The sequence below is a fragment of the Gymnoscopelus microlampas genome (genome assembly GCF_963454915.1).
Source record: "Gymnoscopelus microlampas genome assembly, chromosome: 8".
NCBI classification, from domain to species: Eukaryota; Metazoa; Chordata; class Actinopteri; order Myctophiformes; family Myctophidae; genus Gymnoscopelus; species Gymnoscopelus microlampas.
Genome location: NC_139945.1, coordinates 29,069,899 through 29,214,077, shown reverse-complemented (window position 1 = coordinate 29,214,077; position 144,179 = coordinate 29,069,899).

The following is a 144,179-nucleotide window of genomic DNA, read 5'->3' as shown; positions in this document are numbered from 1 at the left end:
AATAAATGGATTCTTTTTGGATGAAATTGGCAAGCCACCTAAACAAATATTTTCTGTTTTACTAAAGAGCTGGAGAGACCCAGTGCAATGGCATTTTAGGTCATTTTATTTTGAAGTTTCAGTTTGAAACGGAAGCCTGTATGTTTCTGAACCAATCAGAAGGTCCCATCCCCTTGGGCTATGGGAAGACTTTAGCCAGAGAATGCTATGTTTGTAGCCTGCAACAAATGGCCCTGCAATGCCCTGCAGCCATTAAAATCAGGTGCGAGTGAAGCAGACGCGTCGCTAGGTCTCTACTAGGTCGCGCGCGCGTGCATGTGCCCCTCCTCCCGCACGCGCGCGTTTTCTCCCCCGCGGATTTCGCGGATTTGGGTGCTTTCCCCCCCGTTTTTTGTTACTTTATTTCGGTTTTAGGGTTAGGGGTAGGGTTAGGTTAGGGTGATAGATATATAATTTAAAAAAATAAAATAATAATATGTATATATATATTTTTTTATTTTTTATTGGTGGCTTTGGATAAAACATTGGTGGCTATAGCCACCGAAGCCCACCCCTAACGACGCCACTGGAGTGGAGGAAACGTGAGGTATGGGAATTTAACAGGTGAATGAAATCAAGATTCATTTATATTCATACAGGGTCTATCTATGTAATCACGCAGTACGTTTGCGTTTACAGGAAGTAATTACACATTTTAAGGACATTTGATATACAATTGCACAAAACATTCTTTCCCCCTTTTTTGGCATCTTCTGATAGATATGTCCTCATTATGACCTCGGTTAGCTGTAGTTTACAACCCTCGTAGACGTATTTACGATTCTGACGTCTTCAATCTACGAGAGTTGTAGGGTGCACCCCCCCATGGATTCGAGCACTTTCGGCACTTTACCCCGCGACACTCCAAAACATGTACAAATTGAAAATAAAAGGTGCTTACCGCAAAGCCCCAAATGTTAACTACCTTCGCGGGGGTAGTAGTGATCCCCGTCGATGTATATCTTTCAATAAAGAAGTCTTTTAATCCAGCTTGTGTCGGAATCTTCACTGTTCTTCTTTTGTTTTAAATGAGTTTGAACTGTGCATTAGCGATTTGGCGGTCGGGAGGTGTATTGCGCACTGCTTCTTCTTTTGTTTAAAATGAGTTTGAACTGCGCAACAGCGATTTGGCGGTCGGGAGGTGTATTGATACATTGTGTTTTCAATGCGCAATACACCTCCCGACCGCCAAATCGCTAATGCGCAGTTCAAACTCATTTAAAACAAAAGAAGAACAGTGAAGATTCCGACACAAGCTGGATTAAAAGACTTCTTTATTGAAAGATAAACCTCGACGGGGATCACTACTACCCCGCGAAGGTAGTTAACATTTGGGGCTTTGCGGTAAGCACCTTTTATTTTCAATTTGTACATGTTTGGAGTGTCGCGGGGTAAAGTGCCGAAAGTGCTCGAATCCATGGGGGGGTGCACCCTACCAACTCTCGTAGATTGAAGACGTCAGAATCGTAAATACGTCTACGAGGGTTGTAACTACAGCTAGACCTCGGTATGCTGTAAAAGTGTGAAAAACATATATTTTGTTTCACTACTTGCTTCAACCTAAAAAAATATTAATTACAGCTCCTTTAACCACGTACAGCCTATTTCTCTTCACTCTTTTTTTTTTTATGGTCCTAGGCAGGCATGTTTTGGCAAAACATGCCTAGGCAGGCATGTTTTGCAATGCCCATGAGGGTTGCTTGCACTGTTAATTTGACACTTCATAACTGTCTGTTACTGAACTGGAAGTTCCAATCAATGGCAGGTGCATTGATTGGAAGAGGCAAAAAGAGTTGTGATTGTGCTTAAGCTGCAGAAAGTACTGGCAAATAGAAAGTAATTTGAATGCTTGGTTAGTGTGAGAAAATTACAGATCCACATAATAGGCTCCAGCAGAATCAACAGCAGTAGGTTAGGCTGAGGCTACTCAAACCAGAGGGGAACATCTAAAATAGTAGAATCTGTGAACAACGTAGGCCTTCTGCACACTGAGGACTTCAACAACGTCCCTCGCTGTAGCAGAGCAACGGCTTCCCACAAACCAGCTTCGGTGGGATAGGATAGGACAAGTCCTCTCAGTTAGGCTATTTGAACAAATTCTCAATTTGCTAGTTCAACGGACAGATTTCCCAGTTGACTATATTTGAAGGGCCAGAAGAATGACCAGAAAGGCTTGTTTGGGAAGATTTGGTACAATCAAAGGGAATGTGTGTCATCATAGTTGCCCAATGATATTTGGAAACATGCAATTAATAAAGACAGAGGGTGGGTTGACAAACACATGCAGCATGTGAACACGGAAATATAACACCAACAATGTGATATATTAACTAACTTACAGTAAAAATGTAGTATAATGCGCACCCAGCCATTTAAATTTGATTTCTTTAGCAAATATGTCATTGAAGCAAATGGGCTTTTTTTTTAATTAGGATTAGATGGCAGCAGTAGACCTATAATAACTGTACACAGAAAAAAAATCACTATCCATTTAGTACCCTACCTATTTCACAGAAAAACATGCTAGAAAAAGTACTCCTCGGAGCACAGGTCAGGTAGGTTATTGTGGGCCAGAAATGTGGAATATGAAAAATCGGATCCATCTTGATCACATGACTATAGAGATAAATGTGTAATAAATAAATACATATTTTTTATCCCACAGGCTAGCCAGTCTGGACCAACTGTCAGACCTCAGACATCAGTTGCATGACCCCGCCATCAACCACTTCATCCAAAAGGACAAGAGGATAGACTTCATGTGATCATTAAAGGGGTACGTTATTTAGAAATGTGTTGGCCGCTGTGCCAACTGACAGTTTTTGTGTATGTTGAGATTTATTTCTGAAAACTGTGATTTTGCAGAATGACCAGTCAGTCTGCAGTGGTGGAAAGTAACTAAGTACATTTACTCAAGTACCGTACTTAAGTAAAATGTTTTGGTATTTGTACTTGAGTATTTTCAATTTCCAATACTTTTACTTCTACTCCACTACATCTCAGAGGCAAATGTTGTACTTTTACTCCACTACAATTATTTGATTATTATTACAAAACACACATTAACCATTTCAGCCCTATATTCAACTGTTTTCCTAGGCTGTGTGTTTTCCACTTCCTGTCGATTTGATCCAATGAAATCCAATGAAACTGTTCAGATGACCAATGATATCCAATGAAATCGAAAGGAAGTGGAAAACCACACAGCCTAGGAAACAGAATACATTTCGGCCATTTGAAAATAGCCGATCTACAAGCTCACAATGCGTCGCGACGCATTGTGAGCTTGTAGATCTGCTATTTTCAAAAAAATTTGTATACATTTGAAAAACTTGAAATGGGACATTCTGCATAATGAGTACTTTTACTTTTGGTTCTTTAAGTACATTTTGATGCCAATACTTTTTACTCAACGTACATTTTGAATTCCGGACTTGTAACGGAGTATTTCTACATTGCAGTTTTTCATACTTTTACTTAAGTAAAACATCGGAGTCATTTTTTCCCACCACTGTCAGTCTGTTTAGTAAATGTACCAAGTCAGCGGTCATTAAAGCACATTTATGGTAAATGTGGATACAATTTCATACTGTGTGCGACAAGCTGTCGCTGCCATGTCGCTGCAGCTGCTCTCCATGGTGCTGAAAGTGTCCGTCCCTGATGGTTGCTTGGCTGGGTGTGTGCCGTCATGATGTGTAGGCTTGGCTTACATAACAGTGTGTTGGTTTTGGGTGGTATAGGAGGGGGGTTTCTGTCTGCTGTCATGCATTTTTGCTCCCTGTTTGTGTGATTATGTGATGGATTTGCATTAATCCATTAAGAACGTATATCTGTGTCATTTTTTGGGGCAGTGTAACCGCCCCCCCTATAAGTGAGGTTTGGACACTGACCAATCCTGCACCGTGATTGGCCAATAGTCTACAACGCAGTCTACAACGCTAACCCTTCCACAGTCAATGCAAATCTATACTTTTGCAAAGTCAGCCAATCACATTACAGCTAGTGTCATCACCACTAGCTGTAATGTGATTGGCTGACTTTGCAAATTCAGGACTGTGATTGGCTAGCGAAACACATGACACATGTGCAGCCCTATGAATAGCAGTATGGACTTAAAAAAAAAACACATTTATGTTTTTTTTAAGTGAGTCATGTTGTGATGACCACACCCCCACTTCACACTGGGTGTGATTTTTTAGATTTCTTTGGCTATTCAAAAATAGCAGATACACAAGCTCATAGCACAGAGTGCCCGCGCTATGAGCTTGTAGATCTGATATTTTTGAAAAAATCATGACAATGTGTTATGTCAAATATTTGAATATATATAATTTTAAAGGGAACATTTTTCACTCAAATCTTTGCTTCATGGGGTCCCTATTACAAAATGTTTTGAGATAGGGGTCCGCGGCCAAATACATATAATTTTGGGGGTCCTTGACATTAAAAAGTTTGAGAACCACTGATATAGAAACATAAAAGACATTTGTAAAATCCCCACAAGCAAATATTTGAGTTAAAAATGTTTGCTTTAAAAAAATTATATATATTCAAAAGATTTGCACAAACTTTAATGATTTTTCAAAAATAGCAGATCTACAAGCTTGTAGCGAGGCACTCGGTGCCGTGCTACAAACTTGTAGATCTGCTATAGCTGAATAGCCCAAAGAAAAAAAAAATGACACTGATTCTTGCCCCTGTCTAAATGGGAAATGCTTGAGATATAAGCAGTTTTGTTTTTTGTTTTAGCGTCTTCATTTTTGTTTCAGAGTTTTAATTGTCATAGTTGTCTTTTGATGGTTTGTTGATCAGCTTATTCCCATATGGGAGAAGGGGGACAGAGGGAAAAGGTTTAGTGGTTCATCACTTTGAAGAAGCAGCAGAAGAAATCCATGAAAAAAACCCGGCTCTCCTAACTTCTCACTCTCACACAAATGTCCATCCAGTTTCCCCCCCTCCCTCACAAAAGCAGGTTTTAGTAATTAAGTAAATTTACTCAAGTACTGTACTTTAGTACAATTTTTAGGTATATGTACTTTACTTGAGTATTTTTATTACTTTTACTTCTACTACTTTTACTTCTACTCCACTACATCTCAGAGGCATTTTTTTTTTTACATTTACTCCACTACAATTATTTGAAATCTTTAGTTACTTTGTAGATTTGGATTATTATTACAAAACATACATTAACCACTTCATTAACAATACATTTCGGCCATTTCAAAATAGCCGATCTACAAGCTCACAATGCGTCGCAATGCGACACATTGTGAGCTTGTAGATCTGCTATTTTGGGAAATGGGACATTCTGCATAATGAGTACTTTTACTTTGGTACTTCAAGTACATGTTGATGCCAATACTTCCCTACTTTTACTCATGTACATTTTGAATCCGGACTTTTACTTGTAACGGATCATTTCTATATTGCAATATTGATACTTTTTACTTAAGTAAAGAATTTGAGTACTTTTTTCCACCACTGCCTACTGCAGGAATTTCTCCACATACAGCGTATGCCTTTGAAAACAACATTTCCCCACAAAGTAATACATTTTGACCATATTGTGACCTTTAAACGTTTTTTAAAAGCCCTACTATTGAGTTAAGTTCATGCTTATCTTGCACTTTGGATAAGAATCTGATAAATGCCAACATGGCAAATTGTAAAATTGAAAGGGAATGCACTTCTGTTGCGTATACAGCTGTTTTTACATGCTCTGTCGATGACAGATCCTGTGATCCCACGGGGAGGAATTAAGTTTTCCTGTGTCCTGACAGCCGCGACACCCCCATGACTGTAACAGCCCTGGGTAGGCTACCCGGCCTGGCGGAGATCTGTGCTCCAAGGAGTGCACTTTTGTGTTTTGTATTACACATTAAATCAGCACTGTTCACTGAGAAGCCTACTGAAGCTAGCCAGCCTACTGAAGCAGATTGGAGTACTGTGTGGAGTCATGTGAATGTAGGCATACAATGTGATTTCAAAGCAACTGTCTGTCTGGCATAGGCTTCAATTGTGAAACCCATTCCTTTAATTGAGGCTATTTGAAAGTGTGCACTATGCCACTGTATTACTCTTGGAAATTAGAAATATTGGATCAGGACTATACTGATATTCAATATTAAATGAAAGGGATGATGTGGTGTGTGTGTGTGTGTGTGTGTGTGTGTGTGTGTGTGTGTGTGTGTGTGTGTGTGTGTGTGTGTGTGTGTGTGTGTGTGTGTGTGTGTGTGTGTGTGTGTGTGTGTGTGTGTGTGTGTGTGTGTGTGGGGGGGGGGGGGGGGGGGGGGGACTTTATGAAGACATTCCTAATACGGCCTATATCCATTTGCTGTACATCCTTTATGGATATAATGGGGTGTACATAATATTAAAACAAATGTAGGTATTTTGTATGTAGGTGTCTCTTAAATGAATGTCACAGTAATCGCAGCTTGGTTATTGTACCGAAAAGTTCAAATCAGCTATGTCAACAAGAAGTGTGAAGTATGACATTCTCTCTCACTCTCTCACACACACACACACACACACACACACACACACACACACACACACACACACACACACACACACACACACACACACACACACACACACACACACACACACACACACACACACGGAGTGGCATGGTTCGTGGGTGGTTGGTACTGTCAGAGCCTCGCTGTGATCGTAAGTCATTTTCAGGCACAGCTGAGCAGTTGGGAGTCATCCGTACAAAATCCAGCAAAGCCAGCAGACTTTGTTTTTTTCTGCAGTGACCTAGGCTGGCCTTTGGGACAGACACTCCCATTGGCTGGTCGAGACAGGGGATTTTATGGGGGTCTTCCCTGCAGTAACAAATCAAACTGTCTCAGAGCGAGAGTGTGGAGAGATTGGTTTTGCGGCTGAGGGGTTGCCTCCAGCAACGAGGGCTGTGCAAATTGGATGCTGCAGATGTGCTGCACATTGACAGCGATTTCACTCACACTCAGAGGTGGCTAGTAATTTATTGTTTTTCCCTTTTCTTTTCCAGCTTTACTTTTTTTGAAGTTGTAATTTTTACTTATAGTACTAGCCTGATATGCACAATACAACAACATTTGAACATTGTAAGGAAATATAATCACAATATAGCTATTTAAATTGTTATTTTTATTTTTTTTAGCCTTTTTTAGTTTTGAGTATAATAACAAAGTATTCTATATTTTTGACATTCTCCTATTAAATACTACACATGGTGTTTTTTGAAAGGATTCATCCTCATGCAGTCAATTAGCTAAGTAAGATATGATCTTATAGACAATACATTTTCATTCAAATATTTGAATCATTCAAATATAAAACAACAATAATAACAAAAGTTATCTTATGAGCAGTACAGTAAAAACAAAAACAAAAACACTGTTTGTCTGGGGAGGGTATAGACAACAATCATTTCCGATACAAATGGAGTCGCCAGCAGCTTCTGTTCACCTGACAGTGAGGAGTTTCAATGAGGGTGCAACTAGGCCTGTCACAATTATTACAATCGCCGAATCGCAATTATGTTTGCATAATCGTCATAATCGTTTCCATGTTGAAAAAGGTTCATGCATTTTGAAACATCTTCAGAATTAGTGGAAATAGACGACCTAACAAGCTCACAACGCATCGCATCGTGAGCTTGTAGATCATCTATTTCCACTATTTTGTTACAAATCTTTAGTGTAAAATATTAAATATGGCGTATTTTGGCCATAATACATCATTTAATTAGATTTTTGGTATTGGCCATTGTCAGTCATTTCGTTGTGTTTTTTGTCATATCTGCCCCTGTGCAACTTTAGCTTACAAGGCCTAAAAGCCACACAATTAAACAGTTAATTGCATTTATTTGTATGACAATTAATCGGCAAGTCAAGTTTCATAATGGTGACAGCCCTAGGTGTAACACATGCAGAACATGCTAACTCTCCCAGTTCCGCTCTCTGGCGAACAGGTTCCCCGACCGACCTGTAGGAGTCGTTATAGTGCAGCGGCACAAATCGCTTTCTCCTACATGGCGTCCCACCCGCGAACACGGCCAATCGTAGCGTCCAGCCGAACCGTGGAGGCTCCGTGGAGGAATCAAATGCTTACTTTCTTTTTCTCTTAATCCGCCTCTCTCTGCTAGGCTTTCACTCTGTGTTTTCCCTAATGGTAAGGAACAGCTCCTAATGCACTTAATTTTGACTACATGAAAAAGCGAGCTCAATAGGCTTGTAATCCACATTTTACACTGAGCCTCGAGTTCGTAAAGGAAGCCGCCGCTTAAAGCCAAGGAAATGTCTGAGGGAAACGGAGGGGGGAAAGAAAGAGTGCAACACTGCCGACTGTGTAATGCGGGATCAGCCGAGTGGCAGGATGGCTGGGCAATTACGTATTTGTTGAAAGGCCGTTTCATAGGTCCTGTGCCCAATCCAAATGAAATGTGTCACTGATGTGCGAGGGGGAGTGTGTAAGGGTGCGTTTTTTCCCGTGTCTCTTAGTGTGTTTGTGTGTGTTTTGCAAAGAAAGAGCAGAGTAGTTGAATTCATTGTGGAAGACAATTTTCACACCCAGATCTGTACGCATCTGTCTGTCTTTGTGCGTGTCTTGTGTATCTACTCTAATGTGCTTTTGTGCATGCGTGCGTGCGTGCGTGTGTGTGCGTGCGTGCGTGCGTGCAGTGGTGGGAAAAGTATCAATACTGCAGTGTAGAAATACTCTGTTACAAGTAAGTCTGTTACATGTTCAAAATGTATAAAACCATCTTTTGAAAATAGCAGATCTACAAGCTCACAATGCGTCGCGACGCATTGTGAGCTTGTAGATCGTCTATTTTCAAATGGCCAAAATATATATAGGGCTGAAGTGGTTAATGTATGTTTTGTGATCTGCATAGTAGATAGTAACTAAAGCTGTCAAATAATTGTAGTGGAGTAAAAGTACAATATCTGCCTCTTAGATGTAGTGGAGTAGAAGTAAAAGTACAGAATTTAGAAATACTGCAGTAAAGTAAAAAAAATCCTCAAAAGTGTTTGAAGTACAGTACTTGAGGAAATTGACGAGTAGTTACTTTACACCATTGCGTGTGTGTGTGTGTGTGTGTGCGTGCATTTGTGTGTGTGTGTGTGGGTTTCAGTGGTGTCCGTTTACATCCAGTCAATTCTGATCAGTTTATGTTTACTTTTGTCCAAGAAGCGCGCAAAGAAAAACTTCCCTTCCACAAATCTGTTTCCTCCCCGTCAAAACGTCTTTGAATGAGACTATTCTTCCTCTTTTGACAGAAATCCTAACTTGCTGCTCTAGGACACTTTCCTGTGATGACAGGAACTATACTTTCCTCTTCACGAGGGGGGTGGGCGCTCACACCTACTCTCCACCAAGGGAAAGGAAGGGGGAGTGTGTGTGTACAGGACTTAATGTCAGTTCAACAATGTTGTGCTAGGCAGGTAAACGGGCTCGATGAGGTGAGCGACGATGAGTCCTTTCTTGAAATATTTCCACTGGGGAAAAAAGAAAGGGATAAAAAAAGAGAAAACAGAATAGATATTGGTGAGTGGCAAGCTTTGAGGAGCTTGTATTTTCTCAGCGCGAGCGCATTTAGCCTCTTCTCTGTCGACTGCTCTGACAGGAGAACGCGTGTGTGTATGTGTGCGTGCGTGCGTGTGTGTACGTGAGTTTGTGTGTGTGTGTGTGTGTGTGCCTCCCTGGTCTTTACAGCTTGAGTTGATGTCAGGGAGCACCCAGGGGTCAGCTGTCAGCAACATAAGAGAGCAAACCGTGTGACTGACAGCTCTGTGGTTTACAATGCTTTAGCTAGTTGTTACTGAATCCATGCATGCTGCATGCCTATAGGGTAAGCCAACCCGTCCCTTGAAATGCAGAATTGTCCCTTATTTATTATGGTACATATACCATAATACAGGTTGTTGAACCCTCTTGACCAGGGGTCTTCGACAGGGGGTCCGGGACCCCTATGCGGTCCTCAGAGATACTACAGGGGGGCCGCCAGTGATAGGGACTATTTTTTACATTAACCACTTGAACCCTAGTATCCCTATTCTGAAGGGAACATTAGCTGAAAATAGCAGATCTACAAGCTCACAACGCCTCGTGCTGCGAGGCGTTGTGAGCTTGTAGATCGGCTATTTTCGGCAAAGAGGTGGTGTAGAGGGAAAAAGAGCAGACCAAGTACAGAGCCAACCAACGGTCCAGTTGGCTCAAAATTTTGAGGGTTTAAGTGGTTAAATGTCTGAAAATATACATTTAACATGGATACAATATGTAGTGGGGGGGTCCCTGCTTCATCTCTCTCTCTCAGCTAGGGGGTCCTTGACCTGAAAAACGTTGAAGACCCCTGCTCTAAACTAATCCTGAGTCTGGTAACTTCTGAATTCATAGCGTCACTGCCGAGACGTACTGCAAATGTGGGCTAACCGCATAATAAGCCCTAAGCACTATACACAAGCGGCTGCAGGTAAGGGACAAATGACTCATTTCCGTATCATCTGCATTATCCTATGAAAACGTAACTACTGCTCTGCAACTACCATAAAGTGCCATGTGTGGATTTTGAATCACATTGCGTTGGTTGACTAGATGGGTCCCTGCGCAGTAAAAAATAAGTCTATTTAATATTATAGCATGTTTGACTCTAGTCCTGATCACTACAATTACCCGCCTCATATATTTTTAAGGGACCCATGGCTCGGCACTGTGGATGCCGAGGCACCATCAGCAAAATTACAAGCTCTGTGTTGTTTTTAATGAGTCCGGTGGTGGGAGTAATTCAAATTGCCATGTTCCACTAGATGACAAGAGGCAGCAAGTAGGTGAGAAGGAAAAGGGAAAAGAAAGAAAACATTAAAATACAATTTTGTTTTACAAGTTTTCGTTTCAACTAGAAAGTTATTGCGAAGCTTTATTAAAGCCACAGCTGTTTCGAGTTAGGACGTTAGGAAAATGCAAAGCATGTCCACACCAAGCTTCCAAGGGGGAAACGTTATATGAAGGTTCACGCTTCAACGTCGTCGTGGGCAATGAAGAGGAACGATTCAAATTCTACTGTGACACAAAATGGATACGGAGGCAGCTGACGATGATGACTTGTTTTCGCTAAATATATTTCGACGTGATTAAACGTGCATGCCTGAGTGTGTGTGTGTGTGTATGTGTGTGTGTGTGTGTGTGTGTGTGTGTGTGTGTATGTGCGCTCGCTCCCTGCTGCGCTTTTTGCAGACAAAACCTTCATTATTTTCTGAGCGAGGCACGGTGTGAACACAGTACACTCCGGTGAGTCAGTTCCTCTTGAGTAGCTGTCATAACCATCAGAAACCACAGCCCCGTGAAGAGCCAGAAGAGCCTGCCGGCACGCCTGTGAGGTTCATCCCCCTTTCTCTTTCTCCACCTGTTGTGGCCCTGGTTGCTATAAACATTTGAGTAATTTGCATCGAGTATGCAATGCTGCAATGTTTCCTTCAAGATCTTATCTGCCCCTACATCTGGCACGCTGCCCTGTACTCGGGCTATACATGCAGGCCGAAACGCATACACGCTTAGTCAAACACATGCACACGGGCGCGTGCGTGAGTGGGTGTGTGAGTGACACACACACACACACACACACACACACACACACACACACACACACACACACACACACACACACACACACACACACACACACACACACACACACACACACACACAGTAGTATTATTATCCTTGTGGGGTCATCAAAAGCTATTTTTCATTCAAAATCTAATTTAATGCCTACAAGCCCAAACTAACTTCACCACAACCACCACACCTCAACCTAATCCTACTGTACACAAAACCTTAAGCTCAAAATCCCTATTCCTAGTCTTAAAACTAACCTGTAACCCTTCACCCTAATCCTAAACCTAATCTCTAAATGCCGTAACACTAACCCCAACCTGAATGTTTTAAAAACATTTAGAATAGTTTTTTTTATACAAGTCTGGCACAAAATGTTTTCAAATACAGCCAAATACACATCAATTTGGGGGTACTTGACGTGGAAATGTTTTCAGAACCACTTGCCTGGAGGGCTGGTTGCCTAGAGGCCAGGCTGTGTACTACAGGCAGCATTGCATTGCTGGCTGGTGAAGCAGAGGGGAAAGGCTCCGAGCCATCAATGAATGTCGATGATTTCATAAGCACTTAAGAGGTGATGAAATACATGGGCATGGCAGATGGAAGAGAGATAGATAGCTGTGTTTTTCTGCTCGAATCACTAGGCTATGTGTGTGCATGCATGTGGGTGGGTGTGCATGTTGTCAACTGGCCAAAGAAAGAAGAGAAAGAATGAAAGACTTTGACACAAAATCTGTGGGTTGCCAAAAGGGAAGGAATATTGATAGAAATGTGCTATTGGGACCATTTTTGACATGCTTGTTGAGTTGGGACAAGGACAATTCTGCTGTTTGAAACATTTCTGCTATAAGCTATCTCTGATATTGTCCCTGTGTCTTTGGAATAAGCTGAAGCCTGTGTCAGTATAGTTTAATATCAAGCAGTGATTAGCTCGCAGCACCTGTTTGCACCCAAAGCACAACCTTGATATAAGGTAACATTCTGGACAAGACTGTTTTGGACAGACAAAATGTCATGTTACAAAATAAGTGTCCAAGTCCAGTGGTAGAAAGTAACTAAGTACATGTGCTCAAGTACTGTACTTAAGTGCAATTTTGAGGTATTTGTACTTTAGTTATTATTACTTTAGTATTTACAATTTCCAATACATTTACATTTACTCCACAAATCATACATTAACCACTTTGCTCCACAAAACATACATTAACCACTTCAGCCCTATATACATTTCGGCCATTTCAAAATAGCCGATCTACAAGTTCACAATGCATCGCGATGCGACACATTGTGAGCTTGTAGATCGGCTATTTTCAAAAGATTTGTATACATTTGAAAACTTGTAATGGGACATTCTGCATAAGGAGTACTTTTAGTACTTTAAGTACATTTTGATGCCAATACTTTTATACTTTTACTCAAGTACATTTTGAATTCCGGACTTTTACTTGTAACAGAATATTTCTACATTGCAGAATTGATACTTTGATACTTTCACTTAAGTAAAACATTTGAGTACTTTTTCCACCACTGTCCAAGTCAAGAAAATGTAATTGTCAAATTTGGTATAGTGTCCAAAGACTCTGTAGTTCAAAGACTCTGTAGTTCATGTCAGTATGAATATACTGACATACATACTCGATAGTTCTTGTCAGTATGAATATTCAGTCGTATTGTGTTGACTTGAACATCTTGTATCGGGACAGGGAGTGGTTACGAGCAATTAAAGTGGGCTTAAGGATCACTTTAGACTCATGGATGGCGTAGGCAGCAGTGGCATAACTGATTCCATTTAATGTCTGCATTTAGAAACCAAGCAAATATACTGTTACACTAGTGCCAATTAAATTGTCACAATGAAAGATATAAATGCCTCCGGAAAGTTTTACATGCACTTTAGAGACATTCATTTGTGTTCTGTTTTCTTTTCTTTTTTCTTTAATGTGTGTTGTATCTTTATTTAGTGATGCACTTTGCAATGTGCACTTTGCAACGAGCAAAGTGGATACAGTTGTTTATTAATACATTCACTTTAATTGCATATTGTGCTATAAGTTATGGATTTTTAAATTATTTGTATTTATGTTTCGGGCATGTCAATTGAACTCGTAATGGGTAGATGAACCCCAGTCACCACCACTATAAATAAAGAAAGATATATATATATATTTTGTTAACTTATTTATTTTGACATTTGGATCAATATATACAGATATCGAAGACATGTTTTGCAAAACGTTCCTTGAAGTCCATTGTAAAAAGAGCTATCTATGATTAAACTTAACTGTACTTAATGCCACTTACAGTCAACTGGGGATCAAAGCAGAGAAAAGGCAGCCAGTCACAAATGCATTTGGCCCTGATGAGTTTTGTCTTTCCTGTGCTGTGGGTGGTAATGATTGGATTTCCCTGAGACACAGAGACCATCTTCTTCCTGATTAGTGAGCAAAGAGGAGGCGGTTGGTGGTGGTCAGTGATGCAAAGTAACTAAGTACATGTACTTAAGTACAATTTTGTGGTACTTTTAACTTTACTAGTTTTTCCAATACTTTCCGAGTATCTCAGTGGCAAATATTGTACTTTTACTCCACTGCAATTATTTGAAAACTTTAGTTACTTACTGCAGATATAAATTATCAAATTAGAAAACGTTCATTAACCCCTTTAGCCCTATTTTATACCTAGGCTGTTTGAAAATAGCCGATATACAAGCTTGTAGATCTGCTATTTTTAAACATTTTAGTACTTTTACTTTTGGTACTTTGATGCCAATACTTTTGTACTTTTACTCAAGTAACATTTTGAACACAGACCTTTTATATTGTGGTATTGCTACTTTTACTTAAGTGAAATATCTGAGTACTTCTTCCACCACTGGTGGTGGTAGGGCGAAGGCTGGTTAGCCGAAACGTTTGTCCATTTTAGAGACACGTAAGATTCATTACTGTTATAAATGCTGTTGATCTAAGAGGATATCGCACCAGAGGAGTCCGTTGGTGGTAGGCTGCATGAACAAGAACCAGTGGTGGACAGTAACAATTTACTTAAGCGCTGTACTTAAGTAGACTTGTGTAGTATCTGTACTTTACTTGAGTATTTAGCCTACTTTCACTCCTGCATTCCGAAGACAAACAGCCTATTGTACTTTTGACTCCACTACATTTCCAGGAAGGCAAATAGTACTGAATGAATTAACCTCTTAAACCCTATTTCAAATATAGTGCAAATACATTAGCAGATCTACAAGCTCACAGTCTACAAGTTGTGAGCTTGTAGATCGGCTATTTTTCCTATTGATATTTTTTGAAACTTTCTGGAAAATCTTTGAGTCTTTTTAGAAAATGTCTACATTTCTATACAGCAATGCATTTATAAAAATAAATACTTAGCACGTACTTTTGACTACTATTTTTCAAAAGCAAGTACTCAGCAGAGCAACTTGCACTTACATTTGACCACGAGTATGGATACTTTGACTCAAGATACTGGGGGCTGAGTACTTCTTACACCACTGACAAGAACACAACAAATAAGCGTTGTTAAAAATGAGTAAAACCTCGTCCTTATCACGGTCTGGGAATGACAGAGAGCGAGGGGAGCCACTGTTCTCGCTGGTCAACCAATGAATGGCAGAGGGGAGGCGAAAAGAAAAGAAGAAACATAACAAAAAAAGAATGTCACTGTGCTATTTTCCCCCCCACCAAAGGGAACAGGGGTAACAGGGCCTCCGGGGGGGATTTTCTTTAGGGTTTTGGGGGGCTTATTTGAATTGGATCTGCTGTTGATTGAAACGAATCGGCCCAATATCACAGCTCCTTATAACTCGATCCCAGGGACAGATGGAGGAGTCATCCGAGAGGACACTGGCCCTAATCCTCGTCCTTCTCATGTGCTGTGGGGCGCTCCGGGGATGTGAGGAGAGGGAAGAAAGAGAGAGAGGATGCACCCCACCCCACCACACACACACACACACACACACACACACACACACACACACACACACACACACACACACACACACACACACACACACACACACACACACACACACACACTTGCAAATGAGTGTACGTTCGCCCACACATGAACTCAAATGCATGCATGCATGCAAGCGGACACGCATGCACGCGCCTGCGCGCACGCATGCACACAGTGGTGGAAGAAGTACTCAGATATTTTACTTTAGTAAAAGTAGCAATACCACAATGTCGAAATACTACTGTTACAAGTAAAAGTCTGGAATTTGAAATTTACTTGAGTAAAAGTACAAACGTATTGATATCAAAATACTAATACTAAAGTACCAAAAGTAAAAGTACTAAAAATGTTTCCAAATAGCAGATCTACAAGCTCACAACATCGTGAGCTTGTAGATCGGCTATTTTCAAATAGCCTATGTATGAAATAGGGCTAAAGTGGTTAATGTATGTATTATAATATAATGATTTATATCTGCAAAGTAACTAGTAACTAAAGTTGTCAAATAATTGTAGTGGAGTAAAAGTACAATATTTGCCTCTGAGATGTATACTGGAGTAGAAGTAAAAGTACTGAAAATTGGAAATACTCAAGTAAAGTAAAAAATACCTCAGAATTGTAGTTAAGTACAATACTTGAGTAAATGTACTTAGTTACTTTACATCATTGCACGCACGCATACACACACACACACACACACACACACACACACACACACACACACACACACACACACACACACACACACACACACACACACACACACACACACACACACACACACACACACACACACACACACACAGTGTCTGCCATCACAGACGTTTGCATGCCTGTTATCTGGGGGACACGCTAATGTCACGGTGGCCATGAGGAATGAGCAGAAAAACATCAGAAAGGTGTAGAGCTGTGTTTGCTTAGTTTTACCAAGTGCTGGAGCGACTGTGCACGAGGATTGAGAGGTCACATGGTCAGAGGATTGAGAGGTCACATGGTCAGACCTGGTGCCTCTAAACCTGGCTTTGACCTCTTGACCCCTGAACCAGGATTAAGTTTCAGTGAGCCTTGAATAAAGCCAAACGTTTTTTGTGCGGCACTATGGAAGTCTCACATGTTGACTTTACGCCCATGCATTTAACTGAAAATGTAGGTTTTGTTGTGATTAAAAGCTGAATTTGACTCGATGGTTTGGATAATTTATTTGTACAAAGACCATAGTTCTGTGTTTCTAAGCCAGTTTAACAACTAGCATCCCTAATCTGGGTAGGTCATAATTGGTGAACATTTGGTGAAAATAGCCAAACGTGTGGTGAAACTAGCCGATCTACAAGATCTACGCTCTACAAGCTTGTTGTAAGATATTTTCACCAAATGTTAGCTGTTTCACCTACAGTAGGCATTTTGTACAAAACAGGCCACTCCTGCAAACTCTGCAAGCAAATCTTAGCCAATCGGGGTGGAACATGAAAGATCTGACAAATCTGTCTTGATCACATGACTATAGAGATACCGTGTACTGATTTATGTGATGTTTGGACAAAATTTGTAGGAGTACTATAAAAAAAAATGTTTTGCAAAAACACCAATTACCCGAATGCCCCCCCCCCAGTTACAAATTGCTATAATGATAGAGAGCAATAAAATATTTTTTTTAACACTCATCTTTTAATTATTATCATTACAAACTAATACAATAACCCTTGTTTTAAAAAACAAAGACAAAGTTGTCCTTTAAGTGGTTAAAGGCACCAAGACTGTAAACTAGCAGATTGAAGATCGAGTTCAAAAGTAAACTAGTGCCAGTTATTGTCTTTTCACTTCTTCTCTCAAAGCACTTACAGACCCAAAAAGGAACACTAGTTACCTTTGACCCTTTTTTTCTTTCTCAACAGCCACCCTCCTCAGCGGTATTTAAATGCCTTATCTTTCCATTTCCTGCTGTTAAATCACCGCGGCGCTGTCAGTGTGGGCCTTGTCGGGGCTTACATCCACTCCTCCCCTGTCGACGGAGTGGCTCACTCCGAGGCCAAAGTGATGAGAGGAAGTGCTGTCATAAATCTGATGTCCGCTGTGACAGAGTGCATGGGGCTGAGCTTGGAGATGAGTGGCACTCTAATAACAGCCATCTGGGGGCCTCCTCTTTCTCCACTTTAAAAAGTAGTAGCAGTTGGCTCTAAAACAATGCATCAACTTCATACCATATAGACCAAACCAAAATTAAGCATTTATCTGTATGTACTTGGGAGGGAAATTAGGACATCATTTTTTATCAAATGATATTATCATATAATAAAATGTCACTTTAAACAATCTTGGTTCATGAGGATATGTGCTTCTAAATGATAAATCACCCAATTGAGCACCCCTTTCACATTGTAATTGTAATGTTGGCGTTTCATAAGGTTGAGTGTAAGGAAAAAAACGTGCTGCAGGAGTATGTGGTGATAGTTGATCAGCCATACGTTAAAATAGTATTATTATCTCTAATTTGGGCACTGCGCCTCAGCATGGCAAAAATAACACATATTTTTCCGTTCTGCAGCAAAAAGGCACTCTGCATGTTGCGAGGCTGGGCAGCTGTTTTAATCACTTTGGCAAAATGTCAATTGAAAACAATGGGACCTTATATAGTGACAAGGTTTTTTGCTGCTAAAATGTGGAAGGGGATAGAAAGTAATTGCTTTCCCATTTAGAGTAAAGATAACCTTTCAGGGATTCAAGGTAACATACTCCTAACTGAGTTGAGAGGGTCTTGCACTTCAGCCACTGTGGAGAGAGACCAGCGCTCACAGAACAGGACAATTCATTAGAAACGGGTCTCTCACAGTCAAACCACTCTGAAGAAGATGAAGTGCTGCAATAAACCTTAATGTGGCAATAAAACCCGATTTGGGCATGTCATTAGAGATACAAAAAAAAAAGAAAAAAAATGAAACTGAAAATTGAGTTTGTACATTGGCTATTTTTGTGGCTAATAGTTTTGAATGTTTTTGTGGTTAAGATGTTAAAAGTGAATGGTTGCTCCAGTCTCTGTGTTCAGTCTCAGTGACCCAGACACCTGTTCCTAATACTTTTACACCATGGCACCCTCTGTATTGTAGAGATATTGAATGATATGACTCAGTAATTTTTTTTTTGGCTGGACCTGTACGTGCTGTACGTGCAAATATCTCTGACTGACTGAGTCAGTGGCTGATGATTGAAGTTACAGTAACATACAACAACAAACTAGTCAATCGCAGAACAATCGTCCATCCAATTGTATCCTCGGTTGGCCTAACAATGAACTAGCCAATCGCAGCGCGATCCCCTCCAGGCTATGGGATAAAAAAAAAGCTTGTACTGAAAGAACAATGGTTGCTTGTATGGAAACAATTAATCTCTTGTCCACCGATACATAAAAAAACTGCTTTCTGCTAACATTTTAGGTAAAAAATTGGTCATGCGGTTGCTCACGATTATTTCAGATCTACAGTGGCTGTATGTTTACATTTTGTTGACAATATTGGGGAGAAAAGCATGTTACGTGGTTACCCTATCACGTTCAACAACCTTGATTGGCAGACTGAGTGGCTGAGTGACACCTGCTTCCTGTATCTATTGTTTAATTAAAAAGCATTTCATACAGTCTTTTGATTTTTATTTGACAGAGGGTTGGCTTGAGTGGCCAACAGTATATGACTGTGGCTATACTGGGCGTACAACCACGTGTGTGTGCGTGTGTGCGTGTGTGTGTGTGTGTGTGTGTGTGTGTGTGCGTGAAGCAGGGCGTGAAGCAGGGCGTCGCTGAAAAAGAGCACGCTCAGCCAACCTTCCCTGGGTAAATAAATATAAAAAACAAACAAAAAAACTAAGACAAACAAACATTTATATACAGTGGTGGGAAGTAACTAAGTACTACTCAAGTGCAGTGCTTAAGTTTTTTTTTTAGGTATTTGCACTTTACTTTAATTTTTAATACTTTTGAGGCAATTTTTGTACTTTTACTCCACTACAATTATTTGAAATCTTTATAGTTACTTTGTAATAATAATACATTTAGGTTATTATTACAAAACATACATTAACCACTTCATCAACAATACAAGCTCACAATGTGTTGCGATGCGACGCATTGTGAACTTGTAGATCTACTATTTTAAAAAGATGTTTATACATTTGAAAACTTGAAATAGGACATTCTGCATAATGAGTACATTTACTTTTGGTACTTCAAGTACATTTTGATGCCACCACTTTTACTCAAGTACGTTTTGAATTCCGGACTTTTACTTGTAACGGAGTATTTCTATATTGCAGTATTGATACTTTTACTTAAGTAAAAAAAAATGGAGTACTTTTTCCACCACTGTTTATAAAACACTGCAACATATACATGTAATTACTTCATTGAAAGTATCAAATTAGCACAACAAAGTTGTGAAAGATAATTCGATTTCCATTGTGGTCCAGCCATGTGCTAGGTTTTGACCTGTACACAGTAGTCTTGTTTCCTGTGCCACTGGGGAGTGAAAGACTTGTAAATAAGGTCTGTTGTCAAGAGATAGGTATGGCTCACTGTATACTACGTACCTCCAGTGCCGGAGGTAGCGCAGTGAGCAGGTAGCACGCTGCTCTCCTCCTATGTAATTTGTTGGAAGTTTGCGGTTGAACAAAAGTGGCTGTTACAGGTCTTAAACCTATAACTATGCTGGCAGCTGACACCGCTTGTGTTCCTTCCTATTGTAGTCAAGGAGCTCAGTGATACACGGTTCCGCTTTATGTAGCCCTGCCGGTCGCCTCTCTCTCAGTTTTTTTTATTTTTGAACACAAACTGTCATTGCATTGCGTAGCAATTTATTATGATCAAACCTGAGAGACTATGAACAATGCATTACAACAGCCAATATTTATGGTACGGGCACAATGGGTGATTGTTGCACTGATGGCCTTGGATACAAAACCTAATGGTTGCTGTCTTTATCAACACTGGCTCGGGAAAAAAAAAAAAAAAACGAGTCTGGCAAATCTGGGTTTGCTTGAATGGCCGTGGACAAAGAGAGCTAGTGTTCTCATTTTGACTGACAACATCTGTGACACATAAATGATTTACTCTGAACTAATACAACTTGCAGGATTGGTAGACACTCAACATCGGGGTGGAAGAGACACCTGAGAGGGGGATGTGCAGTGACCTATTGCCTCTCAGAAGCACACTTGCACATAATGCATATCCCATACACACAGTAACTAAGTACATGTACTTGAGTACTAGTACTTAAGTACGATTTTGAGGTACTTTTACTTTACTGGAGTATTTACAATTTTCAAGACTTTTACTTCTACTCCACTACATCTCAGAGGCAGATATTGTACTTTAATTATTTGATAACTTTAGTTACTAGTTACTTTGTAGATTTTGATTATTGGCACAAAACATACATTAACCCACTTCAGCCCTACATATTGGCCATTTGAAAATAGCAGATCTGCAAGCTCACAACGCGTCGCTTTACAAGCTTGTAGATCTGCTATTTTCAAAAGATTTGCATACATTTTGAACACTTGTGAAATAGGACATTCTGCATAATGAGTACTTTCTACTTTTGGTACTTTAAGTCCATTTTGATACCAATACTTTTGCACTTTTACTCAAGTAAATTTTGAATTCAGGACTTTTACTTGTAACAGAGTATTTCTACATTTGCAGTATTGATACTTTTACTTGAGTAAAACATTTGAGTACTTTTTCCACCACTGCACACACACACACACACACACACACACACACACACACACACACACACACACACACACACACACACACACACACACACACACACACACACACACACACACACACACACACACACACGCACACTCACACAGGCGCTCTGTGCTTGTGTGTTCTTCAGCATGTACTTCATAGTACGTTATAGTGCCTGCTCAGGGTTACCCAAACAGAGAGTGGCTGCCAAGAGACACAGTGGATAATACCTGATACCTTTGTGTTTTCCACTCACTGTCATCTACGACACCCTGCTCTTTCCACATTGTGAAAACTTCATCTCACAAAACTTCATCACACTTCTGTTTTTTTCCCCTCCAAACCTCAGTCTATCTTGATCACTCCAAGACCCCCCCCACGCCCCCACACCCCCCACACCCCCCACCACCACCTACCTACAGTCAAGCAAGCAGGTACACAGGAGTGTAAAACTGCTAAATCTTGCAAAAAAAAAGAGTATTAATTCATTTAAAGACCGGGAACGCATCTCTGTCATTTTTAGATTTCTTTGGCTATTCAAAAATAGCAGATCTACAAGGTTGCAGATCTGCTATTTAAAAAAAAAAAAAAATGCAAATCGCTGAATATATATTTTTTAAAGTGAACATTTGTAACTCAAATCTTTGCTTCTGGGGGGTCCCTGGAACAACATATTTTACAAATGTTTGCTTTAAAAATATATATATTCAAATATTTGCAAGTGCCGCGCTATGAGCTTGTATATCTGCTATTTTTGAATAGCCAAAGAAATCTAAAATGACACAGATGCGTTCCTGGATAAGTTGTCCCTCAGTACAATCGATTGCATTTGATAGGCTCTCTGTAAAACAATAAAAGAAAAAGAAAATACTAATGAACTATATTTCCACGATTCCACTTGTTGAAAACTGCTTCGGTTGAATTTGTCTGCTAAACATCTAAGTGTAAGAAAAATGCCTACAACGTGAAAAGTCAGGCTGGGGTCGCGTAAGTATTTTTCCGCCGCTTCAAACAGCCACAGACCTTAACACAATTACGCTAACTATTCATAAAAAGGAACATCAGGCCCGTGTTATTGAGAACAAAGGTCTAGCAGAGACTTCTGGCACAGCGCTCACATAAATTATTGTTCTCTTAATTGGATTAAAACCTCAAAGTGAGTTTGGAGACCTCCCACATTCAGGCCGTGGAAAAGACAAAAAAAAAAGAGACACAACATGAACCAGATTAATTGTTAGATTCCCATCTCATAAGATCTTCAGTTTCTCAATAGTTATTAGGCAGGGATCCTTGTTATAAATTCTTGATTTTATTGCGGCTGTAAATCTATCATCCCCACCGCACAGCGGGAAATAAAACTCTTCGTCCCCGCCACCTCTCTCTCCTCCCCCAACTTGGAAAAGATGTTCCATATAAATAAACAACCAGTATCTCCCTCATCGTGAGCCGCAATTACTTCTTTTCTTTTTCCTCTCTCTCTCTTTTTGTCTCTCTCTCTCTCCTCTCTCCTCCCCTTCTCTTCTTTGTCCCCAGGTGAAAGGAAATTGTTGGCACATGTATGTGGATTGCTCAGTCAGTCATGATGTATTCACCACACTGACAGTAATCCTGGATGATCTGCCAGTGTGTGTGGTTGTTGGTGTGTGTGTGTGTGTGTGTGTGTGCACGCCACACACCCCCCGTCTGTGCGTACACATGTGTATGCTATTTGTTGACGTGCAAGTGCCTACATGTCAGTGTTGATTTTGACAGCAAATTTTGATTTAGTTTTAGTCGTATTTTAGTCATCTGAAATGTCTAGTTTTAGTCGACTAAATATCATAAGATTATTGACGACTAAATCTACAGTTGATTTAGTCGCCTAAAACTTTGATGGCGTCATAATGGCTGATTTTACACTTGGTTGCCTGCTGAAAATAGCAGATCTACAAGCTCACAACACTTTTGAGCTTGTAGATCGGCTATTTAGTCTTAGTTTTAGTCGACGAAATAAACACTGCTACATATGTGCATGAATGTGTGTCAGCGTGCCTGTTTGTGTGTGTGTGTGTGTGTTTGTGTGTGTGTATGTGTGTCTGTGGTGCATGACTTTGTGTACGTGCTCGCACTCAAATGTGTGCGTGTGTGAGCATGTGTATGTATGTGTGTTGCCTAAGCTCACACAGCAACCTGCTCGGTGAGCTTAGGCTCTCAGTGATGACATAGTGACACATGTCAGCAGAAAGCATCCTGCTCAAACTGTAACCGTTTCCTGACAATAAAATGTTAAATGCACTCCTTATTTTGACATGCAAAAATAAATAAAAAAGCAAAACAGCGCCTGAGCCTATGTATACTGCATAATATGCCACGGTGAAGGCTGCTGGTAGATGTGTTCTTGAAACGTTATTGTAATACCTCCGAGTAGTGCAAGATCAAATCTGGTCCATTACTTTAATTGTTACTTCTATTTTTTTTTTTTTTCATTCATGTATTTATTCACTCTTCTTTTGAGACATGAAGATGCTATGAAAATATTAAATAGAATAAATAAACACAATGCTGTACGGAAAAAGTACGAAACATACAGTATATGAAAGAAAATATTAGAGGTAATTCTGTGGCCTACTGGAAGTATGCACAAGACATTTGCCGCTGATCGGAGCTGACCTCACTGTTCCGATCACACAGACACACACACACAGAATCTCTTCTAGACCATGTGGTTCTCAAAAGTTGTTGGCTTTAGTACCACCTTTTCCAGATCTTTGAATCTAAGTACCCGCTCCCCCCCCCCCCCCCCCCACACCCCTCCTCCCCTGATATGTTTTATCATTAAACATATTAACACAGTAAAAACATTTTCTCGTATACCTCCTATAGTTCCTCCATGTTCCCTAGGGTAGTGAAATTCAACTGGCGGCCCGGAGGCAAATATATGGCCCGCGGGGAGTTGTCTTGTGGCCCAGGAACACATTACATATTCCAAAAAATATATATAATAATCTTGGATGGTTGGTTGTACAGGATTTTGAACTTCCTTCATAACTGTTAACCAAAACGCATTAATGGGTAAACGGCCATTGTGTGCTATAGTACAACATGATGTCCATTGTTATGTGCTATAGGTCTTATAGGACAATAATGGACATATTATGTCCATTATGGTGACGTACTGCTTCATACTGCATTTACGCATTTTGATGTTTGAGAAGATAATATCTGTGCCAGACCTTTATACTGCACAGGCTTTGATTTTGGATTTGAGAAAATAGGAAGTAGGCATTTCAATGTGTCCTGTGCAACGGACCCTGCATGGCATATGATGGAAGAAGAGTAGTGGAGCCAAGCTGGCATGGTGAAAGTTCCCGTGTTTGGATGGAAAGGTTTTTGCTTTTAGTTTACCAACCAAGGACCACTTCGCCAATTTTTAGCCTATCTTAATTGGTCCACACCATGCTCATTTTAAGATTGTTCAATAGGGTTACTGCATCATGACATTCAGCCCGGGCCGCTATTGGGTGATTGTAGTCCACTCTAAACTCAAAAATAGGTACCTACAAATTGAGGGAGATGGCATGTAATGGGTGAACTGCACTCAAAACTCAAGTTGTGCTCTTCCCTGTTGATGTCAAGGGCCCAGCTTCCTGCTTTGAAATTGACTCGAATATGGAAGAGAGTTCAAGTGACAGTTCATGAACGGCCTGTAGTTTTGCTGTTTTGACCCCCCCCACCCCCCCCCACCATGATAAGCACTTGGAATCGTAGGACTTGAGGCATTACACTTTGTTTGATTCGCTTCAACAGATAAATATTGTGTACATAGCCTTATCTTAAAAGTGCTTAAATTGTAATTTCATGTCATAAAAATGTACTTAAAGTATCAAAAGTAAAAGTACTCATTATGCAGAATGTCCCATTTCAAGTTTTAAAATGTATACAAATATTTTGAAAATAGCCGATCTACAAGCTCACAATGCGTCGCGATGCGACACATTGTGAGCTTGTAGATCTTGTAGATCAAATGGCCGAAATGCATATAGGGCTGAAGTGGGTAATGCATGTTTTGTAATAATAATCAAAATCTACAAAGTAACTACAGTAGTAACTAAAGTGTTCAAATAAATGTAGTAAAAGTACAATATCTGCCTCTAAAATGTAGTGGAGTAGAAGTAAAAGTATTGGAAATACTCAAGTAAAGTACAAATACCTCAATATTGTACTTAAATACAGTACTTAAGTAAATGTACTTAGTTACTTTCCACCACTGGACAGTTCCAGTAATGGAAGGCAACTGTTCATTTTGTTGATTAATCCCCCCCCCCCCCCCCCCCGGCCCCCCAACTATTCAGCTCCACTAACATACAGTTCCACTCCATCAACAAACAAGTTCCTAAGCCTATATATACACCATAAACAATTACCTCTGACTAGGAGTTTAAATAACAGGCTAATGTTAGTTGCTGAGTGATACGTTACAGTGAAAATGTACACTGTTATTATACTGTTTATCAGCACTCATGGAATGCCACACTCGTCCAACAAAATGTATTGACTAGGACTAACTGTTGTTTAACAAGAAATTTATGTATTGGTTGATGGTCAGTTTTTGAATTTTAGCTCTCAAAATGTAAAAAGGTATTGTCAAAAAAGGGAAAGTAACGTATAGCCTAATAACTTGACAGAATGAAGGCATGTGGCACTTCCGTACAGAAACTGTACAGAAGTTGAAGTTGAGGTTTCTGTCATTTTTATTTTAAATTCAACTTCAGCTTGACAGGAAAGAAAACTTCAATATTCAAGAATGTACAGTATGTAAGACAATTTTGAGCACTATAATACTTGATTAAAACAACTTTAAACACTTGAACCCTTGCTATATTCTGGGGGGAACATTAGCCAAAAAAATAGCATATCTACAAGATCACAACGTGTTACGTTGCGTTGCCGTTGTGAGCTTGTAGATCAGCTATTTTTGGCGAAGAGTTTTGTTGTAAACGGGGAAAAAAGCGGTCCAAGTACAGAGCCAACTCAAGTTGAGTTTATTAAGTCTTGAGGGCATGGTTAAACCAGTGCATTGTTTATTGAGCTATAACGTTTTGCCTGTCATTGAGCGACGAAGAACGACAGCCAAACTAGTCACTTGGTCAAACAGTAGCAGCACTACAACAACAGCCGTTGTATTTGCAACAAAGCTCTCAATCGGGTTTTGGGCCAATAAAAAAAGAGACAGATAAAATGAACATCCTGAACAATAAAAGAAGAAAAAAGAAAAGAAAATAAGTCGGCGTCTACTTTTCATGTGGTGCCAAATTAGCTGTATTCAAACTCATGTACTCGCAAAGGTTTTCCACTGCTCTCTTCTGAAGAACCCAATCTTTCCTGAATTACAGGGAGATTATGGCTGGATCATGCTGCCTCTGAGAATCCCAGCAAGAGGCCGGCTATTATATCCAGCGGAGGAGACAGTGGGCCGCACCTGTTGCCACACAGTCGCCTCTAGAGAAGGGCCACTTTAGCCGCGATTTAGGGGCATATTTTATGTGCAAACTCGAAAGAGAGATGAATAAAAATCAAAGGGATGTTGTGTAATATTAATATAAAAGCGAGGCGAGTTTTAAAATGTTTTTCTTTCCCTCTCCAAAATGAACAGTTTAGCTTTAATGTTCGCACCGAATGTGAAATGTGCTTTGGATTTCATGACATGACTTCATACCCTGGCAAAGGTTCGTCTCCGAGAGTTCACAAGTGTGTATATAGCCCAAGAGGTTCTTTATTGTTCCCTGCAAGCATTTTACGGTGCGCAATATGTGCAGTAATTCACTTAAATGCAATTATCTTGCAAAAGAGGGCTATAAAATTGGCAATTTTGAGAAAACCATGTCATGAAAAAGTTAATAAAAGTGGGAGTTATTTACATGGCTAACTGTGCAAATGACTCCTAATGCCATCGTTTCGGAAGGGGGGGAGGTGAACTCTCATAATTAACTGCCCTGTTAAAGGGCCATCCAGCTTGCAGGTGCAAGACTGCAAAAGCTCTTTTAATATAGAGTAAAATAAGGGATGTTGCTTTACAGTATGTATACATAGATTTCACATTTGATCTCGCAACAAGTTATAACACAATTTTGTGTAATCTTCTAATACGCCAGGCTGTATTGTGTAAAATTTGAACATATCCCTGTGGACTCAATGAATCACAATCCAGTTGAGTGAGAACTTATTTAAGCATAAGAAAACTGACAGGTAGATTAAGAGTCAAGAATAGAAATAGATTAGGAGCTAGATTAGATTATAATCAAACAATTAAACCTAAATTAGATTAATAAATCAGCCATCAATGTTGTTCGGGGTCAACTGTACAGGTTATACCCAAGCTTAAGATGACCACACCTCATTCTATTCTCCAAAGATTCATTCACATGTACAATGACAGGCCTTTAGTCATGCCAAGATGGATTGAGCAAGCATGTAATGGTTTAGCGTTAGCACGTTGCGGTTGAATCCGTGAGCTCCAACAGCTTGTCAGTCAAGGCCTGTCGTGTTTTTCCCTCTGTTTTCACAAGCGGAATTAAAACGATACGACACAAATTACTTCAGTGCTTAAGCTCTTATAAAAATACCTGATTACAAGGGACGATCAGAAAAAAACAGGTAAATTCCACCGTTCGCCAAGAGGGTGCCACTTGCAAACACGTGCGTTTAGGAACGGTACCCTGTCTACAGGTGACGGTCTCATTCAAGACGGGTAAAAAGGTTGCCCTTTTGTTCTCTCGCGAGTTGATTGGGGTGTCAGCCTAAAAAGGCAACAATGCTTCGTGCCAACAAATGAAATGAGACGATTTACTACACTTGTCAGGAGACAAACAAGACAGGTAACACTAAGAAAAACAACCTGTGGTTGCCAGGCAACTGGCCAAACAAACAGAGCAGGGGGGAAAGAAAAAATGAGATGCGGCTTGTGTGTAAATCACCCTGAAGGGACAAGGGCCCAGTCACTGGAGCACACAGAGAGCCAGTTTCACAAGGGAGGCCTGGCCAAGTATCATCCACCGTGAAATACCAGCAACTAATCGTTTACCTTTTCCCTCCTCTCTCTCTCTCTCTCTCTCTCTCTCTCTCTCTCTCTCTCTCTCTCTGTTTCTCTGTCTCTCGCTCTCTCTGTCCTCCTCTCTGTCCTCCTCCTCTAAGGTTACTGTGAGCCAGGGTACACATTAAATATACATTAACACTGAGGATTATACAGTATAGCAAAGGAGGCAACTAGATACGGTTGTTGTTAGATTCTATGATATACTTTTTTAATATTAAGTTGATAACTTGTTTTTGTTTTGTTCCTAAAAGGTCGGTTAGTTCACAGTCTATATCTGGAATTCACATTGATTAATGTGTGGGATTAATGCATGTACTGATTGTATTGCTCACTCCGACAAGCACTCTGTTAGTGCTGCAGTGGTGTAAAGTAACTAAGTACATTTACTCAAGTACTGTACTTAAGTACAATTTTGAGGTACTTTTACTTTACTGGAGTATTTCCAATTACCAGTACTTTACTTTTACTCCACTACATCTCAGCGGCAAATATTGTACACTTACTCCACTACAATTATTTGAAAACTTTAGTTACTAAAGATATACATTATATGTTGTTATTATATGTTTTATAATATTATATTATAAAACATACATTTACCACTTTATCCCTATTTTATACCTAAGCTATTTGAAAATAGCTGATGTACAAGCTCAATGCGACGGGTTGTGAGCTTGTAGATCTGCTATTTTCAAACATTTTAGTACTTTTACTTTTGGTACTTTAAGTACATTTTGATACCAATACTTTTGTACTTTTACTCAAGTCAATTTTGAATTCGGGACTTTTACTTGTAACAGACTACCTATACATTGCATTATTGATACTTTTACTTAAGTAAAACATTTGAATACTTTTTCCACCACTGGTTAGTGGTCTGCATCTTTTTCCATGAATGTCTAACAGAAGATGAGAAGGCCTCCGATTTCATTGTCATATTTAACCGTAAAGTGTTTACTGCTACACTATTAACCTATGCGACGATGCCAGTTATATTTTTGCTCGTGGAAAGGTTAACTGCTTCATTTGACCTTCTAGATGCAGAAGATGTAGCATTTCCTATTTCAGGACGAATTGCAACAGCTTCATGGGCGCTGCATTGACGTCTGAGAATTTATATGAAATCGCTTGCTCTCCTAGCGTGTAATTTCCTTTACACTTACTGTAAGTTGCTTCTTAACCCTTTAAGACCGGGAACGCATCTGTGTCATTTTAAGATTTCTTTGGACTATTAAAAAATAGCAGATCTACAAGGTCAGTGCCAATGACCTTGTAGATCTGCTATTTTTGAAAAAACAATCGTGAAAATTTGTGCAAATCCTTTGAGTATATATATTTTTAAGCAAGCATTTTTAACTCATGTTACAACTTCTGGGGGTCCCTGGAACAAAATATTTTGAGATGGGGGTCCACGGCCAAATACATATGATTTTGGGTGGTCCTTGACATGAAAAAGTTTGAGAACCACTTACAGCTACATATGTTTTTTCAAAAAACTGTTTTTAGAAGACGTTGTATGTCAAAGATTTGAGTACAAATGTTCGCTTAAAAGAAATATATATCAAAGATTTGCAAAAAATGTCAGATCTAGAAGCTCATATGAGCTTGTATATCTGCTATTTTTGAATAGCCAAAGACATCTAAAATGACAGAGATGCATACCCGGATTGAATGGTTTAAGCATAACATTCTGATAAACAACATAACATTCTGCTAAAAGGGGAAGGCGGTCGAACGTGAGACGTAGGTATCTGTACTGTTTCCTCTTGCCTCTTCAGCTGATACTGTCGCTCCGGTTTCGATGCAGTTCCGCTCAACTAGGTAGACGGGGGACATTCCTGAACGGGACACACTTCAAATACAATTGCGCGCACACGCACAGGCACAGGCACACACACCCCTGTCACAAGCTTAGCTTAATTTGCAGTCAGGGGACATGCGGCAGACTCTTCATAATGCGTTTCTTGTGCTTGACGTGTCGCGGGCTGAGGAATGCATAAAGACAGAGGAGCCATCAGCGGGGCTCAGCTGCCTGCTTTTCAGCACCTCTGTTTTATGTCTCAGTATGACAGGTGTGCGTTAACCACTTAAACCCCAAAGTTGGTTGACCGGAGTCCCCCAGGACTCTTATACTAGTGTCTTTTCTGTTTTCACTCGAACATTAAACAACTGCACTGAAAATAGCCAACCGCGTTGTGAGCGAGTCGATGTGTCTGTGATCTTTGCCCAATTTCTCTATTTTTGCTAAACGTTTTTTTTTTTTTGCCAGACGTTCATCTAATAGGTGCTAGTAGGGATATGGTAATTGTCAACGTGCATGCCTCTCGTAACTTCGAGCCTCTTGAAGTGACAATGGATGTGATTTTACCTATTATTTGGGAGAGCAAATAATGAATCATTTTTTCTTAGAGTGTGCATGTAGCTTTAAAGATGGAATGTATAAAGCAAATACAAAATAAGAATTTCCGGTGACCCTGGTCGCACGTTGTTTACAGGAAACGGTACATTCGGTCAGGTTGCGGTGATCATGTATCAGATAAAACCTTCAAGGAAGTAAAAGACTCCAATTACAAAGCAAAGCACAAGTCACTATGAAAATATCCTTGGACCTATTTATAGGACAGTGTGTAAACAGTGCTATCATCACATCCTGATTTGGCATGAGCAGAGGTTAAAACCACTGACATTATGTGCCATCTTATAAACTACTTGATAACAAACCACTGTCGTAATTTCTTCATCTTCTTTTAATTCATAGACATTGGAGGTCCAACCTTTTTACTCAAAATACAGTTAGATAAAGTAGGGTGGGAGGGGGGGGGGGGGGGTTATAAGGTGGTTGTTATTTCTTCATCAACCCCCCCCCCCCCCCCCCCCCCAGGGGATCGTAACCTCATGCTGTTCGGCTGGACGTCGTCGTCGAGGGCCAGCTGCTTGGCGATGTCACTCGTCACCGGCGGCACTGTGTCGTGCCGCAGAGCGCACTAATGGCCCCCACGTTACTTCATCACACTTTTAAGTGTCGGCCCATTTAAGAGAGGCCGCGGTGACCACAGAGGCACTAATAAAGCCATTCAGCGAAGAGAGGGGGGGGGGGGGGGGGGGGATCTCATGGCTCTGGTCGTGAATAGTATGACGAGCCTCTACTCTTCCCTAAAAAGAACCGTAAGGCCCAGGTGTATCCTTCGTAGACTTTCAGCTCTCACTCCTCCATCTGTCATTTTAGATGCTCTGGGAGAGAGGGATTCCAAAAGGGATTTTTTTTGTAGGTGTTACTGGTTGGTGTTAGTCTGCTGTTGAAAAATGTCGGATCATGTGGTAGATCCACGGCGTGGCTTGACTGGCTTCATCATGTGGATCCTGGGTAAGGTGAACGATGTTTCGTCATAGTTTATTATTCTGAAAGTGCATACCAAAATGCAGTAGAGTAGCCTATACATTTCCACTCAAAGCAAAATGGCTTCACCAGCAATACTTGTTTTAATGTCTCCGCCAGGCCGAAAGGGATGGCGAGAGAGTGTGTTTTGCACCCTGTCCGTCCGTCCTTCCACGCGTGAGCGCGTGTGTGTGTGTGTGTGTGTGTGTGTGTGTGCGTGCGTGCGTACGTGCGTGCGTGCGTGCGTGCGTGTGCGTGCGTGTGTCATTCTGTCTGTGGACAGCTAATCTCCGGCACCGTTGGCTTGATCGCAGCGAAACTGTGCACACACACTCTCTGGATGCCAATTCAGAACCTCTGCCCCAAATTTTTCACATAGGCCTGTTATAGCACCACCAGGAGTCCGCTTTTTGCAAAACACATTTTTTGACCAACATCACGCAACTCGGTACACAGTACTGTATCTCTATAGTCATGAACACTGCATGCAATTTCCGTGAAATTTTGCATGCATAGTTTCACTAGGCCGAGGAAGAAATGCCACTTGAAAATTTTCAAATCAGCCTCATGGTGCCGCTATAACAGGCCAATTCGTGTTTTTACCTATAAATGCACCGATCTGTGTAAAAATGTGTATGTGCACTCCCTAGAGGCCAAGGAAAAACCTTTGCCCTGCATTTTTCCCATCTGCCTTTTATAGCGCCACCAGGTGACCGACTTATGTGAAACACTTTTTTGTATATTACTCCTTCAGATTTTATCCAAATTTCACGCAAATCGGTACACATGATCTCTATAGTCATGTGATCAAGACAAATCTCTTTGATTTTTCATATTCCATCCTGATTGGCTAAGATTGACATCTAAAGTTTGCAGGAGTGGCCGGTTTTGAACAAAATGCCGCGAATCATGAACGCAGCGTCCGATTGCGGTGAACAAAAAAAATAGTATATTACTCCCACAAATGTCAATCACGCAAATCGGTACATATTATCTCTTTAGTCAATCATCAAGACAGATCCGTCCGATTCTTCCCATTCCAGTCTGATTGGCGAATTCCATACATTGCTGGCCCACACTAGCCTACCTGACCTGGCAGAGACCTGTGCTCCGAGGAGAACTTTTTCTAGTTCAGAATGAAGCCTGTATTATACTGAATCCTATAACTGATACGGAAGCAGCCTTTCCCTCGAGAGGGACCCCCAGGTATTGCTCCGATGATGGTCCTCCAGTGGCTGAAAGGTCAGAAATAATTTGGACAGTGTCCAAAGCAATGTAGTCTTAGGGTTTTGCAGCATGGCCCATTCAATTCTGAGGACGAGGGACAAATTCACTAAGAACCATAAAGCATACAGAGACGGCAAAACATAATGGACAAATTCACGGGGATACAGACACCTGTCTGTGTGTAACATGATATGTACTTTTCCTAAGAGCAGAGGAGCATGAATCATTGCCGTAATGGGAAGAAACAGGCTGTATATGTAATGTCATGTGGATCATACATAAAATCCCTTGGTTGCCACTCCACACAGGGAAACTCCTCGCGGCCTGCTGCTTTTGCAACTTGTACGTTTCCCCCTCCAAGGTATCCTGAGTCTATAAATTAAATAATAATTACAGCGCTGGTTGAGAAAGAACAAACTTTGTGCATCTGCACTAAGCTTGGCACTTTGGCATGGCTGTCAACACTGACTGGGTGTGAGCGGTGGTTTGTAAATCATCCTTTACTGTGAGGCACGCACATACTGTATAAGCACGTGTGTGCCGTGCACTCGCTCACAAACACGCACAGTGTGGGAGAGAGAGACATGCCGTGCTTGTACTTTATGCACCCTGATGCGACCAACAACAGTATACACAAGTCTTGAATCTTTGCTTCTTAACAACAGGCAACTTTGACATTTCATATTGCATCATGACATTCAACAGTAGCTGATCACTGCTATTAATCCAGAAGGTGCACATGAGGCTCATTGTTGAGCTGTCGGTGAATTACGCTGTCAGTGTTTTTGATACGTAAAGACACTTAAGGCAATCTGTCATGAAGCCTAAATTGTTTTCCAAGTTCTTGATAAAACAAGTGAGATCACTGTGCTGCAGTTGGCATTGATCCTCAGGACGAGGCATGTTCAGCCTCTTCTCCCTGTGGGTGAACCAAAGGTTATCCTTATTTTACAAGGGGAAGAAGGGGGGGGGGGCTCAATGTTTTTCCACTGCTGAATATACCCCCCCCCCCCTTGTCAATGTGATGCCATCTTTTGCCCCAATGAATTCACAGGAATCAGATGCTCAGCTATCTGGACGTGTCACTTATGTTTCCACACCAAAGTGTGAGAAATGGCCCAAACAATAGGGGATTAACATGATGTTGCTAAGGAGCTAATACTGAGAATCATAATAAAGAAACATACCCTTTGACATACATGATTCAGGCACATTATCACCTGTATAGTCACTAACTATACGTCACGACCTGAGAGTATGGCTTGGTTTCTGGTATCATAGATATGATGAAGCTGGTCATATTTAACTCAGAAAGTGCCATTAACCACTTTAACTGTGGCATCACAGTTTTGAGCTTGACATTATAGCTAGAAAAAAGAAAGAAAAAAATATTTGTTTGCGTCTTTATCTGTCCTCATTTACTAGAATTAGCCATGTGTCATTACTTTTATACAGTGGTGGAAAGTAACTAAGTACATATACTATAAGTACTGTACTTGACAATTTTTGGGGGTATTTGGACCTACCTCTACTTGAGTATTTCCAATTCCCAATACTTTTACTTCTACTCCACTACATCTCAGAGGCAAATTTTGTACTTTTACTCCACTACAATTATTTGAAATCTTTAGTTACTAGTTACTTTGTAGATTTTGATTATTATTACAAAACATACATTAACCACTTAATTAACGATACATTTCGGCCATTTGAAAATAGCCGATGTACAAGTTCACAAGGCGTCGCATCGCGACGCATTGTGAACTTGTAGATCTGCTATTTTCGAAAGATGTTTATACATTTGAAAACTTGAACCGGGGCATTTTGCATTATGAGTACTTGAAGTACATTTTGATGCCAATACATTTTGAATTCCGGACTTTTACTTGTAATTATTTTGTATTATATTTCTATATTGCGGTATTGATGCTTTTACTTAAGTAAAAACATTGAGTACGTTTTCCACCACTGGTTGTTTTATTGTTCATTAGCAACTGTTACAATTAGCCATGATGGAAAAAACATGTTTGCCTTGTTTGGGTGTAGAAAAAAAGATTGTCCCTATAATATTCTAACATCAGTTGTATGCACAGTTCCAGAGGATAACGCTTGGTAAGATTGATAAAGCAGTTGTGGAAAGATTGATGTCGAGGCACCCTACTGTACAAACACTGGGCAGGGAAAAGAGTTAGCTTCATTCAACAGGAACATTAATCATCATGTAATTTAATGACGCCGATGATGGTGGTAGTGGCAAATATGTTTAGAGAGACAGTGGTAGCGCTGCGTTCTCCAGCATGTCCAGTCATATGAAGATGATGCAAAGAATGGTGTGGGAAGGATTTTGAATGAGTGTGGTCTTGTAAAAATCCTTGGTGTTAAGATAGGTCAAAAATAGCCAAAAAATAGGTGCTAAGAGTTAAATGGACCCTTATGCATCCATTTAAGTCATATTTTACTCACGGTTAAATTAACACAGACAATTTCACTGTGTAATATATGCCTATAACTCAACGAGAGATTGTTGTGGTTTTACATTAGTAGTACTTGTGTTATTATGTGTACTGTAGTTACTATGTCATTTCTACTGCTGTAGAGGATCACAATGTTAAGCTCAAAGGATTGAGACCATGTCAGTTGTGATTTATTAGTTTGACTGTTTTCACGTTTAACCACTTAAACACTGTATACATTTACTTCGTTGACTGGAGTCCCACAGGGGTCTATGCTTGGTTCCCTCCTTTTCTCCCACACCAAATGACTTCACTGAAAAATGTTTTTTAGTTGTTTTTTTTTACCTTTATTTAGCAAGATTAACCACTTAAACCCCAGCAATCGTATTTTGGGGAAATCTTTTGTAGAAAATAGCACAAACATGACACATCGTGGCCATTTTCAAGGCCACAATTCAATATTGTGTTGTTTTTAACAATCAAGTTAAAAACAATACAAGCAACACAATATAAAAACAACACAATATTAAGTTGTGAGCTTGCAGATCTAATATTTTCGCCAAATGTTCAACCATTATGACATGCCCAGAATAGGGAAACTAGGGTTCATGTGGAAAGTGGTTGTTACGGATGCTATGACATCAACACTAACCTGGCAATGACCCACCCAGTAGCAGTCCAGCAACTACGATGTTAAATGGTGCATTTACTGTATATCGAGCCTTTATCCTTTAAGTGATGTACAAGTGCATTACTGTACATTCACACACACACACACACACACACACACACACACACACACACACACACACACACACACACACACACACACACACACACACACACACACACACACACACACACACACACACACACATTCACCGATGGCAGAGGGAACCATGCAAGGCACCAACCTGCTTATCGGGAGCAGTTACAGGTTCAGTGACTTGCTCGAGGACCCTTAGGGGTTCGACCCGGGAACCTTCCATGTCCAAAACTCTGATCTATCCCCAGGATCAGGGGTCCGACCCCTTGGGGGTCTTAAGAGTTACTACTGGGGGTCCGCCAAATCTTTGTGTGATAAGATCTTTTTTTTTTACATTAACCACTTGAACCGTAGCATCTCTATTCTGAGGAACATTTGCAGATATTTTTTTCGGCAAAGAGGTTTGGTGTAGAGGGGAAAAAGAACAGACCAAGTACAAGTATTGAGGGTTTACCTGGTTAACTGTCTGGAAAAAAAAACACATTAACATGAATGTTATCTATTAAATCTGTGAAAAAGTTGAATCTGCAACACAATTTTATAAAACATGTAGTGGGGGGTCCCTGCTTCATCTCTCAGTCAACTAGGGCAGTGGTTTTCAACCTTTTTCATGACAAGGACATCTGAAAATGTTTTGTGCCAGGGACCCCCAGGAGCAAAGATTTGAGTTAAAATGTTCGCTTTAAAATATATATATATATATTCAAATCTATGCACACATTTTCAAGATTTTTCAAAAATAGCAGACCTACAGTATAGCGCGGCACTCGGTGCCGCGCTATACTGTAGGTCTGCTATTTTTGAAGAGCTTGTAGATCTGCTATTTTTGAATAGCCAAAGCTAAGTGGTTAAAATGATTGTGACGCTATGTTAACTAATTTCGCTGGGGACCCCCTTGTACCCCCCGAAGGACCACTGGCCGACTCAAATGGCCGCAATGTATATAGGGCTGAAGTGGTTAATGTTTTGTAATAATAATCAAAATCTACAAAGTAACTAGTAACTAAAGTTTTCAAATAATTGTTGTGGAGTAAAAGTACAATATTTACCTGTAGTGGAGTAGAAGTAAAAACATTGAAAATGTTAAATTCTCCAGTAAAGTAAAAGTGCCTTAAAATTGTACTTAAGTACAGAACTTGAGTAAATGCACTTAGTTACTTTACACCACTGGTCATCATGCAGTAATGTAACACTCCAGCAGGAAAAGCTAGATGGTAGTTATCATGTTATACTGCTGTATGACTGATTGATATTAGTGGGGTGAATAATACATTTTCCTCAGGTTTCATAGTCCATGTGTGTGTTTACAGTAAACACAGCAGATCTCAGGGGGCCCCCAAGTAGTTTATCTTAAGGTTCCATCAGTCACTATACCATTTATCTCAATGTCCTGCCAAGCTAGTGTAGTCAATGCGTCATTGGGCATGAATGATGAGCTTTCCTAACACCGTGGATCCACTGGAGCTATCTGAGGACACCATTATTGGTTGTATTCCTGTTATACTCTCACTGGATGGATAACACTATACTATCTGTACATTGTTTAAAACAGAATAGATCTATACGTCTAATTTTGACAATGATAACTCTGTAAGGCTGTGGCTATAGCAACCGTATGATTAGCAAACATTGGATACTTTGGACATCCTAAAAATAAGCAGAGGTGTAAAGTAACTAAGTACATTTACTCAAGTACTGTACTTAAGTACAATTGTGAGGTACGTGTGAAAATAGCAGATCTACAAGCTCACAGCGCGTCGCATCGAGATGCGTTGAGAGCTTGTAGATCTGCTAATTTCAAACATTTTAGTACTTTTAGTTTAAGTATATTTTGATGCCAATACTTTTGTACTTTTACTCAAGTAACATTTTGGCCTTTTACTTTAACAGAGTATTTTTATATTGTAGTGGTGTTGCTAACTTTACTTGAGTAAAATATCTGACTACTTACTTCCACCACTGGAAATAAGGCACATCTGTGTAACAAAAAATGATTTAATTATTGAAAAATACTTTCCCATTTGGTTCTACTGAAGTGACAACTGAAGTAACCTGTAAGAATCTGCAAAGTATCATGTTTAATTAAACAAGTCCCAAAAAATGACTTAGAAGCAGCAAAGGGAACACCCAAAGCCCCTGAAATCGCTCAAGAAAACACAAGTTTTATTCCCCCTCTGTGTCACTCTGTTAAGAGCTCTGTTAAGTTCAAGCTGAGACCATTGACAGCATCTACCCCAGGGCCACAGAGGTTTTGCTGAAAAAGGAAGTTAGAAAAAGCACCCTATTCATAACCGTTAAAAAACAGAGGCCTTTCCTGCAGGGCCCTGACTGCTGATAGACTTACGCCCATTTTGACTGATAAGGGGGAGGAGGGCACCTTTCAGCGTGCGTTCACCTGCAGGGCTTACTTAGAGAGATGTGTACAACCATTCACCATTCAGTGGAAGAATCTGGTGTTACACGCTTCCATCTGTCGCTCAAGTGGCACGCACGGCGCTGAACTGTGGCATGTATCGAAAAGATCACCTGTCAGTGTTGTCAGTGGGGAGGAGTGACAAACTGTAAGCGACTGAAGGCAAACCAAGGGGCAACAAGGTGAGCGGAAAATGCACAACAGGTCATAGGGTTTGAAAACAAAAAGAAGACAAAAAAAAATCGCTGCACGGAAGGTATGTGACAGTGAACGGTGCAATAACCATTGCCCACGCGGGGCAAGAGGAAAGTGAGTGGTGAGAGAAAACAAGTGTGATTGAAAGATGCACTGAAATAAGAACAATAGTGACAAAGTAAAGAAATAAAGTGGGGATCAGAAGAAAGGAACAAAGAGAGAAACAAAAAGGAAATTTAAGCGAAAACTTTGCAAAGGAAGAAAGAACAATAACTTTGAAAGCAAAAAAGGAAGGGAAAAAAAGAGAAAGGTGGAGGAGGCAGAGTGTTGGTTTACAGCCAAGTCTCCACCTGGCAGCCGTCCAGCACAGAATGATGTAATAGTGGTTTAAGTAGTTCTGCTAGCTGCAGCCGTTGGAGAGAAGCCTGGTGGTGTTTTTTTGGGGGTTTGCTTGTGCAGCAGGTGAAACATAACAATCGCTGGATTCATTCCCCCCCTCGTTACCCCCTTCAGTGAGGGTGAGACCCCGAGTCTCGTTTGAAAAAGGTGCGGACCATTATGGCCTCTCCCTTTCTCTTTCTCCCCATACAGTGGTGTAAAGTAACTAAGAACATGTACTCATTATTTCCCATTTTCAATACTTTTACTTCTACTAGATTTCAGAGGCAAATATTGTACTTTTACTCCACTACAATGATTTGACAACTTTGAGTAACTGAGTAACTTTGCATATATAATTGATTACGTTATAAAACATACATTAACCACTTTAGCCCCATTTTATACTGAGGCTATTTGAAAATAGCCGATCTACAAAGCCGACCTACAAGCTCACAACCCATCGCAACGCATTGTGAGCTTGTAGATCTGCTATTTTCAAACATTTTAGTACTTTTACTTTTGGTACTTGAAGTACATTTTGATACCAATACTTTTGTACTTTTACTCAAGTCAATTTTTAATTCCGGACTTTTACATGTAACAGAGTACTTCTACATTGCAGTATTAATACGTTTACTTAAGTAAAACACTTGAGTACTTTTCCCACCACTGGATATAGGCAATAGACTAACAACTCTGCGGTCTGCGTGTTCGAAACTATAGCCCTGACCGCTAGGTTAATAGCAGAGTGTGATGGAGGAGATTATTAAAAACCTCTAAAGCCCTGAATTTGCATGCCCACAACCACTAAACACGAGCAAGGGGAAGATTATAAAAAATGCCATTGATCAATCTAAATGTTTATTCCCTGAAAGCATGACATTTTTAGTCTTCAGTCACAGCTGTATCAATCGTAATAAAGATATTATCATTGATAATACTTTGCGACAATGAACCATTGTTATGCATGAGAACAAACCGAAACAATAACACCGTCGTCACCACCATCGCTATCGCTGCCAAAAACATCAGAAAATGACACCCAATCATAATGGTTCATTTCCAACATGTGGTAACTTCAAATGCAATGCCAACATTTGCTAATCATTGCAATCTGAGAGAAAGATATGACCCAATGAGATGCCATAATGAGAAAATGAAAAGGTGTATGTATTTGAGGTGACAGATTTAATGCGCGAATAACACGAATAATAATAAAACAAAACTCCACCATCTCCCTCGCTCTCCCTGTAATTTTGTTGAATTACAGTTCGGGTGATGGCCTGGAAATGCTAAATTAAACATATTGCCTCTCGTGTCATAAAAGCTGGGCAGTGTTGGCTTACACAGGGCTATATTTACACAAAACCTGCATTACAGTGCACATCGGATGAGTCATGCTGCTAAGATGGAGAAGTTTATACAGCAGCCAAGAATGCATTGTCCAATCGCAGCATGCAATCACACCCATTCAGAGTTTCAGAGTAAGCCCATTCAGTCAACGCTACGCGCCAGCGTGTTATGATTGCGAGGCTGGTGAAACCAAGGCTTTTGAGGATAAATTGTTTTCTATGCTATAACCGAAGGGCCGAATACGCGTTGACACCCTCACACAATGGAACAAATCTCTGTTGAAAACTCACCAAACAAATTTCACCACACAATGGTCGGACATTATATAGAGGCACAGGTTCAAATTGGAAGGGTATGGAGAAATGAGACTTAACCATTTACTCTGACAACTCTCATGCAGTCTATTGTAGGTTGATGAATACAATGCATAGTTGATTTTCTTGCCGTTAGCTGACTTAATGATGAGCAATGTTTGTTCTTAGACTTGTTGCTCTCCCCATAACACATGTGTAAAACATTTTAACAGATATGTACTGTAGCTGACTTAAGCAGAGAGTTATTCACACGCTGATAGCGGGTGCTGGGTTAAGTGCAAGGCATGGTTTGAGACAAGAACCTGCACACCAAGCCAAGCTTCTTCTTGGCTTGTCCTCTTTTATGGACAGTTTAAAGTTAACCTACATCCACTTTATATTAATAAAATAAGTCATTCTGACTTGGTGGGCTGTTGGCCTGCAGAAAGGGTGTAGATAACCACATGCCTCCTCTGATACACAATGACGTCTTTAGCTGCTTGACAACAAAGCGTTTCGCTGGGAGAACGTAACATGCACAGAAGCTCATTCTATCCTCCCCAGTTTTTTCCATCCCCACAGAATAGGCACCTTGACCAACCAGTAGGAGTCGCTAGTTAGCAATAAAAACACAATCCCCGACCGGCCTCCCACCTATGAACTGTGTCGATTGCAATATGGTCCATCTGCACCGTGCAGGTATGTAGGATACACCACTCTTCCCTATATGGGAACACCTTTTCTCATATAATAACCAAATCAAAATTGAAACGTTAATAGTGCAGTGCTGCCATCATACCTGCTGCCACAGTACTGATGTGAATGTACTGATGGAACAGCTGAGTTATATCATACACTGTCCTAGAACTATCACGCAATGACCGTGGCAATGCTGGGTAGAGAGACATGCGCAGTGCTAACATCACAGTACTAATGTCATAGTACTGACTTCATAGACTGGCCTCCAATACTTTACACCTATTTCACCAGTGCTATATTGGGCAATGGGTAACCTATAGACAGCCACACACAGCTATCATGTAATAATGTAAAACAAGGCAGGTGCGCCGATAGCAAGCTAGCAGGCATGTGCCAAGCAGCTGATGGTGGACGGACAGTATAGGTTATCTACTGTTTTGTGGTTGTTCACCCGTTCCCTGCGCACGCGGGACGTTGAATGGAACAAAACGAACGCTCCCCCGTCCCCGTCATTTCCCCGTCCGGCTTGTGTGCGTCCCCGTAGAAAGGGCATTCCCCCTTCTCGCCAATTTTGGTCTTGGAGTGCCTGGCCAAGCTGGAGGGACTGCTGATGGGAAATTTACCGACCCTCTGCAGTGGTTGCCGAGTGTTTTACCTCCACGTGTCGTTGTTGTCGCCCCCCCCCCCCCCCCCCAATTGCATTTGTCTTCACGAGTTACCAAGGCCAATGTATATGACTAATAAGTCACATCTTAAAAGACATACCTCAACCCTACTAAACATAGCCCATCACAATACCGTAATAAGTATCAAAATTTAACGTGACTATTTTCATAATCCCACGCTTCCAAAAACAGCCTACGGGTGACTGCTCTCCCCAAATGCCAATTCAGTAAAAGTTGCTCTGTCTGTTGGCTCAGTGAATGCGAGTGTGTTACTAAACAGTCAAGGTTACCAGGGAAACACTTTTAAATGACAGCATGTTAGATTGAATAAGAAACGGGATTTAATGTCAAAAGAAGAGAGGTGCCAGGTAGTCCAGGAGTACTTGCTGGTCAGAGAACTCTGCAGTATTTCAGGGCCACTGGTATTAATGGCGGTTGAGGGAAACACTACCCTGAAAGGCTAGATTGTGGTTGAACTAAGCAGAGACAAGACTAGAGGGGCTTGCCAACGCATATGAAGCTAACCCGGCCTAATATCCAAATTACATTATGGCACACTCAATCAGACCAAAGTGCCATTATTGGTCACAGGAGAGGACATAGGCACATTTGCGGAGAATGGTTTCATTTATGAAGCAGGTCGTAAAAAGCCGAGGTTTGGCGTGTGTGTATGTGTGTGTGGGGGTACTTAAAATGTGAAAGGGGGGCATGTCAGGGCAGTAATTGCATTAGCTTAGCCTTTTAATCTGCTCTGAAGAATGTTTACTTTTCAATTACGTTGAGGTAATAGACTTCAATAGATCACAGTTGGAGATTAAAAATGTACTATTTCTTGGATTATTTCAGGGAAATCCATTAAACTGACTATATGACTGCATGCTTGTGGAGTGAACTGAAAGAAGAAAGAAAGAAAGAAAGAAAGAAAAAAAGAAAGAAAAACTATGCGTAAAGGAAAGAAAGGAATTTTAGGTTATAATTGGCCTAATGACTGCCTGCTCTGTATGTACAGTATAGCATTTAAATTGTCTGCTTGGCTAGGAGTTAAAGTATGTTTTCCTTTTTTTCATAGTGATGGCAGGGCTTTACAGTTTTTTACAAGGGGCCCCATTGGTCTGCAAATGCAAACTTCAGACAAACCCATGTCTTGTCCAAGGACAACAGAACCATTCAAAACGTATTTAATTTGGCATGTATGCCATTGATCAACCTTTAACTATGAAAGAGACTTTCCAAGTCCAAATATTTATGGTCTTAGACAAGTCAGTCTTACCTGCAGCACTCACTAAAATCCAAGTTAAGAATAATAATAAAAATGAAGGCTGCACAAAATGTACTTGAGGAACATACTTGAGGCAAATCTGAGTTGCTTCAAATACTTAAAAAAAAATGTCTCTACCAACTGCACAGTTGTTTGTTATTGTTTTGCAGCTTGCATGTTAGTGGACTGCTGTTCATAATGGTTTCATGTAACATTCTCACTTTTTAGTCACATTCAGGTTTTTGTATGGAATGCTTTACAAAATGTTTGAAATTACTGTTGCAAATGTAATTGTGGAATGTTCCTTCTTATTGAATCACAGGTGACAATTGAGTTCATCAAAACATTTAATCACCAGCATTAATGTTTCTATACATGCATATGTGTATAGTTGCAGAGTGGGAGAGCCTCTGCCTGACATGACATGCTACTGACATAGAATCAGAATCAGGTTTATTGTCACATCACAGGTTTACAAAGTAAAAAAGTGGGTGAAATTAGTTTTCGTACATTGTTCCCATCGTAGCGTTATTTCCATAGAAAGAAGATCAGCATCAGAAAGAAGATCAGTATCATGTCAGTATCATGGTCAACTGGATAGACTGGGAGACCCTCAGACCACTGTTACTGAACAAACACTTTATAGCAATGATTACTATCAGAATATAGATACAGAATGTGCTATTCAACATTCATTTGAACAAAAAACAAACAAGCACACTACCTAAGATGCAGGCCTGCCTACCCATCATAGCAGTACAGTGGCCTGCCTATTTCAAACATATAAGCTATGTGAAACACACATTTTATTGAAAATTTGTAATTAAACGTCATTTATATACCTACATTTGGATGCATATACAGATTTTATTTCCGTTGTCTTTATTGTACTGATTTGTATACGCATGAACTTAGCCTGTGATGAACAGGCAAGACGAAAACCCCTATGGCTATTCAATTCAATTCAATTCAATTTTATTTAAGTGTCAAATCACAACAAGTTGTCTCAAGACACTTTACATGTAGAGGAGAGACCCGACAGTCCCACCCTGAGCAAGCAATTTTGCGACAGTGGCAACGAAAAACTCCCCCTTAACTGGAAGAAACGTCAGGCAGACCCTAGGCTCTAGAGTGGGGGCCTTCTGCCTCGACCGTGTCGGGGGGAAAGAAGAGAGAGAGAGAGGGAGAGACAGAGGAGAGACAGAAAGAGATACAAGTAGTAACAATAACAATAGTAGCAAATATAATAGTGTAAGATAGTATGATAATATAATATAGTACAACAATAATGTGTATACAGTATATAATGGTATAATATAAGAATGTTAAAATAATATACAGTATACTGTAGTGGTATAGTGTAGTGTAGTAGACATCCACGGTCGTTCTCAATGGAGAGGCTCGGCCCGCACACTCTTGAGCCGCAGCTGGGGTCCGTAGTGACAGTCCATGGAACTGCGACGTGGGAGATAAAAGAAACTCCGGGGAGTGGGTCCCCGGGTGTAGAATTAGTGTCAATTACGATTGTACCAGTGGGACACAAACCCACACAACCAAAAGCTGTAGCTAGGCTACAAATCAAATGTATGATTCGAGTTATAAAACATGGTCAAGCAGTGAACTACAATGTAACACGGGCTACGGAATCTGCTGTTGAAACTTGAAGGAATATTTAGCGTTCTTTAACCTCTAATATTCACCACCCATGTATGAAATGATCTATCATTTTTTCCACATTCAATAACTCATATTAAGGCTCCGCAAAATTACCTAAAAATCCTTCTGAGGGCTCCAAATGTCCATGTTCAGAAGCCCCCGTGCCTTGCAAATAATATATAACCAGTACATTACGAGACTACAATAGTATTTGACTCATTTGCGCTTTATTCCCCGTGTGTGTCGCTGTCAAGTGCAGGGTGGATTTGCAACTTATTAAGCCATTTTGACTCAGTCATAGCAGTAATTATGTGTGTCTACTTGGGGGAAATGGGATGGAAATCCTTGCGCCCCAGATGAAAGGAGAGCGGCTCTGCAACTGGGGACTGAGCTGAAACCCAGGACTCCTGCTGCAGTGTGAACTACCCGCGGTGGTCTCTCAGCTACCCTTTCTCTCTCTATCTCTCCTCCTCAGTGGTGGAAAGTAACTTAAGTACATGTACTCAAGTACTGTACTTAAGTACAGTTTTGAGGTATTTGTACTTTACTTGAGTGTTTCCAATTTCCAATACTTTGACTTCTACTCCACTACAATTCACAGGCAGATATTCCTACTTTTACTCCACTACAATTATTTGAAATCTTTAGTTACTTTTGCTTGTAACAGAGTATTTCTACATTGCAGTATTGATACTTTTACTTAAGTAAAACATTTGAGTACTTTTCCCCACCACTGCTCCCCCTACTCTTTATTTCATTCCCTCTCCCTCTCTCTCGCTTTCTCTTTTTTCTTTCATTCCATGTTTTGCTCTTTCGTTCCGTTGCTCATTCTTTTTGTCCTATTAGGCTACTCTCTCTCTCTCTCTCTCTCTCTCTCTCTCTCTCTCTCTCTCTCTCTCTCTCTCTCTCTCTCTCTCTCGCTCTCTCTCTCTCTCCCCCCTCCCTCCCTCACTCCCTCTCTCACTCACTCTTGGCCTTCTCCAGTGGACTATCACTGAGTGACCACCTTTGAGCATGGCAGTGAGCGGCTGTGATCTAACGGCCATAAAATGGCAAATAAAACTTATGGACAGCCATTTGCCAGAGAGCAAAAAGCCGACGCACCACAATGGATCATTGTTATGGAATGGGGGTGATGTCATCACTGCAATGCACTCACTGCTGCTTCTCTTCCCGTTTCACAGGTTCTTTTTTTCTTTCTTAGTAGATGGTAATTAATTGATACCTATGTATCCGTGATATAATGATGTCATGCAGCCTTCTGTGTCCTGAAGGAATCTGTGACTGTAGTGGTGAAAAATGTCTCCAAGACACTAGAATGTGTAGACTGCTGTTTCGACTGCCTGGATTCATTTGTTGATTCACTCGCCTCACCAGATGCTCAGTGGCATTCAAGTCAGGCACAGCAGACACTGCTATCTCATAATTACTGATGTTAATTAACATCAAATGAAGATCAATCAAGATCATGAATTGAAAATATAAATACATTACACATCAACTAATATCTTATATATCTAATATATGAAAGAAATAAACTCTTGTTAAAATACAGTGGTCTACAACAACACACACACACACACACACACACACACACACACACACACACACACACACACACACACACACACACACACACACACACACACACACACACACACACACACACACACACACTTGATATATATATATATATATATACATGTTTTATGCATACCTTTAGTCCTTATATCAAAACACAGACTATGTACAGTAAAATGTTTCAGACTGTAAACACAGATCTTGCAGTAGGGTGACAGTGCTTCATCAGAGGGCGCCATACTGCAGTCCTTGTTTGAGCCTTTAAAGATGAATTAAAAAAACAGAATGAAATGATCACGTAACTCCCAGCCTTCGTCATCACTGCAACAAATCACGACTCTCTTCCTGTCAGTGCCCATTTTACGCGCTGACTAATAATTTGGTATGTGTTGCCTTCATTGCGGCTATAAATGCATAGCAATCCATCCTTGGCAGTATCAATGTGCAGGTAATAATTAAGTAGAACAGCCATAAATCTCTTCATAAATGCCATGTTATTTGTTCAGTAGCATCTTGCAGCTGTGGTCGAAAGCGTTAGTGAATGGAGATAGAATGCGTAAGTGTAAATGAAGGCTTTCATTGCGCTTGTGCGCGCGCGCGCACACACACACACACACACACACACACACACACACACACACACACACACACACACACACACACACACACACACACACACACACACACACACACACACACACACACACACACACACAATTCTGAAAATGAATAACAGTAATTATAATATGGAAGTTATTATTAGTGAAGACTTTACAACATGTTTGCTAGCAATCACTTTGCAAGAGTTGGTGCATTTTTAAATGACATACTTTAAATGTAAATGTGTTAATCATATATGTGTCAGGGTGCAGGTAAATAAGACATGGCACGTTTATTTGTATAGCACATTTAATAAATAACCATAATCTTATGGGCTCAAACTGCCTCAGTATGACATCTTTTTTTCCATCAAAAGTAAATGATATCAGCAAATGAAGCCAGTAAATTATTGCCATGCCATTAGATGAAACATACCTTCATTGCTCTTGGCCATAATATCAACCACTCTGGTACAATGATAAACCTTCATTCATGCTTTTGAAATAAAGCACTTCCACTTCTAACTCGGGCTCAAGCGAGTGTTCGGTTAATAGCCTACGTGTATTTTTTTATTCATTGCATTTTATTTCAAGGAATACCAAGAGAGAATGTGTACAGTAATTCCTACGTAGGCACATAACTTTCAAAGCCTTTGTATGTTTTGGCTGTAACAATAATGGACAAATGCTCTGCGTGCGTGTGTGCGTGTGCGTGTGCGTGTGTGTGTGTGTGTGTGTGTGTAACGGCAAAGAGCAGAGTCACATGCGTGTAGCCTCAACTCTCCCTCCTGCTCCCTCAGGGAAGCTTTCCCTTTTTACGCTCATCGTCTGCTCGTCCCCAGCGGTCAGCTCAGCGGCCTTTTTAACACTCGGCCCAACAAGGAGCCTACCAGCGGCACCAGAGCAAGCGGTGCCGTCAGCCAGCCAGCCAGCCATCCAGCCAGCCAGCCAGCCATCCCCTTCAGCCCATCCCCGAGCTCCGTCACCCTGGCGTCGCACGACATTCTTTCCCACAGGCAGTCACATAGTTCCAGCGTCTCCTCATGCGAGGGGGGCCTGGGACCCTGCAACAGGCGGGGGGCACTTCAAAGGGCCGGCCGGCCCACAGCTGCGGCCTGTCGCTCCAGCAGCCAGGCCCCGGTTTGTAATCATTATTAAAGGCTTGACCCCGAAGGCATCTCTGCCGCTGTTCGCACCCCCTCTACCCCTCCCCCCCCCCCCCCGCCGACAGCGCTAGCACCGTGGGGCTTCCTCTCAAGGCAACTCCAGTTACTGTCCTATCGGTCGGGCCGGAGTGAGAAACGGGGATGATGGAGAGGTGGGCATTGTTGGTACCCCCTGCGCTGGCACCCCTGTCTTTGTCTTGGCACGGCTGCAAGTTCTTCTACACTTCTTATTTGTTGTAATTTCGGTGGGGGAGCAGGTGATGCTCGTTGTACAGTAGCACTTTGTGACTTCTTATTAAGGGCAAATACACGACTCTATTGGGTCATATAAAGCAGTGGTTTTCGACCTTTTTCATGCCAAGTAGCCTACCCCTAAATTGATATACATTTGGCTGCGGAACCTCATCTGAAACGTTTTGTGCCAGGGACCCCCCAGAAGAGAAGATTTGTGTTAAACAATGCAAAATTCTACAAAATTCTTCAAACACTTTCAAGATTTTTCGAAAATGTGCAAAATTAGCAGATCTACAACCTTGCAGCGTGGCACAAAAGTGACGCGCTGTGAGCTTGTATATCTGCTATTTTTGAATAGCAAACATATACAATATGGATAAATGTATTAACATCTTTTGCTGGGGACCCCCTGGAACCGCCTCAGGGACCACTGGTGGTCCCCGGACCACTGGTTGAGAACCACTGATATAAAGGGTCAGGCCCATGACAAGTGGAACACTACAAATAATTAGGCTATGCAACGACCAAGCACACTGCAGAGCTATACGGTTGGACACGATGGTTGGCCCTTTGCTCAGATGAGGCCCTGTTCTCCTGCCCTCATGCCCTGCACTTGCAGCTTCATTAGGCTTGGAGCTGCGGGAGGAACGGGGTGAACGCCTGTTGGCCCTTGTGCAATGAAAGAGGAATTGATAGAAGCTATTTCTTCCTATAAGATATTATAAGACGATGCAATAATTACTGTAGCAGCGAATTAGCAGCCAGCTTAAAAAATTATGAAACTCTATGTCCAATAACATTTCACTTTCACTTTCACTTATTAACAGGGACCTGGCCTATGGCTTCTGCATCATCTCCCAACATCTATGTAGATGGTAAACAGCACTTATGGAAAAACAACATTGTAGACATAGCCTAAGCTTCTTAAGTCATCCATATCCCTTACTACCTGTGTTTACTACTACTACAATGCTGATAACAATCATTAAAACCAATACACTATGCTCTCATGCTATTGTACCTTGAGGTATCCTGGGCCAGATGTCGATGTGTTAACAGCTAAGATGCCTCAGCAGCACCCTCCTCTCCTCCTCTCATTAATTCCCTGTGCCCCATATTGATGTAATGGCCTTGAGTCACTCCAAAACAAGAGCAACAACAGCAGGTGTCCAATAATGGCAGGCCTCTGAGATGAGAATTAAGGAGGGGCCTTTTCCAGGTGTGTGCTACCTTGGTAACAAACGTGGAGTTTGATAACCAGTCATTAAAGATTCCACGTTCAGTTCGACATGCATCTTGAAGCACGATTTCACCCTTAAACAATCCATCCCTGCATAATAATCCATTCCCATCACAATAAGTCATTGGTTTTATTGGGGCGTTTACATGGAAGAGATAGCTGGCCCTGAGAGAGCAGACGTTCCTCAAAACAAACATTGGTTTTATTGGCTTCTTGTTGATCTGTATAGGTACGTATATCCTGGTAATAAATCAACAGCCGACACTTCTTTGACAAATATTTAAGCGCATGCATCACAACGTTAATTGCAATGTTTGTTGTGCAATATACTGTATATATATATTTTTTTTGTCAGTGTTTTAGTAGATAAAATAATAACATGAGTAATAACATAAAATACCTTTTAACATCTTTTCATTCACAACTTAAAGAATGATGGTTATTACTGATGCACACAATTGGCAGGTGTGCCGTATTTCAGCCTCTGTAGACAAATGGGATCGAGTGGTGCTGCTGCAAAGCCCTTTTTATGGAATATTGAATGTCAGGTCGTCCATCGTCAGGAGATTAAAGAAGGAAAATTGTGGGCTGTGAATGCATGCGCTTGAACCGTATAAAGAGCCACTTCATCTGCCAGGATAGCCCTTATAACCAACCCTTAATCCCAACTGCTGACCTTTAGACCCCTGGATATATTTAAAAAAAATACTTTGACCCCAACCTAACTTTGAAATGCAAATCTCCACTTCATTGACTGAGGAACTACTGGAAGCACATTGAAATAACTGAAACGGCATTATTGTAAAACGAGATATCTTGAAACATCTACCATTTAAAAACTCTGGCTCTGACTCTGACTGGCTTTAGAGAAAATAAAATAAATACCACTGTTGAATGTTACTGGATTTATTAAGCCATCCTCAGCTGTTTACACAAAAACTAATAGCGTTTGATATTATATAATACTTTTAATTAGACATAATGTTTGGTCCAATATAATACGTTATAAATAAGTGTTTTTTAAACAGAACAATTAATACTAGGTAACACTTTATTTTCCTAAAATGGATATATCCTTGTGACTATGCTCTAAGCTCTATTTTCACCATTACAGTCACAAAGCTGTTGCATTTTAATTCAGTTATTATCGTTAAAATCATTTACATCAATAATCTTTTTCATTTTCATTTTATTTTAACACAAATATCATAATCAATTAAAAAGTGCAAACAGAGTTTTTAAACTCAGCTGTGTTTACATAAACGTCCCTTTATAGATGTTCATGTTTGCTATCAGATGATGACATAATATTCATTATGATGTGTGTGCACATGAGAGTTCCTGCGCTGTGGGGTGATTTATGACCCGTTGCGCCACTTCTCCCAAAACAGACCTCACAAAAGGACCATTGATGCTCCGTAACAAAAGCGGTGCTAAAACAAAACAACATCCAAAGTCGCAGTGCGTCATGAAAACATTAGGCAGAAACCCCCTAATGCGTTCTGCCGGTATATATCTATATCTGTTTGCTTTTAGTTATTGAGTTGCCATGCAGTGCATGCTCCAAACCACACATTGCCAGGGACAAAATATTTCAACTATCAAAACATAAGAGAAAAATTTGCATTTTTGTCCAGGTAGGTCCTGATGAAGTCGGTACTCATCTCAATCATTTTCACCATCGGACTAATCACTCCTCGCAGGAATGGCTCTGATCTCTTAACTGTTGCTAGAGAGTAGATAGTGTTGGTGCGGGTACGGGGGAAACTAAGTGAGCGATGAGTTCAGTTGATTCATTCCAGAGTCAAAAGCCAAAGGGGTCTGACGTTTCCAAACAGATGGAAAAAAGCCAGTCAGGCCCCCTAGCTGTCAAGCCAGCCAGCCCTGAGCCCTCTTTGTCCACCTTACCAAACCCTTTTGTTTTGTTGATTTGTTTATTCTCGGTTTCCACACAATCAACTCCCTCCTGAGATTTCTGAATGGCAGCACTAGACATAATATGGTGGCGGCGATGGACGAGAGAGAGAGAGAGAGAGAGAGAGAGAGAGAGAGAGAGCGCAACTGTGTGGTACGGGACCCCCCAGGCGTGCGGCAGGAGAGGGGGGGGGGGCACGCTTAGACTGGGATGCCAGGAATGGCTCAGGGGGTCCCAGCGGCACGAGCCTCGTACACTTAACAAGCCGCCTCGCAGTTGTCCCTGGCCTTGACCCCTGTCTCTTCTTAAGACACGTATGGAGCTTAGACGACAGCGAGCCATCGGGGACGTGCTCAATTACACTCTGTCACGCTATAAGAATATCTCCTATATGGCTATTTTCTAATCACCTTTTTCCATGACAGAATGGAGAGGAACTTTGTGTGCGTTAGGGATCACTATCTCGTTGCGTAATCAGATTACTGAAGCCGCTGGACTCTGACGGTGGCTCTAGTGACCAATTATACAGTAGCTTGTAAAATCTTGAAAAGCTGATTTTATTCTTGGTATAACTGTTTTTTTTTTTTTTTACACGTTCACTGTTGATTAAATTGAATGTACTCGTCTTGGATCTGCATAATTACTGTCATGGAATGTAAAAAAAAATGACCTTATTGTCAAATGCAGAGCACAATATTCGATTCCACGTGAAAGTGTTTTACATTCTGCTCACTAGGGGGGTGGCTTGATTCGGTGTGTCTGAACAGGCCTACAGTGACGGTACCCTGACCTCTGGGGGTTATCACTGTTCATGCATTTTAACACTGTCCTCAGATTTTCAACTTGCCCTTTTTTTTCGCCCCCTCTCACTGCCTCTTCCCCCGGAGAACGGCCCGGGATTTTGACTGGCAGGCCAGGAGATGTCTTAGGGCTCAGGGCCTCCTGTTACAAGGCCATAACAGACTCTGCTTGGTGAGTATAACAAGGACACATTCCCTGGCTCCTTCCCTGTCCTCAGGGAAGCTATAGGTCAAGAACGAGGGATCCATAATATACAGTAGACGGCCTGCCAGGTACACAGCAAAATCCTCACTCTTAATTTAACTCTGAGTGTGTATAAATGTAACCAAATGTACCCGTAAGGGTCCATTTGGTTACATTTGTAAACACAGAGTCGGAAATTAACACTCATAATTTTATAGTGTACTGCACAGAACAAGAAAAGGTTGTAAAGTCATCAAAGAAGCACATTATCTTCATTAAAAGGGTCATATAAAGTCTAAGCCCACACAATAAAAATAAAAATGCATCAACTCTAAATGAAACGATTAGGGAAGGATCCTTTGAACGATGCTTGAAATGAAGCCCGTCTATCCAATCCAATCCAACGTGCCAGTGCTCAGTGTGTTGTGAAATACCGATGCGGCCAAATGGCATACGAAGTAGTGCGGATGACTAATACCACAGTTTGTCTTAAAGCGTTTTAGAGGCAATAAAATGTCAAGTCGACTCAGGCCTTGACTTGACAGCCCCTCGGTTTCATGAATATTTCCACATTAAAACGGGAAAGCGGAAGAGACGTGCTATGCTAATGTTTTTTTCCCCTGCCAAAAACCACCAAAAAATCACAAGATGTTATTTTGATATGATAATTTCTTTCTTTTCTTTTTTCTTTTTTCATGCTGAGAAGCAAACTGTGAGACAATACTTTTTATTCAAGGAAATGCAAATCACAAGACTAATAGTAGCTTGTTCACATTCACACAAAGGGGCTCAACTGAGTTCATATTTTTAACACATGTTTAGGCTATAATATTAGGCTATTTGCACATCTGTTACAACAACTGAGCTTTTTTTTAGAGATATATTTACTTAAATGAATCATTGCTCTATAAACACAATTTTTCATAAAGAAAACATGCTGTTAATATCTATGTCGTCGGGCATTGATGTCTTTATATCTATAAACGCTCACAATCCCTTTCTAAAGCCGACACGATAAGAATCAGCACCCCATGCCTGCCAGGCGGGTTAATGTGGCGGACGGTTGCCAACTGTGGATTCCATGGAAATTGAGCTGCCCCCTTGTCCTCTATTGCCCTGGGATTGCTCAAAATGCCCCCACATGCGTTACGTGACCCTCGAGTTGTGCTTTGGAAAAACGTGGCTTTTAATGTTTCCCTAATTGGGGGGCATTAATCAATTGCACTCCATCAGCGAGGACTAAGAGAGGTCCTGTAAGCTGTCTGCCCCACCATCCAGCTCTCTGACCCAAGAACCAGCTGCCTCTCAACCCACGCTCCTACTGCGAGAAATCACTTTTGACTCCATCCATCAAAGCAACATTAATATTCCATCCCAATCCGCCCACTGCCTGGAACTGCGCTCAGTGTCTTAATTACCTTAGTCTTTGCCAGAGGAAGGTGACCGCAGAGAGCAAAAACCAACTGTATCAGCTCTCTGCTTCTGTCAGTTACCATATATTTATACTCCATCAGGGACCAGCCGACTCTTTCAGGCTTTACTCATTTTGGCTCACACGTTTTGGGACGTATGGGCAATGTAAAGGGGGGTGCAGCTCATATGTGTTGGGTACAGAATGATGATATGAGGGGGCTCATACGTGTTGATACGGGCGATGCAAAGGGGGGGGGAGGCTTGGGTATCAGAAATCGGGGACAATGGCAACAACTGCACGTCTAATTTAGCCCCTTGTTTATCGCAAGTCGGTAATCGGAGCCGCCGTACAATGCCATGGAGCACAATGGAATGGTGATCAGGGAGCTATTGTTTTTCGCGCTAATTAGCCCTCTGGCCCATACCTCCGAATCCTCTGAGGTGGCCAAACTCCCAGAGTTAAACACGGGGCTAAAAGTGGGTCTACGTCCCCGGTACCATTAAAAACAGCCTTACAAGTCCATGGTATTTGAGGGACGTGTTATATGATGGCCTAGTTATCTGGTCATTACACTGGCCCTGGTGAATATAGCCCTCTGTACTTTTGGGAGGCCAATAGTGTCCGTGTGACAGTTGTTGCTCTGAGGATGGTTTACCGTGGCCAACCTAATCTGTTATGTTCAGCCAATTCACATTGAGCTGCTGTTCATCACTCAGGCTAAACTGAGGGCATTGGATGGCAAAATGGGGCAGTACAGAATACGGGGCTTTTAACCACATTAACCCTAGCGTCCCTATTTTGGCCATTTCATAATAGGCAAACATAATTTCTCATATAGCAGATCTACGAGTTCACAATGTAACGCGTTGTGATGTAGATCTGATATTTTCAGCATTTGATGTAGAGGAGGGGGGGGGGGGGGGGGCTGACAAGACCTGGGGAACAAAGTATATTAGAAAAATTACCGAAATCATTCATTCTTTAATTATTCATAGACCCTCTGGTTTAATTTACTCTACGTACATACTGTATCTTTAAACTGTTAGATGTAAGCCTCAAATATATATATTTTTTTATATAATTACCGGGCATAATAATGGATAAAATCAAAACATGCTCTACAACTATTTAACCAACCTAGACAGTATCATAGATTTCATCCTTCATGATGCACACTCACATAACCCTTCATGTAATAATAATAATGTGCCCACAATCTTATGGTGTCATGGGCCCACTCTCCGTCGCAGTCCATCTCACTCATAGGCCTTGACTGTTGACGCAAACATTCAGCACTCTGGGTGGGAACTGTTATAGCATGTAGAAAGCAAGAGTTCCAAACCGCTCTTTGTGGAAATAACCCCTGACCTTAAGGCATTAGCCCCTGACCCCGTGACAGGTGGAGGCCGTGTCATTCAAGCCAATTGGGCCGAGTGTCGGGGGCTCGCAAGCATCTACTCTCGGCTCCCTGGACAAATATTATCATTTTGCTGAGGACTACTCAGACAAACATGGTGTAGGCTACATGTGAGGTCTTATGGCACATGTTATTCCGAGTGTAAAATGCTGTGTCTGGGACTGGTGAGGGTCTGGGCTGAGAGGTGGCTCGCTCACAGTTTGAAAACACTCCAAACACCTGTCTCGCACTTATAGGAGTCTCACAACAATTCACAGAAGCCAACGAGATACACAACGTATATATCAGATGTTTATCTTTATTTTTCATAATTGTGTGTGTGGCTAGAAATTGCCTATAGGGCTCTTACACGCCGGCAAATGAACGATCAAAAAATGCATCTGCGAATTCTTTCACGCCAAACTATTCATTTTGGGGATGCCTCATTCATACAGGTTGATGCTTTTATTTGTGGTGAAAAATAGCAGATGTACAAGCTCATAGCGCTATGAGCTTGTAGATCTGCAATTTGTTTTAAATCGTGAAAATGTGTGCAAATCTTTGAATATATATTTTTTAATCAAATCTTTGCTTCTGGGGGGCTCCCAATATTTTACAAATATATATTTAAAGATTTGCACACATTTTCACGATTTAAAAAAAAATAGCAGATCTATAAGCTCATAGCGTGGCACTCGGTGCCGTGCTACAGTATGAGTGTAAATTAATGACACAAAATAACTGCTCCCCGGGTGTAAGGACCGTAATGCTTACTTTACGCTCCGTCATAAGATGGTGTCGTGCCGCCGAAAATAGCCGATCTACAAGATCGCAACGCGTTGCGGATCGGGTATTTTCGGCATGCGACCCCGGCGCTTTACAAAGCGGGCTTAAGAACACTGTGACTTACAGAATATGCACGTATGGCTCACAGTGCGTGGGCACTGGGCGGTGAATAGCATTTAAAGTGGTGCACAGTAAGAACTGCACCGCTGTTTAGAACATGTGCCGAGTAGAATATCGCTCTCCTTTTGTGCAAAATCAAATCATTCTGGTTGAGTTTTTGATTAAGTGATTTATTCATATTATTCTATTCTATCCCCCATAACCAAATGGTTCATGGTCTGTGGCTCCAATCTGTCTCACTTCAAAGGCGTCTCGGATTTTCTTCCCTTTTAAAAAAGCTCTTTTCGTATTCACGCCAGTGCCAAAAGACGGGAGTGCACCGCAAAAAAATCCTCCGTGTTAATTTATCCATTAGTGACTCAGCCAGTGTACAAATGTTACATTTGCTGCACTCTGAGAGTTAAATTAACACTGGCGTATTTCACTGTGTGTGTGAGCGGCCCATTGGCTCCGGCCCAAACGGATCAACTTTGATGTGCAGCTATGCAGTTATCGGGGCCAGGCGGCTTCATGAGTGAGCCTACAGAGAAGTATAGAGGAGGGGGGGCACGGCGAGCCTTCCCCAATAGGTGTCGGCACTCTCTCCCTCTGCTCTGTTCTCATCGCGGCGGGGGGAATGCACGCCAAGTGGTCCTCAGAGACTCTTGCCTGACATGGGCCCTCAGTGGCAAACGAGTTTTAATGGAGAGGTCAGGGAGAGTTCCCGGGCAGCAGGGCCAAAGGGGCCAGGTGGCACATCACAGCGTCCCCAATGCGCAGCTATCCCCAGAATGCGACACTCTGGCGTCGGCAAGTTCACTTCTGATCGGGAGAGAGAGAGGGGAGGAGGGTTGAGGCCAAGACAGAGAGAGAGAGAGTGAGTATCGCCAAATGCTGGGTTGGGTGTGTGTGTGTCTGGGGGGGGGGGCTGTGGCACAGGCCTGTTGTGCCAACAGTGTGTGGGTCAGGCTCTTCTGTGTTCAAATGGCCTTTCTCTCTTCTTTAATATGACATGAGGCAAGTTGGAAATGATTTTCTCTCATGCAGAAGAAAGAAAATCTTTTTTTGTATAGTTGCCTGTGGAACTGCAGTAGACGGCAAGGAAGATGCCACAGCGTGCAACATCGTTTTTCACCTTGTCAGACGCACGCACGTACGCACGTGCGCACGCACGCACACACGCACGTACGCACGCACGCACGCACGTACGCACACTCACGCACACGCACACACACATCTCATTCCAGGATTTATGTGTTTATAATGGCCTTAACAATTAACATCCTGCAATACTCCTTGAGTAAGTAAGTAATAATCCTTGAATTAAAACTTCATACTGACCAGTGACTCTTGGTCTTTAAAGCTGTGTTGAACTTTGGTCAAACCTTCGCATTTTTTGCTTGATATGCCCAAATATTTTTCATGTTTATGTGTTGTTTCTTGCTTCTGCTTCAAGGTTATAAATGCAGCAATTTAACTTTCCCGAAACTATATATAATATGTGTAAAAAGTGTGATTTTGAGACTTTGAGATTCTGATACCCTACAATGAATATAATCCCTAATCTGGTCCCTCGATCACAGAGCACAGAACAAACATATTAAAGATGATTTGGACTTACAGGTTTATCATGCCCAGGTAGACACTTAAATGACCAAAAGGTGACCGCCTTTAAAAGGCACTGCATGCTTTTTTTGTCTGAGAGGAGCGCTTTGACACGTTAAGAATAGTTTAACTTATATAACGTGGACCGTTCTCTTTTTTTTTTTATCAGTTTACAAATCTTTTATTAGCTGATGGTTGGTGGGGGATGAAAAGGGCTGTGTATAGCAGCTTTAAATGATGACGATGACCGGTTCTTGATTCACACACACACACACACACACACACACACACACACACACACACACACACACACACACACACACACACACACACACACCTTTTTAATACCTAAAAAATATATTTTCACAATATTTATCTGTGGAACCGAGTCATACTAAATGTAATGCCTCAACTACTACATTCCTGACAAGTGCTTGTCAGGGTGGGGGGTCCCCAGTTAAAATATGATTCTTTTGGGGGGTCACGGCATGAAAAGGTTGAGAACCACACGCTTTTTGTTAGAACGCAGCATGGTAGAAACAAAATGTACATGGGCTGACTGTGCGAACGTACCCTAATACAGCTTCTAAATGGCCGGAAGAGAAGGCTTCTTATCAGTCGGTTTTACAGAATAATACCGCAACTTTACAGGAACAATTTATCTTCATACATTTGTCAGATATACTGAGTATCTTGATACTTAATCAAGGCATGGATGACATATGAATGTGCTCAAAGGAAAACCATGACAGCTGGCAATTGTGAGGAATGTTTCTAATGTCTCTGTCACTGGTTTGCACACTTATCCTTTGTGAGTTATGTACAATGACTAACAATGTTAACATGGCTGTGTTGTTCTTTAATTTATACAGCACTGTTAATAATGTATGTCCATTCACTGATTTAAAGCACAATTCATTTCAGTCAGTACATTACCTGTCAGTACTTCTCACTTTAGCTTTCATTACATATTGGTGTTTATTTAATGTATTTGTAATATTCTAGAAGTACATTTACTCAAGTATTGTACTTAAGTACATTTTTGACATATTTTTACTTGAGTATTTACAATTTCCATACTTTTTCTTCTACTCCACTACATTTCAGAGGCAAATATTGTACTTTTACTCCACTACAATTATTGTTACTAGTTACTTTGTAGATTTGGATTAGTATTACAAAACATACATTAACCACTTCAGGCGATGCGACGCATTGTGAGCTTGTAGATCTGCTATTTTCAAAGGATTTTTATGAATTGTATTAATTTGAAAACTTGTAAAACGGGACATTCTGCGTAATGAGTACTTTTACTTTTGATACTTCAAGTACATTTTGATACCAATACTTTTGTACTTTTACTCAAGTAAATGTTTGATTCTGAACGTTTACTTGTAACAGACTATTTCTACAGTATTGGTTACTTTTACTTTTTTATTTTTTTTAAAATATCTGAGTACTTTTTCCACCACTGGTTAGGATGACTTAACATGAGGCAGCCAAGTATTATACTGGGGCAAATTTGGGTGAGGTGAAACAGAGTTGTCAATGTGTCATCACGCAAACATTTGTTAAGGACGCTGTCGTTTGCCAGTAATGATTCACCAATGCCCTCTACTGGCTGTTTCTCTTCTCTCTCTGTCTTCCTATTACAGCCATGTCTGAGAGCAGTGAGCGATTTGGAAACCCTCATAATTTCCAACTGAAGTCAATCTGCACATTTTCTCTTTTTCCGATTAAGTTACACCTGTCGACAGAACCAGGATCAAGTAACACATGTGGGCACGTTTGGGTTTGCTCTTTCAGTCTGATATCGTCACTTTTTTGTCGAGCCAAGGGTCCATTTTGAAGTGGAAGACAAGGACTAATTACGCCACTTACGGCCCACAAAGTGGCTCTGTCATCTAGCGGCCATTGAAGAGAAGAAGCAGTCCCCTGCCATTCCCTCCCAGCTGCTCAGAGACATTAGAAAAAGCCGTCTAAATGCCAGCTGTCTCATGGTTTTCACTGCACAATGCTCCGAAACCGCAAGCCTTAGAATATGGCCGGCGTGTCTGGCTGGCTAAATTCACAAGTCAGATGGAGGTGGTGTAACCAAAGCCTGTTGGTTGGTGGATGTCTGTCCCTGAATAATCCTTTAGCAGAAGACATGTCTAGAGTGTGCATTTTTTTATTTATATACACACACCTCAACCTAAGTATTTTAACGCAACTGTCTGAATTTACTAATCCTTTATGATTAAAACTTCAAAGTAGTAGTAATGTTCATGCTGTGTCCAAACTCGATCAGGTTTGATAGTTTTCCCGTGTTGCATGGAAATGTAATAAATAATACAAAGGTTGGATTTTATTTTAATGCAGATTGGGCACTCATAGTCTACTTAATATTTCCTATATTGAGACAGACAGGGGGACACCGAGAGGGAGACAACATAGGAGAGGTGAAAAGGTTTTGTGCCATGCAGGGACCCCTAGAAGAGAAGATTTGTGTTAAAAGAAATCACAATCATTCAAGATTTTCCAAACATTTTCGATATTTTTCAAATATTTTCAAAAATAGAGACACAAAGAGCCTCCTTTGTGTCTCCTACCGGAACCGCTGCCTGCTAGTCCGCTGGTCATCAAATGATTGGCTTAGGAATGTGACAAAAAACTAAAAATATCCATGAATTCAAGTCTCCATGGGTTGACTAATTGATAGGAAAAAAAGTAATTCTTTGGGAGAACTACCCCTTTAAAAAAAATAAGAAAAAACAGGCAGCATTGTGTTTGCAATATGGGGACCTGTTAAGTAAGCATGCGTAATTCATGTAAACAGTTTAGCTTCCTCTTTACACCTAGACTAATTAGAGGCGTACAATTCTCTCATTTATTTGTTATTCTCGTTGGAATATCCATTCACACCACTGTGAGTGTGGCACAGAATGTAATTATTGTGTTTTAATCCTCTAAAACAACGCCTTACCAAGACTATTTAACACAGTATTATAGCTTTGGGGAATAGTTTCCATTCCGTCAAGAACAGTATCAGACGTATCGGTTCCAGTATTAACTCATTCACTGCCAGAGTTTTTCAGAACAGTCTGCAGCCACTGCCAGTGTTTTTGAGCATTTTTACTAACCTTTCAAGAGCCATAGCACATGTTATTCTTATTAATCTATGCATTTTTATGTTTCAACTTTAAAATCTGTTGTTCATTTCTTTGGCCATCAGATGGTGTCTTGGTCTTGTTTAGCGTTGTTTAAAGCCACGCCCCTTTTCGCATCATGATCAGTATCATGTCAGTTTCATGTCACTATCTTGGTCAGTATCATGTCAGTATCATGGTCAGTATCATGTCACTATCTTGGTCAGTATCATGTCAGTATCATGGTCAGTATCATGTCAGTATCATGTCAGTATCATGGTCAGTATCATGGTCAGTATCATGGTCAGTATCATGTCAGTATCATGTCAGTATCATGGTCAGTATCATGGTCAGTATCATGTCAGTATCATGTCAGTGTCTTGGTCGGTTTCATGTCAGTATCATGTCAATATCTTGGTCGGTATGATGTCAGTATCATGTCAGTATCATGGTCAGTATCATGTTAGTACCATGGTCAGTATCATGGTCAGTATCATGGTCAGTATCATGTCAGTATCATGTCAGTATCTTGTCAGTATCATGTCAGTATCATGTCAGTGTCTTGGTCGGTATCATGTCAGTATCATGTCAATATCTTGGTCGGTATGATGTCAGTATCATGTCAGTATCATGGTCAGTATCATGGTCAGTATCATGGTCAGTATCATGGTCAGTATCATGTCAGTATCATGTCAGTATCTTGTCAGTATCATGGTCAGTATCATGTCAGTATCATGTCAGCAGGCGCACTACGGTTTCAGGGCATAGAATCATGCACAGTAGTGTCCTTTAAGCTTGTAGTACCAGATTTAGCTCGTATTTCATTATTGCTTCAAAAAGCCCCGCGGACCTAGGGCCTTGGAATTAATGCATTTTAATTAATCAGGCATACACTTCTACATTTAGTAGACTTTTTTTCCCCACAACTGCTCACACTCACATCAGAACAGTGGGGTTTTATCCAATGGGTTTGTCCAAAGGGTTCCACATGAGCAGAATTTCCCTGTTAACTGACTTTGCTGGTGAAAGCCAATAAATAGCTCCACTGACCTCGGTTGGCTCTGCAGACGCGCTTATAACGTTCTGATACAGAACAGATCAAATGCATGCAGTGAGGATTATATTCCTGATTACTTGTGCTAAAGCTGACAGCCATTGAATAATGACATTAAAGAGCCACTGAGCGGGATATATTTGTGTCTTCCACAAAGCGCTAGCGCAACTTTTTAAGTAAGGGATAATGTACAGTGAGGTGGTCATTATAGGAAAATAATCCTCAACAGGACCTACGTGAAACAGATGTTCTGCTTCACTCTGAAGGAGTTTATCTTCCAATGACTGCCTCTGTATATTATCCCTCGTGTCTACAAACATACAACAACAATGTGACAACATGAGTTGAAAATGATTTTATTAGCTTAAAAGCATCTGCTTCCATCGGAGGAAGATCAGTGGACTGATATACATAGCGGTGTAGAATAAGTAATAATAATAAGTATTCCTCAAAGCTGTTTAATAATGAATGCAAAGGGGGTCAAGATTAAGACCTGGGCATGTCACAAAAGGAAACGCTACTGAATATACCAGAAATAAATTGCACATTTGTATTACTGTACTTGTGAGGACACAACAATTTTAGGACAGCATCGAAATGACCTGAAAATAGCGGATAAATAGCAGATCTACAAGCTTGTCACACATTTTTGTGCAAAAAAAAAAAAAAAAAGCCTGGGTACCGAGGCTACTCTAACTCTAACAACACCTAAACCTAACTGGTCAATGCCTAATCTGAATCCTTTCCTAAATGTAAGCTTAACTCCCCAAATCAACCATAAAACAGCCATTTCACTTGTGAGGACCAGGACAATGGTCCTCACAAATATAGGACACACACACACACACACACACACACACACACACACACACACACACACACACACACACACACACACACACACACACACACACACACACACACACACACACACACACACACACACACACACACACACACACACACACACACACACACACACACACACAAAATCCCCCATCCTGTCCAATGGTTCCATGGCAGGTCCACCTTAAATCCACAATACAGCACACTTCCTTTCATCTCTATCATCCGTCCTAATAACTGTATAAGGATTGCCTGTGTTGGCCGAGAGGACCAGGTTGTTCGCCCGCTGGCCCAACAGATGGCGCTAGTGCTACACTGCAGAGCCACTGCTGCCAGAGCCATGGATGCCTCTCTGTAGCTGCCAGGCAGATATTTCCCAGATGGTGGGAGACAGAGTCTGTGCATTTGAACAGCAGTTATCTGTGCTCCACCGTGTGGGCAGGCAAGATCAGAGAGAGAGAGAGAGAGAGAGAGAGAGAGAGAGAGAGAGAGAGAGAGAGAGAGAGAGAGAGAGAGAGAGAGAGAGAGAGAGAGAGAGAGAGAGAGAGAGAGAGAGAGAGAGATTGCTGAATGTCCCATTTCAAGTTTTCAAATGTATAAAAAATATTTTGAAAATAGCAGATCTACCAATGCGACGCGATGCGACACATTGTGAGCTTGTAGATCTGCTATTTTCAAATGGCCGAAATATAGGGCTGTAGTGGTTAATGTATTGACAATATGTGTAACGCCCCCACACACACGTGTGTGTGTGTGTGTGTGTGTGTGTGTGTGGGGGGGGGGGGGGGGGTTACATCCTCAGTGTTAATTTAGCTATGTGTAACTCAGAGAGTAATCCCGTAAGAGTTAAATGAACACTCATGATTTTACTGTGTGGTGTCATAAAAAAAAAAGAAGGCTAAAATCAGTCTACAGCCATCTCTCCAATCCCCCCCCCCTCCCCCCCAGAACCCCCTCTACTAATAAGATTTGGTAAACATCTGCTCTGTTCTGCGGATTGTCTGCCTTTTATGTTAAACGTGCTTTCCTTTTGATGCCAACCGCGACACACCAAAGCCTGCTGAGTGTATTTTCTGCCATGTAATACCTCCCTGTTCCCTTTAATCAGCCATGCCATCCTCTTAACTGCCTGCATCTATGCAAAGCACTGCCACATCCGCGACTCTATAAGCTCCTTAGTGTGAAAATATACACAAATATGTAGATTGTTTTTTGTTTATTGTTTTTGTCTCTTCCTTTATGCCTCAGCTGGGAGGCGAATTTACATGTTTTCAGTAAAAAAAAAAAGAAAGAAAAGAAAACCTTTAATTTTTAAGATGATCATGTAAGATTAAGAACATATCCTCTTTCTGCCAAGCATAGAGTGAATAATTATGTTTGTGTAAATTGGCCACATTAATTGAAACTGGCATTTTCTATTTATGAATGTGTCTCTGACTTCAAATGGTTTGTGTGCACACTGTTAGTGTGTAAGGTTATTTTCACATACATGCTCACATGATAATGCCAGAATTTGAAATTAAGAATTGACAATATCGCATATCAATTCAATCAACTTGAATCACTGATGATAGCTCAGTCTCATCCTAGCCTAGAGAGACGCGGGTGTACTGTATGTGTGTGTGTGTGTGTGTGTGTGTGTGTGTGTGTGTGTGTGTGTGTGTGTGTTTGCTAATTATCAAATTGTCCGTTTGTGTGTGTATGCGTGCGCGCGCCCGTGCGTGTGTGTGTCCTGTTAGTACATTGTCTGCCCTCAAGACTTTAATAATAATAAAAAAACAAGTGTTTAAATCTTCTTGAATGACTGGTGAGTGGCGACCAAGCCAACAATATTTTTTGGCCTCTCACGGACCAAGTGAGAGTATAATTAGAATGTCCCAAACAATCTCCCTCTCTGAGGTGGAGCAGCCATGTAGCACTAGTCCAAGAAGCGTTGTATTCATCTATTTATTTGCTCATGGATTAAAGAAACAACAAAGACGGGCCTAATCAAAAGGAAAAGGAGACGTGAAGATCAGAGGCCCTACGTATACACTGCTCTCAGCAACAAATAAAATGACAAAAACTTATATAGAATAAAGAGCCACTGTACCACAAAATACAAAGCATAATTCACATAAAGGGCTGTCGCGCTAACACAGTGGAAAACATGGTCTAAAAATAAGTGTATAATTATGTGATACGTGTGAGAATGTGAGTGTTTACAGTTGTCTGTGTGCCTGTGTGTATTGCATATACACACCAGGCACATAATTGAGAGAAGCAGAGCTTGGTTGGTTGACCTGGATATTTTCGTCTATCAAATAATTCTACCATCTGGCTTTGTACTGTAGCTGAGTGACTGAATCTATATGTAGCGCCATGATTAAGAGCCACTATAAAATAATGTACTGATGAAATCATGTCCTGGCAAGAAATCAACAAGCAAAGCAGCCAGGTGACAGTTCCACAAAGCATGTTTTGGTGATGTTCTCTGCACATTAGTGGAGTTATGTGTTGTGCGGAATGTGACGTGCTTTGTTTTGCAATGGGCACATTTCCCCGTTGGAGCTGCCTGCATGGTGGTGGCAGCACAATAAGATGGAGCCTTTCAGGATCTGATTGAAAAGATTTCTTTTCTGCACTTTTCAATTACTGCCTCGCCTGATGCGCGAGCCCATCTCCCCACATCATGTGCCAATCCAAGGATGGAGAGACAAGAAGAGCGGTGGAGGAGATGAAAAGAGGGGGAGGGGGTGTGGGGGACATCCTGCCGACGCAAAATGAGAGATGGCATCATGCTAAACATTTCCATGACATCTCCAAGACAGTGAAAGTGGATGCCATTGTCGGTGCATTGGAAACGTTAATGCAGTTTCAAAGCATTATCTGTTAGCAACTTTCGAGCCGGCATCTGTCATGATGTGTTGTGAGCTTGTAGAATGGCTATTTTTTTGGAGAAAAACTATTAAAAAGAGAATAAGTGTCCTCTCCTCCGTGTCATCAGTGCCCATACCCTAAGTGGGGTTGGTGAAAGGGCCTTTCTGTGTGGAGTTTGCATGTTCTCCCCGTGTCCCCTAGGGTAGGTACCCTCACAAAAAAACATGCAGTAATCCTGGTCTCTATACTGCCTCCCCCTGGTCAGCCGGGGCGCTTGATGGAGGGGAAAGGAACTGGTTGGAATAACGTGTTCCTTCCATGCGCTACGTCCTACCGGGGAAACTCCCCCCTGTCAGGTGATAAGAAGCGGCCTGCTCAATCACTCATGTATTAAAGGAAGCATGAGCTCAGTTCTGGGCTCTCCCCAGGCTGGCAGAGGGAGAGTAGCGCTCAGGATTACATAGGCAATTGTCACTGTGTGAAAAAATGGGTTACAAAAAATTAAAAAGAAAAAATGATGTTTAAAAAAAAAAAAAAAAGCACAGGGAAAGAAGGTATATGACAATATGGACAAGTTTAACCTACTGTAGGCTACTAAATGATAAAAGTTTAACCTAGTTTCTGGAATGAGTTCAAAAGAATTATCCAGTGAAATCCCTGTTGTGCTCCCCCATACTCCTGAGTACTGTATGTGCACCAATTAATGCATGACGAGTGGAGGCAAATTAGTCTGGTATTTTTTACTTCTTTTTTATATGTGGCTTGGATGAGACAAATAGCATCTAAATGTGTCTTTGGAGTGAAGAATGTGGTTCACTGAAGCTTGGCCGGGCATTGATATGCACACGAGAGACCCCAGTCTGCTACAAATAAAATGAACCGCCCACTTCAATCAATGGGTTAATTAACATAGTCTACATTTGCTCCTCCGAGGGTGTTGTCGAAATGTAACATCAATGGTTAGATACAGTCAGTTACCCTGTGGAACAGGGACGGCTCCCAAGGTTGTCCCAATCAAATCCAAATTATATTCCGCCTAAAGTGTTCCAGAGAATCACAATTTCCACTAGCCAAGTAAAATAAGAGTGAAAATAGTGAAATGATTCTCTATGCACTGTATGGCTTTCCATTATGTTTGTCAAACAAGGCTTTGCTCTGATATTGGAGCCACAGTATGTTGTATGTTGCTACTGTATGCAGTGGTGGAAAAAGTACTCACATTTCTTATTTAAGTAGAAGTACAGTATCAATACTGCAATGTAGAAATACTCTGTTACAAGTAATGTCCGGAATTCCAAATGTACTTGAGTAAAAGTACAAAAATATTGGTATCAAAATGTACTTAAAATGCCAAAAATAGAAACTCATTATGCAGAATGTCCCATTTCACAAGTTTTCAAATGTATGACAAACTTTAGACTAGATTTTCTTACCTTAATAAAAATGGTCATAAATGCTATATGCTTCCAGTCGCTAGTTTAAAGTCTTCTTTCAATCATCATGATATGTGTTTTGGTAAACTATGGTCCCATTTATTTTAAAATTGACGATAAAGTAGGTTATGCTCTGGGAGGGGTGGGATGATTTTATTGACAAGCTACACAACCAATAGCATTCATTCCCCGTCCCCGCTTTTGATTGACAAGCTACCCAACCAATAATGGTCTGGTGTCATTCTGCAGGATATGACGCGATATTGAAAGATGGCGGATTGCACACAGCTGAACAATCGGCTTCATTTACGGTCTGTAGAGTATAGGGGCGTAATGCTGTCCATTCATTTTATACAGTCTATGGTCTGGAGCCGCAAAATATGCTTGCTTTATTTATGTATTTGTGCTTTTTCTGGTCTTTCAGTATTACTTTTTTATTGTTTGCTAATTTCTCAAAGCAGATAAGTATAACGGTAAGCCAGCAGCGTTGGTGGTGAAAGCAAACAAACATGTTCTCCAAGCATTAATAAATGATTTATTTTCCTGCAATAATTTTCTTTATTTTCTTATTTTTATCTGGCGTATAGGTGACACTTTTTTCTTTACAATAGACCAGGGGTAGGCAACCTGCTGCTCTAGAGCTGCATGTGGCTCTTAGGCCCTCTCCCGTGGCTACCAGTTGCTTGGGCAAAGAAGGCTCCAGACAGACCCCACCCCCCCCCCCCCCCCCTGAAACATATGGACTAATACATTGCACAAACACGCCAGACCCCGAGTTAACATTGGGCAAGCGGGTAAGCACCTATTTAGCATTTTTTCATGTTTGGAGAAGTACAGGCTTTGGAGCTGACATTCCAGGGCAATCGGGGGGTGGTAGCTGAGACTCTAGAGATAAAAAATCACACCCAGTGTGAAGTGGGCGGTGTGTGGTCATCACAACATGACTCACTTAAAAAAAACATAAAAGTGTTTTTTTTAGGTCCATACTGCTATTCATAGGGCTGCACATGTGTCATGTGAATCTTGTTCAATTCAGTTACCAACTATATATTTTTTTCAGAATGGTTGAAGTCTCTTCATAGTTCATCTTTCTTATATAGAGCTCTGTAAAAAAAAAATATCTGGGTAAAATATAGATTTGAAAGGGAAAATAAACCCTAAGAAGAATTGTCAGCAGCAAAGCTGAAAAGAGAGAACTGCTGTATCTTTCCACCTCCTTGATGTTGAATAAAATATGGCTACATGTGATGTGATAAGTGTTGCAGTACGGGAGTGTAGCAGAGCCCACACTTTCACTCCTTTCACAGATAAATAATTGGTAGCATCGGCCCATGAATGCTTGTATTAACACCCACGTCCCTTGGTCAGCAAAACATATTTCCCATTCACAGGTTAAGAGCAATGTAAAATGGCTGGGGAGACGTGTAAAAAAAGCAAGGACTTAGGACTCTACTCCGAAAAAAGACATGATCGTACAGAGAGCCAGTGGTGGAAAAAGTACTCACATTTTTTACGAAAGTAAAGTATCAATACAGCACTCGTAGTGTTACAAGTAAAAGTCCGGTAATCAAAATTTACTTGAGTAAAAGTACAAAAGTATTGACATCAAAATGTACTTAAAGTACCAAAAGTAAAAGTACTCATTGTGCAGAATGCCCCATTTCAAGTTTTCAAATGTATAAAAGTCTTTTGAAAATAGCAGATCTACAAGTCTGCTATTTTAAAATGGCCGAAATGTATAGGGCGGAAGTGGTTATTGTACGTTTTGTAATAATAATAAAAATCTACAAAGTAACTAGTAACTAAAGTTTTCAAATAAATGTAGTGAAGTAAAAGTACAATATTTGGATCCGAGATGTAGTGGAGTAGAAGTAAAATTACTGGAAATTGGAAATACTCCAGTAAAGTAAAAGTACCTCAAAATCGTACATAAGTACAGTACTTGAGTAAATGTACTTTGTTACTTTACACTGCAAAGAGCATCTGTCTAGGCATTGGTGTGTTTTAGTTTTTTTCGGAGGGCATTCTATAATTATTCCCTCCCACACGCCCTCCCACACGCACGCGCACATGCATGCATATGTACACGTGCGCGTGGTCGCCGAATGAAATAACCGCTCTATTGTTAAAGTATAGTACTTGAGTACTTGTACTTAGTTACTTTACACCACCGGTTTCTTGGCTACGAAATTGTTCTGCAGGTCACACTATACGTATATAGCGTAACACAGTAGAACACACCACTGTGTCTGTGCTCATTTATCGCTATGAGGTAATTGGGTCCCTCCTGGCCATTTAGTCACAATACCTGTGCAATTTGGCTGCCTTTATGAGTGCTATCCAGGCATAGGGTGATGACATGGCATTTGCACAGGGCACCCTTTAAGTGCTATGCAGCCAGGATGTGTTCCTTGGAGTTTAATACTGTGTGTTGGCAGTAAATATCCGAGCTAGATGGTAAAGTGTACCGCTTAATGGACGGCACAGGTCACCGGAGTAAGGCTTTTAGCACTGCAACCGACAGGCGGTATGAGCTTAATGGACTGGAGCTACTTCTTAAGCAAAGCGCTCGGATGGGATGGAGATGGGAGGGGTTGCATAGGCCGGCCTCCTGGCCCATTGACCATGACCTGCAGGAATAACACACAAGGAGGCTGCCGTGCTGCTGCTGCCTGCCTGCCTGAGCCTCACAGCTCAATTGAGAGCGGGAGGAGATGGAATGAAGGGCTGGTTACCTCTACCGTCTATACCTCCATCTCCCTGCCTTTCTTTTCTCTCTCTCTGTCTCTCACCGCTGTGAGACTGCTAGAGTAGTTTGCGCTCAATGAGGCATGCAAGGATAATTAGCATCAACAGCAGCCTCAACTGTTACAGTTCTCTCTCCTCCCCACCTCTGTTCTCCTCTGCTCTGCTCTGCTCCAGGGATTCTCTCATCCTGTGGGGCCGAGATGGTATTGCAAGTGGGCCGCCCCAATAATTGGGACAATATAACACGAATAGGCATATGTAACGATTTATCATAAATCGATTGAAATCGATTCAAACTGGTGACAATTTAAATCGATTTAATACAAAATGTATCGCGATGCAAAAAGCAGAGGTCACGTAAAAAAAAGAAGAAAATACAGGATCTTTGAAGAGAATTGATTCATTATGATGAATGACTGAAAATTAATTTCAGTCATTTGCTACTGTATTGAAAAGAGGATAAGAGAAAACACAGTATTGTAAAAAAAAATGATTAAAGAGAAGAAAATACTGGATTTGTGTAAGATTTCTCAGTCATTTGTCTGTAAAATGATTTAAAAAATTGTGAAAAATCGTATCATGAACCTAGTATTGTGAGTTGAGTGAATCGTTACATGCCTAAACACGAACATTTTTTAAAAATGTAGAAAAAAATGTCATGGTATCCAAGCCGGAACACAATCGATGCCAAATGCCTGCCGTGTTGAGTGGTCAGATGGGTGGTCCACGAGCGCTTTTTTGAAATGTACTGTACAAGCGGGCCCTGATCCGGAAAAGGCTGAGAAACCACTGCTCTACTCACACTTTCCTTCTACTTCCATCTTGCCTCTTCAATGTCTCATCTTCTGTCTATTCCAGTGGTTCTCAACCAGTGGTCCGGGGACCACCGGTGGCCCCTTGAGGAGGTTCTAGGTGGTCCCCAGCTAAATGATGGAGAGTTGGTAACCGAGCCGAATGGACCCTTATAGATCTTTAACTCTTGAGAGCGTAAAATGAAACCAAATGGATCCTTATGGGTCCATTTGGTTTCATTTTACGTTCTCAAGAGTTAAATTATTGTTAAACATCTGTATTACTTAATTAAAGAATTGTTATTTTGATCAACCGTTTGCCTGTTATCTCTGGCCTTGTGCCCCTCAAAAAAATTTCATACCCTATAGGCCACAGCTGACCGTACCACTGTCTCCTCTGTCTCTTTCTTGTCAATATGTAGACACCAGTGTCTCTTTCTTGTCAATATGTAGACACCAGTGTCTCTTTCTTGGTCAATATGTAGACACCAGTGTCTCTTTCTTGTCAATATGTAGACACCAGTGTCTCTTTCTTGTCAATATGTAGACACCAGTGTCTCTTTCTTGTCAATATGTAGACACCAGTGTCTCTTTCTTGTCAATATGTAGACACCAGTGTCTCTTTCTTGTCATGTAGACACCAGTGTCTCTTTCTTGTCAATATGTAGACACCAGTGTCTCTTTCTTGTCAATATGTAGACACCAGTGTCTCTTTCTTGTCAATATGTAGACACCAGTGTCTCTTTCTTGTCATGTAGACACCAGTGTCTCTTTCTTGTCATGTAGACACAAGTGTCTTTTGTTGAGGTTCTGAATTCTTAAAGGGTCTACACCATGAATTTTAACTTTTTCTTCATTTTTGTGTGTTTTTGGTCTCCCCCACCTCTCTTCTGTTCCAACAAATACCCGACTTCGAGCATGCAGGCTTTCATAGGCTATCTGTGTTTTTTATGTAAATTGGTCTGAAAACAGTCCGTCAGATTTGTTCCCCCCCACCCTACGTCACGTCTGGGAACAATTCCTCCCGTTTTTCAGTTCTAACCAAAAAAAAAAATCAAAAAAAAAACAACAACATTTTTTTTTTCATTTTTTTTTTTTTTTTTCATTTTTTCATTTTTTTTTTTTTACTTTTTCCACACAGAACCAGGACATAACATGCATACAAACTGGCTCAATAGCGCCCCGTGCCAAACAGGACAATGTGGTATTGCAGGTGAAAGTGCTTTATAAGCCAGAGAGAAGTTAGTTGGAATGAGTATATCTGAGGCTTGATTTAGGCTCAAACCTTTTGAAAAACGTTTGAGGGACATAAACAATATGATATCAAATATTATTATTATTTTTTAAATTCATGGTGTAGCTCCTTTAACTCCCCTGAGTCCCCATCTTTAAACCAATCCAATAACTTTGATTGGTGCAGGGCTGAGCATGGATCAGATTGTAAATACCATACAGTAATGTATTTGTTTCACTGCATATTACATTTTCTACATTTACATTTTAAATCATCCTTAACCCTTGAATTCAGTTAATTCATGTTTTATTTGATGGCCGTCATGTCCTGGCATTTGGCCTTTGCGCCCCCAAAATGGGCAACGCCAAAGGCCAAGTGGCCTTGCCCCTAAAATGACTAAGTTCCAGGCCTGATTCTATCCTCTCTTTTCCACCTTTGCTGGTTTGTCCTCCCCTATACCAACCGGTTCTTGCCTGCTCGCGTCAAGAGAGGGCAGTAGAGCAGAGTGAGCGACAGAGCAGTAAATAACACTGACAGGCCGATGACAGAGACAGATTGGAGAGAGACAAATAGACAGAACCACAGACATGTGGTTGACGGACAGGTTCTCCACTCATTACGGGCGATTAACTGAGTGCGACGGCCATTTTCCTAAACTCCCGTAGAAGACCCACTCAAGGTGAACTAGCAAGACATGATGAAACTAGAAGCAATGTGAAAACCCCCCCCAACACATGGAAATGATGCACAGTGTGTTTTCTTATCTGAGGAGATGTTATCATGAACTATTCAGTGTATGTGTAGGTGGTTTATGCAGATGAGAGAAATAAATGTGACTGCAGAGTGCCGAGGATCATAACAAAGTTTAAACAAAGTAAAACATTATCAATTTTTTTGAAGTCTACTGAATGTTTTTCATACTCACAAATCTCACCATATGTTTGGAATCGGTCTCATAGGGTCCAAGGGTCATGTAATTTCAGCTCGAAGCACAGTGTAAGGCTGAGCAGCTCAAGTAAATAACATCACCAAAATGTGTTGCTTTCCCCCCATCCTGACAGCACTGATTTATTGTACGCTGTATGTCATCCGCTCCACCACATCAGAGAGAATCACAGACTTTGTGTTTTCCACTTTGAAGCCAAGTGAGTTCATGTGAAATCCTAGGGTTGAAGGTAGGTATAAGTCCCATTTTACAATTTAGGCATTAGCACACGCTCTTATCCAGAGTGTCTTACACGAGTGAGATCAGAGTAAACATGAACCCTTGTTAACAAACAAGGTAAATAGTCACATGAGTAGAGAGTGCAAAGAGAACAATGTAGTGCTTCAGAGAAACTAGGATACCAGGTAGGCTAAACATCAGACCTAGCGTTTGGCTGAACTGCATAATATCTAAATCAAATTTTTAAAGACAAAAGACCCTTGGCCAGGGTGTTTTAGGAAAGTGAGTGGGCACGTGACATTCTTGCCCTGATGAAGACCTGATTGTCAAAACATGTTGACATTTTAATTAACAAAGCCCGTTTTCCTCTTTTAAGTGCCCGGATCCTCTGTTTTTTTCTTCATGTTTTGTATACCACTGGATCCAGGAGCACCACCTACACTTTTATATAACTTTTCTTCTCCGTGAACACCTGGTCATTCTGCTTTTATGTGTTTGTTGTTGCTGTCATTATCATTGTCCTCCACACTTGGATGGATTATGCCGTGCTCAGATACTGTAACGAGAGACCACGGTGAAGGCCGCAGAAAGCTGGCCGGTCACACGGATGAAGGGTCAGAGGTTCCGGCAGACAGGGGAATAGACTGGGAATAGACGTGATGGTTGTGAAAGGTTGTTGGGATCTGGCTCAGAGATTTTGAGCCAAGGTAAGCCGGCGAGCTGGCCTCGGCCGGCGTTCGTTCTTGCTGCCCCTCGCCTCACAATCCCGCTATTGATTCCGTGGGTCCTAATGAGTTCTTTGGGGCCATGAGGGATTGCTGTTTGGCAGCATTCTGTTCCCATTCTGCCTCACTCTTGATGAGAGACCGGGGTCTGGGGTGGTTTATTTTCCCCTGTCTCTCTGTTTATTCCTTTGTTTCCTTTTTCCAAAGAAGACTCTTGACCTAGGTTTCTTGTAGTGTAGTATAGCACTTACACTTACACTATGTTCACCTTAATACATCAATGATCAGTGATGGAAAAAGTACTCTCATTTTTTACTAAAGTAAAAGTATCAATCTGCAATATAGAAGTACTACTGTTACAAGTAAAAGTCCGGAATTCAAAATGTACTTGAGTAAAAGTACAAAAGTATTGGCATAAAAATGTACTTAAAGTACCAAAAGTAAAAGTACTCATTATGCAGAATGTCCCATTCCAAGTTTTCAAATGTATAAGAAATATTTTTGAAAATAGCTATTCTACAAGCTCACAATGCGTCGCATCACGACACATTGTGAGCTTGTAGATCAGCTATTTTCAAATGGCCGAAATGTACAGTATATACGGCTGAAGTGCTTAATGTAAGTTTTGTAATAATAATCAAAACCTACAAAGTATCTAGTAACTAGAGTTTTTATGTAAATGTAGTGGAGTAAAAGTGCAATATTTGGATCCAAGATGTAGTGGAGTAGAAGTAAAATTGTTGGAAATTGGAAATACTCAAGTAAAGCCTCAAAATTGTCAGGTGACCCGATTCAGATTCCTGCGGGTACCACCGATGGCGCAATACACGTACAATAGAATACAACAGATTTTTGGGCACAGATGCTAAACGAAGCTAATGGACGGCCTGATGAGCCGACATCTGCCTGGTGCGTCAGAGCCTTTAGTGAGTATACGGCATTATCACCATCACATAATCTGCAAAAGAAATGTTTACAGATGGAGAAAATATGCATAAAATAACAGAATTTGAGGTTACAACCACTGGAATAGACAGAAGATGAGACATTGAAGAGGCAAGATGGAAGTAGAAGGAAAGTGTGAGTAGAGCATGGTTTCTCAGCCTTTTCCGGATCAGGGCCCGCTTGTACAGTACATTTCAAACGCTAGGGGGTGGCAATTGTCATCCCCTGGGACCCCAAATGATGCCCCTGAGTCTGAGAACTACGGAGGGACACTTTGACCAACAGAACAGGCTTTCCAGTGGTGGAAAGTAACAAGTACATTTATTTAAGTACTGTACTTACGCAAGTACAATTTTGTGGTACTTTTACTTTAGTGGAGTATTTCCAATTTTCAATACTTGTACTTCTACTCCACTACATCTCAGAGGCAAATATTGTACTTTTACTCCACTACAATTATTTGAAAACTTTAGTTGCTAGTTACTTTATAGATTTTGATTATAATTACAAAGCATACGTTACCCACTTGAACATTTGAAAATAGCACATCTACAAGCTCACAATAAAGAAATGTAGTACTTTTTCCACTACTGCTTGGAACAATGCTAGTCTTGTATGAGTTACAATTATATACAATATTTTAATAATTTATTTCATGTGAGTTATTTAAAATCTTCAGTTAATTCTTCCAAAACAGAGACTTTTTTTCCCCTTTTCCTGTATACACGGTTAACCGTTGCACACCCCGGCCCTAATGGTTATTAATGTCATTTAGACTAATGCTACTCCATTTTGAACATGATGCAGTCCCACCACATCAGTTCTTAATCGTTCATTTCTTGACGTACGGTAATTCCCAATACATGTTTGACATTTAAATCCCGTTATGAGGCACTTCTTTCTTGTGACTGTGCTTTTAATGGAGGTGGGAGAGATTAATTAGACGAGAAGTACTTGTGACTCCAGGGTCACCACTTTGAATCCGCCAGAACTGCAGGGAAAGTCTAGGGTGCATGCGGGCATTGAATGAGACACATGCTCCACACTCCCTCCTTTCCTCCCTAAGCAATTACTGTTGTGGGGCCCTAGAGCAAGGCATTTAACCCTCCGTTTTTCACCTCATTCAACCTCCAGAGAAACTGCTTACTGTGGTTCTACTTGGCATCTCCCATGTGTGCGTGTAGCCCTCCGTTTCCCTGCAACTGTTCCCCCAGGCTGTCACTGTAAATACGTGTGTGCACTTCATCAACTTGCCTGGTTAAATAAGGGTATAATACCTCACCGTATGTGATAAGTAGGTTGTGTCTCTTGCCAAGTCCTAGATGTACTACCGAGTCGTTAACACACTATTATGTAATGCGCCCATGACCTTTTAAGTCTGCCCTTTGTGCTTGCAAATCTCAGACTGATAATCGGCCAAGGCCAGCTCTGATTTGACATAATGAGTCACCACCGAAACTTGGTTCGAGGCAAAATTATTTGTGTCTTTTGAAAACTGCACATATCTGCCAAACGTCAGCGCTGCAGGAATTAAAATGTCTTATTTAATCCATTGAGCCTGGGAACGCATCTGTGTGTCATTTTAAGATTTCTTTGGCTATTCAAAAATAGCAGATATACAAGCTCATAGCGCGGCACCGAGTGCCGCGCTATGAGCTTGTAGATCTGCTATTTTTTTGACAAATTGTGTGCGAATCGTTGAATATATATATATTTTTTTAAAGCGAACATTTGTAACTCAAGTCTTTGCTTCTGGGGATTCCTCACATTTCTTCTAAATCTCAACAGTTTTTTGAAAAAATGTATGTTGCTATATCAGTGGTTCTCAAACCTTTTCATGTCAAGGACCCCCAAAATTATATGTACTTCGCCGCGGACCCTCATCTCAAAATATGTTGTTCCAGGGACCCCCCAGAAGCAAAGATTTGAGTTAAAAATGTTCGCTTTAAAAGTATATATATTCAAAGATTTGCACCATTTTTTATTTAAATAAAAAAAATAGCAGATCTACAAGCTTGTAGCACGGCACTCGGTGCCGCGCTACGAGCTTGTAGATCTGCTATTTTTGAATAGCCAAAGAAATCAAAAAATGACACAGATTCGTTCCTGGTCTAAATGGGTTAAACAAAAACGGGCATGCATTTTAAGAACTGGTATTTGGTTTTAAAGACGCACTTAAGCACAAGTGTCATGGAATTTCCTTACCGTAAAGAGGATTATATAATCCCTCAGTTAAATAAGTAAATACATATATGGGAATTAACATCATCGGAGTTGTGAAGTTCTCATGTTAAATAGGCTTAATGGAACATTATCAGCTCCAGGCATAATCATTTCAGTCAGGGAGAGGCATTGTGTCATCATACAAGGATTTTGAAAGCGTGTGTGTGTGTGTGTGTGTGTGTGTGTGTGTGTGTGTGTGTGTGTGTGTGTGTGTGTGTGTGTGTGTGTGTGTGTGTGTGTGTGTGTGTGTGTGTGTGTGTACTTTTCTGTATGGCCTAGATTATGCACACAGCTGTATGCCTCTATTTGCATTTTTGCTGGGAGGCGTCCGTTTATAGGGTGTGTGTGTGTGTGTGTGTGTGTGTGTGTGTGTGTGTGTGTGTGTGTGTGTGTGTTTTTCTGTGTGTGTGTGTGGGGGGGGTGTTGTTTAGAGCATGCACATGGGACATGGCAGGATGTGTCACTGTCATTCAAACCTGGGGCATGGTGGGTGTGCTATACTCAAATCTGCTACACTAGTCCATACCAGAGGTATGTGTGCCCCAACTACAGTATTTGCAGACTGTTAAAATGTTAATAAACAGCTTAAATTGATCTAAGCTAATAGTGAATCATTCCCTGATCACAATGCTAATAACCTTTCATATAAATTATCTCCTAATTTCTGTACAATTTTGTCTGTCTACTAAGACTTTATGTGACTACATTCTGTTCCAAGCAGCATAGATTGATACAGCATTAGCTCCAATCAGAGGTTCCACACAGCTGTGCATGATTCTTACCCTTTTCCGCACATCGTATCGAAAAAGTAAATATTGTCCCCCCTGCTCTTAGATAGCGGAAAATTAAATCTAAGCGACTGGTTGAAACAAGCGTTTAAATCGTTTTTTTAGTCAGCCTGTGGCCATGTTTTCCCAATGCAATCTTACGGGAGCAGTAGACCTACTGCGCATACGGACGGGGGTGGACTGGCCACAGGCTGACTAAATACGCGATTTAAACGCTTGTTTCAACCCGTCAGTTAGATTTTCTTTTCCGCTATAGAATTCAAAACATCTGGAGCCCATCAAGTTACAGTAGCTATATGCTTTGCCATGCGCTTAATATTTTTTTTTGCCTGGCTCTATTTTGGATGTTGCCTCTTGCCTCTTGAAGTGGTGATGTGAGTTATATGAAAGCCTAAACCTTCATCTTTTATCCATCTGTACTGTTTCTTCTTAGACACCTATATTAAAATAGATTTTTGATATCATGCAAAATACATTGTAGGCTGTAACTTTGGAGGAATGTGGCCCAAAACTGTCTTCAAATCTCCCAATAGTCTCTCAAATAGTCCTCAGGTACCTACTTGCAGATTATACCAGTGTCAGTCTACTTTATGTGGATTATGCGGTCGACACGCACCTTAAAGGGATAGTTCACCCCCAAAATGACTTTTTTACTATCGATTAGTCACCCCATGGAGACTTGAATTCATGGATGTTTTTTTTTTGTTTCAGTCGCATTCCTAAGCCACTGCCTACCACTGGTCATCAAATTATTGGCTTAGGAATGCGACAAAAACAAAAAAATATCCATGAATTCAAGTCTCCATTGGGTGACTAATCGATAGTGTGGAAGCCAAACCACAGATAACAGTTCATATTGATATTTCATAATTAATGTGTATTGAGTAGAAATGGTAAAACCGAAATATTTGAAGAAGATAAATAATTGCTAAATTCATATGTTTAATTCATGGTCTATGTATGTACAAGTATTGACATAAGAGGACTTTTGCTTTAAGAGAACATCACAGAGTACCTTTGTTAATTAAGGCCTTTGATAATTAAGGTTGAGTAAGGACAGGTGTGTATTGTGTCACTGTGACCTTTTGATGATTAGACTCAGCTGCTGTCATCAGTGGGACTGAGAGTCAGTCAGTCTAGTCAGTGTCAGACAGTGGAGTTTGGAAGCATACAGTTTTCTTACCGTCGTGTTCATCTCACAATTATTGTAACCTGTGGAATATTATTTTTGTCTTTTGAGAAGTAAAACGTCAAGTACATTTTTACATTCGTCTGGAGTGAATTATTTTAAGACAATTTTTGGGGAAATACAAACAGTGAGCAAACGAGTTAGCCACATGCTTCCAGTGGACAATTTAAACCTCTACATTTAGTAAGAAAACTTGCTTGACAGTGGATAAGAAGCCTTTGAAGAGGTTTATGGAACAATATGGAGCTTTTATTCGACAACTCATGTAAAAGTGACCTAACAAGTTTCTCAAGAAGTCAACTAAAGAAGACAATTGCTGTTAATTGTTTGTGAACAGTTGAAACACAGCTAAAGAAGTGGAGTTGGATAATCTGCAAGTGAATTACAGTCTTGTCTGTGGTGCTTTGTGACTGTTGGTTAACAAGTGGAAAAGACTAACTGTCTGAATATTGGAACAACTAACAATTGAAGCAAATAATCATGCCGGATGAGAATGTAACAGAAAAGCGAGTGGTTAAGCCAACACTCAAAGCAATGGAGGATAATGTGACAAAACAAATGGGCTCAAGAAGAGCTAAATTGTGTCAACTTACAGGGAAAAAGAACGAAATTCAAGCATTAATGGAGGATGATTCAAATGTGAAAACTGTAAGTGAAATATTGCTGTTTACATATAGACAGCTGTTATGGCAATTCAGTGAACTGAATGACCATGTCAAAGAAGCATTGTGCCAAGTGGGATGTGAGGAAGAGATGAGCAAAGACCAAAAGGATTGGTTTGCTCCAAAAGCTACTTGTTACACAGACTTTGTACAAACTGTAGAGCAGTGGGTACATGTTGCCAATCTACGCCAGGAGGAGGCTAGTAAGGCTAACGATGCTGTCCGCCCTGAAGACAGTGTGTCAGTCACATCCAAGAGGTCCAATAAATCTAGGTCTACCTCATCTAGTACTGCTTCATCATCTGCAACTATACGTGCACGGTTGGAAATGGAAAAAGCTGGACTGGTAGCAAAAGTAGCTACTTTGAAGCACAAACAGGCTCTAGAGGAGCAGGAATTGAAGCTCAAGGAGCAGGAATTGAAGCTCAAGGAGCAGGAATTGAAGCTCAAGGAGCAGGAAAGGAAGCTCAAGGCAGAAAGAGAGGAATTAGAGCTACAAACCGGGCTTGCTGCTGCTAACGCACAATTGGATGTTTTGCTTAAATATGAAAGCTCATGTGGTGTCAAGCAAAACCAAACGCAACAGGTTGAATGTGCCAACGTCTACTCCAGTGAAATCCAATGGCAACCACACTGATGGTGGTGTAGCCAGCGGCGGGAGTCAGAACAGTACTAGTGGAAGAGATGCAGGTAACAATGTGGCACAGGTTCCTGTCATTTCAATTAATGATTCTGTGACAACAGATACTCTGGTTACCGTCATGCAAAGACAAAATGACATTACCGAATGCCTAGTGAAACAGCAAAAACATTCAACACTGCCACCACAGACCATTCCTATCTTTAAGGGAGACCCAATGGAGTATCATTCTTTCATGAAAGCGTTTGAACATGGTGTAGAGTCCAAGACTGAAAACAGCAAAGATCGGCTCTATTTTATGGAGCAACACACAAGTGGAAAGCCTAGAGATTTAGTCCGCAGCTGTTTTCACATGGACCCAGATGAGGGTTACCAGGAAGCCAAGAGACTTCTGAAAGAGCGCTTTGGTGACAAATACAAAATCTCAGTGGCATACATTGACAAGGCATTGTCTTGGCCTAGCATTAAAGCAGAGGACACCAATGCACTTGAATCATTTGCTCTCTTCTTAACAAGTTGCGGTAATGCAATGGCAGATCTGGATTATTTGGATGAAATGGAAAGTGCTGCCAGCATGCGCACGATCATCACAAAGCTGCCATACAGGTTGAGAGAGAGATTCAGAAGTGTTGCTTTGGACATTCAGAAAAAGCAAGATCGCAGGACAAGATTCAAGGATATTGTGGCGTTCATCAACAGGCAGGCTGAACTTGCTTCGCACCCTGTGTTTGGTGAACTGAAGGATAAACCACAAGGGCAGCTGCCAGATAAAAAAGCAGAAAAGCCAAGTGGCAAGAAAAGTTTCACTACTACAGCTACAGAAGTAAACACACAGAAAAGTGTTGCTGTTGGTACAATTGAGAAGAAGAAACCACAAGGTAAAGCGGACAAGGCATTCAGCAAACCTTGTGTCTTTTGTCAAGGAGACCATACAATGGAACAGTGCAAGAAACTGCAGAAACTGCTGCATAAAGAAAAACTGGAGTTCCTGAAAAGCAAAGGACTTTGCTTCAGTTGTCTCCTATTTGGACACATGAGTAAGGCTTGTGGAGAAAAGTTGAGCTGTCAGATTTGTTCAGCAACACACCCTACACTCCTACACATAAAGCAGAAAAGTAAAGACCCTCCAAAGGAGGAGGCTCCGCCGGAGGCTCCAACGGAGAAGCAATCTGTTATCAGCGGATTTGTAGGCATGGAGGATACATGCTCCCAAACTGGGGCCGGGTGCACTGATAGTATTCTCGCTATTGTTCCTGTGCAAGTAAAAGTGAAGAAAGGCAACAAAGTGCTGACTTGCTATGCATTCCTGGATCCCGGGAGCAATGCTTCCTTCTGCACTAACAAGCTCATGAATGACCTCAATCTGCAAGGAAGAAAGGTGAACATCCTTCTCACCACTATGGGAGAACAAAAGACAATCTCCTGCAATGCTGTAACAGATCTGGAAGTGAGTCATCTAGATGGAGAGGACTACATGGAGCTCACTGAAGTGTTTACACAACACGCTATCCCTTTGAGTAAGGAGAATATCCCAACACAGGAAGATGTGGATAAGTGGCCTCATCTACGTGATGTGCAAATCCCAACAATTGAGGCAGACATAGGTCTCTTGATTGGGACTGATGTTGCAAAGGCTTTGGAACCAGAGGAGGTAATCCGCAGTGTTAAGGATGGACCTTATGCAGTACGCACAGCTTTGGGATGGACCATAAATGGACCACTGCGTGAGAACCCCCGAAGCCGGACAAAGACTGGATATCCACAGATCCTGACCAATCGGATCTCTGTCGCTAGACTGGAAGAATTGTGGACTCAACAATTTAAGTATGATTTTCCTGAGACTGCCCAAGGAGAGCAGCTGGAAATGTCTAAGGAAGATAAGTTGTTTATGGACAGAGTCTCTCAATCAACAAAACTTGAGAATGGCCACTATTCTATTGGCTTACCATTGAAGAATACTGCAGTTAAAATGCCCAACAACAGAGCATTAGCAGAACAGCATGTGCTTAACATAAAGAAGAAGCTCATGAGGGATCAGTCGTTCCAAGAAGACTATGTCAGATTCATGGCAGATATGATCAACAAGGGCTACGCTGTGAAAGTCCCAGATGAAGAGTTAAGCCGCTGTGATGGAAAGGTGTGGTTTATCCCACATCATGGCGTATATCACCCCAAAAAACACAAAATACGGGTGGTATTCGACTGTGGTGCTTCGTATCAGGGAACCACGCTTAACGAAGAACTGCTGCAAGGGCCAGACTTGACAAGCAGTCTGATCGGGGTCCTAACAAGGTTCCGCCAAGAACAGGTGGCTATCATGGCTGATGTGGAAGCTATGTTCCACCAGGTTAAAGTCCCACCAGAAGATGCTGACCTTCTTAGGTTCTTGTGGTGGCCAGAAGGTGACGTCTCACAGGCGCTGCAGGAGTACAGGATGGAGGTACACTTATTTGGTGCCACTTCCTCACCAAGCTGTGCTAACTATGCCTTGAGAAAATGTGCAGTAGACAACAGACACCTTTTTGATGCAGCTGTGGTGGATACAGTCTTGCATAATTTCTACGTAGATGACTGTCTAAGGTCAGTCACCTCTGAACAAGACGCAATCAAGTTATATCATGACCTGAAGGCCACTTGTCAGAAAGGAGGCTTCAGGCTGACGAAGTGGATGAGTAACAACGTGGGAGTGTTAGCAAACATTCCACAAGAGGATCGAGCAAAAGAAGTCAAAGACCTCGACCTTGACCAGGATTCGCTTCCTGTTGAGAGAGTTCTAGGGGTACAATGGTGTATCCAGTCAGATCAGTTCAAGTTCCAAGTGAACATACAACAGAAGCCCCTCACGAGGAGAGGAATCTTGTCAATGATGAGTTCTGTATATGACCCACTAGGGATGTTGTCACCAATCATACTGCCTGCCAGATGCATTCTGCAAGAATTGTGTAGACTGAGAACCAGCTGGGATGACGCGGTGCCAGAACCTCTTGCACAACAATGGTGCACGTGGGTGGAAGAGCTTCAGCAACTCAGCGACTTTGGAGTGGATCGATGCTTCAAGCCACCAGAGTATGGAGTAGTAGTGAAGGCTCAGCTGCATCATTTTTGCGATGCGAGCGAAACAGGCTACGGTACCGTCACATACCTAGTCCAACAGAACAAGAGAAATCAAATACATTGCGCATTCGTCTTGGGGAAGGCAAGGGTTACCCCACTCAAGCCTACAACTATCCCTAGGTTGGAGCTGACAGCAGCAACGCTGGCTATTAAAGTGGATCTCATGCTGAAGAAGGAGCTGCAGCTCTCGCTGTCAGATTCTATGTTTTGGACAGACAGCACTGCTGTGCTTAAGTACATAGCCAATGAGAATACCAGATTCAAGACATTCGTGGCAAACAGGGTTTCCACAATCCTGCAAGCATCAAAAGTGCAGCAATGGAACTACATAAACACTCAACTGAATCCTGCTGATTATGCTTCTAGGGGTCAAAAGGTGAGCACCTTCATGCTGAACAAAGTCTGGATTACAGGGCCTGATTTTCTCAGTAAACCAGGAGAAGAATGGCCAGAGAAATGTGATCACCTGGAATGCCTTACAGCAGCTGATCCTGAGGTGAAGAAAAGTGTTTTGGTGAATGCTGTTACAGCAGAAGAAAGCACTGATGTGATGCAACAGTTGATTGGATACTTCTCTTCATGGACACGTCTAAAAAAGGCAGTGGCATGGCTCAGCCGAGTCAGAAGTACCCTGAGAATCCTGTCACATAAGAGAAAGGAATTGAATGGAATACACCAAGATCAACAATCAGTGAACAAGGAAATGTTGAGCTACAAAAAGAGCCTCAAACCGACCTACCTTACTGTGGATGAAATGCGACAAGCTGAACTGATCATCATCAGTCACTGTCAGCAGAAGAAGTTTCAGGAGGAAATAACTGCTCTTCAGCGGCATGAGCTCATCAAAAGAAGTAGTCAGATCTTTAGACTAAATCCTATTCTACAAGATGGCATCCTTCGTGTTGGAGGGAGACTTAGTCGAGCAGCAATGCCAGCTGAAGCCAAGCACCCAGCAATCCTGCCGAAAGACCATCGTGTGGCTGTTCTGATTCTTCAAGATGTTCATGAGAGGCTGGGACACAGTGGGCGTAATCACATCTTGTCTCATTTACGTCAAAGATACTGGATTCCCAGCGCTTACTCATTGATCAGGAAAATACTGTCTCAATGTACAACCTGTCGTAGACAACATGGTGCATTGGGCACACAGATGATGGCAGACCTGCCAAGAAACAGAGTCTTGCCAGACGACCCACCCTTTACCAGAACTGGAGTGGATCTGTTTGGGCCTTTTGATGTTAAACGCGGAAGATCATCTGTTAAAAGGTATGGTGTTATCTTTACCTGCCTTGCCTGTCGTGCAGTCCATATAGAGATGGCTACTTCACTTGTAACAGATTCATTTATCAATGCTCTCCGTCGATTTATCGCAAGAAGAGGTCAGGTGAAGGAGATGCGATCCGACAATGGTACCAACCTAGTTGGAGCTGATCGTGAGCTCAGAAAAGCTATGCAGGAGTGGAATACTACACAAATAGAGAACAGCATGATGCAACATGACATCAAATGTATGTTCAATCCACCAACAGGGTCCCACCATGGTGGAGTGTGGGAGAGGATCATCCGCTCCATCAGGAAAATCATGAATGTTACTCTGAGGGAACAAAGCCTAGCTGATGAGGAAAGCCTACAAACATTCTTCTGTGAATGTGAAGCCATTCTGAACAGTAGGCCCATTACTACAGCTTCAAATGACATGAATGATCTGGAAGCTCTCACCCCACAGCACTTGCTGTTGCTGAAGACCAATCCCTCATTGCCCCCAGGATTATTCCAAAGAGATGACCTGTATGCTCGTAAGCGATGGAGGCAAGTGCAGTACATGAGTGATCTTTTTTGGAAACGCTGGACCAAGGAGTACTTGCCTGAACTCCAGAAACGTCAGAAGTGGTTCAATCCTTCACGTAATTTTGTCCCAGGGGACATAGTCCTGATTGCAGACGAATCAGCCCCTAGGGGTTCATGGCTAATGGGGAGGATTGTCAAGACAGTAGAAGATGAGAATGGACTGGTCCGAAAGGTTCGGGTCAAGACGAAGACTAGTGAACTTGAGAGGCCTATAACTAAAGTCTGCCTACTTCAAGAAGCTGTGTGAAGCCCCCACACACACGCATAGACACACACAAGAAGCTGTGTGAAGCGCCCCCCCACTCTCTCTCTACCTACCCATGGAAGAAGAAGGACGATGATCGGCTGAATTCTTTATTTTTTGATAAGTTGTAATTGTTTCCATGTTAGAAAGCAATTAGGGGCCGGGTATGTGGAAGCCAAACCACAGATAACAGTTCATATTGATATTTCATAATTAATGTGTATTGAGTAGAAATGGTAAAACCGAAATATTTGAAGAAGATAAATAATTGCTAAATTCATATGTTTAATTCATGGTCTATGTATGTACAAGTATTGACATAAGAGGACTTTTGCTTTAAGAGAACATCACAGAGTACCTTTGTTAATTAAGGCCTTTGATAATTAAGGTTGAGTAAGGACAGGTGTGTATTGTGTCACTGTGACCTTTTGATGATTAGACTCAGCTGCTGTCATCAGTGGGACTGAGAGTCAGTCAGTCTAGTCAGTGTCAGACAGTGGAGTTTGGAAGCATACAGTTTTCTTACCGTCGTGTTCATCTCACAATTATTGTAACCTGTGGAATATTATTTTTGTCTTTTGAGAAGTAAAACGTCAAGTACATTTTTACATTCGTCTGGAGTGAATTATTTTAAGACAATTTTTTGGGAAATACAAACAGTGAGCAAACGAGTAAGCCACATGCTTCCAGTGGACAATTTAAACCTCTACAGATAGAAAAAAGAACTATCCCTTTAATCCCATTAACAACGCATTGACTTTTGGAAATGTTTTGTGTTTTTTCTAGCACCTTAACTAACGTCCATAAGTATATCATGGACAGTATACATCTGCTGCTGTGCTCACGCACCTTTATATCTTATCTCAGGTGCTATGTGTAAATATGTAGATCATTTGTTTGTTTTCTTTGATTGATCTCCTTTCCCCCTTGCCCTCCTCCTTCTTCTTCTTCCCTTTCTTTGTTTTCTATGGAAATAACAATACGATGGATCTATGTACGAAAACTAATTTCACCCACTTTTTAACTTCTAACCTGTGATGTGACAATAAAGCTGATTCTGATTCTGAATAGTGGCTTTTCTCTTCCAATATTTATATTGTCATATTATCAGTATTTCCTTTCTCTCAATATCATGAAACAATTAAAACGTGCACGTTGTTAGGTGAAGCATTTAAAGGCAGTACCCATCTTCTGTAATTTGACACTGTCTTTAAATAACATTTATGTACAGATTTAGCATACAATATTACAATATTTGTAAGCAGCAGTTTACTCCCCCCCCCCCCCCCCCCCCTCCCCCCCTCCCCGTTGAATTTGCATGTGTACTTGTATGTACACTTGTGTGTGCGTGGTGGTCGGCGTACACTAAGCTAAGCTGCAGTTGAAGTGTGTGGAGGGCATGGCAGTGCAGCAGCCTCGCATGCAGAGCACCCTCACTGAATCCCCCCGTCACCGTCACAGTCACACTGGAGGAAGAACACACACACACACTTACGTATATCAGGCACAGGCATATACAGTATACATGCTGTAGCAATACATGTGTGTAAGGTAAATGGACTGCAGTCTGCATTTATATAGTGCTTTTCTCCAAAGCCCTTTACAATGTACTTCACATGCACCCATTCACACGCCGACAGTACGCGTGCGCACGCACGCACACATCAACATCTCTTTATTGCTTATACAGAGGTCAGTATTGCTCTATTTCTCAGACTATGCCGTTACAAAATACAGTACGTGTGATGTTCACATGACCACCATCCGTGCTTCTGTCTGTTCATCTGCTTATCCATGTATGACATACAGTATGTAGCCGTAGTGTGTCACCACGGGATATCACAAAATCAGTATTGACCCGCACATTGCTGAATCAAGACATGTTTGAGGCAGCTATTTCTGTGAAAACAAATTGTTTTTATGTGTTTTTTCATTTTTGTTTGTATTGTAATTTAATACAATGAGCAGTTTGACCTTTTCTCTATTATTCGTGGCAAAATGGTGATTCACTAAACTAAAGAGTTTTGGGGGAAGGGGAAATTAAATGATATTTGTGTTCCTTATTTGGACTTTATATCGATACGAGGGGTCAATACGTCGGCATATCCTCCTTTTTAAATGACATCCATGTGTACATGTGTACAACAATGTACCATGGTACAATCGTTTTTTAGGAATTCTGCGTTTAGCCCCGCCCCCTATAAATATGAGATGGAGTGCACGCCCACAATTCAACGTCAGAGAGCGAGAGAGAGAGAAAGCCCCATTTCAGCCAGAGACAAGAGACAGAGACACACTAGACTAGAGAGAGCTCCTGCTTCTCTCACAGCCCCGTTGACATTCCCTCCCGCCCCCCTCACACACACGACAGCACATCTCAACTTAAGTAGTAAGGAAGGAATAGGCTAACCTAATAACTTTGTAACCAAGCTTTGCTGTTGGCATCTTCAATTAACCAAACTAGAATCCCCATGTCCGAGAGTGTAACATTAGCAGCTTCACCAGCGCTGGGCAACGCTAGATAATTAACACCAGCTGCAGTGTGTGTGTGTGTGTGTGTGTGTGTGTGTGTGTGTGTGCGCGCGCGTGTGTATGTATTGATGTTATAACATATGAAACGTAATGTTTTCATATTGGTCAAGGTGCACTGTCATAATGTTTTCGCATTACATCTGCATGTTTTTATAGTCTGTGCGTGTCCGCGCATTTCGCGCACGTGCACAAAAATGCACGTGCACGTGACTGCGCATGCATGTACGCTCCCCCGCTTCTAAAAGTAGCACTACAACACTGAACACACCCACTCTCACATTAATTATTGTTTTTTCACCTGCTAGCACTACTCTTACTCTGTGCTTGCACGTTCATCTGATGACAATGTAAATGTGTGGTTGGCAATGTCCTTGTTCTTTTCTAACCTGCACATTGTTTTGTGTTTGTTTGTATGAGCTTGTAGATCTGCTATTTTTGAAAAAATCTTGAAAATTTGTGCATATCTTTGAATATATATATTTTTTAAGCGAACATTTTTAACTCAAATCTTTGCTTCTGGGGGTCCCTGGCACAAAACAGTTTCAGATGGGGGTCCGCGGCCAAATGTATATACATTTAGGGGTCCTTGGCATGAAAAAGGTTGAAAAACACTGGTCTACTTTGTAGAATCTACAATCTGATACTCTTCCCAATAGGGTTGTCCGATATTGGCTTTTTTACCGATAACCGATATACCGATATTGTCCAACTCTTAATTACCGATACCGATATCAACCGATACCGATATATGCGGAGATTATTGTGATTAGGGTAAGCTCAAATTTCATATCACACACACCATATACAGTAAGAACTCCTGTAACTTATTTATAAAGCAAAAAAAAAAAAAAAAAAAAAATTTTTTTTTTTCAAAAACCGATACCGATATTTTCCCGATATCAATTTTTATGCTAATATCGGCCGATAATATCGGGAGGCCGATAAAATCGGACATCCCTACTTCCCAATTATCAGTTCTTCAAAGAGGACTACAGTACATGTTTGTATGTACTGTATACGCACAGTATACATACATCTATGCATCATTCCACCCCCGCTCTCTCCATCTCTTCATCTGCCTCTCTCTCTCTCTTTATTTCTCTTCCCTTGCTGAACCGTGCCGTGAGTATTTCTGTCCGTGGCACTAGCAGCGACGTAGCGAGACTCTATAAGCGTCGCTCCCTCTGCGCCTACCCTGACCGGGGCCTGAAACGCCACATGACATCTCACGCCTGTAGCCTCTGTGCCTGTCGCTTGTGTCAGCATGGCAGTGGGGGGGGGGGGTACAAAAGTTGATGAACAAGCCCTGTCCACCGAAGTGTGAACGTGCTATGTGCTACAATATTGTGACGTTTCGGTGAGAACTCCTGTGGGGATTGCACGGGGTGTGGCAGGGGCCAAGAGCACAGGGATGAGCTATAAACTCCAGCAGGCAAGCTTGGAAAATACCTGATGTTTGACAGCTCAGAACAATCTGCCCTCTTCCCTGGTGTTCATGCCACTGTGCAGTACGTTTCGCGGGGGGGTTGAGGGTCGGGGGGCCATACTAGAGTCTATACGAGTACATTTCCATTACATTTAACACATTCAATTCGGGGACGCATCTACAAATGTCCTCTAATCCTAACAGTTTTCAGAAAACCGTATGTTGCTATAATTCTCAAACTTTCATGTCAAGGACCACCGAAAATCATATGTATTTGGTCGCGGACCCCCACCCCCCATCTCAAAATATTTTGTTCCAGGGACCCCCCCAGAAGCGAAGATTTGAGATACAAATGTTCGCTTTAGAAAATATATATTCAATATATATCCGCGCGATGAGCTTGTAGATCTGCTATTTTTGAATAGCCAAAGTATAAAATAATGGCTATAGCTAAAATCGAAAATGACGCAGTTGCGTTCCCGGATTGAATGGGTTAAATTGAACTTGACACTTTTATCAAAGTCGACAACTTGTTTTATGGCGAGTCTCAATACATGTAGCAGTTGTATGTCACGAAGTCAGAAACAATGAAATTGAACAACATGAAGAAGATGTGTTGGGCAAGTGCAACTCATGAAAGCTCTCATGTAAGACTTTATTGGATTATGGTATACAGTATAAGGTAGAAATGATGGTATATAAAGTAGAGATTATGGTACATAAAGTAGAGTTTATGGTATATAAAGTAGAGATTATGGTACATAAAGTAGAGTTTATGGTATATAAAGTAGATATTATGGTACATAAAGTAGAGATTATGGCATAAAGTAGAGATTATGGTATATAAAGTAGAGATTATGGTACATAAAGTAGAGATTATGGTACATAAAGTAGAGATTATGGTACATAAAGTAGAGATTATGGTACATAACGTAGATATTATGGTACATAAAGTAGAGATTATGGTACATAAAGTAGATATTATGGTATATAAAGTAGAGATTAAGGTACATAAAGTAGAGATTATGGTATATAACGTAGAGATTATGGTACATACGGTAGAGATTAGTATGGTACTGTACATAATATTATATGTAATAATATATTTGCCATTTACAAGTTGCCCTTGTTCCTCGGTTGGTACAGTATCTCTATCCAATGATGGACAAGGGAAACTTTTTTCTCAGTCCCTCTCTTGTGTTTTCTACAGTACCTACACAGTATAATCCTGAATCTAATAATAGATTTAATTGCACTCGAGCCAGTCTATGTTTGCCTATTTCACCCTGGGGGCGCTGATCTCTCATCGATACTACATACTTGACTCAACTCAGACTGAGGCACGCTACAATATGCTTGCAGCACAGATAAAGATCACCCAAGAACATTAAAGGCGGCCCTATGCCTAACTGAAGATTTTTTTTTAGTAATAGTCTAACTTAATTGTTAAAGTTAAATTATAGTTAAATTAACACTATTGTTAGTGTGTACTGTATCCAAGTTTACATTTAACTTGTTACTTATTACGAATTCTTGCTACCAAAGTTTCTCTTTTCTTTAATCCGCCTTTTTACCATAAATCCTGGAGTACATGGTCTGTATTTCAATAATGTGAAGGGTGTGTTCATATTTTGGTTCCTTTCAGCCTCTAAAATTGGACTCAGAGTCAGCAATCTTTTGTGCATAATGTGAACACATGAAATGAATGGTTGAAACGCATTGCAGTCATCGTCTCTGCTCCGTGCATGGTGTGTGCACTGTTTATAGTTCAGTGACGCGTCAGCAAAAACAATAATCTGGTGATTCTTGTGTTTTGTCGTGTAGCCTATAGATCATCTGTCTCATATTCAAATTGTATGTGGGGGGGTGGGCGTCACGGAAAACGTTACAAAATGTGACATCCGTATGTGATTGGCCAACAAATGACACAAACGTGACATCCGGATTTGATTGGCTATTGACACGATAACGATAATATCACGATACACAATATCTGCGATACTCCATATATTGCAAGAAATGTAATCAACGATATATCACGATATCTGTAGCTGAAAAATAAAAATAAATACCCACAAAAAAATCGCATTTATAAATTGTGCATTTATTCCAAAATCGTTATTCCAAAATTAGATTTTTGTGCATAACGAAGTGGCAATGTATAAAAATGTGCATGCATAGTGCCTCCTCCTAACATAAACACTGACTTTAACCTGTCCACAAGAAATGATGCAAAATAGTCCTCTAAAATATCTTATAAAATATCTAAATTCAATTTACAGGTGGAAAATGCTCTCTTAATAATGAGAGTAGCAACGTGTTTTATGTAAACCTGGTAATGCTTAACAAGTATCACCAACTTGTTTTATGTAAGCTTTGGCCCATTTCAGTTGCTTTGATAAGAATACAATGAAATCAAATCCTGGGCTCTTATCAATGGTTAGAATGTATGATTTTTTTAATGACATCCTGGGCTAATAACAGTGGTTAGGATGTATGCAAGTACTAGAGAATACTTTATTATTATTATTATTATTATTATTATTATTAGTTGTAGTAGTAGTAGTCCGCCCACTTTACCCTCATTTATCTCAATAGTGCCACCGCACACAGGACAGGTTTCAGCCCAATAGCAACGATATGTTATTTGGGACCAAGTAGCGACCAGCATATACTGTATACATTCTTAGGGCCCCACAGCTAGCAAGTCTAAAACATTACAGCTCCGACTGAGTGCTTTCACTTTTTTTGGGTATTTTGGAGTTGCGTGAGTTTAGGAGAAAAGGTGAAAACTTTTGTTTTGGCAGTTGGAAAGGTGAAAACAATTCCATCTTCTCACAAACTATTACCATTTTTTTCGTTTTTTTACTGCTCTCAAGAGACGTATCTGTAGTAATTGAAGAGCTGACCTCTACAGACGAGACGAGATGTTTTCAACAGTTTCCTCTGACAGACCTGAGGTGAAGACAACACAATATACCCTGTAGTGGGCTCCCCTCTGCCAGTTAATGATGTATGTGTCTGAATGTACTCTTGTAACTCATAGATGTGTATGTTTGTGGCTTTGTTAGTGCATATCTTCCTTGCGTGTGTGTGTGTGTGTGTGTGTGTGTGTGTGTCGCTTTGGATAAAAGCGTCTGCTAAATGACTGTAATGTAATGTAATGTAATGTGTGTGTGTGTGTGTGTGTGTGTGTGTGTGTGTGTGTGTGTGTGTGTGTGTGTGTGTGTGTGTGTGTGTGTGTGTGTGTGTGTGTGTGTGTGTGTGTGTGTGTGTGTGTGTGTGTGTGTGTGTGTGTGTGTGTGTGTGTGTGTGTGTGTGTGTGAGAGAGAGAGAGAGAGAGAGAGAGAGAGAGAGAGTGAGTGTGAGTGTGTGTGTGTGTGTGTTAGCGCAGTGGTGTAAAGTAACTAAGTACATTTACTCAAGTACTGTACTTAAGTACAATTTTGGGGTTCTTTATTGGAGTATTATTTTTGTCTATAATTTTACTTCTACTCCACTACATCTCAGAGGCAAATATTGTACTTTTACTCCACTACAATTATTTGAAAACTTTAGTTGCTAGTTACATGAATGAATGAATGAATGAATCTTTATTTGTCACTCTCTCCATGTACTTACATACATACAAGAATGAAATATCGTTCCCCCCAGTCACTAGCAGTGTAACATAAAAACATAAAACATCAAGCCTATCTAAAAACATAAAAGACCCAGACTAAAACAGCATACAACCATAAAAACAGCATAAACAAACATTATATATATATACATATATATATATACTGTAGATATAAATGATTACATTATAAAACATACATTAACACACTTTAGCCCTATTTTATACCTAGGCTATTTGAAAATAGCAGATCTGCAAGCTCACAACACGTCACGATGTGACACATTGCGAGCTTGTAGATCTGCTATTTTCAAACCTTTCAGTACTTTTAAGTACAGTTTTGGTACTTTAGGTACATTTCGATACCAATACTTTTACTCCAGTAAATTTTGAATTCCGGACCTTTACTTGAGTACTTCTACATTGCAGTATTTATACTTTTACTTAAGTACCAGTGTGTTTGATGAACAAGTTCTTGTTAACAGTCTAGACACAGTGAAATGCTCCTCTGCCCTATTGTCATCCTTCTGGATGACAGAAAGGATGTTATTTGTCTTTTATCAGTTCATTCAGTCCACCAAGTTCACCAATCAATTACCAAAACAGCCATGTTATCTAATATCTGTAAACAGTCTCTGTTATGTGGGCTCTTAAAAAGAACATCAAATATAACAAAAAGTGCTTTGGCTGTCAGGTGGAGTTTTGTTTATACACGGTGTCACTTTTATCTAAGACCCTTCAGGTCCACTTTTAATCCAACTTTCCTGTTTTCCTTTGATCCGTCTGTGACTCTGCTTTTTCAAACAAGTCTCACACTGTGGTTATTTATGAGACGACACATTTGTACACGAACACATCTGCAGTTAGATCACACGTCGCACACAATGAAATTGTGACTCGTTAACCCATTTAGACCGGGAAAGAAACTGTGCCATGTTTTTTTTTATTTCTTTGGCTATTCAAAAAATAGCAGATATACAAATAGATCTTGTAGATCTGCTATTTTTTCATTTTTCAAAGCGAACATCTTTTTGTTTGTATTTTTTAAGATATTTTGTTGGGCTATTATGCCTTTATTTGGACAGAACAGTAGGCTGACAGGAAATGGGGAGAGAGATGGGGGGCAGACTTACAGCAAAGGTCGTCGGGAACGGGAGTCGAACACCCGACACGCTGTCATGCTGGATTATCAATTTATGTGGTATGCGCCTGGACCACTAGGCCAGTGGAAGCCACCAAAGTGAATATTTTTAGCTCAAATCTTTGCTTCTGGGGATTCTACAAATGTCTTCTAAATCCTAACAGTTGTTTAAAAAAACGTATGTTGCTATAATCAGTGGTTCTCAAACTTTTTCATGTGAAGGACCCCCAAAATGATGTGTATTTGGCCGCGGACCCCCATCTCAAAATATATTGTTCCAGGGACCCCCCCAGAAGTAAATATTTGAATTAAAGATGTTCGCTTTAAAACAGTATATATATTCAAAGATTTGCAAAGAATTTCCCAAAAAAGTAATACAATAAGAAGGTTGCGCTCCAAACCTGCTCTCCAAAGCATTCCTGAGAATGGACGGTGGATGCCAGCCCTAGGCTTGAGCACCCAGGTAACAACAAGCTCTAACCAGGGCTACAGAGACCCGTTAGTAAGACTTGGGAGGGGGGTGTTGTGAAGTTTCAGTTAAGCCATGCATGGAGTTAGCCAATGTCCCCAAGGTCCATGTTCAAGCCTCCCAGCAAGAGAAACTGTACAGTATGTGGGTATAACATGTTTTAGCATTATGCTGCTGCTGAAAAGAATGTTGAAATTAATCTGTTCAAATTCATTCAAGATGGGGAAGTACAATATCATTCTTTGTTATGTAGTATTTAGTTCCAAACTGATATAAATGGTCATTGATGTATGATGTATATGAATTATACAGTACATGCATGTTGCATGGTGGAGAAAACGGAGTAACCTTAACGGAAGTGAACAACCTATGGTTGTTCACTTCCGTTAAGGTTATCCCCTCATGTTCAAAGGGAGGCTCTCAAAAGAAGGAATGCATGTTTTTTGAAGGCTAGAATAGAACTGTGTGCAAAAGTGGCAAAACTGCAATAAAGTGTATATTTCACAGCATACCTTAAAAATAGGCATACATACATTTTCTAATGAGAATACAATGTATTCATACTCATAATCGATGCCAGTTCCTCCATAGGAGGTTATTCAAGACCAGTGCTCAGGAAAAGAGCAGGCAGCATCCAAGCTGCAGCAGAGGAACACGTACTGTATAAATGCACTGTACACTGAGACCAAGACCATAAGTCATGATGGGAGCACTACACTGCCTCAGTAGTTTATGGGGTTCTCGGCACTGAGATTAGAGTCTTCAGTGTTCTCCAGTGTAAAACCCCTCCCCCATAAAATACATGTTCTGAAAAACAAAACATGTATCTTATTACTTTTTTCCCCCCGCCATTAAATCTTAGGTGTTTTACACAAATTGTGATTTGGGTTGTTGAAAATGAAATACATGTATGGCTATTGTAGAGTTTGGCCTGAAAGTGACTACAGTGTTGCAACTTCTACACTTTAAGTCAGCTGCACTGTCTGTATCTGAGTGAAACGTTTACATCACCTTGTCAGGCGTGACAGAGCAGTTAATGTAAGTGAGACATCTTGTGCTAAAGCAGTGTCCCTGTTGTGCTGAGCCTAGGACTGGCAGAATGGGGGAGTAAAAAGAGCTATAGTAGCAAGGGCTGATTTAATAAATCAGTTTTATGGTGAAGGCGACGATTCTCACTCCGCCAAGCAACATTGAGCCCCCCACCCCCCCAGTGTGACGGCATACATTAATAAAACTGCGCGGCATGACATCCTCCGCATCCTAATCTGCCGGTGTCAGCCTGGATGAAAAAGGTCTTTAGGGTAGCCATTAAGTTTGTTAGTGAGTGGTTAGTGAGAGACTGCATATGGGGTCGGCACCCATGTGTATGTGCAATTTGCTGTTTGTGGGCATGCATTGTATGTGTGCTCATATCTTTAGGCATTTGACAACTGTTTTTTTTGTATCTAAAATGTTATCCCACGATTTTGTAAACTTTGTTTTTCACCCAGTGCCAATTGCCTAATCTGTAATCCTGGGCGCTACTCTCCCTCTGCCAGCCTAGGGAGAGCCCCGAACTGAGCGCATGCCTCCTTCAACGCATGAGGAGTGAGCAAGCCGCTTCTTATCACCCGACAGGGGGGAATTTCCACGGTTGGACGTAGCGCGTGGAAGGAACACGTAATTCCAACCAGTTCCTTTCCCCTCCATCAGACGCCCCGGCTGACCAGGGGGAGGTAGTATAGAGACCAGGATTACTGCATGTTTTTGTGAGGGTACCTACCCCAGGGGAGAACATGCAAACTCCACACAGAAGGGCCCTTTCGCCAACCCCACCTAGGGTATGGGCAGGACACGAGGAGAGGACACGCCCCCAGTGCCCACATCGTCCTTGGCGGGAATCAAACCCAGGACCTTCTAGCTGTGAGGCGACAGCGCTACAGACTGCACCACCGTGCCTCCTATTTGACAAATCTGTTCATGCATGGGCGAACAACATGCCCAATCCACAACTCATTTTCTTAGTACACTTGGAGGCCGTCAGTACTAAGTGGTTATCTACATATTTGGAGATGACTGACTTCCATTATTTATATCCTGAAATATCCCTCAAATGAATGCAGTAATTATTGGGTGAAATCAGTGCTAATCACTTGCTATGCAGCAAGGAGAACACTTGTTCCCGCTGTGCTCTCCTCTCTGTCACTTTGGGTTTGCTTCGCAGGATTGGTGAGTTTTGACAGCACAGCGTTGGTCCTGTTTCTAGCATCTATCTGATAAAGCCTGCGTGCCAACATATGGAAACTGACATATGGGGAGTAATGGGTATGATTTGAAGAGGCAGAGGAGAGGAAATGGTGTCATGACATATGGGATGATGTATTTTACGGAAACATCATGGATATCTGTGCTTAATAGTGACGTTGTCTTTTAAAAGTACCATCTAGTATTGCGTCAAGAAAAGGTTAAAGCAATGTGGGGAAAGGTAAAGATGGTGTAGCATGGAGACGTTCCTAAAAGGTGTTACAGTATGACCGCACGATGGAAACACATCCCATTCCACTCTTGGTTTGACAGTGAGTGGAGGCTGATGGCTGACGCCTCAGAGATTATGGCTGACGCTTTGTTTTGGCAGGTCGCAGAATGATTGGACAAAGAAGGGGAGACGCTTAAACTGCACTGTTCCAGGAGAGATTGGACAGGTTTTTTTTTACGAAACCAAGAAACAATGATTGAGTGACTGTGTGTTTCCAGCAATGACCTCCCATGGCAATTTCAAACTTAATGCCCTTAGCCATGGTTAGGTGCTGTCTATTATGACACTCTTGAAGCTTTGACGGCAAGATACTAGGCTGTCTGGTGAACCAAGAAAAAGTGCCTGGAAACAAATATTTTGTTTCCACGTCTGGGCAGCACTTTTTCAATGTTTTTGAATGTTTTTTTTTCTCTGTTGCTTTCTTTCTTTATTATCTCTTTCCACCTTTCTTGTAACTGCAATGATGGCGCTTGTATGACACATTTCACCCACTGCTTTACACCTGTTAACCTTTGATGGAAATATGTTCTTGTCTGTTTGTTAATGATTTTATTGTATAGGACATATACGTATTGTATTGTGTTTAACCGTCACGTAGATACATAGAAGGCCAACCCCATTTGACACACACACAATGCACAGTGTGTCCATGAACTTTACTGCAGAGAAATGTTGTGGATTCGTCTGGCCATGGATTTTGTGTCTGTGGCACCTGGAGTTTTGGCTAACCAACCATGAGAACTGTATTGTTGGGATTCCTGAAGCCTGCTATCAAGATTGGCTTTTGCCACGAATCATAGGAGATATGGTTCAGAAGACACTTTGCAACAGCAGCAGCAGCCTCGGCACTCCGGTTGGTGGGTGTCTGAAGAAATCAGACGTAAACATGGCTCCTTGTGATAACAGTTCAACTAAACAAAGCCCCTTTAATATGAGGAAATCTGGGCTACTGCAGCCAGTAGCGACATTTTATTTCAGACTAAAAGATCGTTTTTAGATCACTGTTTGTATCTGCCTCCCGTCTATACTGTTTTGTGCAAAGTTGATTGTAATATAACCCCTTCTTTTAACCAGTCGTGTCGTGTCTTCTTTTGAAACATATTTATAACGCTCACCTTTTATAAAATATACTTAGCCAAGGTTCTGTTTCCGAACGATAACTTGGGCTCGTTATTGTAGATTTGCATAAATTCCTAAGTTATCAACCTTTGATGTGACAATTAAGTTGCGTTGAATTGTCTGTCTTGTATATCAATGTTGGTGCCGACATTGTGTGAATGTTTCCAAGGAAACAGAGGAAAGAGCTAAATATGATGTTGGCCTTGAATCTTTCTTTTTGTTAATATACATATTTTTTATCCCACGATTTTTGTAACCCATTTTTTCACCCAGTGCCAATTGCCTAAACTGTAATCCTGGGCGCTGCTCTCCCTCTGCTAGCCTGGGGAGAGCCCAGAACTGAGCTCATGCTTCCTTCAATGCATGAGGAGTGAGCAGGCCGCTTCTTATCACCTGGGGGGGGGGGGGGGTTTCCACCGTAGGATGTAGCACGTGGAAGGAATGTTTTTTGTGAGGGTACCTACCCTAGGGCACACGTGGAGAACATGCAAACTCCACACAGAACGGCCCTTTCGCCAACCACCTAGGGTATATGGGTACTGATGACGCGGAGGATAGAACACGCCCACAGCGTCCCCGGTGGGAATCGAACCCACAACCTTCTAGCTGTGAGGCGACACAGGTAGAAGAATTTGCTACTTGTGGAGCAGAGAAAAGTCTGCACACCGTCTTAGATGCTTCCATATGGTCTCTGTCGGGTGGAAACCCATGTCCAAAACTGTATACTTTTCAGGATTCAAATTAAAAAATGCAAAAGTAGCAGATCTTCAAGCTCACAACGCGTTGCGTTTCAAGCTTGCAGACAGATCTGCTACTTTTGCTACTTTTGAGACGCTGTAGTATGATCAAGTTAGGGCATTCATTTCACGAAAAAAATGTTCAAATATAGAGACAAGATGTTTCTTTGCCCAACAGCAACGATATATTTATTCAAGGCACAATGTTTCGACCTACTGGAGATCTTCGTGCTGGAGATGATTATGCCTGGTGAAGATCTCCAGCTGGTTGAAAGGAAAATGTGTGTCTGCCTTGAATAAATACGTGGGAGTATCTAAGACGGTGTGTGGAGTTTTCTCTCCTCCAAATATGCTACTTTTTGTCCAGCACCCGTCACAATTCTTGAACTTGCGTGCACCACCTGAACTGTTGCTAAAATGTGCTACTTCCCATACCAATTTAGTCTCGCATGGCTAGACTGTTGCCTCCCACTATTTTCAAATGTTTCCGGTCATACTGTGTGGGACTCGGAAGCTCTGATCATGATTAAAATACAAAGCGGATGTGAAGCCTCCTCCTCACTTCCGTTTCATCTTTACCATCGCGCAAATGTATCCTAATTTAAATCAAAATCACTTAAGTATATATTGCTTGCTACTTAGCAGAAATGGAAATTAAAAAAAAATAAATGTAAAGATATTTCTTAATATATTTTCTTGAACGGAATTGCCAGCTTTCTCTCTGGATTTTCGGGAGGTGTTGTTCCAGACTCTATATAGCATTCGGAGATTGTGGAATAGTTGTCTGGCTACGCAAGACTGTAATACCTAGTCCACTTCTGCACCTCTACAGCAGACACACACGTCGACAGTGGCGCTTCTGGACAAGCGCCTACCCGACCGATAGGCACGGCTCTCCCTCACGTCCTAGCCGATGCCAGTTTGAAGTCGGACGATTCTTGAGATACATGAACTACAGATACATGAACTACAGACACACAGAGATACATGAACTACAGATACATGAACTACAGATACATGAACTACAGACACACAGAGATACATGAACTACAGATACATGAACTACAGACACACAGATATACAAGAACTACACATGAACTACAGATACATGAACTACAGACACACAGATATACATGAACTACAGATACATGAACTACAGACACACAGAGATACATGAACTACAGACGCACAGAGATACATGAACTACAGATACATGAACTACACATGAACTACAGATACATGAACTACAGACGCACAGAGATACATGAACTACAGACACATGAACTACAGATACACAGAGATACATGAACTACAGATACATGAACTACAGACACACAGAGATACATGAACTACAGACACACAGAGATACATGAACTACAGACACACAGAGATACATGAACTACAGATACATGAAGATACATGAACTACAGATACATGAACTACAGATACATGAACTACAGATACATGAACTACAGATACATGAAGAGGTCGCAGCACAATTTACGGTACACTAATTTGACATAATAAGCCGTTATTACAAATAATGTGTTTCTTATTAGCAATAATGTTTTTTTATTATAAAGAAACAAACGTTGTTATACCCTTATTTTCCACTATTATCCCTTAATTATGTTCTAATTAGAAATGAAACGTAACAAAAGACGTTATTAGAAATGGTGTTCTCTGCTATTAGACAGAAACAAACAAACACAGTTATACGCTAATTATGGAACATAATTCCTAGAGGCTAACAAAGCCTAATAAGACCTAACAAAGCCTATTAAGATGTTATTTCCACTTACTTGACCGTCACATTACAACCCCGCAACTACTAACTAGACGATGTGATGTAAGGCTACTATTAGTCTACTGTAAGGGTTTCGTTAGAACAAATGTGTTCTTTATTAGAACTTTATTTAAAGATTGAAACTTTGACATCAGGGACCTTGTCATACTCTGCCATGTGGCATCCCCCAGTTTTAGGGACTCTTTAATTCTCTTTATGCATGCTTCTCCATGGCTCTATGATTGAGAATCTGTTTTGAGAAACATAACATTCTGTACCACTGTTAAGTTCTGCCCCGTTGACGATTTTAAATCAAATCTAAAGACCCACCCTTTTCTCGTGGTTTTAGCTTAGTTTGAGGTTGCCCCACCTTTTGATGTTTTCTCGAGTCCACTGAATGTATTTAATTTAATTTATTTGTAATACCTTACAGCGTTTTAATCAGTTGTTTGTTTTGTTTAGTTACTCTTAATAGTCTTGTGATTTACTGGTATGTGTTTTACATTTTAGTCTTGCTTTTGTGGATTTTACAATTTATTATGGTTATCGTGTGTTTCATTTGGCCATCCTTGATTGGACAGAACTTTGGGTCAACTCCTATCGTTTCTAAATATGCTCAAGTATGCTATATACTGTACATAAAGATTACTTGACTTGATGGTGACTTCCTGTGCATCCTGTACTTCCTGTGTGGTGATTAGCATTTTCCAAAGCTTATTTTTGTACTTCCTGGTTTGCAGCAAGATATATTTAAAGAAGGTAGGGTCATCTACGTCATTTTCGCTACCACGCAATTCCACCCAGCAGATTCGTCGCACCATGGGAGCCAGACTGCAGCCTTCAGTTCAGTGGAATGCATTGAAGTGGACGAGAGACGGTGGACCAGCTTATGAACAAAAAATATTTATGAATGACTGAGACCTTTGTAAAGTAATTGCTTCTGGAACATAAAAGAAGACATATCACACATTGTTTTCTGCTGTGTTGCTTTTCGATGTGTCCACTGTATAAGTTTCTTGAGCTATCTAAAGAGCACAAAGTACGCAATACTGCCGAGACAGAAAACAGTGTTGCCATGTCCACTTATTATAAGCGACTTTGGGCTTATTTTTCAGTGAAGTTGCTTGTAAATATTGGTAGTTACGGGTTGCGGTTTTATGGGCTTTTTTCTAAAGTGTAGTTGATTATTTGGACTTGGGCTTCACAATTTTAAAAGTATAATTATAATTCTCAATTATGTTTATGTCATGGACCCTCAAATTAATATGTATTTGTCCCTAACCCCCATCTGAAAATGTTTCGTGCCAGGGAGCCCGTACCAGATTTGTGTTGTTTATAGTGTTTCAAAAATCCTCAATATTTCACATTTTACTTCAAGATTTAAAAACAAAATAGCAGATCTACAAGCTCACAACGCATTGTGAGCTTGTAGATCGGCTATTTTCAATGTATACAATAAAGGTTTAAAGTGCTCATAATGCCTAGTGCAAGTCTTCAACAGGGGTCCGCCACCCCTAGGGGGTCCGCGAGGTACTGCAGGTGGTCCGCGAAATTGTTGCTTGATTAGATAATAAAAAATAAATAAATATATATATATATATATATACAAATATTTTTTATATATATATATTTTTAAATGTCCATTTGTCTTCATATATTTTAAAAACATTTTCCACATTTATGTATTAAATAAATGATGACATCTATAAATGATTCTGTCCATTTTGAATAGCTTGTATACATGATTATTGTGCAATTGACAGATTGTTGTTCTCAGTTAATAAGGTATGTTTATAAATGGGAGTGCGGCCACCCTACTCACTGTACCCTACATGTATGTTTAAAATAAAAGCATGAATATATTAATCTGTCTATTATTTTAATAGCTTGGTATTTATGCACAATAACATGTATGTCTATGAAACACAATTGTATACATAATTATACAATATATGCTGCCCCCCCCCTACGAGGTAGGGGTCGAGGTAGGGTAGGTGGTCCCTGCTCCATCTCCCCATCCCCTGCCCCCCGGTGCTTCTTTTGGGCTTGTTTTCCTACACCTGGTTGCTTATTTCTCTCTCAAAATCTGGCAACACTGCCAGAGAGGATTTTTGTACAGTCTATGGACGATACATGCCGCTGTTTAGATGCCTCAATAAAATTATACAGTGTGCTAAAAAATCTGAATTAATTGGATAAAAGCATGTGATATGTCTTCTTTTATATTCCTGAACCGATTATCTGACAAAGGACACAATCGGTCAGAAATAGTGTTTGTTTACAAGCTGGTCCAGATGGCTGCCATAGACTTCATAGTATTTCACCAAACTTCCTGTTCCAGTTTTGGCTCCCATGAGCATCAATGGCGTCTGCTATGCAAGCAATGGCGTCGGCCCGCCCCCTAGGCTGTCCCTTCCTTGTTTTCTAATTTCCTTGGTTTGCAGTGGTGTAAAGTGACTAAGTACATTTACTCAAGAACTGTAATTAAGTAAAATGTTGAGGTACTTTTATTTTACCGAAGTATTTCCAGTTGTCTATACTTTTACTTCTACTTCACTACATCTCAGAGGCAAATATTGTACTTTTACTCCAGTACAATTATTTGAAGTTACTAGTCACTTTGCAGATTGTTACGGGTATGGTTAAGGGGAGACTGTATGTTTATGGGGAGACTGTGTATGCTGTTTTTCTCCCTGCTACACTCTGCCTGCTTCTCTGTTCACTCACTCTCAGGTCCAGCCCATTCACTCAACTCAACTCCGCCTCTCACCACCGGTTGGTCCTTCCCCTCATCACTCCACCAATCACCTCCATCGTCATCAGATATAAAGCACCTTTGACGGCGGCCATCTTTCTCTTTCCCCATCATGCTTCCACCAGATCATTTGTTTGCTCCATGCACATGTCCTAACTAATTCACCTCCAGTCTCTTAAAGACTTGTTGACCTTTTTGCCAAACGTTTAGTACAGGGGGGGTAGTTTAGCTCTGGGGTACCCTGTACATATTGCATGTAGGTAATTCCCGTGTTTAATCCCACTAGTCTAGAGGTGAGTGCCACCCATTGTATTTTCCGTTTATTGTTGGAGTAGGAAGGATTTTTGTTTCTCTTGAGTTTACTACATTCTTTCCTTTGGCACCACCTGACCCTCCCTGTATTTGTTACTTGGCATTTATATCTGTTCACTTCAGTTGGTTAATAAACAACTTTACTTTAACCTCATCCTATGTCTGTCTCAAGTATATAATCTGGGTATATGTTACCGTCCCTTCCTCCTGGACCACCATCTGGGACGTAACACAGATATAAATTATTACATTATAAAACATACATGAACCACTTTATACCTAGGCTATTTGAAAATAGCCGATCTACAAGCTCACAACGCCTTGCGGTGCGACACGTGAGCTTGTAGATCTGCTATTTTCAAACATTCGAGTACTTTTACTTTTGGTACTTTAAGTATATTTTGATGCCAATACTTTTGTACTTTTACTCAAGTAAAATTTTGAATTCCTGACTTTTACTTGTAACAGAGTAGGCTACTTCTACATTGCAGTATTGATACCTTTACTTAATTAAAACATTTGAGTACTTTTTCCACCACTGTACTGTAGTTATACTATAGCTCTGTTTGCATCCTGTAAATAACTTTTCCATCCACGGCACCACCTGAATGACAATGTTACTTTAAAGCGCCTTATATTCTTAGTCTTTCCCCCAAAGATACAGCATGTCACGGGGAAAACTTCATATCAGAACATCAGTTTCCTTTAAATTAGGACAGATTGAAAAGGACTTTATACTCGTCGTTTAACCACCTGAACCCCAGCATCCCTATTGTGTGGGCAGTGGTGTAAAGTAACTAAGTACATTTACTCAAGTACTGTACTTAAGTACACTTTTGAGGAATTTTTACTTCACTGGAGTATTTCCAATTTTCAGTACTTTTACTTCTACTCCACTACATCTCAGAGGCAAATATTGTACTTTTACTCCACAACAATTATTTGAAAACTTTAGTTACTAGTTACTTTTCAGACATAGATTATGATATTATGAAACATACATGAACCACTTTAGCTCTATTTTATACATACAGAAGGCTATTTGAAAATAGGCGATCTACAAGCTCACAACGCGTCGCGATGCGACGCGTTGTGAGCTTGTAAATCTGCTATTTTCAAACATTCGAGTACTTTTACTTTTGGTACTTCAAGTATATTTTGATGCCAATACTTTTGTACTTTTACTCAAGTAACATTTTGAATTCCGGACTTTTACTTGTAACAGAGTACTTCTAGATTGCAGTATTGATACTTTTACTTAAGTAAAACATTTGAGTACTTTTTCCACCACTGTGTGGGGGGAACATCACGTGTTGTGAGCTTGTAGATCGGCTATTTTTGGCAAAGAGATTTGGTGTACAGTAGATGGAAAAAGAACGCAGTGAGGTGAAGTGGTTAAACTGAAGTGATATATTGATGATTTGCAAATATTATCAACGTTTTCTGCACCCACCCTGGGCCCTGGACTTGTGTCATGGCACCCTAGGGTGCAACGGGGGCCGGGGCACCTACTTTGAGAAACCCTGCCCTTGGACAGTGGTTCTCAACTTTTTCAGGCCGTGACCTTCCAAAATAATCATATTTGAACTGGGGACCCCCCAAAATAATCATATTTGAACTGGGGACCCCCCACCCTGACAAGAACTTGGAAAGTAGGAGTTGAGGCGTTACATTTAGTTTGACTCCACAGATAAATATTGTGAAAATAACAGATGTAAAAGCTCACAACGCCTCACAACGCGAGGCGTTGTGAGCTTGCAGATTGTCTATTTTTTTGGGCTATTTTATATTATTTGACAATTTGGCCAATGTTTGACCAGTTTTTATAGTATTTTGTTGATGTTGGGTTTGTTGATTACTTTTGATGTAGTACTTGTGTTTTTGGTATTAAAAAGGTCTTAAAAGTCCTTTATTTGTCACTTCACTGTCAGGGACCCCCCCCCCCCCTCAAAAAAAATCATGTGGGGTCCAGACACACAGGTTGAGAACCACAGCTCTAGGAAGCAGGGAGGGGCGGGGCTATTAGAGTCCTTAAACCGTCAGCCCCTCCCCCTCCCCCCTTCCAGCAATCACAAATGTTTGTGACCCACTCATAGAGTTAAAAGGACCCACTCTGTTTTCAAGGAAAAAGACTCTTATAGTGAAATAAACAACTCCTAAAGTAACGTTACTCCACAGGGACGTCGAGTAGAGTTATCAGTGTTTAACAGGTTGGTGAAAAAAGCTGTTAAAACACACTGTGACCAGACTGTGAAAACATCTCCATCCAGACCACAAAACAGGTAAGTGTTCTGCAGGTGTGTGTGTTAGCTACTTAGCTTAGCTAATTAGCTGCTCCTGTCATGGATTAACTTCAACCTGGTGTTTGCAATTTCTCCATTTACGGTCCGTACATCTACATTAACGATCATATTTCAAATATAAAGTGCTTACTTCATGGCCACGGATGTTATTCTAGTGTACGGGCCCTCAGAAGTACCTATATCGTCCGTATTTTTCAATAAAAAGCAATTTAATCTGATTGGTGGCCATTTTCTCCGTCTATTCACCATATGCTTTAAACTACGCTACCCTATCGGCTGGGAGGTGTATTGCACTATGCTACATTATAACTCTATGAGGAAAATGGCCACCGATCGGATTAAAATGATTTTTAATGAACAATACGGAAGATGCAGGTACGTTGGAGGGCTCGTACATAATTATAACATCCATGGCCATGAAGTAAGCACTTTATATTTGAAATTTGAATGTTTATGTAGATGTACAGGCCGTAAATGGGGAAGGTGCAAACACAAGGTTGAAGTTAATCCATGACGGTCGTGATGCTGACACCAGCTTTGCAGGCCTAGTACGGTGTAAAGTAACTAAGTACATGTACTCAAGTACTGTACTTGAGTACAATTTTGAGAAACTTTTACTTAACTGGAGATCCAATTTTCAATACATTCACTTCTACTCCACTATATCTCAGAGATAAATATTGTACTTTTACTCCACTACAATGATATGAAAACTTGAGTTGGTAGTTATTTTGTAGCTTTTGATTATTACAAAACATGGACTAACCACTTCAGCCCTAAACATTTGTGTGTGTGTGTGTGTGTGTGTGTGTGTGTGTGAGAGAGAGAGTAAAAATAGCAGATCTACAAGCTCACAACGTGTTGCTTTGGTGTGAGCTTGCATTCATGATATTTTCAAAATATTTGAATACATTTTGAAAACTTTAAGAGACATTTCTGCAGAATGATTACTTTTACTTTGGTACTTTGAGTATATTTTTGTACTTTGACTCAAGCATGTTTTAATACAGTACTTTTACTTGTATTTCTACATTGTGGTATTGAGACTTATTCTGTTACAAGTAAAAGTCCAGAATTCAAAATGTACTTATGCAAAAAGTACAAAAGTATTGGCATTAAAGTACCAAAAGTAAAGTACTCATTGTGCACAATGTCCCATTTCAAGTTATCAAATGTATAACATATGAAAATAGCAGATCTACAAGCTCACAATTCGTAATGATGTGACACATTGTGAGCTTGTAGATGGGCTATTTTCAAATGGCCGAAATGTATATAGGGCTGAAGTGGATGTATGTTTTGCAATAATAATAATCAAAATGAAAGCTAAAGTTATACTAATGTTTTCAAATAATTGTAGGAATTGTGGAGTAAAAGTACAAAAGTATTGGCATTAAAGTACAAAAAGTAAAGTACTCATTGTGCACAATGTCCCATTTCAAGTTATCAAATGTATAACATATGAAAATAGCAGATCTACAAGCTCACAATTCGTAATGATGTGACACATTGTGAGCTTGTAGATGGGCTATTTTCAAATGGCCGAAATGTATATAGGGCTGAAGTGGATGTATGTTTTGCAATAATAATAATCAAAATGAAAGCTAAAGTTATACTAATGTTTTCAAATAATTGTAGGAATTGTGGAGTAAAAGTACAATATTTGCATATGAGATGTAGTGGAGTATTGGAAATACTCAAGTAAAGTACAAGTCCAGTGGTACTGGATTTGATGCTCAACAAAAGCTAATTCATCCTTATATTGCATAAACTTGTGTTGCTTTTCATTGGTTTCATGTTAATGTGTATTTTCAGACATTTAACCACTTAAACCATCAACACTAAGTAAACTTTCACTCTGTACTTAGTGTGCTCTTTTCCCCCTCTCTTTGCCGAAAATATCTACAAGCTCACAAAGCTTGTTGATCGGCTATTTTCGGCTAATGTTCCCCTCAGAATAGCGATATAATATTCAAGTGGTTAATGTACAAAAAAAAAAAAAAAAATCCTATCACACAAAGATTTGGCGGACCCCCTGTAGTAACTCTGAGGACCCCCTTGGGGTCCCGGACCCCCTGTTGAAGACCTCTGCTCTAATGGGTTTATAAATATGCACACATGTGTGCACCGATGGATGCCTGTTGATGCTGTTTGCCTAAACCTTGTACGGCACTTTGCACAGCTTCTGATGTTTTGAACCCATTAAGACCTGGAACGCATCTGTGTCACTTTTTCATTTGAGCTTAAAAAGCATCATTTTACACTTTGGCTTTTCAAAAATAGCAGATATACAAGCTCATAGCGTGGCACCGAGTGCCGCGCTATGAGCTTGTAGATCTGCTATTTTAGAAAAATCGTGAATATATATGTATGTATATGTATGTATATATTTTTCTTTTAAAGCAAACATTAACTCAAATCTTTGCTTCTGGGGGGTCCCTGGAACAAAATATTTTGAGGTGTGTGTGTGTGTGTGGGGCGGGGGGGGGGGTCCGCGGCCAAATTCATGTCATTTTGGGGGTCCTTCACATGAAAAGGTTTGAAAACCACTGATATAGAAACATACGTTTTTCAGAGAACCGTTGACATTTGGCAGAATCGGAACCTCAGGCTTCAATTGGTTAGATGTGCTGTGTGTAAGGGCAAGTGATGCTGGTGTTCCGTTATGCAGATTACGCATTATTTGGTGTCAGCCCTGGTACTGTGTGTGTGTGTGTGTGTGTGTGTGTGTGTGTGTGTGTGTGTGTGTGTGTGTGTGTGTGTGTGTGTGTGTGTGTGTGTGTGTGTGTGTGTGTGTGTGTGTGTGTGTGTGTGTGTGTGTGTGTGTGTGTGTGTGTGTGTGTGTGTGTGTGTGTGTGTGAGAGACTGGCACCTGAGCATGGGTCCTGCAACTTTGACATCTGTCTTTGGTACCGTTGTACAAATCTTGCCTGTAAATCTATGGTTCCTCAGTGAAGCAATTAAGGGGTCTTTGGTTGTTGTCTTCCTTGTTGACTTCACCAGTCTCGCAGAACTTGGTCCTAAGTTTGGAAATGACATTTACTTGTAACTTGTACATTTAGTCCATGAGCCAGAGCCCCAAAATTGAGCAATGATTATCGAAAGAGTGGGCAAAACCATACCTATATTAAATTGTTTATAGGGTCAATATAAGTAAATAAATATATGATAACCTTTCCACAGGAGCAGCTTTTTCATATTTATCACACATTTTGTTATTTTCCCCATCCGTACATGACAGGTGAAAAAATGACAACATTTAAAAAATTCCCCAGTTGATTACTTACATGAAGACAATGATTTATTGTACTACAAGTTTTCTGAATTTGTATATTTAAATATGCAAATTGGGCATTTAGTCCATGACCCAGAGCCCCAAAATGTAGCCAGATCTTGAATATTCCCTCGTTAAAAAAACCTTTGACTCCAACATCTTAACAAAATTAAATAAGAATGTTGACTCTGGCTTTGTCCAATGTTCCAATGTTGATTCTGGAAAGTTATGCAAATTCGGGCATATTTTCCTAATGCATAACTTGTAATACGATAAATCATTGTCTTCATGTAAGTAATCAACTGGGGAAGTTTCATTATGATAACTATGTTTTAAATTTTGACATTTTTTCACCTGTCATGTACGTATGGGGAAAATAACAAAATGTGTGATAAATATGAAAAAGCTGCTCCTGTGGAAAGGTTATCATATATGTATTTACTTATATTGACCCTATAAACAATTTATATAGGTATGGTTTTGCCCACTCTTTTGAATTAAATCTTGTCTGGCTCATGGACTAATTGCAGTATTAAGTGTGATGACATGAAGGCATGAATGCAAATTTGACTTGATTTTAGCAACGTTCCTGAGCTGGAAGAAACATGATTGTGCAAACCCCTGTCACTTGACCGTTGAAGGACAAAGTGTGCAGTGGTGTAAACTAAGTACAAGCTCACAATGCACGCAGCGTGTTGTGACCATAGACTGTATAAATGAGATGGACAAACCCCCTCCGCTGCTTTCTACAGACCGAAAATGAAGCCTTTGCTGCAAGACTGTAGGTCCGCCATCTTTCAATACGCGTCAGAATGAGTTCAGACCATTATTGGTTGGGCAACTTGTCAATCAAGAGCGGGGGGGCGGGGAATGAATGCTATTGGTTGTGTAGCGTGTCAATCAAATCATCCCGCCCCTCCTAGAGAATAGCCTACTTTATCGTCAATTTTATAATAAATAGAACCATAATTTAGCAAAACGCATATCCTGATGATTGAAAGGAGACTTTAAACTAGCGACTGGAAGCATTATAGAATTTATGACAATTTTTATTACAGTAAGAAAATCTAGTCTAAAGTTTGTCAAAAAACCCATTCACTTGCGCTAAAATAAATTCTTTCTGAACCCACAGGTCGGCGCAGGGTAAAACAGCGCCACTCTGGCCATTTTGTCGGCCTCATCGTAAATATCTCAGCCTTGCCCCTTGGTTGTGACCTTGTAGATTGGCCATTTTTGGCGACTCGATTTGTGTAGAGTGAAAGAAGAGCATACCAAATAAAATGCAGTCTTTACAGGTCTGTGTTATCAAGTACAGAGGGTTTAAGTGGTACTGGATTTGACGCTCAACAAAAGCTAATTCATCCTTGTGTATGACGGAGGACAATTTCACAATAAATTTAAATCTCTACGATTATTGTGTGCGTTTTTAATGATAACGATTATCGCCCCATCCCTTGATTTGATTTGATTTTATTAGACGTCATACAGGAAAAACACATCTTACATCATGTTCATCGTAGAAACGTCAAGGATACAGACGCATAAAAGTATTTTCATTGTGGTCCTTGGTCTGAGACAAACAGACAGCACTGCAACAGAATACATACAGTTAGACAGTACAGTAATAAATAAAACAATCAAAAGCTACACTACCTACAGCATAAATACATATAATCGCATTGCTAACACATAGGTGACCCTACTATTCGGCAACATTTTCTAAAAGCCATGCTTTGACCCTTATCTTAAAAAGGAGATGGCTGCTGGTGCTCTTTATAGTCAGGGGTAGAGGGTTCCAGTTGACTGCTCCTCCAAATCTAAATGAGCGTTTTCCCATTTCAGTGGTGGGCATGGTCAGGTCTGCTATGCTGGCTTTGGTTAGGTTGGAATGGGCTTCGCTACGCTTCTGAAAGAGCTTACATAGGTACACAGGGGCGCTGTTTATGTAGATGTTGTAATGTTTCTATCTATCAATGATGAAACATAGATTCATTCAAGTTCATTTATTTAAGACTGGTTGGTGGCAGCACACAGCATACATCAGGTCTCTTGTATATACTAGTATCTGTAAATGTTTGTAGGCGTGGCCTATATATAGCATGGTATGATGGCATGGTACAAAGCATAGATGGTAGTAATGATGCCATCTAGTGGTCATTATAAATCATATCAACACAGATGTTATGCACCAGGTTCAGCTATAGTTGAACTGACCTGGCTGCCAGAGGGAGCCAACCCAACTGGTGGAAATTATGTTGGTGGAAATTATGTTTTCCAACATGGTCCCTTGCAGACAGCCCCAAGACAAGCCTGACCAACCTATTTTGAGAAACCTGCAACTTCTCTTTTAGGGCTTTGGTTAGGCCACTGTACCATGAGCCAATAGCATAGTCGAAACAACATAAAACCAGTGAGTTTGCTAATATGCGAAGACTGGCCGAGTCCAGAAACTGCACTTTCCTGGCTAAGAATTTGGTTCTGCCATTCACCTTACTGATGGTCTTAAGAGCCATGGTTTCACCACCCAGCCTGCGATCTAGCTGACAACCAAGGTAGCTGACTGAGGGTTTAGCTGGAAAGGACAGGCCCCAAGAGTGATACTGGGTGAGGCCAGTTTGTGCAACCTGGGCTGAGAACCAAGTTGTGACAGGATACAGTATACGTATTGCCTCACTTCACTGGCTCCCTGTCAATTTTAGAATTGATTTTAAGGTCCTTTTTATTTGCTTTACTTTAAACAGGTTAGTAGTAATAGCTCCGCTGTACCTCGCTGAGCTCCTGGAACCATTACACCCTTAGCCAGGGCTCTGAGGTCTTGCCGCTCAGTCGTTACTGGGCGTTGGCAAAGACTAGCAAAAAGACCAGGGGTGGCCGCACTATGAGCTTGTATATCTGATTTTTTTGAATAGCCAAAGAAATCTAAAATGACACAGATGCTTTCCCGGTCTTAATGGGTGAAACCCCACCTATTATCTTTGGATTTTAATGTCACTGGATCTTCTAATGCAGGGGTCTTCAACGTTTTCAGGCCAAGGACCCCCTCTCTGAGAGAGAGGGATGGAGCAGGGACCCCCTCTATATATAGCATAAACTTGTGTTGCAGATTAAAGCTTTTCATAGATGTTTCATGTTAATGTGTATTTTCAGACATTTAACAACTTAAACCATCAACACTAAGTAAACTTTCACTCTGTACTTAGTCTGCTCTTTTCCCCTCTTCCTTTGCCGAAAATAGCCGGTCTACAAGCTCACAACGCCTCGTTGTGAGCTTGTAGATCGTCTATTTTCGGCTAATGTTCCCCTCAGAATAGGGTTGAAGTGGTTAATGTAAAAACAAAAATCCTATCACAAAGATTTGGCGGACCCCCTGTAGTAACTCTGAGGACCCCCCCTAGGGGTCCCGGACCCCCTCTTGAAGACCTCTGCTCTAATGTGTTTTAACTATGCACAAATGTGTGTTGATGCTGTGTTTGTCTCAACCTTGTACGGCACTTTTCTCAGCTTCTGTTGTTTATTAAATGTGCTCTATAAATAAAGTTTGATTCCATATGCTAGGCTGTGTATGTTGTGACAGGATACAATCTACGTATATATCTGGCTCTCGTCTCTCTTGAATTAATATTTGTTTCTTTCTTTCTTTCTTTCTCAGAGTGGAGACGGACTGTGCCGAGGTTGTCCTTGTGCCATAAATGCCTAGAAGACTGAGGCTCTCACCTACAGTATAACTCACCTACAGTATAACACCCTCCCAGACACCAGGAGACTGAGGTTTTCGCCTACAGTATAACCTCCCAGACACCAGAAGACTGAGGTTCTCGCCTACAGTATAACACCCTCCCAGAACATCCACCTCTAATGACTCACTATCTGGTGAAGCTACAATGTGCAGGTGAGATTTTTGTGACTACCTGAGGAAATTATGTGTGTGTGTGTATACATATATATGTATATGTATGTATATATATATATTTTTTTTTTAAGGGTGTCACGATACGTACCGAAATTGAAAGCCGTATCGCGATTCTCACTGTCCCGCGTCCAAGGCAGTGTTGCCAAGTCTGCTTATTATAAGCTACTTTGGGCTCGCTTATTTTGGACTTCTCTTTATAGACCTGGTTGCTTATTTCTCTCACAATATCTTGCAACGCTGGTTCAAGGGAAGCCATGCGTTCGCTGTTTTTTCTGTACATTGCTCCTTCCGACGGGGCAAAGGGAAGCCTCACAGCCGGGTTGACAGAGAGAGAAACCGCGTGTTTCTTCCCATACTCTCACATAATTCGTCCCGCGGATCTTACTCAAGAAATAACGAAACGAGCGCAGTCTCGTGACATGCAAACCTTTTCAGTGATGGAGAACGCTGGATTTGAATATTCAAACAGTGTATCTAGAATGTTACAAAGGGCCATGGCAGCAGTTCGCATTTCAGCAAAAGTGTGTTCCCTGCGATGTATGAGAAATTAAGGCAAGAGTTACTAAAGGGCTGAGCCATGTAGAATTAATGGACTGTCTTAACTAGAATGCTCCTCCTCATAGCAGAGATTTTCGCCAATCTCCGCCAGGCCGGGTTGTCTACCCAGGGCCCACAAACTTTGGAATGGGAAAAAAACTTAACTTTTCAAAGAATGTTAACTAATCTTCTTAATGAATAATCAGAAAAGGACAGTTGATAAAACCCAAAGTTTATATTGTAACGCTGGGGGTACTATTACACACCTCCCTCCATCGAGGGAGGTGTCACTGATTTGGGTTTTGGCTACATGTATGCCGGGGAGGGAAAAGAGTTAAGTTGGGCTGTTCTGGGGTGCTGTAAGCGGGACTGAGTGAACTGAGAGACGGCACACGTCCTCATTATTACTAGCCTTGGGCTAGCCACCCTCTTTATTGTTTTATGTTCAGTGACCCTCAACCTCGGGTTAGCTTTGTGCCGCGGCAAGGGAATAAATCTGTGCTGGCAACTTGCACATCGTCTCCTCGCCTCGTCTTTCCAGCTGCCCCGCAACGTTACAATATTATTAATATGTTAACAAATTTATTATTCTAGATTCTCATTTTGAATATCGAATCGTGAGCTTAAAATCGAATTGTGGATTAGGCGTATTGTGACAGCCCAAATAAACCCCCCTTCTAGTGTGCGAGTAGACCGGGTTTTTGCAATACGTTTTTTCATTTATTTACTTTTTTTTAAAGGAGCTACACCATGAATTTAAAAAATAATAATAATATTTGATATCATATTGTTTATGTCCCTCAAACGTTTTTCAAAAGGTTTGAGCCTAAATCAAGCCTCAGATATACTCATTCCAACTAACTTCTCTCTGGCTTATAAAGCACTTTCACCTGCAATACCACATTGTCCTGTTTGGCACGGGGCGCTATTGAGCCAGTTTGTATGCATGTTATGTCCTGGTTCTGTGTGGAAAAAGTAAAAAAAAAAATAAGAAAAAAAAAAAAAAAAATTAAAAATAAAAAAAAAAATATATATATATTTTTTTTTGTTATTTTTTTTTTTGGTTAGAACTGAAAAACGGGAGGAATTGTTCCCAGACGTGACGTAGGGTGGGGGAACAAATCTGACGGACTGTTTTCAGACCAATTTACATAAAAAACACAGATGGCCTATGAAAGCCTGCATGCTCGAAGTCGGGTATATGTTGGAACAGAAGAGAGGTGGGGGAGACCAAAAACACACAAAAATGAAGAAAAAGTTAAAATTCATGGTGTAGACCAGCGGTGTCAAACTCGCGGCCCGCGGGCGTTTTGCGGCCCACGGAAAGGTCCGTGGCGGCCCAGGAAATACTTTTAAAAATAGTAAATTGATACTACATCTAACAGACAGAGTCGCATTTTGCACTCACTTGCTGTGCGCGGCCAAGCAGCTCTCCCCCACACGCTGCTACTTGGCTGAGTACCTCTGATGGCCCTGCCATTGTCTCCCCAGCTGTGGAATGTTGTGGCTGATTGGCTCGTTAAGAGTCTATTCAACTACTAGTCGAGTAGTAATGGCTATAGGCTACTCTTCGATCCTCACACAGGAGTCAGCACAGCACGGACATGTATTCTCTCTCTCTCTCTCTCTCTCTCTCTCTCTCTCTCTCTCTCTCTCTCTCTCTCTCTCTCTCACACACACACACAAACGTAGTGCAGTGTTATGAAAACTGAGTTTGTTCAAGCAAAGAGATGTCAGGTGTCTGGGAGCAGCAAGTGATTTAGATGAATTTTCATGCTGGCTACACCATGTAAATTTGATATTTTTGAAAATATAATAATGGTAATAGCCTAGGTAGTTTAAATGTATCAAAGCTGCTTCTTTTATTTCTCAGGAGCTTGCCCAGTGAAATCCTCATCAGTATTAATTGAACTCAGAGCGTATTTAAATTCAATCTGGGAAAGCATCTGTGTCATTTTAAGATTTATTTGGCTATTCAAAAATAGCAGATATACAAGCTCATAGTGCGGCACTATGAGCTTGTAGATCTGCTATTTTTGTAAATGTAAATAATTAAAGTAGCTAATCTTCATAAAACATTTTTTAAAGTGATATACTGTAGATAGCAGTGACTGAGATGTAGTGGAGTAGAAAGTTCTGGAAATTGGAAATACTCTAGTAAAGTAAAACTACATCAAATCTGTACTTAGGTACAGTACTTGAGTAAATGTAATTAGTTACTTTACACCACTGTTCTATAAATGTAATTATTTAACCACCCACACACATTACCAGGTATTGTTTAACTTCAAATTTAATTATTCTACTTAAAATGGTTTATAATAATTATAATAATAATAATAATAATAATAATAAGGCTAATTATTATTATTACTCTCCGCCAGGAGAGTATTGTTATCACTGCGTTTTCACTTTCTAAACATGACACACCGATTGGTCAAGCCTCACGTGACACGTGAAATACTGTGATCTGATTGGCTAGTGACGCCACCGGGCCTATATATACATGGCATCACTCTGACAGTGTCTCCGCCACTGTCAGAGTGAGGTAAGACGGGAACCATGAAATGGCTGCATGGCTGATACATAATTGGCAGATAGGACAGATAGGACATTTATATAGACAGGAGGGATATGACATAGGACACTTATACAGACAGGAGGGATAGGACACTCACACAGACAGAACGGAAGAGGACACTTACCCAGACAGGTTGGATAGGACACTTACATATACAAGAGGGATAGCGACCTATAAATACATGTGTCACTGTGATAAGCCAGATTCCAATACCGAAAATCCGGCCACTAGCTCACTCCCAGACCTTCGAACCGGAAGTAGTCAAGTAGTCGCGGTCCAATTGTTCCTATCTGTCTTATTGGACAGATAGGACAGATAGGACACTTATATAGACAGGAGGGATATGACACTTACATAGACAGGACGGATAGGACAGGAGGGATAGGACACTTACACAGAATGAACGGAAGAGGACACTTACCCAGACAGGATGGATAGGACACTTACATATACAAGAGGGATAGCGACCTTCGCGACCTTCGAACCAACACAAGTCTTCTGGCGGAGAGTTGTGCTCCGAGGAGCACTTTTTCTAGTTATTATTATTATTACCCTTATTATTATTATTATTATTGTTGTTACAAATTGCATTGTTTGTTTTCTGAGACAAGACAACAGATTGAAAAACAATGCTGTATAACTGAATGCGTGTGAGCGCGCATGTGCATCCGCAACTGGTTCCTGCCCACCTCAAGTCACCATTTGACCAATCTTGCCCGGACACCAAAATGAGTTTGACACCCCTGGTGTAGACCCTTTAACAGTTTTGTTCTTTTTGAGAAAAGATTTTGTAAATGCATAAAAAAACAGTAATTGAAATGGAGTTTGAAGTTACAATGGGTTTGTATAGGAAGGGGGTGTGTCTGATACAATGAATATCATTAATATATAAATACCGAATCAAGCAATTTAAAGTGTCTGGGGTGAATCACAAAAGCAGAGTGGACGTTAAGATGAGCTCAAAGAAGTTTGTAAGTGTAATATCCCCTTACGGTTATTTGTCATGTGCAATTTGTTTTATTACGAAGCCTGAAAGCCAAACAGACATGACATTTGTATCCATATGCAGTGGTGGGAAAAAGTACTCAAATGTTTTACTTAAGGAAAAGTATCAATACTGCAATATAGAAATACTCTGTTAGGGCGCGCTCCCACCGCACTTTTATTTTACCTCTGGGGCAGAATCTGCCAATGCTTTGTCAATGCAAATGCGTGGATTCACGCAAGAGCAGATTTTTCCGCTTGTCGCGCAGACCTTGTGTTTATCCGCTCTACACGAAGAAGCATTAAACTGCTGGAGGCAGGAGCTGATTTTCCTCCTCTGTCCAATCGGGTGAGTCGAAGGCGGACCGTCCCAAGACTCAGGAAGCAACAAGGTGCTCTCAGTGGACCAACTAGTTGTAGCTGTTGCATCTCACCCAGTACTTTATGATTTGACCATGAAAGAGTTCCATATGACATTAAAGAACTGGCCTGGTTACAAGTCAGTGCGGTCGCAAAGGCTTCAAGTTAGTGTAGTAATATATTTAGTGTAATAATATTACTCTAACTATATATTTAATAGCCTTGTCAGTAAAGTCTTCACTTTTGCACTTGGGGTTCGTACATCTACATACACATTCAGATTTAAAATATAAAGTGCTTACCCCATGGCCACGGATTTTACAATCATGTAAGGGCCCTCAGAAGTACCCGTATCTTCCGTATTGTTCAATAAAAAGCATTTTAATCCGATTGGTGGCCATTTCCTCATAGAGTTATAATGTACCAACAGTGCAATACACCTCTCAACCGCTAGGGTCGCGCAGTTGAAAGCATACAGAGAAAATGACCACTGATTGGATTCAAATGCTTTTTATTGAACAATACGGAAGATACGGATACTTATGAGGGCCCGTACATGATTGTAACATCCGTGGCCATGGGGTAAGTACTTTATATTTTAAATCTGAATGTGTATGTAGATGTACAAACCCCAAGTGTGAAAGTGCAAAGACAGATGCTGATGTGCGTCAGTGGTTGCCTGGCAACGTCAAGGCAGAAGGCGGTGCGGGCTACGGGGACGGTCTTGAATGTGAGTGACAGGTGCGTCACAGCGTTTTTTTAGAATCCGCTGGCTGCAAAAAACTGTGGCCGCGCACAACCTGCGTTTAACAGCGGCCAGCCAATTTTTGGTGAGAGCGCGCCAAAAGTTGGCTGCCAGCGGATTCTAGAAAAACGCTGTGACGCACCTGTCACTCACATTCAAGACCGTCCCCGTAGCCCGCACCGCCACTAGCCACTAGACAAAAAAATGTCTTTGCACTTTCACACTTGGGGTTCGTACATCTACATACACATTCAGATTTAAAATATAAAGTACTTACCCCATGGCCACGGATGTTACAATCATGTACGGGCCCTCATAAGTATCTGTATCTTCCGTATTGTTCAATAAAAAGCATTTTAATCCAATCAGTGGTCATTTTCTCCGTATGCTTTCAACTGCGCGACCCTAGCGGTTAAAGAGGTGTATTGCACTGTTGGTACATTATAACTCTATGGGAAAATGGCCACCAATCGGATTAAAATGCTTTTTATTGAACAATACGGAAGATACGGGTACTTCTGAGGGCCCATACATGATTGTAAAATCCGTGGCCATGGGGTAAGCACTTTATATTTTAAATCTGAATGTGTATGTAGATGTACGAACCCCAAGTGCACAAATCATAAAGTACTGGGTGAGATGCAACAGCTACAACCAGTTGGTCCACTGAGAGCACCATGTTGCTTCCTGAGTCTTGGGACGGTCCGCCTTCGACTCACCCGATTGGACAGAGGGGGAAAATCAGCTCCTGCCTCCAGCAGGAGTATCTGAAAGTGTTTTAATTGTCACAGCCCTAGGCATAGCCTACGCCAGGGGTTCTTCAACGTTTTTCAGGCTGAGAGAGGAAGCAGGGACCCCCACAGCAGGGACCCCCCACTACATATTGTGTAAAATTGTGTTGCAGATTAAAGTTTTTCCATAGATTTCATAGATTCATTGACTCACTTAAATTATTTAACCACTTAAACCGTCAATAGACCATTTTCAAACATCGGCCATATTGCCATTAAGTTAACTTTTTCAGTGCGATTCAGTGCCAGACTTATTTCTGGCTGTGTTTGCCCACTGCCAGCGATTTTTCAATTTTGTTACAGTTTCAAGTAGTCACAGAATATTTATCTCCAGTATGATCGATCCCCTGATGTTAAAACCAGGATACAGTATAATTATCCTAAATGTGGCTCTCGGTCACTTGAATAAATCTTTATTTCTTTGTTTGTTTTCTTTCAGATACTCAAGAATACATCCTGGCAGAGGTGTTGCAGGGGGGGGGAGGACCACCCCCTTCCTCTTCATTATAAAATAGAAACTAGAGTGGAGAGAGTTTTGCTGAGGTTGTTCTTGCCTGCACCCTCCTTTGAAACTACCCAGGCTGCACCCTCCTGTGAAACTACCCAGGATGCACCCTCCTGTGAAACTACCCAGGATGCACCCTCCTGTGAACCGATCCAGCCTGCACCCTCCTGTGAACCGACCCAGGCTGCACCTTCCTGTGAACCGACCCAGGCTGCACCTTCCTGTGAACCGACCCAGCCTGCACCCTCCTGTGAACCGACCCAGGCTGCACCTTCCTGTGAACCGACCCAGCCTACAAAGTCTTTTGAAGAGGAGCTTCTGTCTGCAAAGTCTTTTGAAGAGGAGCTACTGTCTGTAGACAGAGGATCCTCTTCAAAAGACTTTGTAGACAGAGGATCCTCTTCAAAAATGTCTTGTGAAGAGCCTCTGTCTACAGTGTAGACAGAGGCTCTTCAAAAATGTCTTGTGAAGAGCCTCTGTCTACAGTGTAGACAGAGGCTCTTCACAAGACTTTGTAGACAGCGGCTCTTCACAAGACTTACCTTAGTGTAGACTCTACACTAAGGTAAGTCTTGTGAAGAGCCGCTGTCTACAAAGTCTTTCGAAGAGGAGCTGTCTACAAAGTCTTTCGAAAAGCCTCTGTCTACAAGTCTTGTGAAGAGCCTCTGTCTACAGTGTAGACAGAGGCTCTTCACAAGACTTTGTAGACAGCGGCTCTTCACAAGACTTACCTTAGTGTAGACTCTACACTAAGGTAAGTCTTGTGAAGAGCCGCTGTCTACAAAATCTTTCGAGGAGGAGCCGCTGTCTTCAAAGTATTTCGAGGAGGAGCCGCTGTCTACAAAGTCTTTCGAAAAGCCGATGTCTACAAAGTCTTTCGAAGAGCCGCTTTCTACAAAGTCTTTCGAAGAGCCACTGTCTACAAAGTCTTTCGAAGAGCCTCTGTCTACAAGTCTTGTGAAGAGCCTCTGTCTACACCTCCTGTGACTCTATCCATGGATTTAGCTGCATGGGGGTTTCCTCTGAAGACGCCTTAAGGTAGGAACCTCTTTAGGGCTGTCACGATTATGACATTTAACTTGACGCTTGATTGATTGTCGCTCAAATAGTTGCGATTAACTATTTTAATTGCGTCGTAGTAACATTTTGAATAAAACTTTGTCCGTCTTTTTTAGGCTTCGTAAACAAAAGCCGAACTACAAGCTCAAAACTACAAGCTTTGAGCGTGTAGGTCGGCTATTTCCACAATGATTGGAAAATGTTTGAAATTGTATGAACATTTTTCAACATGGAACGATTATGACTTATCCCCAAAAAAGTATTGCGATTATCTCAAATACTTGCGATTATGTAATAATTGTGACGGTCCTAATGACAATGACAATTTTCCTTTTCCTTTGCTGGATGCTGCAGTTGCTTCATGCTGCAGTTTGTAATGGATGATGCTTGTGGTGTATTTCATACTGGTTGGATGTTGCTTGTGGTGTATTTCATACTGGTTGGATGTATGAAATACGAATTGTCGGTTGTCTGTTGATGTGGTTAAAGATGTGTGCTCTTTTTTTCAGATTTCAAGGCTGACGTTGAATCTAAGACTATGTTGGTAGTGTAGTTTGTTTAGTTTGCATTCAATATTTATTTTGATGTGGCAAATCCAGGATTTGGACCTGGTGGTCCATAAGACCCAAGGTCACTTTTTGGTAGGTACCAAAAGGACACTGTTTGGTAGGTCCCAAAAGTCACTTTTTGGTCGGTACCAAAGGTCACCTTTTTCTGGCTGGGATGGGGGGGAACTGTATAAATCCGGGCCTGGACCTGGTCATCTTAAAGATCACGTTGTTCAATTTCTAACCAATGCCACTCGCCCACCCGTGGAGTGAAATCACAGCAAGGTAACTATACAATACACACACACACACACACACACACACACACACACACACACACACACACACACACACACACACACACACACTCTAATAATGAGCATTTTTCTTTTTTATGTTTGGTAGCTTTCTTTCAGACGAGAAGAAGCCATTCCGGTACACTAAGGCAAAAAATAGAAGGCACATCCTTGGATGTATTCATCACACTGTGAACCGACCCAGCCTGCTCCCTCCTGTGAACCGACCCAGGCTGCACCCTCCTGTGAACCGACCCAGGCTGCACCCTCCTGTGAACCGACCCAGGCTGCACCCTCCTGTGAACCGACCCAGGCTGCACCCTCCTGTGAAACTACCGCTGGCTCCGCCAAAGACCTCGGCCCGCGGGGGGTTTCCTCTGAAGACTTCTCAAAGTAGGAACCTCTTTAGGGCTGTCACGATTATGATTAACTTGACGCTTGATTAATAGTCGCTCAAATAGTTGCGATTAGCGTTTTTAATTGCGTTGTGGTAACATTTTGAACTTTTTTCTGAATTCGTAAACAAAAGCCGAACTACAAGCTCAAAACGCATCACGTGGTGATGCGTTTTGAGCGTGTAGTTTGGATATTTCCATAATATTTTGAAAATATATCAAAATGTTTTTCAACATGGAAACGATTATGACTATTATCCCCAAAAAAGGTATTGCGATTATCTGAAATACTTGCGATTATGTAATAATTGTGACGGTCCTAATTTTTCCTTTTCCTTTGCTGTATGCTGCAGTTGCTTCATGCTGCAGCATACAGCAAAGGATGAAGTGTTTGTGTTGGGTGCTACTTGTGGCGTATGCTGTTCTAACCCTAACCCTAACCTGCTGGGTTTTTTTTCAGGTTTTTAGACATAGGCCTTTGTAAATCCGGGCCCCTACCTGGTCATTTGAAAAGGTCCAAAAGACCTGGTCATTTGAAAAGTCACTTTTTTTGGGTGTTAAGTCGCGGTGGGGGGAACTGTCTAATTTCTTGCCCAAAGAAGAACAAGAATCACATGAAGCTGCTACATTTTAATCAAGATGATCTACGTTTTTCCATTTTTCCATTTAAAAGAGTCAACGAGATGTACATTTTGAATGACAAATGTCTAACCAATGGAGCAACTATTTTGTATTTCTTGCCCACCTTTGGAGTTACATCATCGCAAGGTAGCTATACAATCCAATAGCAATACAAGTGATCAGCAGTTTGCACAAGCATACTGTGCTGTCTACCAGGCCCACTTCTTCATGTATGTTTTGAAGTGTCCAACCCCAGTACGCAGTCTGTTCAGCTAGGTCAATTTCCAGCATAGCAGATCTCCCTCCTTTGATGCCGTCTCCTGGGTCCCAGATGTAGCGGCGACAACGTGTGGGCCCATGCAGAAGACTCCCACTCCTGCTTCCAGGATGCCTCCATCCATGCCTTTGTAGACAGGTCCTCAGGGATAGAACTGAGCATCTCTTGTTGTATGGGTGGCGGGACTTGAGTCTGTTTTGAAGGCAATGCTGTCATAGTGTTGTCATGCAGGATATGCCAGTCATCTTTCTGGGCTATCCTTGGGGCGAGGATGTGAGGGTAGCAGCCTCTCGTTGGAGTCCGGTTGAGGCAATTCCTGCTAGCATTGGGAAGTAGAATATAGGGGTGGGATTCAGGCAACCAGTTATAATCCAGAGAACATTGTTAATGGCAGCATCAACTTTTTTGGCATGTGGGCTTCTACACCAAGCTGAGGCACAGTGTTTGGCCGCAGCGAAGACCAGGGCTTGCGTGGGGATTCGTAGTACTTTGGCAGAGGAATCTCAGGACGTACCAGCGAGACATCAGATTGGCGAGACCTTTGATGACACTTTGGCCCCTGGGTGTTGCTTAGAAGACAGTGTCCTATCCAGGTACCTTGGGGCTTGCTGGAACTCCAAGTGATTGTGGTCCATGAACACGTCCAGTTCCCGTTTTGCTTCGCTGTTGTTGACGTGATATGCTGCCAACACTGTCCTCCCAATGCTGAGCTGCAGGCGCCACCTACGAAGGTAGGCTCCTAAGATGTCCATGTGGACAAGATGGAAGTCATTTGGGGTAGAGCGGCTGAGTTGGATTTTACAGACCGGGAGTGTTGGTATAGGTAGAGGCATGGCCGAAGAGCTTTGCCCATCACTCACTTCTTGCTGATGCCGAAGTCAAAACACAGTATTTCCCTCATTGTGATAGCTCTAAGTCTGCAGTACACCTGACTGGTGGCAATAGCCTGGTTGTGATGCGTATATGTGATCAAAATTATTTAAAAAGACCACAAATGCCGCAACAAATATCTCAACTGTGGTGAGGTTTTAAAGGGTTTAAGGTTTTAAAGGTTTAAGGTTTTAAAGGTCTAAGGTTTTTAAAGGTCTAAGGTTTTTAAAGGTCTAAGGTTTTTAAAGGTCTAAGGTTTTTAAAGGTCTAAGGTTTTTTAAAGGTCTAAGGTTTTTAAAGGTCTAAGGTTTTTAAAGGTCTAAGGTTTTTAAAGTTCTAAGGTTTTTTAAGGTTTTAAAAGGTTTAAGGTTTAAAAGGTTTAAGGTTTAAAAGGTCTAAGGTTTTTAAAGGTCTAAGGTTTTTAAAGGTCTAAGGTTTTTAAAGGTTTAAGGTTTTTTAAGGTTTTAAAAGGTTTAAGGTTTTAAAGGTTTTAGAGGTTCTAAAGGTTTGAAACATGTAAAAGGTTCAAGAGGTTCTAAAGGTTTGAAACATGTAAAGGTTTGAAAGGTTCAAAAGGTTTAAAAGTACAAATGATTTCAAAAATTCAAATGGTAGCCGACATGTCCTAAGTAGGCCAAACGTTGTAGAGTTGTAACAGAGTTTGTAGCTAAAATAATTAAGGGCTAGTTTGCCGTCAAAGAAACGGATGGAACGGGTGGAAAATCCCATTAATTTCAATGGGGAAATTCAAAGTGAAATATCTCTAAAAAATGCAACAACAAATTAGCTTATATCCACTGCAACGGCCAAAGAGCTTACCCTGATTGATCACATCTACGCATCACAACCAGGCAATTGCCACCAGTGAGGTGTACTGCAGACATACAGCTATCACAATGAGGTATATACTGTGTTTTGACTTCGGCATCAGCAAGAAGTGAGTGATGTGCAAAGCTCTTCAGCCATGCCTCTCCCTATACTAACACTCCCGGTCTGTAAAATCCAACTAAGCCGCTCTGCCCCAATGACCTCCATCATGTCCACATGGACATCTTGGCAGCCTACTTTTGCTGGTGGCGCCTGCAGCTCAGCATTGGCAAGACGGTGTTGGCAGCATATCACCTCAACAACAGTGAAGCAGAAAGGGAACCGGATGTGTTCATGGACAACAACCAGCTGGAGTTCCAGCAAGCCCCAAGGTATCTGGATAGGACACTGTCTTTTAAGCAACACCCAGAGGCCAAAGTGTCATCAAGGGTCTCGCCAATCTGATGTCTCGCTGGTACGTCCTGAGATTCCTCTGCCAAGGTACTACGAATCCCCACGCAAGCCCTGGTCTTCGCTGCGGCCAAACACTGTGCCTCAGCCTGGTGTAGGAGCCCACATGCCAAAAAGGTTGATGCTGCCATTTAGCTACGTTCTCCGGATCATAACTGGTTGCCTGAATCCCGCCTGAATGTTCTACTTCCCAATCCTAGCAGGAATTGCCTCAACCGGACTCCAACGAGAGGCTGATGCCCTCACATCCTCGCCCCAAGGAAAGCCCAGAAACATGATTGGCATATCCTGCATGACACCTCTATGACAGCGTTGCCTCCAAACAGACTCAAGTCCCGCCGCCCATTCAACAAGAGATGCTCAGTTCTATCCCTGAGGACCTGTCTACAAAGGCATGGATGGGAGGCATCCTGGAAGCAGGAGTGGGGAGTCTTCTGCATGGGCCCACACGTTGTCACCGCTAGATCTGGGACCCAGGAGACGGCATCAAAGGAGGAAGATCTGCCACGCCGGCAATTGACCTAGCTGAACCGACTGCGTACTGGGGTTCGACACTTCAAAACGTGCATGAAGATGTTGGGCCGGCAGCACAGTATGCTTTAGCAGACGGCTGATCACATAATCACCTCTCTGTGTCCTCTACAGATCACCATCGGAGGCCGGTCTCTTTGATGTGGGACCTGAGACTAGAGCGTTGCTGCACGTCATTGAGCTGGACATCTGATGATGATACACGAAAGAAGAAGACGCCCAAGTCTCATACAATTATGAAATATCTGTTTGCTATGTTTGTAATAAATGTTTCATGTTGTCTCGTCCCAATTGTTGATCGCCCCCCTCCCCCCCCACTCTCGGCCTGCACCTTGTCGTGGTGAGTGGGCTTTAAACCAAGACAGGCCATTTAACCACAGTTGTAAGGTAACGAAGTACATTTACTCAAGTACTGTCTTTAAGTAAAATTGAGTTATTTTTTTTACTTTACTGGAGCATTTCCAATTTTCACTATTTTTTCTTCTACTCCACTACATCTCAAATGTAAATATTATATTTTTACTCCACTGCAATTATTTGAAAGCTTTAGATACTTGTTAATTTGTAGATTTTGATCATTACAAAACATACATTAACCACTTCAGCCCTATATACATTTTGGCCATTTGAAAATAGACGATCTAACACGCTCACAATATGCATTGTGAGCTTGTAGATCCACTATTTCCAAAATGATTTTATATATTTCATACATTTGAAAACTTGTGACATTCTGCATAAATATTTTCAATAATTTCTATTTTTGGTACTTTGAGTAGATTTTTATACCAACACTTTTCTACTTTTACTCAAGTAAATGTTGAATTCCGGGACTTTTACTTGTAACAGTATTTCTGCATTGCAGTATTGATACTTTTATTTCAGTAAACAATCTGAGTAATGGGCACTTAACACATCTCTTCTGGGTGGAGCTCACTACAAGCTCACAACGCGTCGCGAGCTTGTAGATCAGCTATAGCCAAATAGGGCTGAAGTGGATAATGTATGTTTTGTAATGATGATCAAAATCTACAATGATAATCAAAATCTACAAAGTAACTAGTAACAACATTTTTTAAATGATTGCAGTGGAGTAAAAGTATAATATTTGCCTCTGAGATGTAGGGAATAGAAGTAAAAGTATTGAAAATTGGAAATACTCCACAAGTAAAAAATACCTCAACATTGTAGGCCTACTTAAAGGAGGAGTTCACCCAAATAAATGACTTATTTTCTATCAGTTGCACACCCCATGAAGCCTTGAATTCATGGATTTATTTTTTTGTGGCATTCCTAAGCCAATACTTTGATGACCGGGTGTGTATCTGGTAGGAGACGCAAATAATCTACTTTGTGTCTCCTACCGGATACATTAGCCGGTAGGAGACGGGAATCAAATTATTGGCTTAGGAATGCCAAAAAAACAATCATGGGGTGTGCAATTGATAGAAAATAAGTCATTTATGGGTGAACTACTCCTACTCCTTTTAAGAGAAGTTCCACTGCTCCTCAAAAGGACAACTTTATTTTCCATCCTCGATGACGAGCCTACTATTATTATTGCATGTGGAATAACTGCAAGCCAATGTTCAGAGGCATTGTCAGTATTTGTCTTAATTTCCTTTTTATTTTATTGGCAATAATTCAACTGTAAGCCAGTGTTTTTGAGACATAAGACATATTGTATTTTATTGCTATGCAATAAATAGTAAAAAGAAATTCTACATGCATAAATAATAATACAAAAGCTAATAATAAAATCAAATGAAAATAGAAAAGTTAATGTCTTGTTTTAGTAGTGCTGATGATGTCATGAAAAACTGTATTTGGTTAGGTCAAAGCTATGCTAAATCCACCCTTGCCCACTATTAGCTAATATCCGATGACTAGGTCACTTGTGTTGCGCCATAAAAAACAAACGCAACAAACCAAAACAACACAAAAGGCACTGGTCTGGTTCTCCTGGTTTTACTAAGACAGGGTTCAAATCCCTGTGGTGCCCTGCTCATGGTTTGCGTTGCATTTCCATTTCCATGGTGGATTAGAAGCGACTATAGTCCACATAGCACTTCAAACCTATTTGAGAATAGCCGATCTGTAGATCGGCTAGCTATTTTCAAACGGCAATGCAGCTCTCCGGGGAAAAGCTCATTGTGCGTATATGAGCATGAGCGCGAGAAATGTGTTTGGATTAGGGGTTGTAATATTATTAATTTTAAATTGTATTTCCATATGCTGTATTTACTTTGCTCATTTCTTTTCTTGTGTACCTAATTTTTAATGTATATTCCATTCCGTCTCCCTTTGAGAACGGTGAGAAAGCACTATACTGTTTGTTTACGGTGAGAAAGCACTATACTGTTTGTTGACGGTGTGAAAGCACTATACTGTTTGCTGACTGTGAGAAAGCACTATACTGTTTGTTGACGGTGAGAAAGCACTATACTGTTTGTTGACGGTGAGAAAGCACTATACTGTTTCTTGACGGTGAGAAAGCACTATACTGTTTGCTGACGTGAGAAAGCACTATACTGTTTTTTGACGGTGAGAAAGCACTATACTGTTTGTTGACGGTGAGAAAGCACTATATTGTTTGTTGACGGTGAGAAGGCACTATACTGTTTGTTGAAGGTGAGAAAGCACTATACTGTTTGTTGAAGGTGAGAAAGCACTATACTGTTTGTTGAAGGTGAGAAAGCACTATACTGTTTGTTGAAGGTGAGAAAGCACTATACTGTTTGAAGGTGAGAAAGCACTATACTGTTTGTTGAAGGTGAGAAAGCACTATACTGTTTGTTGAAGGTGAGAAAGCACTATACTGTTTGAAGGTGAGAAAGCACTATACTGTTTGTTGAAGGTGAGAAAGCACTATTTTGTTTGTTGACGGTGAGAAGGCACTATACTGTTTGTTGAAGGTGAGAGAGCACTATACTGTTTGTTGAAGGTGAGAAAGCACTATACTGTTTGAAGGTGTGAAAGTACTATACTGTTTGTTGACAGTGAGAAAGCACTATACTGTTTGTTTACGGTGAGAAAGCACTATACTGTTTGACGGTGAGAAGGCACTATACTGTTTGTTGAAGGTGAGAAAGCACTATACTGTTTGTTGACGGTGAGAAGGCACTATACTGTTTGTTGAAGGTGAGAAAGCACTATACTGTTTGTTGAAGGTGAGAAAGCACTATACTGTTTGTTGAAGGTGAGAAAGCACTATACTGTTTGTTGACGGTGAGAAAGCACTATACTGTTTGTTGACGGTGAGAAAGCACTATACTGTTTGTTTACGGTGAGAAAGCACTATACTGTTTGTTTACGGTGAGAAAGCACTATACTGTTTGTTGACGGTGAGAAAGCACTATACTGTTTGTTTACGGTGAGAAAGCACTATACTGTTTGTTGACGGTGAGAAAGCACTGTACTAATAATAAAATCAAATGAAAATAGAAAAGTTAATGTCGAGACCTGTCTTGTTTTAGTAGTGCTGATGATGTCATGATAAACTGTATTTGGTTAGGTCAAAGCTATGCTAAATCCACCCTTGCCCACTATTAGCTAATATCCGATGACTAGGTCACTTGTGTTGCGCCATAAAAAACAAACGCAACAAACCAAAATAACACAAAAGGCACTGGTCTGGTTCTCCTGGTTTTACTAAGACAGGGTTCAAATCCCTGTGGTTCCCTGCTCATGGTTTGCGTTGCATTTCCATTTCCATGGTGGATTAGAAGCGACTATAGTCCACATAGCACTTCAAACCTATTTGAGAATAGCCGATCAGTAGATCGGCTAGCTATTTTCACACAGCAATGCAGCTCTCCGGGGAAAAGCTCATTGTGCGTATATGAGCATGAGCGCGAGAAATGTGTTTGGATTAGGGGTTGTAATATTATTAATTTTAAATTGTATTTCCATATGCTGTATTTATTATGCAGGCAATTTAGAGTTGATTGGTAGTACCATTTGTAGCGACTTTTTTTGGTCCCTAACATTCATCGAGCTCTGGACTTAGTCAATTTATTTTTTCACCATTGGGTCACTACCGAAACGAAAGTTGGTCACTACCGAAACGAAAGTTAAATCCGAAAAAAATCACTAAGTGTGGAGGCCAAAATCGTCCCCCCAAAAGCCTGTTAGGAGTACGTTTCAGGCAATTTAGAGTTGATTGGTAGTACCATTTGTAGTGACTTTTTTTGGTCCCTAACATTCATCGAGCTCTGGAATTAGTCAATTTATTTTTTCACCATTGGGTCACTACCGAAACGAAAGTTGGTCACTACCCAATCGAAAGTTAAATCTGAAAAAATCACTAAGTGTGGAGGCCAAAATCGTCCCCCAAAAAACCTGTTAGGAGTACGTTTCAGGCAATTTAGAGTTGATTGGTAGTACCATTTGTAGTGACTTTTTTTGGTCCCTAGCATTCATCGAGCTCTGGACTTAGTCCATTTATTTTTTAACCATTGGGTCACTACCGAAACGAAAGTTGGTCACTACCGAAACGAAAGTTAAATCCGAAAAAATCACTAAGTGTGGAGGCCAAGCGTCCCCCCAAAAACCTGTTAGGAGTATGTTTCAGGCAATTTAGAGTTGATTGGTAGTACCATTTGTAGTGACTTTTTTTGGTCTGTGGTCTGGTCATATGAATTACTTCTTAGTCTATTTTTAGAGGTAAGAAAAATAAAAGCACCTAATAACATATTAATTTTTATTAAGCAAAAAGGTAGGCAGAAGTATAATGTGTCATGACGTTAGCACGGAATAGCTAGTGTACAATTTATGGTACAGTTCTGTGGTAATGAGAGGTAATTTGTTCCTAATAACAACAAAATATTTTTTATTAAGCAAAAAGGTAGGCAGAAGTATAATGGGTCATGAAGTTAGCCCAGAATGGCTGATGTACAATTTACAGTACAGTTCTGTTGGAATTAGATATAAAGTAACTTGAAGTAAGTGGAAATAACATTAAATAAAGGCCTAATAAAGAACACATTGTTCTAACGAAACCCTTATAGTACACTAGCCTAACATCACATCGTGTAGTTAGTAGTTGCGGGGTTGTAATGTGACGGTCAAGTAAGTGGAAATAACATCTTAATAGGCTTTTTTAGGTCTTATTATGCTTATTATGCTCTAGGAATTATGTTCCATAGTTAGCGTATAACTGTGTTTGTTTGTTTCTGTCTAATAGCAGAGAACACCATTTCTAATAACGCCTTTTGTTACGTTTCATTCAATTTCTAATTAAAACAATTAAGGGATAATAGTGGAAAATAAGGGTATAACAACGTTTGTTTCTTTCTAATAAAAAAACATTATTGCTAATAAGAAACACATTATTTGTAATAACGGCTTATTATGTCAAATTAGTGTACCGTAAATTGTGCTGCGACCCATGAAGATACATGAACTACAGATACATGAACTACAGACACACAGAGATACATGAACTACAGATACATGAACTACAGACACACAGAGATACATGAACTACAGATACATGAACTACAGACACACAGAGATACATGAACTACAGATACATGAACTACAGATACATGAACTACAGATACATGAACTACAGACACACAGAGATACATGAACTACAGATACATGAACTACAGACACACAGAGATACATGAACTACAGATACATGAAGATACATGAACTACAGATACATGAACTACACACACAGAGATACATGAACTACAGACGCACGGACAGATGGACCAAAAAAAAATAAAAATAAAAAATAATACTACTGTGTAAAAAGAGAGAGAGAGATAGACCAATGGAGACGAGTGAGAGGAATTTAACGCCTCCATTCCACAGCTTTCACGTGCAATGTGGTCTGGGACAGTTAGGTTTAAAGCTCCCTCAATAGTGTGAATAGACAGTGTGAATGGCTCTGTTTCACCATTCAATGCATTTTACCTGCAACAGGTTTTAAAATGGACATTCATTCTATACAGTTCAGTTCCAAAAATATTGAGTCAATCTAAATAAGTAATACCTCACTTTATAGCTCTGATATTCACCTTTCACCTGAAATGGAAAATAAGGGGAAAAAAGAAAAGAAAAAAATACAAATGTCTTTCAATAATGCTGTGGAGTATGGTCAGTCTCGCCAAACCAAATAAAAGCTCATATCCTGAAGTTGTAGAACTCCATTGTTCTCCAACAAACATGTGAAAACAAGTCCCAGAACTACCCTAAGGCTCTTGCAATGCACACGAGACCATTATCATCAAAAAAATCATTACGCACAGAAAGAGTCTGATGAATATTATACTATTTGTAGCGAAAGAATGAAACAAACTTGAGTCATCAAGCAGTGAAGATTACTTTTTGTGGTCTCGTTGTAAACAGAACATTTTAAAGGAAATATTGGGTTGATGCAATCCTGAGATCTCATAAAAGAGCAAGATGAGTTTTACCTGCTGATCAAGAAGCTGTATGTGGAATTATCCTGATCGTTTCAAGGTTTATTCCAATTTGATGCTTCGCTAGCATTACTGAAGCAACTAAAAAGCAATTAAAAAGAAGACCACCAATTTCCATGACACAATTGATGCTGAACAGTGGCTGGCATACGGACACGCACACGTGCGCATGCACACACACACACGCGCACGCGCGCACACACACACACACACACACACACACACACACACACACACACACACACACACACACACACACACACACACACACACACACACACACACACACACACAATGTTTAATATATGGACAACTATCCTTCCATGTTCCTTAATCAGTCTGAACCTTGAAAACATGAACAGCTGCTCTGCTGTTGTTTCACAACAAGCATAGTGATCGATGTAACAAAATATGATTTGTCCTCACTAATGTCTTTTCAGACCTTCATCCCAGAATTCATTGTATTTGAGTGCATGGTGAGAAAATGCCTCTGTGTGAGGTGAATAGGCATTTGCGGCCTGAATGGTTGGCTGCAAAAGTAAGGAGGAGGAATACAGGAGGTGAATAGGCATTTGCGGCCTGAATGGTTGGCTGCAAAAGTAAGGAGGAGGAATACATTTCTGAGGCTCCTTGAAATTTCTCCCTACAGAAGGCAGAGATAAAAGAAAGAAATAAAGGTTGAATTTCACTTAGCCAAACATATGTCGGTAATCTGTCAATTGTGCTTTTACTGAGCCTGGCTACTATATCCGGTAATTTCCACAATACACATACATACTGTACCTGCACACTCACCATAAACCAAACAAACGTTTGGACCATTAGGCGTTTGGGGCCAGCCCTAATCTCAGTGGTATCGGTACCCTTTTCTAGGTGTTAAATCAAGTTCACTAAACCATCATTTGTTTCAAAACAGTCTCACTAGGGATAGGTCTACTTCTGGAAACATATACATATAAATTCATGATTTAACCCATTAAGACCGGGAACGCATCTGTCATTTCTACCAATGTCATCTAAATCCCAACAGTTTTTTTTTTAAAACAAAAGAAATATGTTGCTATAATATCAGTGGTTCTCAAACTTTTTTCATGTCAAGGACCCCCAAAATGATATGTATTGTCCACGGACCCCCACAGGCAAAGATTTGAGTTAAAAACGTATGTATATTTTCAAAGATGTGCACACATTTTCACATTTTCTTTTAAAACAAAAACAGATCTACAAGCTCATGAGCTTGTATATCTGCTATTTTTAGACAAAGAAATATGAAAATGACAAAGATGCGTTCCCCGGTCTTAATGGGTTAAAATGAAAACAAAGATCTCCAGCCACATATCTACAGAGGAACAGTCTGTGCTGAAAACCTCTCAGGTCATGTACTGTATATGTGCTGTGAGCACAATATCCATTTAAGTTTTCCCACTCATAGCTCTCTGCTGGGATTCCACTTCCAGTCCACTTGGCGTGATCTTATGCCGCCGCTCGCAGAGATGCCTCACAGCATTAAAAATGATTCCAGTCAGACACCACATGACGGTATACCGTTGTATGTTGCCTGCCATTGTGGAACCTCTGTGGCGCAGCGGAGGACCCGTCGCGGCAAATGGGCCACAAATGGGTTGGAACAGGTGTCACTTTAATTATGGTTCCCCTCGTTGGAGTTCAGCAGAGCCAGCGTGGAGGCAGTGGCTTTTTTAATTAACCTTGAAGCTCCGCCATTGAATGGCATTGACAGCATGTGGCTGGGTTGGTGTACAGATAGGTGGACAATATCTGCTAGTGTACACAGTATATAACTCCCTCACTTTTAATTACAATCACCCAGGGAGCTCACATGTCCTCACCCTCACACCCCGCTAACACCTCCCCGTGTCCCTCCCTTTCCGACTCCCCTACCCTGGCTTATTACGGTCTCATAATTTCCACAGCCCGATGAATATTGCAGTTCAATCCACCAAAGCCACTGTGTGTCCGCTTGTTTCCTTCTTCTAATTTAACTTTTGGCACCAGCACTCTGAATACTTTGCCATTTAACCCATTAAGACCGGAAACGCATCTGTGTCCTTTTTTTATTTCCTTGGTTATTAAAACACAGCAGATATACAAGTTCATAGCGTGGCTATATTGTAGATCTGCTATTTCTTTTTAATCTTGACAATTTGTGCAAATCTTTGAATATTTATTTGTTATTTATTATTTTTATTATTATTATTTGTAACTCAAATATTTGCTTGGAACAAAATAATGAGATGGGGGTGCGCAGCCAAATACATAATCTAAAATAAATGTCTAAATCCTAACAGTATGTTGCTATATCAGTGGTGCTTTTCCATTCCCAAAAGTCATATGTATTTGGCCGTAGACCATCATCTCAAAATATGTTGTTCCAGGGACCCCCCCTGATTGGAGCACAGATCGGAGTTAAAATGTCTTAACAAAATGTCTCAATGGGTTACGGTCTAAGCTACAGTATCTCAAACTAATTTCAAGCCAAGCTGAAAGTGGCTAGCCTGGTAAACCCTCCCTCCGGAAATCTCATTTCCATCCTGAAATCAAATGGAAATGAGATTTCCGGAGGGAGGGTTTACCAGGCTAGAAAGTGGCAGAGCATATAGATTCTGTTGTTTCTGCATTGATTGTGCCCGGATGTTTTAACCATATCACAAGTTTGTGGTATGGATGAATTGTTACGAAATGCCATGCCATTGTCAAGTTCAAGTTTCATCAGCTTTCCTCAGGCTTGTTGAAGGAAAGAAATTAAGTAAGTTTGCCGCCCTAAAACTCCTTGATGGATGTAGAGCACCAAAACAAAGTCATTCAATGAATGTATGTCTGAATATATGCATTTCTGTGTGTGAACTGTGGCCTCTTATTTTGAGCTGCATGATTATCATCCAAACTACATCTAACACATTTTGCTAGCTATTTTTTTTTCTTCAGGTTTTGAATCAAAGTTTCGACCACTGGATGACCCTACTTTACAATTTAGACGTTATTATGCAACTCTAATGCCAACTCCAATGCCTTCATTGATAGCTATTTAGTTCAAAGTGTTTGCATGGATGTGGGAATCAAAGTTTTGACCCTACTTTAAAAGTTAGACATACTATTACTAGGCTACTGTATGCAACGCTATGCCTTTAGTTCCTCGTATTTTGGAGGAAACAAACATTTCTCATTCCTTGATTATTCTGGTCAAGCAATGTGAATTAAATAAATAGTAATAGCTGAATCGTTAGATGTTTATTCAAGCTAAAGTTGTTCTTTGAATCTATTTAGTTTCCTAAAAGAGTCATAGTATGTCCAACAAAAAATAAACAGCATTTAAGACATTGTTATACAAGTTATATTAATTTGCTGTATCTAAAAATGTTAATACCCATGACAGTCCTTCAATCAATCATCTATCAATGTCAAAAGTAGCGAAGAACATTTAAGCTCAAGCAGAAAGTAGGCCAGGTGTTTGTGATCAGTAAAAATAGAGGTATGGACAATAATAGAAACACTGTGTTTGAGTTGAGTCGTCTAAGATCAAATGAGGTGATTCATTCACACATATAAAAATAGTCATGTAAACGGCTGTCCACACCATAGAACGATAGCTATACAGATAACTATAATAAGCTCCAAGCAGCGGTGACCGGGCCCTCGCACCTTTGCCTATATACAGTACTGTACATTGGGACGTGTGGCAGCCACTGTTCTATTAATACGGAGCAACATGATTACAATAGTGCAGTGGTTCTCAAACCTTTTCATGTCAAGGACCCCCAAAAAGATATGTATTTGGCCGCGGACCCACATCTCAAAATATCTTGTTCCAGGGACCCCTCAGAAGCAAAGATTTGAGTTACAAATGTTTGCTTTAAAATTACATATTCAAAGGTTTGCACACATTTTCACAATTTTTCAAAAATAGCAGATCTACAAGCTCATAGCGTGGCACTCAGTGTCCAGTCTTTCAATTTGTCCGGAATTTATATCCGTCTCTGATTAGGAATACGGATACGTGAGGTCTGGTGGAGTGTTGATATGATGGGCTTGCTGTGGCATGTGGTGAGTTGTGCTGTAATGCAGATTTTAGATGTGTCATGGATATGTACTGTTTGACTGATGTTGTTTTGTTTTATTCTGTTGGTGTTTATCTGTTTTATAATATTTTATAATCTTTTTACCTGTATTTCCTGTATGATTTGGGTGATAATTCAATCTGTTTACTTAAATGTTTCTATTTGATGGATTGCACTGGAGGAAGCTTTTACGTGTCTGTTCAAGTGCCAACTTTTGATGCTGAATGCTTCTGTGAAAAATCCAATAAACAAAGTAAAAAAAAAAGAAGCATATCACAGCCAAAGATGTTTAAGTAGCATGTCTTTTTCCCGGGTGAAGCATTTGACATCTCTATAAAATTAAAACAAGTGCTATTACTTAATTATTAATATTTTGTGCCAGAGGATGTAAACATTCTGCAATATTTTGTGGTAGGGTCATTTGACATGTCTGGCATCACTCCAACTTGATCGATTGTGATGCTATTTAATGGTTACAATGGCTTTTAAATTCAACTCAACTCATACGTGTTAAGTGAATTCACTTCTTATTGATTTTGCTAGTTTTAGTTGGTGACAGAAGATAGAAACCTGACTGAGAAGCTGTGCTTGGTAAATCCCGGCCAAGTCAATCCAAAGTGACAAGGGCTTATGATTATTGCTGGAAATGTTTGCATTAATTATTGTAATCACCAATAATTACCATTAAGTAATGAGTCATGGCTTGTTTGCTCAGAGGTTCCCATGGCCAGCTGTACAAAACAGAAGTACACACATGCATTGATATGCTCACGCACGCACGCACGCACGCACGCACGCACGCACGAACAAACGAACGCACGCACGCATGCGCGCACACACACGCACGCAAGCACATCAAGGCCAAGTATCGATTATTTGCTAGCATTGCTGCAAGACAGCTCAAACCTTTGTGAAGGTGATCCAAAAGGAGCAGTATTATTTTTCTTCATTTGGCAGGAGAGTGTGGGTGGCTGTTAAAAAACAAGGAAATTCAGACCTTTTCCCAGGTGATAATTTAAAGCAAGAAGGTCAACACAAATTACTGCTCACCAAACTGAGGAAAGATGTGACCGTAGAGAGAGACAGAGCCCTCCAAGATGAAATTTGCACGCTCCTAAATACCAAGGCTGAATTATTTACGCAATCATGTTAGATGTCACTATCTCTGCAGAGACGGGCCTTTTTTCCCCAACATGATTACGGTAAAAAAATGGTTTTATAATCAGCACATAACAAAAATGTTATCCCCAAACACACAATCAACCCTCTCTCAAATAGGATTTCAATTTCATTTGATCCACTCTGTAGCCTACTGTAGACTGTTTTGCTCTCTGACACCCAGGTTCCATTTTCTCCCCTCTTTTTTTCTTTTGCTATATTGCTTGGTGCTTTATTCTTTTTTGTTCCTAATATCACAAGCAGTCCTCTGGTAGTATTGAGTTTCTATGGGCTTTGGGGCTCGATGGATATCACTCTCATGTGGCTTGACTTTCAATGGCAGCCTAGTTCTTTGTGATAGTATGAGGTGATACAAGTCAGAACTACGGTAAGCCCTGCCCCTTGTTCTCACATATTGGGGTTTTCTCCCTCAAGCCACTGTATGCATTTACATTCATAGTGAATCGTATTATACAACTTTATGTGTGCGTCGTGCATGTGTTTGCTTGTGTGTACAGAATATGATAAATGTACAATCAGTGGTGGAAAGTAACTAAGTACATTTACTCAAGTGCTGTACTTCAGTACAATTTTGTGGTATTTTTACTTTACTGGAGGATTTCCAATTTTCAGTACTTTTAATTCTACTCCTCTACATCTCAGAGGCAAATATTGTACTTTTACTCCACTACAATTACTTTAAAACTTTAGTTACTAGTTACTATTTAGATTTTGATTATTATTAGAAAACATACATTGCCCACTTCAGCCCTATTATGCATTTCGACAATTTGAAAATAGCCGATCTACAAGCTCACAATGCGTCGCAGCTTGTAGAGCTGCTATTTTCAACAGATATTTATACATTTGAAAACATGCAATGGGACATTCTGCATAATGAGTACTTTTACTTTTGGTACATTTTGAATTCCGGACTTTTACTTACTAACAGAGTATTTCTATATTGCAGTATTGATACTTTTACTTAAGTAAAACGTTTGAGTACTTTTTCCACCACTGCTTGTCAGTTTGTACACTGACAAGTGTAATAAATGTACAATATTAAGAATCTCATTGTCAGGTAAACTGAATTCAGTTATTCAAGCATCAATGCTTACTGTGTTCACTGAATGTTCACAGGCAGGTTCTTCAACATGCAGGATCTTGTAGTCAATACTGCTATTTTTGACCCTCATCCCATTTGCTCCAACAATACATGTAGTTATTGAGTTTGCAGGCAGTTGCATATAGCATTTCTGTGTGGGTTTAATGTGGAACGTTGCCTTGCCCCTACCAACACAACTCCCCCACTTTCTCCTGGAGGGCAAAAACAAACTCATTGCAGGAAGGTCTATTAAATCTAAGCAATGTTCAGAAGAGAGTGAGGTGGGGGGGGGGGCTTGATGCCCAATCAAAGTTATAAGGCCAACACCTTGCAGAGACTTGTTTATAGACAGTTTTTTAAAAGGACACATTCATAGGTCACTATATGTTTTTTTCCCCTTTGCTGTACTGTAAGTCTTTGGAGTTTAAGGTTATAAAAGAAAAGAACAGTATTGAGAGGAAAGAAAGAGGCCCAACGTCACTCTCCTTGGAACAAATCAAGTTATAATTCAATAAAATGTAGCAGGAGCAGGTTACTTTTTGTCTCCGCCAGGCCGAAAGGCATGGCGAGAGAGTGTGTTTTTCACCCTGTCCGTCCGTCCGTCCGTGTGTCCGTCCGTCCGTGTGTCCGTGTGTCCGTGTGTCCGTGTGTCTGTCCGTCCGTCCGTCTGTGACCAGCTAATCTCCGGCACCGTTGGCTTGATCGCAGCTAAACTGTGCACACACACTCCCTGGATGCCAATTCAGAACCTCTGCCCCAAATTGTTCTCATGGGCCTTTTATAGCGCCATCAGGAGGCCGATTTGTGCTAAACATATTTTTTGACAGTACTCCTACAGAAAATCACGCAAAGCGGTACACAGTATCTCTATAGTCATTAAACGAAACATGTGTTTCAGATTTTTCATATTCCATCCTGATTGGCTAAAAATGTCTTCCAAAGTTTGCAGGAGTGCTCCGTTTTGAACAAAATGCCTCAAATCATGAACACAGCATGCAATTTCCGTGAAATTTTGCACACACATTCCCATTAGGCCGAGGAAGAAATACCATTTGAAATGTTTCAAATCAGCCTCATGGTGGCGCTATAACAGGCCGATTCGTGTTTTTACCTATAACTGCACCGATCTGTGTAAAACTTTGTATGCACACTCCCTAGAGGTCAAGGAAAAACCTTGCCCTGCATTTTTCACATCTGCCTTTTATACCGCCACCAGGAGACCAACTTATGTAAAACACATTATTTTATACTACTCCTTCCAATTGTATCCAAATTTCACATCATTTCACCCAAATCGGTACACATGATCTCTATAGTCATGTGATCAAGACGTGTGTGTTTGATTTTTCATATTCCATCCTGATTGGCTAAGATTGACATCTAAAGTTTGCATTATTGGCTTGTTTTGAACAAAATTCCACAAATCATGAACGCACCGTCCGATTGCGGTCAAACTTTGCACACACATTCACACTATGTTGAGGAACAAATGCCACCCTTTTAACATTGGTCTGTTATAGCGCCACCAGCAGGTCTAATTTAGCAAAACAAATATTTTTAACAAAATGCCTCAAATCATGAATTGCAGTCAGTGTCCGATTGTCGTGCAAGGCCTAAGAAGAACTGGCACCCTTTTCACATTGGCCTATTATAGCGCCACCAGGAGGCCACAATAACCTACCTGACCTAGCGGAGTACCACTTTACAAACGGAATACGTGAACACTCATTTTGTTGTTATCGCATCGCAGATCTCAATAATGAATTCTAGATTTTTCCTCATTCTTTCTCCACCAAAAATGCTCTCTGTAAATCTTCAAATTCTACTTCAAAATGTTTCACACAATTATGCTGGATATGTTTGTGGATGAACATGACACAGTCTCTGCCTTGTGTACTTGTGATGTGTGAACATGAAAACCCAACGCAGACGGCTGAAACCTTTGCCTGTGACTGAGACAGACTAATCCGTGGGCCTACTGTATACATATCACTCATCAACACCACATGAACAGGTGCATCCACTCTCATTTCTGTATGTTAATTCTCTCTCTCTCTCTCTCTCTCTCTCTCTCTCTCTCTCTCTCTCTCTCTCTCTCTCTCTCTCTCTCTCTCTCTCTCTGTCTCTCTCTCTCTCATTTCACTCCAGAGTTGCCTCTCTCTGTTACTTACGCCGTCTGAGTCTATGCCCCCCGTCTCTCTCTCTAAGGCAAACTATCATCGTGGATTGGAATATCTCAGCATGGGGGGGGGGGGGGGGGGGGGGGGGGAGACACACCATTCATGTCATCAACATTTTGTTTATGTAACCTACTTTCATTATTGTCTCGCATGAGTCGCATCTCTTTCGCCAAATGGTGCTCAACAAACCACATGTGGGTTTTCTAGTGGTTTTGAGAGGGCTCAATGTGCAGTTCCATCCGCACACATAATTAACTTCTGGGAGCCAGCGGTAGTCGACCATCTATAAATAGTCGTATCCAGTCTCTTGATAAATTGGTTGATGTGCTAGATAAATGATATGCTTGTTGACTGAAAGGTTAATGAATCAAGCGATCATTAGACAAAATGTATTCTCAGGTGAAAATTACCGCACATGGACTAAGTAAAGTGCCGGATAAAGATTCCATTGACTTCTTTTCACCTAGCTCCACACAACACCCCCTCTCTTCCATTGACTTCCATTGACCTAGCTCCATACAGCCCCCCCCACCCCCCCACCCCCCCTCCATAGAATTCCACTGTAATTACTTTCTCAGCTGGAGGTGTTTTTCCACACACCTGGTAAGTGCCATGATTAGGTTTGACATTTTACTCTTAAAATTACACATTTTTTTCCTGAAATAAACCGGTTAACATGGTCTCCATTATGGGGTGAAGATGTTTGGGGGGGAAAAATCATTAAGAACCAATATTATGCATATTAATTTGTTCACAGTGTGATTAGAAAAGTACGAAGGACAATGTCATTACACAATTGAATTTGTTCATAAGAAAATACAATTATTATTCAGCATTTGCTAGTGAAGAGCCTTTTCCTGTCATGGATGTTTTTCTTGTATTTGTTTTGTTTATGCCATATCTTGTCTTCAGTGGTGGAAAAAGTACTAAATGTCTTTACTTAAGTAAAAGTATCAATACTGCAATGTAGATATACCTACTCTGTTACAAGTAGAAGTCCATTTTTCAAAATGTACTTGAGTAAAAGTACATTAAAAAAGTGTCGGCATCAAATAATTAAAGTACCAAAAGTAAAAGTACTCATTGTGCAGAATGTCCCATTTAACAAGTTCAGATTGTATGAAAAATCCTTTGAAAATAGCTATTTTCAAATGGCCGAAATCTGGGCTGACGTGGTTAGTGTTTTTTGTAATAATAATCAAAATCTACAAAGTAACTAGTAAATAAAGTTTTCATATAATTGTAGTGGAGTAAAAGTACAATATTTTCCTCTGAGATGTAGTGGAGTAGAAGTTAAAATATTTAAAATTGGAAATACTCCAGTAAAGTAAAATTACCTCAAAATTGTACTTAAGTGCAGTACTTGAGTAAATGTACTTAGTTACTTTCCACCACTGCTTGTCTTATACTATGAACATCTCAAACCAGTGTGCAGAGAACAACCACCATATCTCTTTGAACGTTTGCCCTTCATTCTCTCCTCTGCGTGCACGCTGAGCTGTTACAACCTTTGAACACAGGAGGGCAGTGTGGAATCATATTGCCTTTAGTCTCTGTCTGACTGAATATATTGGGAAGTATTTCATGTTTGATCTCTGATTGAAGGTGTTTGATCTGTGCTAGCATTTCTAACCTGCCATTTGTCACTGTGTGAACCTGTGTGAACCACTGTGCGCACACACACACACACACACACACACACACACACACACACACACACACACACACACACACACACACACACACACACACGCGCGCGCATGGGAATCTTAATGGATTGAAACAGCAGGACAGTGCACATGTAATACCAAGGCTGTAACAATTCTCTCTAACGTCTTGTATCACAAATGTGTAGGATTTTAGTGCTACATGGCTAATTAGCAACCACTTTTCCCCTCACATAATATCGCTTAAAGTGGATGTGTTCTAATGTGAATGATTCACATCTGACTGACCAAGAGCATAATTTAAATGGGGTTGTTCTGACCGTTAAGGGGGTGGGGGGGGTGACTCACTGTTTCTCATTCCTTCTCCTGTCACTTGCTTGACCGCAGGCTTGGCTGCAACCTCTTGGCCTGACCCCGCCCCCCCGTCCTTTTCACCCTTGTGTGAATAACTCGATAAGTCCCATCCGTGGCACAATTAAGGCATTATTACGCCCTCCACTGGGCCCTGATATGCTCTGGGCTGAAATCCCAATGACAGAGCTTTAAAAAACGGGTCTGTACCCCTATATCCAAGTTCAGTGTGGAGCCCTGGCTATTGCTGTTTTGGAACTCTTTACACCACCTTTACAGCACAATCTTACAGTATTTTTTACTACTGGAGTATTACAGTTTTCAGTACTTCTACTTCTACCCCACTACTAATCTCAGAGACTAATATTGTACTTTTGCTCCACTACAATAATTTGACAACTTGAGCTACACTAGTTACTTTTCAGATATAAATTAGTATATATAAAACATGCATTAACGACCGATCGGCTAGATCAGCTATTTTCAAACATTTTAGTACTTTTACTTTTGGTAGCCTACTTTAAGTATATTTTGATGCCAATACTTTTGTACCTTTACTCAAGTAACATTTTGAACAGGCCTTTTACTTAACAGAGTATTTTTTATATTGTGATATTGCTACTTTTACTTGAGTAAAATATCTGAGTACTTCTTCCACCACTGCACACATCCTCAGTGCTTTCTCCATCCTGCGGGCAGACATCACATGGTGCGTCACATCAGTGCCAACAGCTGTGCAGTGGGCGCCATGTAGGGCACTGCTCATTGGTGTGCATGGCCTGATGTGGCATGTCACACCCACCCCTTCCTTTTCCTCACATTCATCTCCTCCATTGGCATTAATGCTGCTCTCCTCTCCTCTCCTCTCCTCTCCTCTCCTCCTCCCCTCTCCTCTCCGTCTCCTCTCCCTCCCCCTTCTCTTCTCTTCTCTTCTCTTCTCTTTTCTTCCTCTTCTCTTCTCTTCTCTTCTCTTCTTCTCTTCTCTTTCTCCCCTCCCCTCCTCTCCCTCCCTCTCTTTTCTCCTCTTCTCTTCTCTTCTCTTCTCTTCTCTTCTCTTCTCTTCTCTTCTCTTCTCTTCTCTTCTCTTCTCTTCTCTTCTCTTCTCT